The 117,490-nt window shown below is 42.7% G+C and overlaps 1 protein-coding gene across 9 annotated transcripts; it reads left to right on the forward strand.

Moving 5' to 3' along the window:
* The first annotated feature begins 46,698 nt into the window (after positions 1 to 46,698).
* ADGRG2 (adhesion G protein-coupled receptor G2) lies at positions 46,699 to 112,027 on the forward strand. 9 transcript variants are annotated; one of them, XM_021683710.1, is made up of 27 exons: positions 46,699 to 46,816; positions 65,289 to 65,324; positions 68,109 to 68,156; positions 68,254 to 68,277; positions 69,725 to 69,763; positions 71,727 to 71,768; positions 73,960 to 74,013; positions 77,422 to 77,474; positions 78,319 to 78,377; positions 81,467 to 81,506; positions 82,024 to 82,061; positions 83,307 to 83,401; positions 83,950 to 84,016; positions 90,278 to 90,666; positions 94,012 to 94,183; positions 94,385 to 94,541; positions 95,382 to 95,525; positions 96,354 to 96,476; positions 97,133 to 97,178; positions 97,300 to 97,403; positions 98,520 to 98,641; positions 99,988 to 100,256; positions 103,373 to 103,472; positions 104,018 to 104,301; positions 106,710 to 106,811; positions 108,226 to 108,378; positions 111,505 to 112,027. In XM_021683710.1, the coding sequence occupies exons 1-27, from the start codon at positions 46,699 to 46,701 to the stop codon at positions 111,687 to 111,689; spliced, it is 3,063 nt and encodes a 1,020-aa protein (XP_021539385.1). In that variant the 3' UTR covers positions 111,690 to 112,027. The 9 variants fall into 9 exon arrangements, with proteins under 9 accessions (XP_021539385.1, XP_021539392.1, XP_021539416.1 ...); XM_021683717.1 differs by having other exon boundaries at positions 68,109 to 68,147; XM_021683741.1 differs by lacking the exon at positions 71,727 to 71,768.
* Positions 112,028 to 117,490: the final 5,463 nt, after the last annotated feature.

A 117,490-nucleotide genomic window follows, 5' to 3' on the forward strand; every position in this document is an offset into this window, starting at 1 on the left:
CTGCAGCCATGACCTTTCCTACCACTCAAGATTCACTAATCCATTCTTTTAAAAACATTGTATATACTTTCCCACACCCCCAACTTTGTTGAAGTATAATTGCCGAATAGGAATTGTGTATGTTTAAGGTGTACAATTTGCTGTTTTGATATAGGTATACGTTGTGAAGTAATCACCACACTTAAGCTAACTAACGTCCACCACCTCACCTAGTTACCTTTGTTTTGGTGTGTGTGTGAGCAGTTAGGATCTACCCTTTTAGCAAACTTCAAGCATACAATGCAAGTATTGTTATCTGGAGTCACCATGTTGTACATTAGATTCCAGAACTCATTCATTTACACTGATTTTAAAAGTGAACTCCAGGGGCGCCTGGGTGGCTCCGTCGTTGGGCGTCTGCCTTCGGCTCTGGTCATGATCCCAGGGTCCTGGGATTGAGCCCCGTGTCGGGCTCCCTGCTCGGCGGGGAGCCTGCTTCTCCCTCTCCCACTCCCCCTGCTTGTGTTCCCTCTCTCATTGTGTCTCTCTCTGTCAAATAAATAAATAAAATCTTAAAAAAAAAAAGTGAACTCCAGCCTCCTTAGCATGGCATTCATACCACACTAACCTCTGTGAGATTAAAATGTAGAGTTGATCTCATTGTCTCAAAAAATATCTTTGAGATTTTTATACTGGCTCAAAAATATCATTGAGAAATACTACAAAGCAATGTTGATAAATTGACCAATTCTAAGAATGTTGAAAGTTTTGGGGGGAATTTGAAACATGAAAAGGCTCAGAAATGGGAGCTGTAGAAATGAAAAATGGGGAAGAAAGCACAGAAAAAATCATGCTCTTAAACATTTTGTGTTTTTGAAATATTAAAATTAAAAAATCTTGAAACAAAAAAAGACTTACTAATCCACATGGATATCTAATTGGCATTCTGGATTCCGTGTTTCCAAAGCAAAATCGGATTCTCCGCCACCCCGCCCCGGGCCAAACCTGATTCTCTCCCCATCTCTGTCTATGGCACCACCATCCACCCAGTTGCCCAAGCCCCAGGCCTACAAATTTCATGCCCCACATCCAAAGCTCATCAGCAAATCTTGTCAATTTGGCTCCCAAAGTATATCCCAGGTGTTCTCTCTACCTTCACTCCTCCACCTATGTCAGTCTGCCACCATCTTGTGCTTGGATAATTGCAGTGGCCTCCTATTATTCCATTTCCCATACAGTAGCTAGAGCATCTTTTTAGAAGCATTAATTGGATGTCACTCCCCTACTGTTCACCTGTCCCTGTTGAGGACCACTGTCCTCCTTTTCATTCTTCCAGCACATCAAGCTCCTTTTGGTCTTTTGACTAACTGTTCACCCTGCAATGTTCTCTTTGTCCCCTCCCCAATCTTTCTATGGCTGGTTTCTCAACATTTATATCTCAGTTTAAATATCACCTATGATCACTTGATCTAGAATAGCCAACATGTTACCCTCTGTATCCTTCTCATCTTATTTTAATTCTCAACATTGCGCTTTATCATTATATTAGTTTTCTTGTTTATTTGTATATTTATTGTTCCCCGTTCCCTCTCCTCTCCTTAAGCTAGAGTGTGAGCAGGACCCAGACTTTAACCACAGTGCCTAGAATAGTGTTTGACATATAGTAGGTATTCAATAAATATTTGATGAATGAATGATACATTTAAATTGCCTAACATAATTTCCAGCACTTGGAAGACACTAAATATTCTTTTTCTCACATGAGTGTCCATCTCTTTCTGGGGCTAAGTCCAGAAGCTTCTGGTGAGAACAGTGATTTGATAAACAGATGCATATGCATGTGTTAGGATCCTAATTATTAGAGATTCCAGACGGGAATTACATTTTACCAAGGAAAAAAAACCCAAAAAACAAAACAGTGTTAGAATTCCAGAAATCAGCAGTGTCACATTTTTCAGTGTGGGACTTTCCTGGCCCTTCTCACTATAAGACTGGGTCTCAGATTTTTAAATTGACATGTTTTGGGTGCCTGGGTGTCCCAGTTAAGCATCTGACTCTTGATTTTGGCTCAGGTCATGATCTCAGGGTCATGAGATAGAGCCCCGTGCTGGGCTCTGTGCTCAGAGTGGATCTGCTGGAGATTCTCTCTCCCTCTCCCTCTGCCTCTCCCCAACTCTCTCTCTCTAAAATAATAAATAAAACAAATCTTTAAAAAATTGACATGTTTACCTTGACATCTAGACCTGTGAATTTTCTAAACCCTCTAGGTATTCACGAATTGAATTATGTGGGAGAGGGAGAGAAAGATTGGAAGGATGTGTGCCAAAGTGGTTTCCCTTTTAGGCATTATTTGAAGATTAGCTGTGGGTTTTTTTGTAAACTCGTGTAGTGGGTTCTGTATGGTACTAAGGGTTCCAGGAAAAATCAGTACAAATGAACTCAACTAGTGGTTATGTTATACAGATGATTAAATTTTGATAGAATGTGTCACATGTTTTAGGCTATTTGGAGAAACCATTACCCTTGACCCAGTAGGATTTATATTCTTTTTTTTTTTTTTTGAGATTTTATTTATTTATTTGACAGAGAGATAGAGAGAGAGCTCAAGTAGGCAGAGTGGCAGGCAGAGGGAGAGGGAGAAGCAGGCTCTCCTCTGAGCAGGGAGCCAGACGTGAGGCTCGATCCCAGGACCCTGGGATCATGACCTGAGCCGAAGGCAGCCGCTCAACCGACTGAGCCACGCAGGCGCCCCACGATTTATATTCTTTAATTGAATCAAATGCTCATTGTACTCATTGTTCATACATGAGTCCACAGCTGTGTACCATTATTCACTCATAATATTTGTCACCTATGCATCATTATTAGTCATTTTCTTTGACTAATCAGCATCCGTCTTTAGTGAGAGGAGGCAAGGGTGTCAGGTACCATTTCATGGATATGGATATATTGAGTCTTATTCTTTTTGACTCATTTGTGAAAATGGATTAAGTGTATCTACATATATTTTTAATTTATTATTATTTTTTAAAGATTTTATTTATTTGACAGAGATAGACACAGTGAGAGAGGGAACACAAGCAGGGGGAGTGGGAGAGGGAGAAGCAGGCTTCCCGCTGAGCAGGGAGCCCGACGTGGGACGTGATCCAGGACCCTGAGATCATGACCAGAGCCGAAGGCAGATGCTTAACGACTGAGCCACCCAGGCGCCCCATTATTATTATTTTTAAAGATTTATTTATTTTAGAGAGAGAGAGAGCGAGAGAGCACATAAACAGGGGGAGGGGCAGAGGGAGAGGGAATCTCAAGCAGAAGGAGAGGAAGGGAGTTTCAAGCAGGTTCCGACTCCCCGCTGAGCACAGAGCCCAATGCGGGACTCCATCTAACAACCCTGAGATCATGAACTGAGCCGAAATCAAAAGTTGGCCTCTTAAGTGACTGAGCCACCCAGGCACCCCCTACATATATTTTTTAAATTAAACCTTTTATTGAAATACACGTTATACATATTATAAATGAACAACTCAATGACTTTTCATGAACCACACACACCTGTTACAGCCCCCACATGAAGAATCAGAACATGAGCAGCAACCGAAAGCCCCCTTCATGTCTCCTTCTGGTCACTACCTCCCAAAAGTAGCTACTATTCTGATTCAAATGTCACAGATTCATTTTGCCCGTTCTTGAATTTCATATATATGGTACCACACAGGACATCTGACTAATTTCACTCAGTGTCATTTGTGAGATTCATCTGTATTGTTGTGTGTACTCACAGTTGCCATATTCTATTTATGACTGTACCACAATTTTTTTTTTAAAGATTTTATTTATTTATTTGAGAGAGAGAGAATGAGGGAGAACACATGAGAGGGGATAGGGTCAGAGGGCAAAGCAGACTCCCTGCCGAGCAGGGAGCCCGATGCGGGACTCGATTCAGGGACTCCAGGATCATGACCTGAGCCGAAGGCAGTCGCTTAACCAACTGAGCTACCCAGGCTCCCGACTGTACCACAATTTATCCTTTCTGCTGTCCATGGACCATTGGCTTGTTTAGTTATAAATCGTGCTGTGAGAAACACTCCTGGACATATCTTTTGATGAACACATGTGTGCATTACTATCCAGTAAATACCGTAGGGGAGGAAAATAATTTCCCATCTACACTTTCAAGATTCTTGGCTGAGACCTCCCCTGCCCCCCACTGGAATAAAAGACAGATTAACAGGAGAAAAACAAATTTATGTATACCTCCTGCATGCATGGGAGAGACACAGGAAAACTGAGTAACTCTACCAAATTGTGCAACATCATTTTAAATGCCATCTCCAGCTAAAGACAAAAGAAGATGTTGGGGTGGTGGGGAGTCAGTTATGGGAGGTTACCAGGAAAACCACAATAGACAAGGGTAAGGTTGTTATGCAGCTCTAAGTCCTTACCTTCTCCAACGATAACAGTTTCTAGAGATTGGGGTATCTTCCTGGTACACAAAGGGAAACTCCCTTACAAATTGATATTGCCCTTATAAATGTAAATGTGTCTTACAAAAGGGTACCTTCTGGGTGTTCAGAGCTCCTCCTGTGTCTGCTGTTTCTTAAAAATAATCAGCCTCAAGATAATCCTTATGCCAAACAGGCACATTTTGGGGTGTCCTATTCTGCTTCCCTTGAATACCTAGAAGAATGCTTTAAATATATAGTTAACCCTTGAACAATGTGGGTTTTTGAACAGTGCAGGTCCACTTATATGTGGATTTTTTACAATACAGTACTGCAAATGTGTTTTCCTTATGATTTTTTTTTAAAGATTTTATTTATTTGACAGAGAGAGACATAGCGAGAGAGGGAACACAAGCAGGGGGAGTGGGAGAGGGAGAAGCAGGCTTCCCGCTGAGCAGGGAGCCCAATGCGGGACTCGATCCCAGGACCCTGGGATCATGACCTGAGCCGAAGGCAGTCGCTTAACCTACTGAGCCACCCAGGCGCCCTGATTTTCTTTCCTTTTTTGTAAAAGATTTATTTATTTATTTGAGAGAGAGAGCAAGGGAAGGGGTGGGGGGCAGAGGGAGAGGGAATCTCCAGCAGACTGCTCGCTGTCTGACACGGGGCTCTATCCCACAGCCACAAGATCATGACCTGGACCGAGATCATGACCTGGACCGAAATCATGAGTTGGATGCTTAACCAACTGAGCCACCCAGGCACGCGCCGCCCCCCCCTTATGATTTTCTTAATGTTTTTTTCTCAGCCCACTTTATTGCAAGAATACAGTATGTAATACATATAACATGAAAAATATGTGTTAATTGACTGTTTATGTTATCAGTAAAGTTTTGGATCAATGGCTAGCTATTAGTAGTTAAATTTTGGGAGAGTCAAAAATTATATGCAGACTTTCAACTGTGTGTGTGGGGGGGTGGGGGGGAGGGCCAAATATGCCTAAGCCCTGCATTATTCAAGGGGCAACCATTCCTAATCATTTTCACAGTTGTCAATTATTTTTTCCTCTGCATGCAGTTAGGATTAGTAGCCACCTTTGGACATACATGTCTGTATCAGTATACAATATTGAAGCTTTTTATTCATAACTTGAATTCAGTTTTAGCATCAGTTGTTTTTCTTAATTTTTTACTAAGAGCCTGTTTCTATGCTCACTTATTCCTTTACTAACTACCTATATCCAATGTCATTTAAAAAACATCCTAAGAATTTTGGTGTGCTTTTTCTTTTCCTGCAAAACACACACACACACACACACATACACACACACATTTTGAAATGGAAAATACTCCTGAAAGGAATGTATTTTTCCAGATGTTGAGGCAAAGGTTTACCCACCTGAATAGACTTGGAATGGTACAGGCTTATTAAGCACTGGTTCCTAATTTTGCCAAGAAAAAAAAGGGAAGGAAGAGCAGAAAGAAGTAATTGAAAGTTTTGAAAAACTGAAGTTTGCTTTATTTTGTTGGGATTACACCCAGGTCAGCAGATTTTGACACTAGTTTCTTCCATTGTCCCAAGTTGCATTAACTTACTCCATTCAGCAGATCTGAAGTTTATTCCACAAACTGGAGAGAGCAAATATAGACTGAGATCAGGCAAATAACCTTCCACTTGATTTCGGGTGGAAGACACGGTTGCTGAATGAACTCTATACAGAGAACAATTAGCGGAATAGTATTATCTGTAGCGGTGCTTTTGAAATGTACAAACTAATCACCTGGGGATCTTGTTAAAATGCAGATGCGGATTCTATAGCTCTGGGGTGGGGCTGGAGGTTTCCGGGGTGGGGGGGACCACACTTTGAATAGCGAGGCTTTGGAGCACAGTTGGGGATTACGTGGAACCTTTGTCCATTGCCCCTGTACAGATGATAAACATCCCCGCCCAAGTGCCTCTCTGCTAGCCCTCCCAGCACTGGCTGAAGAAGCAGCCATGTGCAGCCTGCTTTGGAGTGGCAGACAAAGCCAGTGCTCTTTGAATGTTTCTTTTACCCTCAAGTAGAAACTCCTTTTAACCTCCCTCATCTAGTCTCTCCTCAAACATTCCATACACCTGAAGAAAAACCACTGAACTCCTCAAAGGCACGCCAAACCAAAACACACACACACACACACACACACACACACACACAAGTTCACCAGGACTGAGCTGCAGTTGACCCCAGTGGTAACTGGCCAGGTAATGCACCTGTATTAGCTGCCTTCCTGCTCCTGTCTCACTTCCCCATTCTCCTGTTCCCTGGGATCACGTCCTAAGTCAACTAACTACCTCGAATCCTTCCACCGTCACCTTCTGGAGGAACCCAAACTACGGCAAGGTTCTTCGAGGCCAGCAGTCAGGAAGTACTTTAGTTTGTTTTAATAAAACTCCATTACAAGAAAACAGCATCGGAGCCCCGGGGGGTTTGTTCAAGGGGGTTTCACCAGTGTCTAGTTATTTTGTTGGCATGACACTAACCATTTCTATGGCTGGAAATATGCCTGATCATGGAGAGAATGCTTCTGTGTTTCTGGGCTGTTTGGGAATCATGTCAGCAGAGGTGATATTCTGGGCTCCTCAGCAGAGCTGATTCTGGTCTTTCTGACCCCTGCCCAATGGGGTGTTTGTCTGAGTTCTGTCTTAGAGCTCTTGACCAATCTTGTGGCCCCCACAAACCTCATCCTGGCTGCATCCTCCTCCATGCTCCTCTCCCTGCAATTCTCTATTGTGGGCTCTCTGTTCAGTCCCTTGGGACAAGAAGCTCTTTCTTGGACTTTTCTTTTACCGTGGAGACCCCTGACGTTAAATTTCAAGGATGTAGCCACACCTGTTCCCCGAGCTTTGCATCAAGGATCAGTGCTCCTCCTAGCCACGTCTTCAGCTGGACCACTGCCTCCTCCTGCCACCTTCCCCAGACTGGACGTGGGTCTGAACCTTGGCATAATTCAAGCCTCTCAGTACATTTAAGGACTGCCTGCACCCACATTGGGGTTCTTAGTCCTTCTGTATGTTCACAAGTATGCTATGACCCTGCCTTTTCCCTCAAGACCTTGTAGGCAGGATCTCCCTTTCTGTGGTTCCTTGCATGTTTGGAACTCAAAACATCCAGGGACGTTCGGGAGAGTAGCCCGACATACCACTCTGGACTGGAGTTCTCACAATCTTGCTGTACCTCTGCCAGGGTGTGCTGCCTACCAGGTGAACACCCATGTCTTTGTTTGGACCTCTTGGGGTTCCCGTTGGTCCTTTAGATTTGATATTTTAAGGGTACATGCTACATCAACAGGGCTAGGTTTATTTATTTATTTTTAAGATTTTTTTTAAATTAAAAAATTTTTTTAAATTTATTTTTTATTATGTTCAATTAGCCAACATATAGTACATCATTAGTTTTTGATGTAGTGTTCAATGATTCATGAGTTGCGTATAACACCCAGTGCTCATCACCACACCTGCCCTCCTTAATACCCATCCCCTGGTTATCCCATCCCCCCACCCCCCTCCCTTCTGTAACCCTCAGTTTGTTTCCCGGAGTCCAGAGTCTCTCATGGTTTCTCTCCTTCTCTGATTTCTTCCTATTTTTAAGATTTTTGTTTATTTGAGAGAGAGACAGAGATAGTGAGAGAGAGCACAAACAGGGGGAGGAGAGGGAGAAGCAGCCTCCTCAGGAGCAGGGAGCCTGCCGTGGGGCTCGATCCCAGGACCCTAGCATCATGACCTGAGCCAAAGCAAATGCCTAGCTGACTGAGCCACTCAGATGCCCCAGCAGGGCTAGCTTTAATGTAAACATCTGTAAAAACATCAAGGATGGATGGCTAGGCGACTGCTTCCCTGTGACTTTAGGCTCTCTTCCTGCAGACTGGCTTGCAGACTGCCACCTTCTTGCTATATCCTCAAATGGTGGTGGTGGGGGGGGCGGGTTGTGGAGTTTGAGAGAGAGAGCTTTCTCTTATAAACCACAGTCCAATTGGGTTAGGGCCCCACCCTTATGACTTCATTTAACCTAATTATCTCCTAAAGACCCTATCTCCAGACACAGTCACTCTGGGGGTTAGGGCTTCAACGTAAGAATTTTGAGGGTACACCATCCAGTCCATAGCAATAACTGTGCCCAGCTCCCCCCCCCAGCATTTCTCCTATTCATCTAAAAGAATCCTGAAATTCCACAATTAGAGAGTCTTCCTTTGGTTTAAAGAATTGTTAAAATGTAAATGGACATAGCATTTGATTGATTGATTGATTGATTTTTAAGATTTTATTTATTTATTCATGAGAGACAGAGAGAGAGAGAAGCAGAGGGAGAAGCAGGCTCCCAAGGAGCAGAGAGCCCGATGCGGGACTTGATCCCAGGACTCTGGGACCATGACCTGAGCCGAAGGCAGACGCTTAACCGTCTGAGCCACCCAGGCGCCCAATAGCATTTGATTTATGTGCCTTGATGTGAGGTCTTCTAAGAGCAGGTAGGGGTTCAAAAAGTATGAGGTCACTGGATACCTACAGGCTGGGAATGGGCCCCACCGAGAGGACAGAAAGGGTACTAAAAATGAAGTTGGTTTTCTCCAAGCAATGTCTGTCCGTTGATTTTGCCAAGGCCTGTTCAAGTCCTCAGAATTATTTTCTTATCAGTTCCTGTAAAATAACCCTTAAAATAACCGAATTGAGTATTTGACCCCGCTTTCTTGGATGTGTGAGTGATTTGAAAGACACTGCCTTTTATTTATTTATTTATTTATTATTATTTTTTAATTTAGAGTGTGTGTGGGGGCGGGGAGAGAAGCAGAGGGAGAGGGAGAGAGAGAGAATGTTAAGCAGTCTCCATGCCCAGTGTGGAGCCAGACACGGGGCTCAACGCAGGGCTCGATCTCAGGATCCTGAGATCATACCTGAGCCAAAATGAAGAGTCGGCCGCCTAACTGACTCAGCCACCCAGACACCCCAAAAGACGCTGCCTTTTAAAGAAGGAGTCCTATTGACTCTGTGCGAAGGGAGAGGTGGAAGAACAACTTGTCATTGATTTATCCAGCCTTCTATCAACACGGACGTTCTATTAGCCAGAAAATTATGTATAATGACAATAGATGTTTTCATAAGGCCTCTTATGTGCTCCTGGAGTCTAAAGTACTTTTTGAGTTATTGAAGATTAAATTATGTATGGGAAGATTTTCATATTAACTGTGATTTTGATCGTCTTCATTACCGTTTGTTACTAAATGGTAATCCTTTATTAATCAGAATATTTCTACTTCGATACTGCAGCTTCCTCCCCTGCTAGAATCAAAATGGTACCTGAAGTGAAGTGAGCCTTCTTGTGGGTTATTGCTGGGGTCAGCTGTTTATGGAAAATTGGCTCAGGTCATCAGAACACTGATGGCTGTGACCCCTATGTGGTCTTTGCTCCTCTGGGGACCCAATGAGGGTAGGTCAGTGCTGGTTCAGTTGTGCTGAGGAAAATGCATAGGATTCCATCTACTTGGGACCTGCTCCATCAATGGTGTTATCAGGAGGTCCTCAACCCTGACCATACATTGGCTTTAAAAAAGTGCGTAGAGGTAAGTGCTATCCTGAAATTGGTGTTTATCTTCTCATATATTTCCTCACACTTATCCTACATATGTATACTTCCCTAAGCAAAAGAGAATGCTACTTGCCTGCGTTTAAACTTTATATGACTGCTATGTTTTTACTGTCCCATTCTTCTGCAATTTTCATTTTCAAACAACATGTTTTGTGAGATATGCCCTCGTTGTTACATGTAGCTCGAGGTCATTTCTGTTTCTCTGCTCTGTGGTATTCCATTATGTAAATATGTATTTATACATTCTTCCATTGATGGTCAATTAGGTCGTTTCAGAATTTGTTATTAAAAATGAAGCTACTATGAACAGCCTTGAACATTATTTCCTTGTATTGATATATGAATGTTTCTCTAGGGATTATATTTAGAAATGGAAGTGCTGGATGGTAGGATATATGCCTCTTCAACTGTACTAGATATTGCCAGATTACTTTCCTAAGCAACAGAATCTTTGCTAATGCAGCATAGTTAGACATTTGAATATTGCTAAAATGGTAGGTACGATATTGTGTATCGTTTGGCTTTGATTTGCATTTCTTTTTTAAAAAAATATTTTATTTATTTATTTGACAGAGAGAGAGAGAGAACAAGCAGGGGGAACAGCAGAGGGAGAGGGAGCCCGATATGGGGCTCGATCCCAGAACCCTGGGATCATGACCTGAGCCGAAGGCAGACGTTTAACTAACTGAGCCACCCAGGCACTCCTTGATTTGCACATCTTGAGTACCAGTGTTCACTGGCTATTTCAATTTCATCTTTGTGAAATTCTAGTTCCAGTTTTTTGCCTATTTTCTGTCAGGTTGTTAGTATTTTTTTGTACTGACTTGTAGACGTTCTTTATATATTCTGGAAACTAATTTTTTGTGATATGTGTTATAGACAGTGACCCCCAGTCTGTGGCTTATTTTGTCACTTTTTGTGCTGTGTTCTGATAAAGTTCTTACTTTTAATGTAGTTTCTGTTTTTTTTTCTTTTATGATTTGCTCTTTTTGTGTTCCTATCCTGAAGACCTAAAGATATTCTTCTGTATTGTCTACTAAAAGTTTTAAATGTTGGCTTTTGAACTACTTTGTCTAATTGGAATTGAGGGAGAATCTGGATTGTTTTTCCATTTGGAAAACCAGTTGTCCCAGGATGCTTGCCCTCCTGAACTGCTTTTACTCTCGTACTTCTTTTGCTATACCAGGTGTTCTTATATGTGTGAATCTGCTTCTGGGTTCGCCCAAATTTGCCTTCCCACTGTATTTGTCTAATTGTGAGAGAATACTACACTGCCTTGATTGCTACAGCTTTCTAATGAGTCTTGGTGTCTGGTAGGTGAAGGCTTCCTTTCTTGTTCTTCTTTGTTGTCTTGGCCATGCTTTTACATATACACCTTAGAATCACCATAAAGTTCCATGAAGAACCTCATTAAGATTTGAGTGGAACTGTCTTGAATTTGTAGCATTATACATTTTTTTAAAAGATTTTACTTTTAGGGGCGCCTGGATGGCTCAGTCGTTAAGCATCTGCATTCGGCTCAGGTCATGATCCCAGGGTCCTGGGATCGAGCCCTGCATCAGGCTCCCTGTTCCGCGGGAAGCCTGCTTCTCCCTCTCCCACTCCCCCTGCTTGTGTTCCTTCTCTCGCTTTGTCTCTCTCTGTCAAATAAATAAATAAAATCTTAAAAAAAAAAAAAAAAGATTTTACTTTTAAGTCATCTCCGCACCCAACTTGGGGCTCAAACTTACAACCCCGAGATCAAGAGTCACACGCCCTTCTGACTGAGCCAGCCAGGCGCCCCTGTGGCATTACACATTTTTTTCCAAAATTACTTTGACATAGATAACCTCATTGCATCTGGCAACAACTTGGGAGGTAGGTTAATATTACCCCCATTTCTCAGATGAGGAAACATATGAAATTAAATGCCTTGCCCACAGCTCACAAAGGTTGTCAATAGCAGAGCCAGGGCCTTTTTTTTTTTTTTTTTGAACTTTCTCTTTTTGTCTCCCCTTTTTTGGTTGAGAAATAATTCACATACCATAAAATTCACTCTTTTAAAGTATATAATTCAGGGGCACCTGGGTGGCTCAGTCGTTAAGCGTCTGCCTTCAGCTCAGGTCATGATCCCAGGGTCCTGGGATCGAGCCCCGCATCGGGCTCCCTGCTCAGTGGGAAGCCTGCTTCTCCCTCTCCCACTCCCCCTGCTTGTGTTCCCTCTCTCGCTGTCTCTCTCTCGTCAAATAAATAAAATCTTAAATAAATAAAGTATAGGGGCGCCTGGGTGGCTCAGATGGTTGAGCGTCTGCCTTCGGCTCGGGTCGTGATCCCAGGGTCCTGGGATCAAGCCCCGCATCGGGCTCCTTGCTCGGCGGGAGGCCTGCTTCTCCCTCTCCTTCTCCTGCTCCCCCTGCTTGTGCTCTCTTGCTCTCTCTGTCAAATAAATAAATAAAATCTTTAAAAAAAATAAAGTATATAATTCAATGTGTTTTTTAAAGTTTTATCTGTTTAAGTAATCTCTACATCCAACGTGGGGCTCGAACTCATGACTCCGAGATCAAGAGTCGCATGCTCTTCCGGCTGAGCCACCCAGGCGCCCGCAATTCAACGTTTTTTAAGTGTATTCACAAGGCTGTGTAACTATTTCCACCATCTAATTCCAGAACATTTTCGTTACTTTAAAGAGAAGCCCACAAACAATGAATCATGGAACACTTCATCTAAAACTAATGATGTAATGTATGGGGATTAACATAAGAATAAAAAAAAAAAAAAGAGGGCGCCTGGGTGGCTCAGTTGGTTAAGCGACTGCCTTTGGCTCAGGTCATGATCCTGGAGTCCCGGGATCGAGTCCCGCATCGGGCTCCCTGCTCGGCAGGGAGCCTGCTTCTCCCTCTGACCCTCCCCCCTCTCATGCTCTCTCTCGCTATCTCATTCTCTCTCAAATAAATAAATAAAATCTTTAAAAAAAAAAAAAAAAAAGAGAGAAGCCCTGACTCATTAGCAGTCACTCTCCATTCTCCCTTCCCCCACCCCAGCTCCTGGCAACCACTCATCTACTTTCTGTCTCTAAGGATTTGCCTTTTCTGGACATTTCATATAAATGGAGTCATGCAGTGTATGGCCTTCTGTGTCTGGCTTCTTTCGCTTCGCATCATGTTTTCGAGGGTCCTCCCTGTCATGAATCAGAACTTCATTCCTTGTTCTTTTCCTTCATTTTTTCCTTTCCTCATTTTCATCTTGTCTTTTTCATTCTATTCCTTTTTTCCTTCATTCCTTCAGTCCTTCAGCCAAGTCTTTTGACTCTGGGTCCAGCTCCTTTCACAGTTACCATATTTTTTTTTTTTTTTTTTTAGATTTTATTTATTTATTTGAGACAGAGAGAATGAGAGAGACAGCACATGAGAGGGGGGGAGGGTCAGAGGGAGAAGCAGACTCCCTGCCGAGCAGGGAGCCCGATGCGGGACTCGATCCCGGGACTCCAGGATCACGACCCGAGCCGAAGGCAGTCGCCTAACCAACTGAGCCACCCAGGCGCCCCTCACAGTTACCATATTAAATCAATCAGTAAGTGGAAATTTATTTCTTCAAGAAGTTAAGGACACTGAATTGATTACTCATGAGCCTAACAAGAGTTCTTTGGACTCCCTGCTTCCTTGCAGAGTGCAGCAGAGTAGAGGATCAGCGACAGAGTTCTTTAGAAGCATCTTGCCAGTATTGTTTACTCTGTGCCATGCCAAACTTTTGCTAAGCAGTGTGTCTGGGAAGCTGGATATTGTTTCGGTTGTGAGCTGTGCATTAGACATGCACACCAGCTTTTGTAGGAGTGAAGTAGTAGTTTCTTCCAGCGAACGTTGGCTGGCACGTTCAACGTGTTATGATAGAGCTTGGTTCGAAATACAGACATGAAGCACCTTATGCAAAGAATCCTCTTTGTAGAAATGTGCCTATTCAGTGGAGCGGTATTTTGCTGTTAACTTTAACCATGAGCTTGAATTGAACTATGAAGAACAAGTAGAACAAATGACAATACAACTTGCCAAGACCTGAGCCAAACTAGGGACAAATATATGTGTTTCCTTGCAAGGTCCGCTGAAGCGATTCCTTACTGCTCCCCAGACGACTCCCAGCGAACCTGCATTTGCCAGGGTTGGGGGAGAGCAGGGCTCAAACACACACACACACACACACTCACGCTCACACACACACTCACTCACAATTAGTTGAGCTGCAACAAACCTCAGGTTCTCTTAACTAAACCTAGATCAAGCCAATAATTCATTTAGATTTTAACCAGCTATTTTGGAGATCATTTTATAAGGCTTCAGTTCTTCCAAATGTTCACAACCCACAAATTTGGTTTTGGAAATACAGGTTTCCCAAGCTACCCGAAAGTAGAGCATCCCTATGAAACCTTTTATAAGTCAAAATGGTGTAAAGCCAAAAGCGAGAGAAGCAATTAGCATGACAAAAAGTGAAGTGCTGGAACTCTCTCGGAAACTGTAATCCTATTTCCCTTTGCCTACAAGGAATCTCAAACTTGAGTTTGAGTTCATTTGCAGTAGTTTTTCTTCCCCTTGGCTTTCAGGTACTCTTTCTCTGTTTCCTTTTTTTACTTACTGTCGATTTGCCCTTTTTCCCCAATAATATGTCCAATCTCTTCAAAATTGCTCCATTCCTTCATCCATGCATTCTTTCTACAAATACTGATAAAGTTCCTACTGTGTGCCAGGCACTGGGGACTTGACAGTGAGCCAAACAGACAAAACCTCTGCCTTCAACAAAGCTTACTTTCTTTTTTTTTTTTAAAGATTTTTATTTATTTATTAGAGAGAGAGAGAGAGAGCATGGGGGGGGGGTCAGAGGGAGAAGCAGACTCCCCACTGAGCAGGGAGCCTGACCTGAGCCAAAGGCAGACACTTAACCAACTGAGCCACCCAGGCGCCCAACAAAGCTTATTTTCTACTGGGGGAAGCAGATAATAAATAAGTAAAATAGACATTATGTTAGATGGTGGAGGAAAATGAATCAGAAAAGAGGTACAGGGAGCATTGAGGGATTGCAATTTTAAATAGCATTTCTCTAGATCAGGGGTTGGCTAATTATAATGGCCTGTGGCCCTCTACCTGTTTCTGTAAATAAAGTTTTATTGGCACCAGCCTCACCCGTTCATTTACAGATGGACTGCTCTCATGCTACAACGGTAGAGTTCAGTAGTTGCAAGAGACCATATGGGCTGCAAAGCTGAAAATACTTACTATTTGGCCTTTTACAGAAAATATTTACTATCTGGCCCTTTGCAGAGAAAATGCAGATTTTTATATATTATAACTTTTTAGAGTTAATGTCCATGTTGTGCTTTTCAGCTTCCAAACATTTTCACAAACACTGCTTCATCTGAGCGTTGCAGTGAGTGGTGCTGTGAGGTGGGTCTCAGTAGCTTTGTTTTACAGGTGACTGACTGGTGCTTGGGGAGGTTGCTGTGGTTGTCCAGGGCTGCAAACCTTGTCAGGTGGTGGCGTTTGACTCTAAAAGCTTGTGCTTTTTCCGGCTTAATTTCCTACTCCTGATGGTAAACACAACCTAGGTTTTAGCATCAGGAGCTTCCTAGCTTACAAAACACAGAAAGGCGATACAGAATGGGCATGAAGAGTGGGGGCTCTGAAGATTGGTCATCCAGATTCAAATCCTCACTCTACAACTTACCTCTGTGGCCTCAGGCAAGTTATTTATTTATTTATTTATTATTCATTCATTCATTCATTTATTCATTTATTTAGATTTTATTTATTTGACAGAAGTAGAGAGCACAAGCTGTGGGGGCAGTAGGGGGAAAGGGAGAAGCAGGCTCCCTGCAGGGAGCTTGATCCCAGGGTCCTGGAAACAGGGTCTGAGTTGAAGGTGGACGCTTGACTGACTGAGCCACCCAGGCGCCCCTCAGGCAAGTTATTCAACCTCTCTGTTCTGTGCCTCAGTTTCCTTTTCTTTTTTTTTTTTTTAAGATTTTATTTATTTATCTGACAGAGAGATAGAGAGCACAAGTAGGCAGAGGGAGAGGGAGAAGCAGGCTCTCCGCTGAGCAGGGAGCCGGACGTGGGGCTCGATCCCAGGACCCCAGGATCATGACCTGAGCTGAAGGCAGCCGCTTAACTGACTGAGCCACCCAGGCGCCCCCTCAGTTTCCTTTTCCATAAAGTAGTTATAATAGTATATGCCTTCTGGGTGGGGTGGTGATATCTCCCGGTTTGCTGGAGGCAGCCCTGATTTATGCCTGTTTTCTTTGCATTAATTAATAGCATCTCCTTTTACTCTTCAGTACCCCAGTCTGGACATTAAATTGTGTATGTACCCTAACTTGGATTGTTGCAGGGATTGAATTAGTACAAATAAAGCACTTAGGAGCCTGCATTTACTAGACTTTGGCTTTCGTTTATCTCAATGCCATGCCAACCCATCACTTCATTTTCCTCTGACTCGGTTGGTTCCATTCGGTCCAGGCTGATTCGGGTCAGAAGTAAGCTGCCTGTCTGGGGAGACGGGCCATCCAGGGAGCCTACGTCCGGGGCCCAGTGAATTCTGCCTGCGGCAGCGCTCACCCGCAGCGGGCCTCCCGGCATCTTTCGCAGGCCACCTCTCAAAAACTGTCCCCTCCCACACGCACTTCCTATCCACTTCCCTGCCTTGATTTTCTACTGGATACTTATTACTAATAACCTATAGATTTAATTGAGCAGCTAATAATGTTTTTAGTGTAGTTTTGCTGTAACTGGGATAGACCCCCCCCGAAATACACCATGCCTGTAAGAAGATTTATTTTCCTGTTTTTAAAAATAATGTATCTTTATTGTTAAAATTTTAGAAATTCCAGAAAACCTCAACGAAACAAATATAATCCAGCCTTAGTCCCACCCTTCCCCCTAGAGTTGGCATTTTGAGGTGGCCTAAGAAAGTAAGTTTACACCAGCTCTAGAGGGAGTACATTTTCTACTCCTGTAACTTTAGCTAAGCAGCTCATAAACAGATGAAGCTTTACTGTGTTCTCTAAGTGTTATAAATTTGAGCCCTTTAAGATAGTTTCTACTCTATATTTTCATCTGAAGCTAGTCTGAGAGAAAATATCAGATCCCTGATCTGGCCTAGTCCCAGCTCTAGAAGTAAAGAAAAAACATGGAGGAGCAGCTGAGTGAAAAGGAATATCCCCTCACTTGGAGTTAGGGTTTCCTGGCATGTCGGCAAAGCGTTGCCTGACTCCTGCCAACACGAACATCTTAGTAGAAATGATCATGTAGTGACTTAGTCTCTCTTTGCTGGCTTTCTTTTTTTGTTTGTTTTTAAAGATTTTATTTATTTGTTTGAGAGAGAGTGAGCGAGAGAGAGCTAGCACAAGCCACGGGAGGGGCAGAGAAGCAGAGTCCCCGCTGAGCAGGGAGCTCGGGAGCTCGATATGGGAAGTCCCGGGACCCTGGGACCGTGACCTGAGCCGAAGGCAGACACTTAAGCGACCGAGCCAGCCGCCCAGGTGCCCTGACTTTCTGTATAGTATGGAGCAAGTTGCACATTCTCTCGGTGTCACCGTCTCCTCTAAGAATGTGATTCATCATCTCCTGTGTTGGTTCACAGTGCTCTTTTAAAACCTATCATTGTTTCATATATTTGTCCATTTCCATTTTTATTTGTTTGAGTGCCCCAGTGGCATGTAAGTTCTAGAAGGGCACAGTTGTATCTGTCTCGCTCACTGGTGTGTTCTTAGTGTGTCACGGAGTGCCTGGCATGTGATATTTACTCACTAAATATTTGTTGAATGGGAAGGCTCCTGAGCAGGGCAGGGCACGCTCACCCTCTGTGCGGCGAGGTTGTCCTCCACCGGCGTCAGGCTGGGGACGACCCCATGGGCTGCAAGAGAATGAACCACCCCCCCAACGTGGCCCTGGCCCCTCAAATACACTTTCTCTTCTAGTCTCCGAATGCCTTAGCGAATGACAAAGTCCACAATTCGACCATCCGAGTTGGTTTAAAGCGCCAATGCGTTTTGAGCCGGGCAGCTCATTAGGCCTTCACACTCAGGGATGGAGAGCGGATATTATTGGCTACATTCCTGGGGGAGACTGTGAGTTCCTGGGGGCGACTGTGATGGGGTGCGGATGAGGAGCGGAACGCAGGGAAGGGAGGCAGAAGAGGGGCTGGACAGGGTGGGACGGCCCGGGAGGGAAGAGGGCAGACATAGGGCAGTGGGCCCACCGCCGACACAGTCTCTTCTGGGGAAGCATATTCAGTTTCCCCGCCCCGGCCCAGGCGTGTGAATCAGCCATTAGCGGGGTGCCGACACACTCAGCAGTTAGAGTGCTGTGCACACTGAGAACCGATATTCTTGGGCACGTGCTGTGAGCCAGGCTCTACGCTGAGCGCTTTTCCTGTACTTACTCTTGCACGAAGACTTCAGGACACAAATACAGTGATTATCCCTGTTTTATGGGTAAGGAATCCGAGGTGGAGAGGCGTTGCATATCCGTGAGCACTGCGTCCTGCAACTTGTGATAGGCTGACATTAAATATTGGCCATTCTTATCATGACTCAGTAAAAGCATCTTGCTGCCTTCCTATACCTCCCTTTTTTCTGCAGTATCCTACATGTGAAAATGCTTTGTCAATTTTGTCAGTAATTTGCCATTATTACTATAGGATAAAGGCAGTTTATAATACTTCTGAATGTGAATTTTAACAGTAGATATTTGGATATATTGTACACATGTTTTTACTTGCATGAGCATACTACATCTTTATTCAGGCAGGATCATTTTCATATCAAGTGTTATTTTTTAATCTATATTCCTTTTTTTTTTTTGGAAGATTTTATTTATTTATTTGAGAGAGAGAGAGAATGGGGGGGAGGGACAGAGGGAGAGGGACAAACGGACTCTCTGCTGAGCAGAGAGCCCAACACAGGGCTTGATCCTAGGACCCCGAGATCATGACCTGAGCCAAGGCAGATGCTTAACCGACTGAGCCACCCAGAGTCCCCCCCCCCTTTTTTTTTAAGATTTATTTATTTGAGAGAGAACGTGCAAGCAGGGGAAGAACAGAGGGAGAGGAAGAGAATCCTCAAGCACTCCCACTGAGCACAGTCTGACTCGAGGCTCCATCCCACCATCTGATCCCACCATCTCTAGATCATGACCTGAGCCCAAACCAGGAGTCAGATGCTCAACCGACTGCACCACCCAGGCGCCCCTTTCAATCTGTATTTCTAACTATAATGCTGGTAACTACTCTTTATTGAACATTTGTTATGTGCTAGGGGTTGTTTTAGGTGTTTGTTTTTTTTAAAGATGTATTTACTTAGAGAGTGAGCATGAGCACACTAGCGAGAGGGCAGGGGGAGAGGGAGAGAGAATCTCAAGCAGACTTAGGGCTTGATCTCATGACCTGAGCTGAAACCAAGAGCTGAAACCAGGAGCTGAATGCTCAACCAGCTGCACCACCCAGGCGCCCCCTAGCTGTTGTATATATACTTACACATTTGTGTGTCCCAACAAGTGTGAGATGGGTACTACTGATATGCTCTACATTTTACAGATGAAGAAACTGAAGTACACAGAGAGACTGACTTGCCCGAGGTTTTAGGGGCTCATGTCCCTTGAAATGACTGCCATTTACTTCATGAGTGGTCAGGGTGACTTTTCTTCACTATGCTTAACATTTCTTGACAGTTTACAGGGAGTTAGCAAGTTAGTGAATATTCCTGATGAAGCCCACTAGCTGTAAACTGACTTTGCCATTTTGGTCCATTTCCTTTCAACCTGACCCTTTCCAAGAAGAACCTGGGAGACTGTCTGAAATATTCTGTTTCATATTCACCCTGAACTTTTTTTACTGCAAAATTTTCCATCCATCCCCGAGACTAACCTATGTGACTGTTATACTTCAGATGAGAGAAATAATGTTTGCTTTTTCCCTCCGCATCCTGTTCATCACTCTTGTTGAGTCACTACTTTTACCAGTAGAAGGTTTTTGGCATTCCATATGCTGACTAGCAAAGTGTGGATTATTGGTCAATGTCTGGATGGCAGAAGGACTTGGAGTTGCTGCCTCTGGAGAGTGGCCTTTCTAAGGTCAACTTTGCTGACCCCTCGTAAGAGTTCAAGGTCAAACTAGATGGCACATCTGTTACCACACTCCTTTCCCTGCAGTGTATTTTTTATTTTAAAGATTTTATTTATTTATTTGACAGAGAGAGAGCACAAGTAGGCAGAGGGAGAGGGAGAAGCAGGCTCTCCGCTGAGCAGGGAGCCGGATGTGGGGCTCTATCCCAGGACCCCAGGATCATGACCTGAGCCGAAGGCAGCCACTTAACCGACTGAGCCACCCAGGCGCCCCTCCCTGCAGTGTATTAAAGTGACTTTTAACCAGCAGGCTCACTGCATCTCACAGTTCATGGAGACTTTGGGGTCTGTCTGGTGGCAGGTGATCAGCTTTGAGAGTCAATTCCTTCATGAGTTATGCTCCCATTTTCCCAAAAGATCTGGGGAGTTTAGGTTCGTACTGGAAGGGGAAAAAAAATAATACTCCCACATCACTTGGAACACCTCAGTTTTGGAAAAATCATTAAAAAAAATACTGTGAAGCCACCCATGCTGCATTAGTGCTGGAGGGTCATTTGGGAAAAGGCAGTGTTCAGACACTTGTGGGAGGTAGGACTTTTATGGGCTGTTTGTGTGTCCAGTTCTGCAGTCTTCGGAGGACTCCACTGGGGCTGTCAATGAAAACCATTGAATCTGTCAGGTGGTTTGCTAGCTCTCCTGGAAAAACACACTGACAAATCACAGCACTGGGTGGGTCCAGGGGGATATTACTAAAAAAAGAAGAAAATGGATGGCCTGCTCTGGTGTGAGGCCAGGGCTTGGTGCCACAGCCAAGTTCGCCAGTGAGAGAGGAGTTTCCACCATCTCTGGCTTTCCCCACCCTATCTTACACCATCCAGTCTGCAAAAATAACTCCACTTCCGGGGGAGCCAAGTAGTCACTGAAGGCACCCTGAGCAAAAGGTAGTGTTGATGCTTTGAGAGAACATCCTGATGAGGGAGGAAACAAAATAAAACGAGAAGGCCAGTCTCAAATGGGAGATTTTCCTGGATGGACGAGAGCTGCTTGGAATGGCATTGACTTCCAGTTTCTAAGGAGCAGTGAGCAGACCTCTACTATAGGCGAAATCCCTCCTTGGGAATCTCTTCCCCATCCCTCTCCTTTTGCCCTCTCCAAGTCAACAGCAGCTTCCCACTTCAATGCTCCTGTGTTGTCCATTCCTGACCCCATTGGGCCCTCCCCAATCATCCGTGCCTGTGGTATCCCTACTCACCAGCAAAGCTGACCTGATCAGGTAAGTCACACTTATCTGTTCATGACCATAGTAGTTGAAATTTGTGTTCTATAATGGGTTGCTAGACCTTAGAAAAAAGAATCCTTGAGAGGTGGTCTTTTAGACAGCAGTTAAAAACTAGGAACTTTTAGGGTAGGAGAGGAGTCCTACTCTAGGCAAGCTCTCACGGGCCTTCCAGGTCACCATCATCTTCAGTCCCTCTGATAAAGAACATCTTTGCGTCCTCACAGCAGTGTTCTTTTGACTATGAGCATGTGGTATGACACCATTCATCCATGCGGAGGAGTTGACTGGAGATGGTTCTTTCCTTCACAGAACACGTCCGTCTATCCTTTCCCTGTGCAAACACAGACTAGCCTTAATTTTGAAGAGTCTTAATTCGAAGCCACAACTGACTGCAGGTGATGTGATCAGCTGTCCAAGGCTACTGAAAGGACAAGTGGAGGACTGAGAAGTGACGGCTGGGTTTGGCCAGGTGGAAGTCATGGGTGACCTTGATAGGAGTGGCCCAGAAGGCTGACTGAAATTCATTCAAGAGAGGCTGGAAAAAAGAAGTGGAGAGACCGAGTATGGCCCCTAAGTAGGTTCCGTTAAGGACTAGCTTAGGAAAAACTTTGCTTCCTCAAAGGATTTTTTATTTTTTTAATATTTTATTTTATTTTATGTTTTAAAGATTTTATTTTTTATTTGACAGAGAGAGACACAGTGAGAGAGGGAACACAAGCAGGGGGAGTGGGAGAGGGAGAAGCAGGCTTCCCGCTGAGCAGGGAGCCTGATTTGGGGCTCGATCCCAGGACCCTGGGATCGTGACCTGAGCCGAAGGCAGATGCTTAACGACTGAGCCATCCAGGCACCCCTCAAAGGATTTTTTAAAAAAATATTTTATTTTTAAATAATCTCTACACCCAATGTGGGGCTCACAACCCTGAGATCGAGTTGCACGCTCTACCAACTGAGCCAGCCAGGTGCCCCAATCTTGAAGGATTCTTTTGTTTTCTTCTCTTCATGGATAAGAGTTCAGAATGGAATATAACTGATTTTTTTTTTCTATCTGGACACCAAAGAGCCACATTTGTGCTTTGATAATACAAATAGGAAGGCCTTAGGACCTAGTTATCTGTTTTATAGTTCCCCTCCTTGGTTGACCTCCTTCTCTGATATTTTTTCAAGATTTTATTTATTTATTTGAGAGAGAGAGAGCAAGAGAGACAGCAAGTGGGGGGAGGGAGAGGGACAAACACACTCTGCCCCGAGTGCGGACCCCAACATGGGGCTCGATCCTAGGACTCTGAGATCATGGCCCAAGCTGAAATCAAGAGTCGGATGCCCAACCAATTGAGCCACAGGCGTCCCCCTCCTTCTCTGATTCATATATTCTCCTTGAAGCTATTTTTCTTTGTGGGGGGTGGGGCATACAGAGTGCCATTTTGTCATCTGTAGTCTTGGTTGTTAATTACCTCTTGGCCTCCATGGAACAAGTAGGGTCTCTAAATAAAAATATTACTAGAGATTCTAAGACACAAGCCCAATGTGAAATTCTTCTCTACCTCTCCAGAGACCTCCCTGAGGACAGGTGCAAGGACAGAATTTTAAGATGCTAAGGATAAGGGGGATGAGGCTGGAAGGCAAGAGCTGAAAAGAAGGGCCTGTGTACCTACCACTCAGAGCTCCAGAATTGGTTTCCTGCTCTTCCCACATCAGTCTATGCGCCTTCCCTCGTGGCATTAGGAAGTCTTTTTTTTTTTTTTAAAGATTTATTTATTAGAGAGTGTGTGCATGAATGGGGGGGTAGGGGCAGAGGGAGAGGGGAAGCAGACTTCCTACTGAGCATGGAGCCCAATGAGGGGCTCGATCTCAGGACCCCGAGATCACGACCTGAGCCGAATGCTCAGAGTCGGATGCTTCATCGACTGAGCCACCCAGGTGCCCCCAAGCTCATCTTTTTAGGGCTGGTTTCTGGTTAATTCTACCCACTCTGGTTTTTTCTTTCTGTGCCCCCGCCCCCAATTAGGCCTTGACTGTCTACTAGGCTGTCTTTTGTTGTTGTTTTTACCTGACTCATTTCCAGGTTGTCTCACAGGGACTGATGTGAGGGGAAAGGCTGGGAATTGATGCTAACGCTATAGAGATTATATGTGGCCACAGAAGCCAAAAGCACTCGGAGGAAGCATCCCGTACACTTGAAAGCTAACAACAGTGGAATGCTGGGGCACTGCCAGGGCCGGTAGGGGAGCTGCAGATGGGACTACCAGAGGGGCCGTGGCTGTGGCAGGAAGGCACTCTGGGCCAGGTGTGCAGAAGTCCGAGGAACTGGGCTCTAGTCCACACTTGGCCACTTACTAGCTCTGAGCCTCTCTTGCCTCAACTGAAATCAAGGCTCTGCCTTCCACTGGCTCATATTTAATAGCCAGTCCAGATGCAAGGCCCATCAGCGCTCCCTTCCAAATACTTCTCAAATATGTCTGTTTTATCACCACCACCACCATCCTCAGCCAAACTAGCATCTCTCTTCTCAGATACGACCATCCCTTCTTCATTGGTATAGAGCCGGACCATCTACTGCCCATGGGCCAGATCCCACCAGCCCCTTGGTTTTGAAAATAAAGTTGCTTTGGCACACAGCCACACCCGTTCGTTTACATTGTGTCTGTGTCTGTTTTTTTTGTTTTTTTTTTTTAAGATTTTATTTATTTGTCAGAGAGAGAGGGAGAGAGAGAGAGAGAGCACAAGCAGGGGGAGAGGCAGAGGGAGAGGGAGAGGCAGACTCTTCCCTATGCAGGGAGCTCAATGGGGAGCTCGATCCCAGGACCCTGGGATCGTGACCTGAGCCGAAGACAGATCCTTAACCAACTGAGCCACCCAGGCGCCCCACCTGGCTGTTTTCTTGCTGCAGTGGCAGACGAGTGGTTGCAGCAGAGATCCTGTAGCCTTCAAAGCTAGAAATATTTACTATGTGGCCCTTCACAGGAAAAGTTTGCTGAGCCCTGGGAAAACTGATTTGTATAATTATTTTGAATCTTCCTCCTTTTCTGATCTCTTAATTCCATCGTGTGTGTGTGTGTGTGTGTGTGTGTGTGTGTGTGTGTGTGACATAAATCTATAGTTTCCCTTTCCTTGATTATACATCTTACTTTGGATTTTTGTTTTATCGAATTGCTCAGACCTTCAGAACAGTATTTGAGATGGAGAGCAGAAATCCTGAACTGGAACCCCCACTTCCACTCTGTCCCCCTCTAATCCATTTTCCACTCAACAGCCAGAACAATCTTATCAAAATGTGAACATATCACCCTCGGTTTAAAATCCTTAAGTGCCTTTCCATTGCTCTGAGAACAAGACACGAATCCTCACCTTGGCCACCAAGAGCTGGTATGAGCTGAGTCTTGCTCCTTTGGCCTCATCCCTGAGTGCGCCCCCGGCCCCGGCCCTCTGTGTCCTGGCCTCTCTGACATGGTCTTAGGTCCTCTCATGGGTCGTATTCTCTCCTGCCGCAGTGCCTTTGCACACGCTGCTTCTACTTTGTATGGTCTTTCCCTGCCTCTTTTCTGGGTTAACTCCTTCCACTTATCCTTTGGGTTTTAGCATCACTTCCTCAGGGAAGCTTCATTGACAACACCCCCCCCCCCAGGTCAAATCCCGCTGTCTTCACTCAGGGCCACAGGCTTTTCTTGGTGGCACTTACCACAATTGCAGTTTTGCATTTCTTGATGTTAATTTTTGGTATCACATCTTTGTTTCACCACCAGATAATAAACTTCCTGAAGGCAGGACTTAATTTTGCTTTCCAGTGTATCCCCACTACCCAGCATGGGGCTAGGAATTTGCTTGGCAGCTACTCTATAAACATTTGTGGGCCAATTGAGATAATGTATGTAAAAGCAGCTTGCTTATCATAAACTACTGTACAAATGGAAGGAGTTATTACTATTAGCAGATGGGAAGGAGCAAAAGTAATTCTCTCTAAACAGGGAGGCTCTATAGACAGTTTTAGAACATAGGAAGGGAAATATTAGAAGATGTTTGAGGCAGCAGTCTTCCTGTGCTCTGCCAACAGCAGCATTAAGAAATTGAGAAAAATCTTGGGCGGCTGGGTGGCTCAGTTGGTTAAGCAACTGCCTTCGGCTCAGGTCATGATCCTGGAGTCCCTGGATCGAGTCCCGCATCGGGCTCCCTGCTCAGCGAGGAGCCTGCTTCTCCCTCTGACCCTCCCCCCTCTCATGTACTCTCTCTCATTCTCGCTCTCTCAAATAAATAAATAAATCTTTAAAAAAAAAAAAAAGAAATTGAGAAAAATCTTAGAAATCTGTACCAGAGGGTCTACTTCCAATTTACACTCACTGATGGAAACCATTAAAATTTCCATCCACCTGACATTTTGGTGCTCAGTTTAGAAGTACATTCACACATGTCCCTAGAGAAGGAAAGAACTTCTCCAGGGAATCCTAAGGGAGAGAGTTCCATTTAAAACATCTCTCTCTCTCTTTCTCTCAACCACACACACACACAGACACACACACGCAAATATTTATTCAACCCTGACATCTAATTTGACCTTTCTAAGCATTAATGTTGTAACCACAAACAAATGGTATGTTCCAGGCCAGCAGGGAAAAGTAAGCTTTTAGAAAGTCTGAAAAAACATCATTCAGAGGAAAAATAAGTTAGAAAGGGAATAAAGTGCACACTATAAATATGGAAGTGGAAAGAAAAGCATCTTAAGAAATGACCTTCTGTCTTCTGAGTACTGAGTGGTTTGATGTCATTAGCAAGATGATCCTATTGATTGTCTTTTATTCGGGTAGTAAACAAATGGAAATCTAAGCATTTTACCACTCACAATGCATTGTTTCCTGTAGTTATAAATATATTTTCTGCTTACTTAGCCTGAGCAGCCATTTGAGAGAAGGGGTCTTGGGCTATGCCCTTTAACCCTTGGGTGTCTGACTTGAAAGGTCCATTTTCTTTTTTTTTCTTAAAGATATTCATGTATTTATTTATTAGCGAGAGCACAGGGAGGGGTAGAGCGGAGGGAGAGAGACAAGCAGACTCCACGCTGATCTGTGGAGCCCAGTGTGGGGCTTGATCCCACGACCCTGAGATCATGACCTGAGCCGAAACCAAGAGACGGATGCCCAACACACTGAGCCACCTAAGCACCCTGAAAGGTCCATTTTCTTATGGCACTTCCCCTCTGGTGTGTAGAGGGGAGGGCTAGAACACCTCAGTAGCCCACTCAACGGGTCACAGTGACAAATGACTCCCCCAGGGAGATTATCACCAGCAAATGTTCAGAGATGGGCTGCAAACTCTGCCAAGAGTCTACCTTATGGCCTGCTGGTCCCTAGAAACATCTTGCATCACTTTATGAGTGGGGCCATTGACCTTGCAAAGTCTGCAGAGTCGGTTTGGTGGGCTTCAAAAGGAGTGAGTTAGAGGCAAAAAGGAGGCGGGCTGTGAATGAGAACTAGCCCAGGCCAGTGGCTTGTACTGATGTGTCCCAAATGGGTACTTTGTAGTACTTGTATTAGGAGAAGAAGAAAGCAAGAACCGTGGGGGGTGGGAAATAACGAAAAACAGGAAGGATAGAGAAGGGAGAGAAAGAATGAAGAGGAAGGAGAGGAAGAAAGACTAGGTATATAAATTGGCTTTTCCTGTGTAACAAAACACCCCCAGATTCAGTGGCTTAATAGAGCCACAGCCATTTCATTAATTCTCAGTTCTGGAGTCTGCACTTGGCCTAGGCTCAGCTAGATGGTCCTGCTGGTCTCAGTTGGGCCTCATTCATGCACCTGCAATCAGCTGCCAGTCAGCTCGCTGATGGTCCCTGGGGGTTGGCACAGTGGTGGTGACTGGGCATGTGCTTTCGCCATCTGGCAGGCTAGCTCAGGCTTGTGTATGTGCTTACATGGTGGTTCGAGGTTTTAAGAGCAGCAAGACAGCGCAAACTTCCATGCTCAAGCACTTTTCAAGCTTTTGCTTGTATCACATTGGCTAATGTCCCATTGGGCATAGCAAGTGGCAAGGCCAGCCCTTTCAGGGGGTGGAGACATAGACTCCACCTCTTGATAGGAAGACTTGTAAAGTCACCTTGCAAATGGACAAGCATACTGGGATAGCAAGGATGTATGGCTAGTTCTGCAATCTACCACCAAAGGGAAGGACTAGAAATTTCTTTTGTGGCCACAGTTGGCAGAGACACAACAGCGTAGGGATTGAGTGTGAGGCTCTCACAGTGAATTAAAAAATGGTATATATTTTTTAAAGATTTTATTTATTTGAGAGAGAGAGACGTGAGAGAGTACAGGAGAGTGGGAGAGGGAGAAGCGGGCTTCCTGCAGAGCAAGGAGCCCGATGTGGGGCTCGATCCCAAGATGCTGGAATCATGACCCAAGCCGAAGGCAGACGCTTAACCGACTGAGCCACTCAGGCGCCCCTAAAAAATGATATTAATATATCACCAGGTTCCTATCTTCCACACTTTATCTGTCAAGTATGGCTGGATAATAAGGTAACTTCTTACTCATTTCCAGTGGGAACAATGAAATCTTTATGGGCAAAAGTTTCTTTGTCTTTTACTCCCTGAAATTGGACTAAGGGACAGTTAAGTGTTTAGTGCATCTCATGTGGCAAATATATTTGGAAACAGAAAGATTTTAACGCACCATACTTTATTTCTAGCCCCAATATGGTATCAAGTGTAAAACAACAAAGGAGAAATTGATGTGGTGGTTTTCTTAGTTGCTTGGTGGAACCCATCCTACCAGCACAATTATTTGGTTTTTATCTTCATTTATGTATGTTTTCATTGTATTTTATTTCATTATTGAAAATGCAATATCAAAACATAGTTTAAGTAAAGAAAAATGCCCAGCATTTGTTACTACCCAGTGGGAAGAGAAGTTAAGAGAAAGTATCAGGTATGACAATTTGGATTGATTTAAGGTTGTGATAGTTACCTAAATTCAGTTTTCCTGGTGAAATGTTTTCAAAGAAATGGAAGATGGTTTACCTCAGGTTAACTTTGTATAAATATAGCTTACTGTAAGCCTTGCATTAAAAGTGTTCTTCTTGTGAAACCGTAAACTACTGCCCTGTGAAAGAATTAGTTGCTATATCCTTGCATACGCATTTACTTTTCAGGTGGTAATTATTTGTACGCTAAAGCAAGTCATGCCCTGTTTTGAAACACCTTTATTCCACCATGTCCAGTGGCCGGCTGTGGGCGCCTCCCTCAGAGGGTTGGGTCTGGTTATCAGGGAGTCATTCCAAGGTGGGTCTCTCATCATGTGGTCTTCCATACTGCTTCTGCAGCTCTGGACAGAGGTGACCATCTACATTCTAGGCCCTGGAATACTTTGGCAAGTGTCAAGCTAGGTAAGGGGAGGGGAGGAAAAGAGGGAAAACCGTAGGAGGAAGGAGAGAGAAAGAGTACGGGTATACTTCAGAGATACTGTGGGTTGGGTTCCAGGCCCCCACAACAAAGCAAGTCAAATGAAGTTTTTGGTTTCCCAGCACGTACGTAAGCTATCTTTATACTACCGTGTAGCCTATTAAGTATACAATAGCATTATGTCTTAAAAAACATTGTACATACTTAATTCAAAAATACTTTATGGCTAAAAAATGCTAACCATCATGTGAGCTTTCAGCAACTTGTAATCACTGATCACTATAACAAATACAATAATAATGAACAAGTTTGACATATTGTGAGAATTACCAAAATGGGACATAGAGACACAAAGTGAGTAGATGCTGTTGGAAAAATGGCGCCGATAGACCCGCTCGATGCAGGGTGGCCACAACCCTTCTATTTGTTAAACAACAAAAACCCAAAAACCCCCACAAAAACAAAAACAAAAAACTCCCCCCAAGCCCCATAGTATCTCTGAGGTGCAGTAAAGGGAGGTGCAATAACACTGAGTTATACCCGTAGAAGGGAAAGAACAGAAGAGAACAATGGGGAGAGGGGAGGAGAGAAAAGAAAGCTCTGAGTGCTGCAGAAAAAAATAGCCTGGTGCTAACGGTTGCAAGAGACCCACCAGCTACTTTTCCTGGCCTGGTTTATTCCATCTCGGCACGAAGCCTCACCACAGGGACTATGAGGTCATCTTTTTAGATGTTTCAGAAAGCAATTCCAAAAGCGTTCTCATAGTCACTTCTACAGTAGAACAATGATCACTACCAGGACATTCTTCCTCCTGATTAACTTACTTCTGGGGCTATGGTTTAAGCCAGCTTTTCGACATCCTCTCTGCCTGTGGTAGAGCTGGAGAACACCTAGCCGCCATTTTCTTTCTGTGAGAGCTTTGTGTACTTAGCAGCTATCTTCATAATCCACCACAACTTCCATGTGGACGTGCAGTTTGACTTTTTTTCCCCCAGCCTGTTCAGATTATATTTTTAATATGTTCAGTTGCTTTTCTGCTCCATCTCTCCAGGGTCCCTCCTGGCCATCCTCTGCTTCGCTCTTCATGCTTCAGCAACATCCAGCTGATTCTCAATCCTGCCCACTCCATGCCAGTCGTTGGCTCTGTGTCTTGGTTTAGGCTATTTCTTCTCTGGAAAGCTCTTTCCCATTTCTTCGCATAAAGGGCTTTGTGCATCCTTTGGGATGCAGCATGACTGTTACCTCCTTGAGGAAATGCTCCTAGATCCATTTCCCTGCACGGTTTACTGTCCTTCCTCAGAGCTCCTGCTGTGCCTGTGACAGAGCCCACAGCTGGTTCATATGGCACTTCCAGAAAACTTGACATTCTGGATTCAGGCTCTGTTGATTCTCTTGACCAGGCATCCTTGTGCAAGGTGCAACCTGCGCAACCATATGGAGAGGCCCTGTTATTGGCATGTAGTAGGCGTTCGGTAAATGTTTGCTGAATGAAATATCTTTAGAGCTTTCCAAAGCTTTGTCACAATTGAACTCTTCTTGAATGGTGGCATCTAGAACTGAACACACCAGTCTGTGTAGGTAAAGATCTTACTAGGTTGGGTCTGACCAGCAATGGGGCCACCAGAAAGTTCTAGAATCACTCTTTTTTTTTTTTTTAAGATTTTATTTAATTATTTGACAGAGAAAGAGAGACAGCGAGAGAGGGAACACAAGCAGGGGGAGAGAGAGAGGGAGAAGCAGGCCTCCCGCCGAGCAGGGAGCCCGATGCGGGGCTCGATCCCAGGACCCTGGGATCGTGACCTGAGCCGAAGGCAGACACTTAATGACTGAGGCACCCAGGCGCCCCGAGTTCTAGAATCACTCTTGTTCATTCCTTGATGGTAATACGTACTACTCTATAGTCAAGAACCTGCATATCCCTGACCTTCTCCTGTATATGCCCGCAAACCTAACTTTCACCATCATCTCTATCTGTGCAATTTGCTTTTTCTCCTAGTGTGGAGAAGCTTCTCTTTGCTTATTTCTGCCCTTGTTCCCAAATTATCACAACCTCTTTGTTCTCTGGTTGTTTCTTCCATGGTGGTGTCAACACCAGAAACTGTCAGCCACTCTGCCCCTCGATCTGGGCCACTAGTTAATCGTTAGGTTTCATATTAAGTGCTGAGTCTTTCAGGATGCTGTATGTCACCAGCGGGTTTTTTTTGTTTTTGTTTTTTTAGTTTTTTTTATTGATCCTTGGACCAGCATCGTATTACCCCAGAGGGCCACGGTACAACCGTCTGGGGCTGGCTGACTGTTACCTGTGTACTTGGCCTGTTTTGCTGATTATCCCCAGGATGCTTGGGCCCTGTGGCTGGCCCCCGGGGCCTCTGATCAGGCTCCGAGCACAGGAGTCCTGATTCTTGGATGTGGCTTGCTTCTCTGAGAGTTTACTCAGCGCTGGAGCAGGGCTTGAACTGCATACAGAGATCATTTCCTTCCCACCCAAGCCACTTGTACAGTCTGCTTGCCCTCCCCCCTCCCCCCCCTCCCGCTCACTCTGGTATTACCCTGGCTTTTAGCCAGTTTGATAAATAGAGGAAGTTGGATGCATTTCCAGCCTCCCTGATGTCATGGTTTGGGGCAGTCTGCAACTGGGGGAGGTTTCAGTTAATCCTAGCAATTGGTGAATTTGCTGTTCTCCTCTGAGCAGTTTCTCTGTTTTGTGCCATGTGTCCTTTTGTGACTTGCCCTTTCCTTTCAATGATGTAAGAAGCCCAAACATTGGCAATCACTAATGTTTTGTTCCTGGAGGCTGGTGCTGATTGGGTCCTGATTCCTGTTTAGTTTCTATAGGAAATAAAGGATGGTGGGTGTGTGGTGACAGTGGCCAGGAGGGACCCCAGGGGCTGAAGGATGTGGAGCTCTTTCGTTAAGTTTAGGCCTCTTTGTCCATCAGGCATTGCACATCATTGCTTTTGACATTCTTTTCCACAACTTGCTCAAGTGAGTTTCTGCTCCCTGGCTGGGAAGCTGATTTCTTGGCTCCGCAACCAGAAGGCTTTGTGCTTTCATTGGGGCCTTTCTAATTGGATTAGGGCTGGGCCAGGGGAGATGGCCTCCAGCTGAGCGAGTGATGGCATTACCTCCTAGTTAGCCTCCCTCCGAGCTTACTTGGGAGCTCTTTCTGGAGAACCTGGATGGCTTGGTCCTCTGTCTCTTCTGCTTTTCTTTGCTAGAAGAAATATATTTAATTGCATAAGTAATACACAGATATGTGTCTTGTGTTCTCTTGGGCTTCATCTTTCCCCCCCGTCACACTGCTTTCTGTGGAGGCTTGGTAGGTTTCCTTCCAGGCTTTTTCGTGTGCATTCTTACTTGTCACTACATAAATAAGCATGCATATGTATAGCTTTGCTTGTTTCTTAACGGATCCTAGTATATGTATTATTAACAAACTTGATTTTTTCTTTTGGTTTACATGTATTCACAACAATCTCTATATGTCAACATGTAGATCAACTTCATCTTCTTAAGCATCGCATAATATTCCATAATATGGATGGACCATCATTTATTTAACTATTCATCTACTGATGGAGAGAGACTTAGGCTTTTTTCCCCAGTCACATGAAGCTGCAATGACAGCTGTTTTGTGTGTGTCAGTATTTCTGTAGGGACAACCTCTGGAATGAGAATTTCTGGATCAAAAGGTATGCACACTTAACATTGCAAAGCCTAGCTACACTATTCTCTCTTAGTTGAGGTTTCCTTTCTTTTCTTTTTTTTTAAGATTTTATTTATTTATTTGACAGAGCACGTGCGAGAGCACAAGCAGGGGGAGCAGCAGAGGGAGAGGGAGAAGCAGGCTCCCCACTGTGTAAGGAGCCTGATGCTGGTCTCGATCCCAGGACCCTGGGATCATGACCTGAGCTGAAGGCAGACGCTTAACCAACTGAGCCACCCAGGTGCCCTAAAGTTGACACCAACAGTGTATGTGAGTGTTCATTTCCCCACATGCTCTACAGCTTTGGATATTTTTAGCATTTTACATTTCTTCATCCAGTGGGCAAAACAAACTTTACTGTTGTTCGACTTCTTTTTCTACCTGAAAGTACTCCAAAGGAGCAAAGAGAGCCTCGTGTTGTTTATTAATAAACTTGGGGACCATGAACCATGAAGTGTGTTTCATTGTGGCTGTCAGTAATGTTTTGAAGAGGCAATGTGCTTGAGGTGTGAAATATCATCAAAAATCCCTAGGTAGAAAATCTTTGTTTGCACAAATGTGAAGTGAAATTATTTCCATACTCAAGTCGCAGTCAATTTGTTTCTTTGATTATTTGAATGCTTTTCAGTTGTTAATCCTACATTCATTCCACATTGAGCACTGGGCCATGTGTTTGTAATTTGTTCATTCTAGGACAGGATGACATGCTTGGCCTTCATTTTTGTCTTCTTTAAACATTGCTTAATGAAGTTTTTCTGACATATCAAGCTTTATTAAGAACCTTTTTTTTTAGGGCGCCTGGGTGGCTCAGTTGGTTAAGCGACTGCCTTCGGCTCAGGTCATGATCCTGGAGTCCCGGGATAGAGTCCCGCATCGGGCTCCCTGCTCGGCAGGGAGTCTGCTTCTCCCTCTCCCGCTCCCCCATCTTGTGCTCTTTCTCTCTCTCACTCTCTCTCTCAAATAAATAAATAAAATCTTAAAAAAAAAAAAAAGGACCTTTTTTTTAAAAAGATTTTATTTTTAAATCATCTCTACACCCCGTCTGGGGCTTGAACTCACAACCCCAAGATCAAGCGTCACATGTTCCACCAACTGAGCCAGCCAGATGCCCCAAGAACTACTTTTTTTTTTTTGGTAAAGAACATATCAGGGGCACCTGGGTGGCTCAGTTGGTTAAGCGTCTGCCTTCGGCTCAGGTCATGGTCCCAGGGTCCTGGGATCGAGCCCTGTGTCCGGGCTTCCCGCTCAGCCGAGAGTTTCCTCCTGCCTCTCCCTCTGCCTCCCGCCTCATGTTCTCTCTCTCGTGCTCTCTCTATCTCAAATAAATCTTAAAAAAAAAAAAGGACATATCATGATCAATAGAAACTCACCCTGACTCCTTATTTCTTCTTTGTTTTGTTTTTTTTTTTAAAGATTTTATTTATTCATTTGAGACACAGAGATACAGAGAGAGAGAGCATGAGCAGGGGAGAGGCAGAGGGAGAGGGAGAAGCAGGCTTCCCGCTGAGCAGGGAGCTCGATGTGGGACTCGATCCCAGGACCCCAGGATCATGACCTGAGCTGAAGGCAGATGCTTAACCATCTGAGCCACCCAGGAGCCCCTTTATTTCTTCTTTGAATTCATATCTTGGATTCTTCCTTGAGCATTGAACTTCTGTCTGTTGACTGAAACCAGAAGTAGGTCATTTGGTTCCAAGATTACCTATAGATTGTTTCCTCTCGTAACTCTTGATTTGAAAATCATTATGCCTGTATTTCACATGAAGGGATACCATTGTGTGACGGGACTGTCCTCTTCGAGTTAATAGTTATACCAGTGTTTTGGTTTCGAAGTGGGCATAGTGGAATATTGTGAAAGATATAAGTCGGGTTGTCACCAATGCGCTCTGCCTTGGGTGGGCATACTCTTCCCTTCACTGGTATGCATCCGCCTTGTCCCTCACTCTTGTCCTTGCCAGTACCCCCACAACCCCTTTCAACTCTAAGCCAAACTTAACACTCAATAGAGTTCTTTATTTGGCCCCTCTGTGGAGAAAGAATTCTGCCTCTGGTTTTAGGTGCACAAGAGACATAAATGACCCAATTGTTGCTATCAAGGAGTTTAGGTTCTAGGGAAGTTAAGTCACAAAACCATGTAGAAGTAACTAACAAAGCATGGTCTCTACAAGATACTACCTCCCCCCCAGATCCGATCACTGCATTGTCCAGTGCCCCTGCCATGCTGTTAATGAAGCCTGAGACTGAGCAGTAATACACGCTACTAAAACACTAACACGGCCAGCCCCAACACCAGCTTCAGGCTGGTCTTGCAGTTGAAAATGAGTTCTTTGGGAGCAGGATTTGCTTCCTCCATTTCTTTTGTTATCTCTGCTTCCAAGTTCAAGCCCTTGTATACAGCAGGGGGTCTGCGGGCCACAGCCAACGGGCTGACGGTAGCTTGAAGCATTATAGTGCCAAGAGGGCCCACTTCACATTGATCTAATTTTCTTTTTCTCATTTTCAGATTTGTGCAGAGTCTCTCCATCTTTTCTTTTGAATTTCCTGCTGCCAGGTGAGTGAGGCTTTTTTTACATGATAATGGTGTAGAAATAACATGTTTGGTTGGTTGGGTTTTTTTTTTCTCTCAAATGACCTCCCTTCATTTCAAATCCCTATCCCTTAACTACTGTATTCTTTTTTGTTTGGTTTTGTCTTTAACTCCTCACTCCTACTTGGAGCCTTCTTCTTCAGACATTTTCTTTTCTTTGCGTATTCTATTGTGGATCCATTTCTTCTTGCTAATCCAGTTGTTTTTTAAGAACTTTCAGAAGTGGGTACAGATTTTGAAGTCACTTGGTGCAGTGAAATCTGGGGAAGGAAAACGATTGTTTCCAGAGAACTCTTTGGGATTTGGTTTCACTCTTCCTCTTTCCTTCTTTCTCCCTGGACTGGCTTCCCTGTCTCCAACAGCTCTTCTCATGCTTTGAAATGGACTATTGAATGTTCTCTCTCTCTTTTTTAAAATACATTTGTTTTTTGTTTTTTTTTAAGATTTTATTTATTCATTTGAGAGAGAGAGAGAGAGAGAGAGAGCACAAGCAGGGAGAGCGGCAGGCAGAGGAAGAGGAAGAAGCAGGCTCCCCACTGAGCAGGGAGCCCGATGCAGGGCTTGATCCCAGGACTCTGAGATCATGACCTGAGCTGAAGGCAGTCACTTAACCAACTGAGCCACCCAGGTGTCCTTGAACATTCTCTTTTTTACTTAAAGTGCTGTGCCCATGCAGCTTCCGAAGGCTCCTCCCAACCATATTTCAGCTCCCAGCTCTCTTCTACACAGAAATTTTTAAACCACTACTGACTTACACTTCCTGTTTCCTTTGAGACTCCTAAATATTGGTTATTTCTGGGACTTCACTGGTATAAACAATAGAAATCTTATGACCAATGCAAGTATTAATTGCAATTAATAAAAATTATAATGATCCTGTTATAATTGAAATGATAAATAACAACATAGTTATTATGTTAAATGCTGATACGTTATTATTATAGATAAGGTTAAAATATCTGAGCAGAGTCACCCAGCTAGTAAATGGCCAAGCTGGGCCTTGAAGCAGGAGTTGGCATGGTGTGATGACAAAGGCCAGGAAGGGCACAGAATATTGGTGGGTGGTTTGCTTTTCTTAGTACCTCACTTCTAATCAAATAAGATCTTCTGATGATACAAACCATGTACTTCTGCCCCATCCCTGTCCCTATCCCCCAGTGTAGATCACCATCTTGAGGGTACTTTTAAGGAGAGTCTCCTATTTTTCTCCTCTGCATATTGACGGAATTACCCTGCGGCAACAGATTCCAGACCAAATTAATTAAAAGTCTTTTCCGAGTGCCTGCTGTGGGTGGAGTTGCATGCTGCTGGGCTTGGGGTGAAGTGGAGACGGAGTCTGTACAGGCAAGGATACTGTGTTCCGGTGCCTTGGTGTTCTTTTTGGGCTAAGTTGAGTCTCATGGACCATGATGAGAACGTTAAAAAAAAAAAAAAAGTCACTATTTCTTTGGCTACACCAATGACCAATGAATCTAAGTACATAGTAGCTGTAAGTTCTCGAGGGCAGGAAAGATATCTGTCTTGTTTGTTGTAGTATCATAAGTCCCAAGCGTAGTACCTTGCATGTAATAGAACCTCAACACAGTTTTATAAACCAGATGGATGAATGTGGGAAATAATTCCCAAATCTATTTACATTTAGCACCAGAGTATACTGTAAACTTGTCTTATAATTCTGCTTGTAATAATAGCTAACACTTTTTGACTATACTAAGTCTTCATTATGGTACTTAATTTCATTTCTACAGAACCCTATGAGGTAGATTTTATCATGACCTCCAATTTTTAGATGAAGAATTGAGGTCCAGAGAGCTTAAGGAACAGGTGAAGGTTACCCTGTAAGTGGTGGAGCCCTGGGTTCGAAGGCAGGCCGTTGGCTCTACCAGGCATGCGCTTGTTCAACATACTGAACCATGCACTGGGAAAGGAGCCTGAAGAATGAGGGGAGAGACGAAGTGGGCTTTCGCTTTGCCTTGGGTCTTCACACATCGGGTAATGAAGAGGCTGAAAGAGGCTGGGCGATTGCAGGTAGGACAGTGGAGGAGTTTGGACATGAGTGAGGGAGTTGGAAAATATCGGACCTTTCACAGAGTTTTGTATTTGTTTACTTTAAGTGCACAATTTATTTCTAATCTTGCACATCTGATAATGATTCACTTGTTTTATTGAATAAAGCTTCCCTCCACCCCCCGCCCCCCCGCCGCATTAGAAAGCACTTAATGCTTATTAAGGAAATCATTTTGCACTGCAAAGACCAAACAAATCATGTCCTTCCATTTGCTTCTAGAGACATGAAAGCTTCATATTACCATCATGCTGGATGGTTCCCCATTGACCTGACTTTGTGCAATGACAAATGATACACAAAGCTGCCATTTTGGAGTTCATATGCAGCACTTACCACTTAACCCAGTTTCTGTTGTCGTTAGGACATGGGCTTTTTTGGGCATATGAGACGTCATTTCTCTTACTACAGCGTTGCTGGCTTTAGTTCTTGGTGACTTCATCTTCAAAAAATTTTGTTGCTGAAGTTCGGAATGGTTCCTTTTGTCCTATATTTATTCAGATTACCCTAGTTTACCCTAGCTTACAAGATTTGAAATTGCTGTTAGACATTTCTGTGAGCATTCCAGAGACTTCTGTAAATAGTCTTATTTGATTTATAAAATGGGTAAAAATGTGAGGACTTTCCTTGTCAGGTTTTGGCACCACGGTTATCCTAGCCTGGTAAAAATGAGTTAGGCTGTGCTCTCTTTCTCTATTCTTGGAGTTTTTGTGAGATTGGAATTCTTGTTTTTTAAATATTTGATAGAATCACCAGTGAAAATATCAGGGACTGGACTTTTCTTTGTCTTTCGGAAAATTTTTGAGACTTCTAATGATTAGACATCTACTCATGTTTATGATTTCTTCTTGATTCCTTTTTGGTTAAGTTTTATGTTTTGCATAGGGATTTGCCCATTTCTATCTAGATTTTCAAAATTATTGAATAATGTTATCCCTAAGATCCTTATATCTTGTATGCTTATAGCATTTTCAATTATATTGCTTTTTAAATTCTTTCCACTGATTATTTGCTGGTGCTCACTCTCTTTTCCTCCCCTTTCTCCCCCTCCTCCCCTCCTCTTAATTTTGCCAGAATTGTCTCTCCAAAGAACAACCTTGGCTGTGTTAATAACTTTTATTTTATGTCTTTTTTATATATCATTATTTAATGCTTTTTATTATTTCCTTTTTATTTTTTTAAAGATTTTATTTATCTTGAGAGAGAGAGAATGAATGGGAGTGGGGTGGGGTGGGTAGGAGCAGAGACAGAGGGAGAGAATCTCAAACACACTCCCTGCTAAGCGTGGAGCCCGATGTGGGGCGCCATTGTATGACCCTGAGATCATGACCAGAACTGAAATCAAGGGTCTGATGCTTAACCGACGGAGCCACCCAGGCACTCCTAAAAGATTTTCTTTTTAAATAATCTCTGCACCCAATGTTGGGGCTGGAACCTACAACTCCAGGATCAAGAGTTGCATGTTCTACTGGCTGAACCAGCAGGCGCCCCTCTAATATGTACATTTAAAATGTAAATTTCACTCTAAAGATCTTTAGTTCTATCCTACATGCTTTGAAATACAGTCTTTTTTATTATTGATCAAGTCAAACATTTTCTAATATATGTAATGACTTCTTCTTTGACCTGTAAGTTTGTTAAATAACAATTTACCTTTTTATTATGGTTTAATTGTCTTGCAGTCAGAGAAAATGCTCCTTTTTCCTTCTCCAGTTCTGTAAAACATTTTTGAGACTTCTTGTATGGCTTAGTTTTCATAACTACTCCCAAGTGGAGTGGAGGGTTTATAGATGGTCTTTAAGTCAGGTTGGTTAAATGTGTCATTCAAATATTCTATATTCTTAGTGACTTTCTTATTTGAATTTTACCAATTGATGATAGAGACGTTAATTTGTCATCTTCTTATTGAATCTAACCTTTTATGAATGAACCATTTTATTTACAGGTAATGCTTTTTGCTTTACAGTATAATTTGTCTGATATTAGTATAAACATATTTTCTTTTGATTAATATTGGCATTACATATCTTCCCATCCTTTTATTTTCAAACTTGTTGTATCATTATGTTCTAGTTGTGTCCTTATAAATACCATATTTGAATTTTGGTGTTTTTTTTTTCAGTCTGATGATCACTGCTTTTTCATTGAATCATTTAGTCCATTTATATTTAATGAATCATTGATTCACGTGCGTGTTTACATTTACCATGTTCTATTTTTCCTAATCATTTTTCTTTCTTTTGCTCCCTTTTGGAGCTTTCTTTCAAATTATCTGAATATTCTAAACATCCCCCCACCCACTTGTTAGGACGTTATATACCGCACTTCTATTTTTTAACAGCTAGTATAAAAATCACAATGTCTACCCAACTTTTCAATGTCTAAAGATAATCCATACCTTAGCCTCATTTAATATAATATAAGGACCTTGGAAGACTTTAATTTCTTAATTTCATTTTTTTCATCTCCTAATTGAGATATATATGATCTATATTATATAATGTATATGTAAATAATATAGTTGTCATTTTTATGCTATCATGTTTGACTTATCCCTGCAAGATATTATTGTTAATGTTTTTTATAGTCAACATTCATTTGTTACGCTAAGCGAATTAAGTCAATCAGGGAAAGATAATTATATTATCTCACTCATGTGGAATTTAAGAAACAAAACAGAGGATCATAAGGGAAGAGAGGAAAAAATGAAACAAGACGAAATCAGAGAGGGAGACACACCATGAGAGACTCTTAATCATAGGAAACAAACTGAGGGTTGCTGGAGGGGAGGGGGGTGGGGGGATGGGGTCACTGGGTGATGGGCATTAAGGAGGGCACTGGGTGTTATATGCAACTGATGAATAACTGAACTCTACATCTGCAACTAATGATATACTATATGTTAATTAATTGCATTTAAATAAAATGAGATAATTTTTAAAAAAAAACATTCTTTTGGATTTACCAGTATGTAGTACCACCCTTAGCTCTAGGCAGCTGGGGCCTCTGGCCTGTGTCTCATGCTTTAGAGGTCCCCTGTCTGACCCTTCCCTAGTCATACCCCTCTCTAAGGGTGAGAAGTTTGTGACACAAAGAAATGATGCCCACCTGGAACCTGCTTCACTCCGCCCCCAACCCTTGCTCCTAGATCTTGCTAGGGGACCCTGGGACCCTGGAATTCCCTATCCAGTCATTGTGTGCCTATTTCCAGGACCTGAGCAGGCCTCTCCCCACAGGCAAGTCATGCTGCAGGGGTCCATACCTTTAGACCTAAGGGATGACCAAGGGGTAGCTGCTTGCAGGGAGAGAGGGGGGTTTAGATGTACAGGCTGGGCTGTCCACATACATGTGCACAAAACCTCTTGTGTTTTGAGATGGAGCCTCAGTGGAAGAGTAAGGGCAAATTGTACCTCCTTTAATTTATTTTTTTAATTTTATTTTTTTTTTAAAGACTTTATTTATTTATTCATGAGAGACAGAGAGAGAGAGAGAGAGAGAGGCAGAGGGAGAAGCAGGCTCCCAAGGAGCAGAGAGCCCAATGCGGGACTCGATCCCAGGACCCTGGGATCATGACCTGAGCCAAAGGCAGACGCTTAACCATCTGAGCCACCCAGGCGCCCTAATTTATTTTTTTTATTTAAAAACATTTTTTTTAAGTAAGCTCTATGCCCAAAATGGGGCTTGAACTTACAAACCCAAGATCAAGAGTCACATGCCCTACACACTGAGCCAGCCAGGCACCCCTGGACCTCCTTTTAAACTCTTAACCTGTGTATCGCAAATGTTAGGAATGGGCTTGGTCACACGTAACCACTTTCTTTGTTCTTCATTCCTTGTTGCATCTCAGATCTTACATCTTTTGCCTGAGTATATCTTTCAGGATTTGCTTCAGGGAGGATTTGCAGGTAGTGAACAATATCACAGTTTTTTTTGTCTGTCTTTTTTTGTCTGTCTATCCACTGTTGCTTCTGAGAAGATAGCTGTCAGTCTATCACATGCTCCTTTGAAGGTAAACTGTCTGGTTTTCTCTGGCTACTTATAAGTTTTTCTCTTTATCTTTGGTTTTCTTCAATTTCACTATTTTGTGTCTAGGTGTAGATTTCCTTTTATTTATTGTACAGATTCTTTAGGCTTCTTGAATCTGTGGATAGATGGTTTTCACCAATTTGGGGTCATTCGGTCATTATCATTTCAAACCTTGACTCTTTTTTCCTTTTTGAAAAAATTTTTAAAGATTTTATTTATTTATTTGTCAGAGGGAGCGCAAGCAGGGGGAGCGGCAGGCAGAGGGAGAAGCAGGCTCCTGGCTGAGCAGGGAGACCGATGCAGGACTCAATCCCAGGACCCTTTGACATTTTTAAAGAGTACAGGCCAGATATTTTTTTTCTAAGATTTTATTTATTTGATAGAGAGATAGAGAGCACAAGTAGGCAGAGAGGCAAGCAGAGGGAGAGGGAGAAGCAGGCTTCCCGCCGAGCAGGGAGCCCGATGCGGGGCTCGATCCCAGGACCCTGGGATCATGACCTGAGCCGAAGGCAGATGCTTAACCGACTGAGCCACCCAGGTGCCCCTCCTTTTTGAATTTGAAATATATGTTAGACCTTGTATTTTTTTTTCTCCATGTCTCTGAACTTTTCTTTTGTATTTCATATCTGGAGCTCAGGTTTACTTCATTAGGCCCATAACCTCAGGCGTAAGTGGCTCCTTTGTTTATATTACCTCCCTGAGTTCCTGCTTTCACTTCACCTTTGGTGTGGTGATTCTTTTCTATCTTGTCAGCTTTTTGATATATTTAAGAAAATGCTCTTAATATGTCATTTGTAATTTTTGATTGTCTTCAGCAGAAGGTTTGGTCTAAATAACAGAACCCAACATATTCTTGGAACACTGAAGAAATTTTTTTTCCTGAGGTATTTGCTATATCAGGGTCTTTTAGTAGAGTTCAAATAAAATTTAACTATGCTTTTACTAACAGTTTCTGGATTCCTTTTTTAGAGTAAACATGACCAGAGACTCAAGGAGGGGAAAAAAAAAGCAACCCTGAGATTCTCTGACTTCTTTGACACTTGAATGATCCAAGTCAATTGCTTTATTTGCACTGAGAACCTCTTCAGCACCTCCCTTTTAAATTTCCCCTTGTGCAAGTCTGGTTAACCAACACTTATGACTCAATGTAAATATCTCAAAGGCATAAAGTTTTCTAGGAGACTTAGGGAACAATTACCACACCTCTTGTTACTTCGGTCAAAAATATTGATCATTGCATATATCACAGCCGCCATGGTATAATCGAAATATGCCTGTTAATCAGAGGTAATAGAGAATAACCCTTACCCAGACCTGCCCTAAAGTGGTATCAAGCTATTGCCCCCCCACTTTTAAGTCTTATTCTTTAATTATTCTATATTTAGATAAAGATAAATTTATCATTTATTGCTATTCAAGGTTGCACTGATGACATATGTGTCCTTAAAAATATGATAAGTGATAGTATATTTAAAGAAATTGAAGAGATCTAGAACAATTTCTTGGAGGGTTACAGACAGGGCCATGGCCTACAGTCGTGTTGCCATTTACATCAGAGTCCACAACCATAAAAGGGGGCCCAGGACCGTGATGAAGCTTGGAAAATCTTCTATGAGTGATTGTCTAGAGTCAAGGTCTAGGTTTTAACTGTTTAAATGCTAGCAGATAGTTTTCTTTGTAATTGATGTGATCTTACCAGCCATCCTCAGCACCTCGAAAATTTGCTAAGAATCAGTGGCTGTTTAAATCTTTCTTGATGACCTGGAGAGCATTGAGCTAACCCAAGTTACCCTGGAAGATGAAGAAAAGTTCCAGCTCAAAAAGATAGAAATGACTTTCATGTATAATGAATAAGGCTTTCAACAAAATCCACAGATTTCCCTCTTTGATCAGTGATCCTAGGACTTTATGGCTTAGCAGGATGTCCTCCAGCTTATACAGAAGGCACTAAGGGCTGCATTATTTTAAATACCATAAAATTTCTCCTATTAGGAAATGTATATTCAGTCTTGAGGAAAGATATTTCAGGCTTGATAACCGAAAGCAGTCTTTTCAGTGGTAGCTGGTCTGTAGTAAGTCCTTCTTGATCCATACTCTCTTTCCAAGATGATTGCTGGCGTCACCCTTCATTCTGACCTTTCCTGCTCTCATTTGGGAGTTGAGTACAAGCTCTCTTCAGTGAAAAGGCATGGTTTATTTTGATCAGAGGCCCACGTTATGGCACATAATAACCAGTCACTGTGTACTGTGACTGATTTAACTTTGACCATATCTTATACCACTCAGGAGGTCCTGCCCTAGGATTTGGCAAAGCTCAAGAATGAGTTTGCAGAAATTTTGAAATTATATAATAGCATCCTGCATTTGTTGATTCATTTCACCTGATAGACTCAGACGTTTACTTCCAAGGAGGCACATTCTCAGGAGGCCGGCACTGTGGCCTGGTAGAAAGAGTAGGAGTCCCACCAAACAGCCAAATGACCTTGACCCATCTCCTAGAACATGTGGGACCTCTTCCTTCATGTGTAGAATGGGGGTTTGAGGCTAGGTGAATTCCGAGTTCCTTTCCAAAAATAAACTGCTCTGATGATACTCTTTCCAGAACTAAAATTAGGTACTTGCACAGTCAATCTTCTAAGTCAGTTCTACAAATTCCAGGTAGAGTTGAGTCAAGGCATTTGTATAGGAGAGTTTTTGGGGTTTTTTTTGTTTGTTTGCTTGTTTTGGTAGAGGTTTGTTTCACTAAATACAGACTTTTTAAAAAAATAACAGTGCTTTTGGAGGGGAACTGAGTTCCGAAATAAAAAATAGATTGGTTTTTAAACTTTCAAATGAAACTTTTTGTGACATACGCCTAAGTGTACAATTCGATGAGTTTCAGGAACTGAACACACCCATGTAACCTGCACACAGAATGTTACCTGTACCTCAGAAACCCCTTTGTGCCCACGTCTAATTATTATACCCGCACCCCCTATCCAAGGATAACCACTCTCCCTACTCCTTGCTCCATCGATTGGTTTTGCCTGCTTTTGTACCTCCCATGAATGGAATTCTGTACACTATGCATTCTTTCACGTCTGGCTCCTTTATCTCACTTTATGTCTCTGAGATTCATCAATATTGTTGTGTGTAGCTGTAGCAGACGCTTACATTTTCCTCCAGAGAGACATTGCTACATCTTTGCATTCTGGTTCGAGGGACTCATTTGGGAGGGTCAATAATATGCCATTATGAACAGAGAGAGGATAAAAGTGTTGAAGAGGAGAGCCAAACCAGAGGCATTTGACAACTTATTAACATAGTGTATTATTATTATTTTTTTAAAGAATAAATTTTTTTTGAAGATTTTATTTATTTGACACAGAGAGAGAGACAGCGAGGGAGGGAACACAAGCAGGGGGAATGGGAGAGGAAGAAACAGGCTTCCCACTGGGCAGGGAGTCCGATGCTGGGCTAGATCCCAGGACCCCAGGATCATGACCTGAGCTGAAGGCAGACGCCTAACGACTGAGCCATCCAGGCGCCCCAACATAGTGTATTATTAATATGTGATACAGCTTATTGATTTAAAAAATGTAAGCCCTCTTTGGAAGGAGAAGGACTCACCTCCTGTCTCAGACATTATCATGCCACGTCCAAGGAAAGAATTCCCTCACTGGTACTGGTGATGGCTATTAAGTTACAGGATCCTTAAAGATTGCCAGCTTTTCCTTGGGGCTGAGAAATTATGTTTTACCCCCATCTTTCCGTGCCCTCGTCCCTGTAATCCCTGCACTGTTTTACCCTGCACATGCCGGGTGCAAAATAGGTATCTGTCGACCTATGACAACGAGTGAAAAGTACAGCTAGCGTTTATAGTGGCTTCCCAGGGCTTACTCACCACAGCAACGCTGTCGGGTTGGAATCCTGGCCATTGGAAAGAACTTGTCCAAAGTCATTCAGACACTGCATGGCAGAGCCAGAACCTTGCGACTCCTGCTCTTCAGTCTTCGCCACCGGGCATGCGCACTCTATTGTTCTGAGGCTGGCAGAAGCTGCGGTGGTGGCTGGGGTCGTGGGTGCTCCGTGGTCAGGACTTCTGGCAGCCGAGAGCATACAGCCTGGTCTGCCCTGGCCGCTCGCCCTGGGGCTGTGTAGGGGGAGCCTGCTCAGTGGGCTCTCACTTCCCCATTCTTGTGCCTGAGCCCGTGGGCAGATTGTGACTTCCTGGCTGGCTTCTTCCTCCCTCGGCATCCCGTGCCAGCCGCCGCTGCTGGTGCTGACTGCCTGGCATGGGGTTCTGTTGGCCAACTCCTCCACCGTTAGAGGAACTGACACAGTCTCAGGATTTGCCATTCTCTCTGTGTGCCAGGCTCCCCCCTCAATACATTTTTTTTATTGCCCCTCAATAAATATTTGTTGAATGAATGAATGCATGAATGGTAAATGAGGCTTTTAAATTCAGTTTTGATACGAACTGTGCTTTTAAAAAATGTTGACTCTGTCCTCCTGACCACTAAAGATGCAAGCAGTGATAATGGACTTGTATGTAATAAAGAGGAAATCCTTTTACAGTATAAGACATAAACAGGAGTAGAATTATTTATAGGGTTCTCCAACCCCTTCTGATTCTTAGCATAGTTTTTAACCAGCATTTATATAGTAGTAATAATTATATATGCAGTGCTTTTTGTTTTTAACTTCTCCTCTTGATATTTTGCATGCATTGATGTTTTCCATAAATTCACAGGGACCACGTTTTTAAAAATTTTTTTAAAAATTTAATTTTGAGTGAAGTATAGTTGACATACAATATTACATTAGTTTCAGGTGTACAACAAAGCAATTCGACAATTCTGCACATTATGAAATGCTCCCCACGTTAAGTGTAGTTACTATCGGATGTCATACAAATTTATTACAATATTACCGACTGTATTTTTTATGCTGTACTTTTCATCCCTGTGACTTATTTATTTTATAACTGGAAGTTTGTCCCCCTTAATCCCCTTCACCTATTTTGCCTGTCTCCTCTGGCAACCACTAGTTTGTTCTCTGTATTTGTGAGTCTGTTTCTGTTTTTCTGTTTTGTTTTGTTTTTAGTAATTTTTAATGTAATATGATACCCCACTGGGTGGTCCTCCCATAATAAACAGAGGTTTTGCTCTTTATAGCCAGTGCCCCATCTGGCATTGCCAGTTCTCTGGAACGAGAGTAATTTTTTTTTTTTTAAGATTTTATTTATTTATTTGACAGAGAGAGAGACAGCGAGAGAGGGAACACAAGCAGGGGGGAGCGGGAGAGGGAGAAGCAGGCTTCCTGCCGAGCAGGGAGCCCGATGTGGGGCTCAATCCCAGGACCCTGGGATCATGACCTGAGCCGAAGGCAGACGCTTAACCGACTGAGCCACCCAGGTGCCCCTGGAACGAGAGTAATTTAAAGGATGCAGGATTGCAGGTTGCCTTGGTTAAGTAACTGCCTCTTGGGTATTGCTGTGTTGTGATTGCGGCATGCTATGATGATACATTTTCCCTTTATTTTATTCCAGGATGTTTTTCTCTGGCAGGCAGTGTGGCCATGTTGGCAGACCTGAAGAACTTTTACTGATGTTCAAGATATTTCTTATCATCATTTGTCTTCATGTTGTTCTGGTTACATCCTTGGAAGGTAATGTGCCTGGGTGTTTTTGTTTTGTTTTGTTTCATTTTTTCCCATTTTATCTCTGTCTTTATGTGTTTATTTAGGTTTTGTTTTTTTTTTACTGTAAAGTAAACATAACATAAAGCTTACTATTTTAACCATTGAACCACTGGCATTAAATATATTCCCAGTTTTGTACAACCATCACCACTATCCATTTTTAGGATATTTTCATCATCTCAAATAGAAACTCTATCCATGTTAAACAGTAGCTCCCCATTCCCTTTCACCCCAGTCCCCGGTACTCTCTCTGCTTTCTGTCTCTATGAATTTGCCATTCCAGGTACCTCATATAAGTGGAATCATTCAATATTGGTCCTTTTGTTTCTAGATTCTTTCACTTAGCATGTTTCCAAAGTTCCTCCATGTTATAGTATGTATCAGCATTTCATTCCTTTTTAAGATTGAATAATACGCCATTGTGTGTATAGAGCACATTTTGTTTATCCATTCAGTGTTGATAGACATTTGAGGTATTTCTACCTTTTGACTGTTGTAAATAATGCTGCTCTGGATATTGGTGTACAAGTACAATTTCGAGTCCACGCTTTCAGTTCTTTTGGGTACATATACCTGGGAGTGGAATTGCTAGATCATATGGTGATTCTATGGTGATTCTTCTTGAGGATCTGCCACACTGTTTTCCTCCAGTGGCGGCACCATTTTTCATCCTACCAGCAGGGCACAAGGATTCTAGTTTCTCTCTGTCCTCACCAACACTTCTTATTTTCTCTTGTTTTGATAGTGGGTGTGAAATGATACCTCATCATGGTTTTGATTTGCATTTCTTTAATGATTAGTGATGGGGAGCATCTTTCATGGGTTTATTGGACATAACGTTATTTTTTTAGAGAAACGTCTACTCAAACCTTTGGCCCATTTTTGAATTGGGTTGTTTGGGTGTTTTGTTGTTGTTGAGTTTAAGAGTTCTTTATATATTCTGAGTATTAAATCCTTTACCAGATAATACGATTTGCAAATATTTTCTCCAATTCTGTGTTGTCTTTTCACTCTCTTAATAGTGTGCTTTGACGCACCAAAGTTTTTATTTTTGATGAAGTCCAATTTATCTGTTTTTACTTTTATGCCTGTGCTTTTGCTGTCTTATCCAAGAAACCACTGCCAAATCTGATGTCATGAAGATTTCTCCTACATTTTCTTCAAAGAGTTTTAGAGTTTTAGCTCTTATGGTCAGATGCTTTGATGCATTTTGAATTCATTTTTGTATATGGTGTGAGGTAAGGGCCCAGCATCATTCTTTTGTGTGTGGACATCCACTTTTCACAGAGCTATTTGTTGAAAAGACTGTCCTTTCCCCATTGAATGGTCTTGGCACCTTTGTCAGAAATCAATTGACCACATATGTGAGGGTCTATTTCTAGTGTTTATTTGTTTATTTGAAGGCACTTCTGCATGGAAATGTTAAGGGAGGTAGACAATCAGCCAAATGAAGCAGGATGGTTTTCAGAAGAGAGGATCTTTAGAATGAAACATGGAGAAAATGTACCTAAGGAAGGCAGCAAAAAGGCCAGAAATCTTGGCTGCAACATCTGTAGGCACAACTTCCAAAAAAATACAATGCTGCTATGCAAATGGAAAGAATCCTCACCAGGAATATTATTTAAGAAGAATTATTAAGGACACAGAGAGAAATACCTTTCTTACTCAGAGGAGAGTGGCAGGATCAAGGAATCTTCATTGGATAAAGCAAATATCTACTAGCAGCAAACAAAGACATGTAAACAAAATAGATGCACAACACACACATGCGAACTAAATGGAAAACTTCCGAACAGGATAAAACACAATAATTGACAATCCTTCAAAAAGCAGGCACTGGGGCATGTCGAGAAGCCACAATATTTGAGAAAAAGAAATGGTAAGAGCTAAACATGTACTGACTGCTTACGATGGGCCAGGTCCCTCTGTGCTTTACACATACGCACTCTCTTAAGGTTCTCAACCACATCTGTGAAGGAGAGGTCCTAGTGTTAGCCCCATTTCCCAGATCAAGAAACTGAGTCTCAGATAAGTAAGTTGCTCAAGGAAGTGGCTGACTGGAATTTGTAGCCAGCTCTGAATTTTGTGGTCATAACCAGAAAACCAGAGTTCTCACACTCTGAAAACATCAGTTCTCAAAATGTCAGAATCCCCTGGAGGACTTGGGTCTCTCCCCCAGACTTTTTGATTCAGTAGGTATAGGGCCGGACCCGAGAATGGACATTTCTAACAAGCTCCCAGGTGATGTTGATGCGATTGGTTCAGACTACACTTTGAGGACCGCTGCCTGCACAACTGGCAGAAGACAGAAGTAGGTAGAGAAAACTCCTCCAGCTAAATATCACGGGCTACACATTCTGCTGTGGTACTGTGATGTTCCTCTAAACTATGCTTGCGCATCATCTTCTTGGGGCATTAAAACATCACTGTGGGATCGGCAGAGCAGAAGTCAAATGTCCCCACTCTACTGATGAGTAAATGTCCCCAGGGGCGTGATTGGTTGGAAAATGGCGGAGCCAGACTAGATACCAGATCTTCAGTCTCATGTTTCAGTGCTTTTTCCACCATGGGGATAGATGAGGAAGGAAAGTGGAACATAAGGGGAAAAAAGTCATCAAAATGAAAGCGGCTTGGTAGAAATAAGTCTTTTTGGAAAAGTGTTTTTAAAAGTAATTAAAATGGGGCAGGTAAACAGGAATGTGCATGCGTGCTGATGGCTCCCATGTCTCTCTAACTGCGAATGACCATGCATGGCCTGTGCTTGGAACAAGCCAGAAGTGCCAGGGAGTTAACACTCCAAAATAGTGAGGGATGGGAGTCGGCGTTTACCTATGCCAGCTTCCTCGTCCCTTGGTGAGATAGTGCTGAGCTGTGTTCTACACACCTAGTAGATTGTTGGGCTGTGCCCCAGTTGCCCCCAGTAGTAATCCACTCATTAATGTACCCATTATTGTCTTTACTCCCTTCCCTGTCTTACTTCCCTACTCCCTCCCTCTGCTTTCTGGGGTCTCCCCACTTGAAACTGAATGAATCGTCCAAGGTCCAGCCAAATATTGCTACCTCTGTAAAACCTGCCCTCATCTCTTCAGAAGAATTAAACCTCTTTCCCCAGTGCTTTTCTCTTTATCCATATCTTTTTATACTTGTCCCCTTCTATGACAGCGTTAGGTACTTCCTTTGTATCATGGGTCCTTTTAGCACGTTGTCAGCGCCAGGTGAGAATGGAGAAGGAGGGTTTGCAGGGGCGGATGGGAAACTAATGGGCAGGCTGGGGACTTGCTCTGGGCCATGCCCTGCTAGGTGTTTAGCTATATCATCTCATTTACTCCTCACAAAAACGCCTCAGTTTTTGTGTCTCAGTTTATAGTCTCAGTTTACAGATGAAGAAACTGAGTGTCCGTGTCAAAGAGATTAAGTCATTTGTGCAGAGTCTCATAGCTCGGAGGATTCCCCGTTGGGATGTGTAGCTTGTGCTGTTCATACTCTACCGGGTTGCCTCGTAGGTGTCTGAAGACTGAAGGAACGTGTCACTGAGGTGTGGGGAGAAGACAGGGAGCCGGGGTATGCCGCTGGTTAGCAGCCATTCCCCCTGGTTTTGGGGTATTTGGACTGCAAACACAGTAGCTTCATCCTGGAAGCCTGAGAGATGACTCATTAGCTCCTGACAATAAGGAGAGGTAGGTCTGACACTCTCTTGTTAGGCCACTGGCCAACAGAGAATCCTTAGACCCTAATGCTTTCAGTTGTGTAATTTGGTAATGTGTGAGGGAATCATTCTTGGTCTACCAGAAGCCCACATGAGCTTCAGTAGGTAACTATACTTCTCTCTTGCCTCTAGCTCTCCTGGGCTGTGCCAATGCCTTTTTTTCTTTTCTTTTTTTGTCTTTGAAGGAGGTCTTTTTTTAGGGACAACTATTTTCCAGAGGGTGAGATGACATAATAGTGGAAGATGGTTATAATTTCATCCCTGTAGAGTTGTCTTCCCCATTTGGAAACAATTACACATTTGAGCCAGTTTGGTAAGCTCATGAGCTATAATCCCCAACTTTCTCTCTCTGGTCTGGGCCTAGATCTTTCTGCACTGCAGGCATTTCCAGAGATAGATTTCTCTGTAATTCTTCTCTCCCAAGGCCTCACTCTCTTGTTTCCTCTTATCCTCTCATGCTTTGTCCATCCAAATCTTTGTTCTTCCTTGTTCAGTGCATGGTAAAGCTGTAGGAGGGTAGACTGTAATGCTCCTGAAAGGCAGGGAACCTGTCTTGTTTGACTTTGTCTTCCAGTACCAAACCGGGTGCTGTACTCCTTCTCTCTCAATTCTCTATCTGTGCAAATGAGATTATAAATACCATGGCATTGATCTGATGCTCAGCCAATCTTACAGCCTCCCAAATTCCCACTACCCCCACACGGGCATGAGGTCACTTCTGGTAGACCCTGCCTTTTTCCCTGGCAGATAGAAGTGGTGACAAGGAATGGTAGAGGCTCTAGAGAGTTGAAGGGGAAACTGAAAGCGGAAGACATTGTGTCCCACTTTCCACTTAGAACTCCTGGTCAGAACTCATAGCAGCCTGTACATCAACATGGAGGCCATGGTAGAGATGAAAGATGATGACATAGAGTGTTTAGGCAGAGAGAAGGCTGGAGACGGTGTCTTTTTCAAGTCTTTCTTGTCTCTTGTGGGCAGGGTAGAGATTCTAAATGGCCTTCATGTTCCTTGTGGGTAGCTGTGTTGTGAGCCAGGAGCAGGGACAGAGTGCAAAAGCGATGGTGTGGACAATTTAGACCAGGGGCCAGATGAAGGATGTGACAGACACTCAGAGGTGAGACTTGAGGGGACCTGGATTATCAAGAGAGGGACCCCCAGGCCAAGGTGGGCTACTGAGAGAATAGACCATGGGGGCCAGTGGACACAGTCTTCAGCAGTGGATGCCATCTGGATACTCAGGAACCCCACAGGGTGAGGGAGATCTCTGGAGAGGCCATTGAGAACCCATTGCTCAACACGGGGTGGGCTCAGAGATCCGGGCCCCTTCTCCCTGCTGCCAGAAGAACACTAGCACCCCATTCCCAACCTGGAAGCCATCTTGACCACCAGATGGAAGAGGAGGCAAAACAAAGATTGTGCATTTATCCAAAAGACATTGATTGAACTGGAGATCATTTCGGAGCAAAAGAGCGAGCCACCTTAAATCATCAGGTGTAAGGATCCCTTTCCTGTACCTCTGGAATGGAGGCTCCAAAATAAGATGGAAGCTCGGGTATTTTTTTTTTTTTATGTGTTTCTTTATTGTTGCTATTATCTGTACATCCAAATTCTATTTATAAATTTTAAACTAACTCTAAAACGAATACATATTAAGATGTGTTAGGACACTCTGCTAGGGATTGTTGAAGGTGATCATCATATCCTGAATTCTGCTCCTCCTTCTGGTTTTACCTTTCCAGGTATGAAGAAATATCTAGTCAGGTCCTTGAGGGTAAGGGTGACAACTTTTTCCTCTCTGTATCCTCCATAGTCTAGCACATAGTAAATGCTCAATAAACTCTGGTTGTTTGATTTTGACTTGTGACTCTAGTGTAAAGCCTAGAGATACTCTAAAACGCGGACCTCTCCCTTCAGCTTACATCACCAGCATTACCCTCATCTGAACCCAGTGAGTTCTTATACAACATATGTTACTCCTCTAATGTTTTGCATAGACCTCAATGAAGTGGCTGTCCATTGGCTAGAAACCCTTAAAGAATGGTTTCCTCTCCTCCATATGATGAAGGGGCTCAGCTGATTGCATGTTAGGATTTCTTCACACTCTTACATTCTGAGTTCAATTACCCAGTAGGGAGAGTCTTCAGCTTCCTAATTCGTTGTCCTGGGTTACCAGAGATCCTTGGGGTCTGCTTCGAACTGAGAACCACTCATCTCTGCCATCTCATTTTAAGGCTGCTCTCCTATTCAAAATTCTTTTTTAAAAAGATTATTTATTTTAGAGGGGGGAGGGAGAGAGAGGGAGAGTGAAGGAGAGAGATCCTCAAGCAGACTCCCCGCTGAGCGCAGAGCCCAATGTGGAGCTTGATCCCAGGACCCTGAGATCCTGACCTGTGCTGAAATCATCAGACGCTTAACCAACTAAGCCACCCAGGCGCCCCCAAAATACAACTTTTCTAACTAAGTAGGCTACAACAGGAATATCCGTACTTCCAGGCTTTGTTAGTGGCTTTTACTAGTATGTAGATGTTTACAGAAATGGTTTGTCATATGGGAGTCCTACTCTTGAGGATCATGAAAAAATCATAATATGGATGTTTGTTGGGAGCAGAACTAGGGAGGTGAGTCACAAAGAAGGGGAATTCATAGATTTAGCTTCAAAGTGGCAGGGACTCCTCCTCCTCTAATTCCTTTTGATTCTTTGACTTTTGACCTTGTCGATATCATGGCAAAGAAAAAGAAAATGGTAGTTGGGGAGAGTAATTTTAGCATTGATTTTGTCCCATCATTAGTTTAATGGATATTAATTACTCCACAGCCCTCAAATTAAATGGATGTGGCAGAGACTGGTTGGCAGCTCACCAAACTTTAATTTTTTTCTTTCTCACCACACAGCTAGCCTCTGTTACCCAGCCTCCCTTGCCATTAGAAGTGGCTATGTGACTGAGTTCTGGTTAATGGATGTGGGCAGAAACAATGTTTGCCACTTCTAGGCTTAGCCATTAAAAATCTCCCACCTGATCCCCCTCACTGTCTCTTTTCCTGTTGGCCTGCTGGATATTGTTCTCCAGAGCAAATTTGGAATTTTCATGTTGAACACGGCAGTGCCTCTCTCCTCCTGGGCCCCTCAATGACTGCGTGGAGCAGATGTCCCTCTCCCTGCCCTACCCTACTCTCCATTCTAGGCTGCTGATTGGACTTTACACATGGAAAAGAAACTTCTATTTTTTTGAGTCCCTGAGATTTTAGGATTTAGTTATTGCAGCAATTTGCCTTACCTTAACTAATACATCTATGACCCTTCTCACCAGGGTTGTTTGTACATCTCGTTCTGCCATTGGAAGGTGGGGTGGGGTGGGGTAGGCATCTCTTCTTTCTTGAGATCAAGTCCAAGCTGGGGGAGTCGATGATGTCACTACTGAGATGCTCCTCAGCCAATCACAAGAGAGTCCTTTGAGTGCAGGAGGCCTACCAAAGCCATCCACTCCCTTTGTGCCAACCCGGGCCACTGGGACTTTCACAGTTTGGCATACGGTAAAAGACTCCAGGCTCTGGACTTTCCGGGGTCAAATCTTACCTCTTCCATTTATTAACTCTGACTATAACAAGGTATTTAATCACTGCGGTTCAATCTCCTTATCTGTAAAGTAGCAGTATCTCTCAGAGAATTACTCGGAGATTAAGTGAATGAATGCATGAAGAGACGCCGCCTGTAATGCGTCTGACACGCTGTCAGAACCCCTAAATACCGGCCATCATCCCTAGAGACCAGCACAGTGATGGAGATTTTTTTCAATAATGGCAGTGCTCTGTCTCTGTGCTGCCCTATACAGTAGCCACCAATGACGTGTGGCTATTGAGCCCTTGAAACGTGACTGAGGAACTGGATTATAATTTTGTTTAACTTGAATTAACTTAAATTTAAGTAGCCACACGTGGCCAGGGGCTACGGTAGTGAACAGTGCAGCTTAGACCATTCGTTCGAATTGCTTCGGAATTTTTCTCCTTCATACCGTGTAAGTCAGGGTTCAGTCACAGAAGGAGAGTCACTAGGGACACACACACACACACACACACACACAGGAATTTGTCACAGGGATGTGACCTTATACAACTGCGGGAGCTGGCTAAGCAGCCTCTATAAAGCTGTTGCCTTCGCATCTGATGCCAGAACTTGCCATGTACCATGGGTGGGCAGGAGGGAGGCAGGAAGAAGGGTGACACCGGGAACAAGTTGGAACCCACAGGCATGACTGAAACCCATGTCCATTCTTGTTACCTGTGACCTTGGTGGTATGGTCGTCCCGCAGAAGCTGGGTCCTTAGCACAAAATTCAGTACCCACCTGGCCCAGGAGTTGGAGAAGCTGAAGCGGACCCGGGTGGCGCTGGAGCCGTTGCAGGCTGGCTGCGCCCTCACGTGAATGAAGGGAGGCGGCTGCTGCGCCTCTTCTGTCCGCATGTCCCACAGGAAGCTCTCCAGAAACGTACAGAAAAGGGAATTCTGGGAAATGCAGCTTAGGCCCGCCATGATGCTCCATTACCAAGACACCACACATACTGGAATGCTAACAAGCTCAATTTTGTATCTGCTGATAGTTCTAAGTAAAACCTGATACTAACATCTCCCAAGGCTCTACTGAATTGTTTCTGTTCTGCAGCTGGCCCGAAGATATTCCGAAGAGCCTTATAGCCAGCCAACATTATCTTTGAGTAGAAAGAGTATGAATTTTTTTAAATTTTATTTTATTAAGTTATGTTAATCACCATACATTACATCATTAATTTTTGATGTAGTGTTCCCTGATTCATATGAATTTTTTTTTTAAAGCTTTTCTTTCCACTTTTCTGTGGTTTAGAATTTTCTCTACATAAACCCACATTATTACTGTTATAATTAGAAAAGAAACTAATGTTAATTTTTAGAAGCCAGCCAGTGACCCCTGGGGAGACCATGCATCCCACTAGAGGGCACCCTAATAACATCACGATTAGATGCGCCTTTCACTTTTGCCCTGAAACTTTAACCGGGTCTTGACTTTGTGCAAAAATTTAAGAAACAGAAGTTAACAGTCACCTGATCTCCTGAAACCCTTTGACTTCTGCTTCTTTCCTTATGTTTCCAAAGCGATCCCAAGGGTGTTTGAAAATCAGAAGCAAAGAGTATAAAACGGAAAGAAAGTGAAGTGGAGGTCTTGCTCCATAGAAGGGAGAAACCATTTTTAGAAAGGTCACTAGGTAAACGAGGAACAGAGAGCATGATCGTATTAGTTATGGACATGAGCACGGTTTCCTGTGCGGTCTCTTCATACATACCGATGAAGTATGTCCTATTGTGATTATCTTCATCCCTGTTTTCCAGATGGGAAACTGAAGTGCAGGGCGGCAGGCGGGGGGGGGGGGGGGAGGTGTGGTGCGGTAAGGAAGTTGTCCAGAGTTACCTAGTGGTGGATTACAGAAGTTGTGCGGAATTAACAAGTGGCAGATTTGGACCTACACTGTCTGGGCTTCATAGTCTAGGTTTGTGACCTACTTACCACACTTGAGGGATTCAGGGCAATGACACATGGAGTGCTGGGGCTGACTTCTGTTTTCTGTGTACCCCGACATCCCAGGGGACCCCCCATCCTCTCATCTTACCTTAGGGTGTCTGTTGAACCTCTTTTCATGCCAGCTTCCCAAGCACAGGTTCAGGTCCTCATCACGTCTTGGCCAGTCTACCGCAGCAGCACCCTCCTCTCCGGCCGCCTCGTGTATTTCGGAGCTATATAAAACAATACGTATTGTTCTGTGCTAGGGGCTGGGGAGAGGGGGGAGGCCATTTTGCCCCCAAGTCCTTATTTTAGGCTCTGCACCCCCAGAGAGCCTAAACGAAGATGCCAAGGGGGTCGCTGCTTGATTGTGAGCTGGCAAAGAGTGGTGTGATCTAAAAGAGACTAGGGGCACCTGAGTGGCTCGGTCGGTTAAGCGTCTGCCTTTGGCTCAGGTCATGATCCCAGGGTCCTGGGATCGAGCCCCGCGTTGGGCTCCCTGCTCGACAGGCAGTCTGCTTCTCCCTCTTCCTCTCCCTCTGCTGCTCCCCCTGCTTGTGCCCTCTCTGTCTCTATCTCAAATAAATACATAAAGTCTTAAAAAAAAAAAAAAAGACTAGAAAACTCTCTGTACCCTAGCCACTGGTGTCCCCACCCTACATTTCCAGGTGCTTCTGCACTTAAAACTACCACAAGGAACTCTCGCTAACCCATAAATTATAGGTGCTTTGGCATGAAAGAATATGTCAACTAACTCACAGTAGAATTACCCTAGACAGGAGTGGGAATCAGGGAGAAGAAGGGCAGCCAAGCAGATGTTGCTCTCCTTAAGCCGCATCTCTTCTGGGAGTAAGTAGAGATCAGCGTAGAGCATGCATTCTCTCCAGGGGCAGTATCACCCCCACGGGAGTGAACATTGGCTTTTGGAGGCAAAAAAGCCTTAACAATTATACAGGGTTGGGACTAAGATAAGGCAAGTGAAGGGTCTAGAGCACAAAATTTTAAGAGATGCCCACTCTTAGCGCTGCATATGTGAGTGTGCACAAATCCAAAATCATACACATACATAAATGTGTACGTACTCATTAGGTGGAAGGAGATAAAGGGATGGAAAGGGTCAGGCAAAGAGGGAAAATGTAGGGATTTTAAATAGAGTGGTCTGGATCAGCTTCTCAGCCGAAGGTGACATTTGAGCAAAATTCCAAGGAGGCGCCAGGGCACAAACCAAGGGGCTCTTGGGAGGAAGAGTGTTCCAGGCAGAGGGAACAGCAAGTGCGAAGTGTGAATATGGCCGGTGTGTTGGCAGAATAGCAGGGAGGCCTGTGTGGCTGAGTGAGGGGAGGATAGGAGGAGATGAGGTCTGGCTAGAAGGTCATCTGTTCCATGAGAATGTGGGGAGACTCCATGAAGAAGCAAGGGTGTACTGTCAGTCTAATAAGTGTTCAGTAAAGGCCAGTGTTCAGTAAAGTGTTCAATAAAGGCCAAGGCCCACCGAGAATTGCTGATTGTTTACACTTCGGGAAGTTCCATCAGCTAGCAGCTGAAGTTTTCTCTAATGATGTCATTATTAATCCTTTAATAAAAATGTTATGTCAGAGTACTTATTGAGCAGTGTGACGTGAGATGGTCACAGCTCAAGTAAACGCTTCGGGCTGTGCCAAAGGAGAACTGTTTTCATTCATTTTGTTGGTTATGTAGTAAAATCTGAAAATACAGTTCTTGGAAGAGTATCTGTTGTTCCAAGCCCTGAAGAGCCAATATAATAACAAAACAATAATTGTTTTGTTGGGGGTTCCCATATAGGAGTGCCTAGGTGTGGCGCCTAGTTTTGAATCATCTCTCTATGGAATAGTAATTCAATCCAGAGGAGGACTGCCACCAGATTATAAGTTTCGGCTGGGTCTAAAATATTCGTGCAAGGCGGGGGCTAGTCGTGTATTTGTTTTAGATCCACTCCTCAAAAATTAAGTCTTTATCTTTCTCATTCAACTTGGGGCACATGCGTTGGAAGGAAATCCTCATTTGTGTTCCCACAGTCACAGGTATAAGACGACCAGCCGCCTCCCATTTCAAGTCATACAGCCCCCACGGCATCAAAGAGTGGGCAGAAAAATGAAAACGTCAGAGACAGTCAGCCGTGACCTCGCCTGACTTGCATGCAGGTAGTTTGTTGGGGAGGTGATTTCAGGAATCAGGAGTGAGGGAACCGGAAGAAGGCATTAGGAAAAATGGAAAAGCCAATAAAGGGTATGTTACTGAGGTCACTGCGGTAGGCAGTGAAGGCTCAGGGTCATTGAATTTTTTATGTTGGTCGTGATATGTATCTTAGTGGCCATTTTAGCATACATTTGTAAGGTCTGCTAAGCGATCTGTGCTGTGATTGGCAATTACAACTACTATTCCAAACTTCAGGTTCCAAATAATAACTGTCCAAGAAATACTCTCAAGTCTTTCCTTCATAGACTCTGCCTCATGATTCTCAGATCCATTCCCTATCTTTCCCCTGCTGTGCTTTGTATCCCAGGGTCCTGACTCCTTGCACAATTTGTGTTAAGTTCCTGCTCTTCAACTACCACTCATGGGTTCCAGACTGATCCCTGACTGATGGAGACTCCTTAATGATGTCATCAGTCAATCCCAAAATATGTTTTTAGAATATTTTATTTATTTATTTGAGAGAGAGAGAGCACAAGAGGGGAGAGAATCAGAGGGAGAAGCAGACTCACCGCCGAGCAGAGAGCCTGACACGAGGCTCGATCCCAGACTCTAGCAGATGCTTAACCAACTGAGTCTCCCAGGCACCCCAGTCCCAAAATGTTTTTGAACATCTACCAGATGCAGGGCACTGGACTGGATTCCTAGAAGATAATAAAGCATCAAGCAGCTTAACATCTAGTTGGGAAAACGAGACATACAGTAGAAAAGTTAAATAACACTGCCTAATAGTGTATGTCCGACAAATGGCAAGTGAATGGTGTAGTCAAGGAATAAACCTTAAGATAAAAAGAGGAGAGAGCCACCTCTGTTGACTGTTGTAGCCAGAGCATGCTTTAGAGGGCCACAGAGCTGATCCAAGGAGGTCATATTCTAAAATTCCCAATTTTGAAAGGGTGAAAATTTGGAATTTCATTTGAAATCACCTGATTTCTAAATGTTGTTAAGTAATTCAAACTTTTAGAAAATTCAGTATGATTCCCACTGCGTGGGCACGATAAAACTTGCCTGGCAGCTGAATTGGGATCGTGAGCCAATTGTATGCATTTGTTGAATGGCTTACTGCAATGGGTGAGAAGTCGAATGTAAAGAACATTAAGATCCTTTCCAATGAGAAAATTCTGGGGTTCTAATATTTCACTCACATATGAGGCGATCGAGACCTGGGCTTAGAAGGGGGCAGTGGGCATGGGAAGAAGGGACAGATGAGAGAGAGATTAGAGAATATTAATAATAATGCCCTACATTTATATACTAGTTTATGGTCAACAGAATTTGTCATTGGAAGCAGGATAGAATAGAGACTCAGGGTGGGCTCTGAAGTTGGACTGCCTGGGTTCAAATGTCAGCTGTACAGTGAATTACTGGTGGGGCCCAGTACACCTTGCCCAGACTGTTTCTCAAGCACTAAAATAGACTGATGCTAATGAATTCATGTATCTCATGGAGTTGTTGGCTGATTAAATGATAAGTGCATATGAAGCTTTAAGCCTGGGTCACAGGAAGCATTAACCACTGTTTGCTATTGCTATTTATCACACATACATCATCTCTCTCTAATCCTTGCAATAGCTCCATGTTACGGGGAGAAGAATGCACCAGACGGATGCCTGGACATGGAGGTGGGAGGTGGGGGAAAGGGAGGAGTCAGGGGTAATGATCTGAGAGTGAGCATTTGATTTGTACACTCAGCTCTATTGCTGAAACGAACTCTGGGTTTCCAGGCCCTTTACTTAACCCCTGTGGGATTTTTTTTTCCGTAGAGGGTGTTTCCTTGCAACTCATATATTCTATAATTAAAAAAAAAAAAACTGGGTTTCTGAGTATGGTAGGAAGAATAATCGCTCCTCAAAGACGTCCCTGTCCTAATGCCTAGGATCTGCAAATATGTTACCTTACCTAACAAAAGGGACTTTGCAGGTGTGATGGAAGTTAAGGACTGTAAGATGGGGAGATTATCATGGATTACCTGGGTGAGCCCAGTCTAATCCTGGGAGTTCTTAAAAGTAGAAGAGGAAGGTAGAAGAGTGAGTGAGTAGAATGCCCCAGGTGAAGGAGTCCCCCCTCCCACCCCATCCCACCATTGCTATCTTTGAAGATGGAAGAATGAGGCATGAATGAAGAAATGTGGGTAGCTTCTAGAATCTGGGAATGGCTCTCAATTTCCAGCCAGCAAGTACATGAGTACCTTGGTCCTACAACTGCGAGGAATTAAATTCTGTAGTACCCTAGATAAGCAGGACTCAGATTCTCCCCTGGAGCCTCCAGAAAGGAATGCAGCCTGTTGACACCTTGATTTTTGTCTGGTGAGACTCATATTGGACTCCTGACCTACAGAAATCTGACATCACCCATTTGTGTTGTCTTAAACCGCTAAGTTCATGGTAATATGTTACAGCAGCAACAGGAAACTAATACCCGGGCATTTCCATCTTAAATTATTTGGCTGATGTTACCAGCAACACCATCAAATTTGAGAACTCAGCAGGTATGGAAATGATGTGGGGTGATGAGGGAGAAGTTCTGGGATATATGCAGTTGGAGGGGCAAAGACAGTAAGGCATTCACTTGGCAGTGCTCAGACCGCACTTGGCCTCGCGGGGTTGGGGTTGAGGAGGTGGTGGCAATAGCCAAAAGAAAGTGCCAGGGACGTGACGGAGGGTAAGAGACTGTTGAGGAGCTCGGTTTCTGGAGTTTCCAGTTCCTGTCTTTGGCTTTCATTGTTAAGTATATGCATGCCAAACTCCTGTTCATCATAATCAGAAATATGTGCTTTGTTTAAAAAAAAAAAAATCACTAGACTAATACTGAGTAAATTTTGTAGACCACAATAATTTTATTAGTTTTTTAAAGATTTTATTTATTTATTTGAGAGAGAGAGAATGAGAGACAGAGAGCATGAGAAGGAGGAAGGTCAGAGGGAGAAGCAGACTCCCTGCCGAGCAGGGAGCCCGATGCGGGACTCGATCCTGGGACTCCAGGATCATGACCTGAGCCGAAGGCAGTCGCTTAACCGACTGAGCCACCCAGGCGCCCTATTTATTAGTTTTTTAAAGATTTATTTATTTTAGAGAGAGAGAGAGGGAGCACAGTGGGGAGGAGCAGATGGCAAGGGAGAGAGAAACTCAAGCAGACTCCCCGCTGAGCACGGAGTCCCGACTTAGGGCTCGATCCCATAACCCTGAGATCGTGACCAGAGCAGACACCAAGAGTCAGACGCTCGACTGACTGAGCCACCCAGGTGCCCCCAATAATTTTATTTATTGACTTAAATTGAGACTTCAGTAAATGAATAATGCTTTAAAATGTGCTCATAGTAGGTTTCCAAAGGAAAATCTGAAAAATTTAAATGTTTTTCCTTTCTTTGTTTATGAATCCTTGTAACAATGGAAATGTTTTGTCTCCTAAGAATGGCATGGAGCTCAAATATATGACTCAGTGGAAATGAAGACCACCTCTTTGGTTGTAACAAATGGGAAGTGAGTTAGGAGAGAGCCCAAGAGAAACGGGCTGATAGTCAGGAAAATGCAAGGCCTATGGGGACATCTCTATTTTGGACCAAGAGGAGTGATGTGGAGGATTGTAATGAGAGACAGAAAAAAATGAATAAAATATTAGTCACTAAGCAATCAGGCCCCTAGAAGAAAAAAAATGCCAAAAGAAAAAAAAAAGTGGACAATAACAATTTAAAAATCTCTGGCTTTTATTAACCAGATTTCCTCCCTTCATCAGTGTAGATCGTTGCTGGGAGCCCTGCAAGGTTCAAGACGGAAGAGGCTAGCTCTGTCTATAGGTCAAAAGATTTGGCAGTGGAGGAGGTTGGAACCATTGGCTGCTCTGGTCAGCTCCTGGGCAAAATTGTAGAGGCAGCAGAATAAGCCTCTGTTGGCCTTAAACATTACTCTCCACCCTTCTTTCCTGGTATTGAACTCTTTCCTGGTACTGAACACTTCCTCAGTGCCTTCATGCTCTTCCCTGCCTGTGCCACATTCGCGGCCCACTCCACCTCACCTGCCCACACTAATAAGTGTCATTCTCAGAGTAGCCCATATTGAATGTTGATTCTTCCCAGTACTTTTCAACATGGCCCAGTATGGTAGGTCTTTACTACATGATTGGAATAATTCAGCCAATTGGAGGTAATTCATACTAAGGTGTGAATGACTGATTTTCCCTTAGTGCTCCCAAGAGTATTTTAAAAATTAAGCTCCTGTTAACTCAACAGACTCTTTAATTGGTAGAGTATTAAAGTAGCCTGAGGGAGATATTGAAGGACAGAGACTAAGAGGAGGCAATTCCAATTAAATTGGGGCATCGAGGCACTAACCACTCTGCATACATTTGCCTTGTTGGCTGCAGGGTAATTGGGAACTTGAGCACTCACTTGGTCTTGCTTTCAAGTGGAATTGTGTTTTAATGATCCCAGGAAATAATCAGTACCCTACCACCACTTCAGGAAAATAGGCTTTTGGAGCCTACCAGGTATGTTTCACCATGCAATTTTAGTTTCCAAACATACATATTCTTTTTTGTTAAAGATCAATTTATTTATTTTAGAGAGAGAGAGAGTACTCGTGAGAGGGGCAGGGGAGAAGGAGAAAGAATCTCAAGTAGTCTCTGTTGAGCGGGGAGCCTGACATGGAGCTCGATCCCACAACCCTGAGATCATGACCTGAGCTGAAATCAAGAGTCAGACGCTCAACCGAGTGAGCCACCCAGGCACCCCCAAACATACATATTATTATTTTTTTTAAGAGTTTATTTATCAGAGAGAGAAAGCGTGAGAGAGCACAAGCAGGGGGAGTAGCAGGCAAAGGGAGAAGCAGGCTCCCCGCTGAGCAAGGAGCCGGACGTGAGACTCGATCCCAGGACCCTGGGATCATGATCCAAGCTGAAGGCAGATGCTTAACAGACTGAGCCACCCAGGTGCCCCTACATATTATTATTATTATTTTTTTGTATTTCAAGATACCACTATAGAAATAATCTTTCCTTTGTAATTAAAAAAAATATTAAAGATTTTTTTTTATTTACTTGACAGAGAGAGACACAGCAAGAGAGGGAACACAAGCAGGGGGAGTGGGAGAGGGAGAAGCAGGCTTCCCGCAGAGCAGGGAGCCCGACGCGGGGCTCGATCCCAGGACCCTGGGACCGTGACCTGAGCCGACGGCAGACGCTTAACGACTGAGCCACCCAGGCACCCTGTCATTAAAAAAAATTTAAAAATTTTAATACCCCACATGGGTTTTTGAGTTTGGGGAAGTAGCACTCACGTGCTGCAGAGGGTTGTATAAATTGGTTTGTTTTCTGTAGGGCATTTTGGCAATCAAAATCATGGAATTTCCGAAGGAAACAGCCAAGTATGTATTACAAAAATTTAGCCAAAAGTATTTATTACAACATTGTTTATAATCATGAAAAATTGTACCACTAAAATGAAATTTGTTGTGTAAATTAATGGTACATCCAGTCAATGAAATGCTATACAGTGATCATAAGTCAGGTATTGTGGAAAATTGTTTAATGATATAGAAGAATATTCAGGATATACTGTCATGAGAAAAATCAGAATACAAATAGTTTATGTGATATGATCTTTCTCACACATAAATACCTACATACACACATATATTCATATATCTATATACATATGTAGATATACATATAAACAGAGAGAGAGAGAGAGCAAAGCATATATGCCAAAATATTAATGTCATCTATATCTGGGTGGTGAAATTATAGGTGGTTTTAATTTTCTTTTTTGTTTATCTGTAATTTATCTGAAGTTGTTCCAATAAGTGTGTATTGTTTTTCAGAGAGAAGAAAGTAGAACTTCTTTTAAGGAATCTGAGCATCCTCTGAAAGTAAATAACAGCGGTTCTTGTAGTTTATAAACCCAGAGGCATCTGATGTGGTTTAACTCCTAAGAAAGAAGTATAATACACTTACTAGGTATAATATAAAGGCTGTGCTAATAGGTGTACAAAGAAGCACAGTTAGTGGAAGTTTTGTTTATGCAGATATATACCTTTACGGTTACACATTCTTTTCTTCCTTTTAAAGATTTTATTTATTTAACAGAGAGAGACACAGCGAGAGAGGGAACACAAGCAGGGGGAGTGGGAGAGGGAGAGGCAGGCTTCCCGCCGAGCAGGGAGCCCGATGTGGGGCTCGATCCCAGAACCCTGGGATCATGACCTGAGCCAAAGGCAGACGCTTAACGACTGAGCCACCCAGGTGCCCCCTTTTTGTTTTTTTTTTTAAGATTTTTATTTTATTTTATTTATTTATTTGAGAGAGAGAGAATGAGAGAGAACACATGAGAGGGGGTAGGGTCAGAGGGCAAAGCAGACTCCCTGCTGAGCAGGGAGCCTGATGCGGGACTTGATCCAGGGACTCCAGGATCATGACCTGAGCCGAAGGCAGTCGCTTAACCAACTGAGCCACCCAGGCGCCCCCCCTTTTCGTTTTTTAAAAAGATTTTTATTTATTTGAGAGAGAGAGAGAGAGAGAGAGCACAAGTGGGGGGAGGGGAAAAGGGAGAGGGAGAGAGAGAATCTCAAGCAGACTCCCCGCTGAGGAGGTTGGGCTCGATCCCACTACCCTGAGATCATGACCTGAGTGGAAACCTAGACCAACGCTTCACCAACTGAACCACCCTGGCTCCCCTTTTCTTTTACAGATTTTAATGAATACAAGCCAACAACTGAAGTTCTCAGTCATCATTTTAAGTTTCATTCATATATCATTATATAACAGAATAGAGGGAGCACCATCACCAGTTAAATTGGAAGAATTGCTTCACCAGAGATGTGTCTCTAGAGAATTGAGTTGACAAGTACTGATGAGGCTGTTGAAAATAATTGTAAATTAATACACTGCCCTCTTTTGGTAGCTATTTGCAATTCATTTTACATTCGCTCCTGTTAAAGATGTTCATCTATAAATTCATGCATAAAGTAACTAACTTTAAATCACCTTTTTCCTCAACAGAGAATGCTGATAATTCCAGCTTGTTATCACCATCTGGTAAGACTGTTATTTCATGGCTTTGGGGAATTTCAGGAAAATATTCCAAAAGTTCTCCATGCAATATGGCATGTAGTCAGGTACAGCAAAATTGCTTTTCTCCATGCAGGCTGACTGAATTAAACCTACACCTGAAAAGTCACTAGCACACATAGACAAGCGGACAGGCAAATTGGCCCCCCCGCATTTATGGACAAAGCTGAGGAATAACTTGTGGGTTTTCATTTGGGGGACTGCTTAAGTTCTTCAACGTTATTTTTAGTATTCTAGTTCATAGGTCTCCTGTAGACTATCAAGAACATAAACCTGCCGAATGTTCCTATATATTTGAGGCATGGGATGCTCTCTTAAATATACTTCTTCAGTTATTTCTGAACAAATACTTTTTAAAGGGCTTCTGAGGGCTTAGCCCTCCTGAGAACGGGAAGGCAAATAAAGAGAAATTTTTAACTAGGACCCTCTTGGCAGGAACCAGGAATAGAACCCACATTCGAGACTGCTAGCTGGAACCGGAACCGGAACTCAGGGATAAAGTGGTCCAGCCCCATATGGTGAGAGCTGATGAGATAGTGAAGCCCGAGTAACTTACCTAAGGTCACACAGCTCCCTGCCACCGTTAAGCACAGGCGGCACGTGACTTTTCTGCCTCCTCCTTCTGCGTTCTTTCTGGTATACCGTATATTGTAGAACAATCTGTTATGGTAAGGAGTGAGTCAACTCACATTCTATCCTTAGTTGTATCAAAATGAGCTTCTGCTGTTAATTCACTTAAATAAAATTAATGATAGCTATTACTTCTTGTGCACATACTACATGCTTAGGAGTCTCCAGACATCTCATTCAGCTTCCAGTCTTGCAGTATAGGAATTATTATATTCATGTTCTAGATGAGGAAACTGAGGGTCAGAGAGGATAAAACTTGCTCATGTTCACACATTCTGTGGAGCCAGACTACGTGTATTTGAACTTGACCAGTACCCTCCCACCCTGTTGCTAGTTGTGTGACTTTGGGCAAGTTTCTTCACCTTTCTGTGCCTCAGTTCCTTCATCTATAAATCGGGGAATATAATAGTACCTGCTTCATAGGGTAGTTGTGAAGATGAAATGAGATAACATATGCACCTGACCCGGCGTAAACCCTCAATAAGTAATAACGATCATTATTATGAGTGATTAAGTAATGGGGCAAAGATTCAAACCAGGACTGCAAGCCTCCAAAGCCCAAGCTTTTTTGACTGTGCCAATTTGCCCCCTTGCTGTTAAGCTCCTGGGGTAAAATGAACCACTGTATTTTTCTCCTAGTACAGTGGCCATCATCTGACTTAATCATGGTGATATCAGCAAAATCCTGTTTTCATGGAAATAGGGGGCATGGAGATTTGGAGGCACACACTGGTTCCAGTCAAAGCCTGCAATCTGGGTGCCCTGGGGGAGACCTGCACTCACTTAGGAACGGAGCAGCTCGTGCACATCCAGGGACTGGCAGGGGGGTGTGCACACAGGCTTCTTCTCACCGTTCATCACCTTTCAGAAGAATGAGTACTTGTTAATTAAAAACCAGCTTTGGCCAATTATTTTGTTTTGCAAAGGATTCCATATCCACACTTTGAATCTTATTGCTCAGGAACTGTCTTATTTCTCAAGAAATATCCTTGGTAATGAAAAAGAAATGTAGTAAATGCAAAATATGGAAGCAATAATGTAGGACAGACAGGGTGTGTGTGTTTCAGCCAACGGATGAGCAGTCTAAAACAGGCCAGGCAGCGCCTTGACACACCCAAGTGTCCTTACCCACTGAAAATCAGTCTGCCTACTGCGAAGCCTGTGTTACTTGTAAAATGTTTATGTTTCCTTTTCCTGCATATACGTAGAAGTCAAGCCATAGGATCTTTTTAATATTCCAACATGCAAAATGTGTGTAGTAGACTGACCTCTTAGCCTAAGTAGATTTACTCCATGGGAAATTTATAACTTGATTGATTATCTTAATAGCAGCCATATTTTTTTTAAGTTTTATTTATTTATTTATTTTTAAAGATTTTATTTATTTATTCATGAGAGAGAGAGAGAGGCAGAGGGAGAAGCAGGCTCCCAAGGAGCAGGGAGCCCGATGCGGGACTCGATCCCAGGACCCTGAGATCATGACCGGAGCCGAAGGCAGACGCTTAACCATCTGAGCCACCCAGGCGCCCTAGCAGCCATATTTTAAAATAACTTACCAGGAAATTGTGTTAGGTGGTACTGTACTGAGTGGTAGCAAAGTTGTTGGTTTTTTTTTTTTTTTTTTAAATCCTCAATTAACATTGGGAAGAGTTGTCAGGCGTTATTATAACAGAATGGAGCCAATGTGCTGGTATGTTTTATAATTGTAGTTTGACAGTTATTCAAAGTATAAAATGTTTCTAGAATTCTCTGGCTGAAAAAAAAAATTGAAAGTGGTATGTCACATGTTTTGCTGTGGTTTCTAAACTTATGTCCATAATATTCCATAGGTAGGAGCAGGCTTTGAAGGAAGAGTCTCAAGTTCTTTGTCTGTAAAATGAGACAACTGCTCATTTCATTTCTTGGGTTCTTTCTCTGCAATTCTCTGGTTAATTGTATATTCCCTGAAGGATTATGGGGCTTGCAGATTCATATTGGTCTGATAGCATGTTGTCTACTTCTTTTCATAATTCTATCAAAAGTTTTAACTCCTTAGAGTTCAATAAATAAGTTTCAATTAAATTAAATTATATTCAATTAAAATATTAATTTGAAATTTTTGTTGTTTTTTTCTTCTTGCAGTTGAATCAGCTTTTGTTGGTTTTGTCCCCTACACCAATGGTACTCCAGGCAAGATTTTGAAAAAATTCAAACCTAGATTTAGCCTAATTTGTTAAGTTTTGGATTTAATTATATCTTTTTATTTTTTTTCCCCTCGGGGCAAAAGAGGTTGAAACTACAAGCCTAAATGGTAAGAATTTTTCTGAAGCAAGTGAAAATTGATAACCCTTAATATGAATATAAGTATAATGAGTAGTGTTGAAGGTTTTCATATTCAAATATGCAAAAGAAAAAACACCCCAAATAAAACAAACCCCCAAAACTGTCAACCCTGGAGAGCACCCCAAACTTTTCGGTTCAATGAAAACATTCTTATTATCATGGAGGGAGGCCAGCCCCCCACCACGCTAACTGTTCTATGAAAAAGAAGAAATAGTGATCACAGTTTGAGTACCCTGTTTCTCTTGCTTCCCAACACAATGCCAGCACATTTTATATGACAGATTGTTTAAATGTGGGAAGCACACCCAGTGACTTCAATATGATTCAGCATGGATTTGGAGGCACAGAGTGTTCAAAGACCACCCTTTTATGGATGATTTTTTCAATTTTTAAGTAGCATGACATGAAGAGAAAAACCTGGCTTCTTCATCATGCTGGAGAAGTGGGCTGTGTTTGAGGGAGGTGGACAGGGCAAATCCTGTGCCTTCCCGAACTCTGTGGGTAGACAGCCTCTTTCTTTGTGCAGCCAAAACCCAACTCTTTCCACAGTCCCTTACTTGGTTAAAATAAAAATCTCACCATGTGGTTGATGGTTAAGGAGCTAAACAATCTTAGATGGAGTTCACACTGATCGAAACCGGTTTAAATTCATATTTGGTCCAATGGAAAGGGCTAGACATTACATCGTAACTATGTTTAATTACTTTTTAAAGTGAATGAAAGAACATCTTCAAAATAGCTTTGGCAGTAGTTTTTGGATCCATGGTATGTGGGTTTTTAAGTATGGTAATATGTACCTTTTCCCCCTAAAGTTTCATCCAGAATAATAAATTACAGAATGATTTTTATTTAAAGAAATACCAGTTAGAATAGATTTTCAATTGAATTTTAAGGGAAACAAGATCAAAATGAGATTTTTTTCTAAAAGTTAGTGAAATGTAATGTTCAAGAAGTTTAATTTTAAGCTAGAACTGCTTAAAGATTGCTTTATAAGAGTGTACCTTTAAGCATCCCCAGGGCTATATATTAAAGTTGGTATTAACTGGAAATATATCCCTTAGGGACTTGCATTATAATGGAGTATAAAAGGGATGAAATATTAAACAACATAAATGGGTTTATTTAAATCTAATCATTATAGAAGTGTTGGTATGTTTTAGACCACATCACCTGTGTTCAGGAAACACATTTTTAAAGAATGAATACTTGCTCAGGAATTGTGTCTGGGGGTTGGAGAATGGTTAGTGTGTGGCGGGGTAGACAGCAAATACATTTGATAGTGTCAGCTTGCTTTTGCAAAACTCTCTAGCTTCTCTAGGATTTGGGGAGAAGTGAAATGTTCACGGAACCTAGAAGATGCTTGTGTTTGTTAAGCATATCAACAATTAGGCTTAATTTTCATTACTTTATTTCAGATGCTACTTCGAGCGTATTATCCACTTTAAACAAAACAGGTAATATCAAGTTCTTTCTAAATATAATAGCTCCTCTTCTGTGCTTTCTTGGGTTTCTCACTTGTGTGGTCAGTCTTCTGGATTGCTAAAGGTCGTCTCCTTGCATACTTCCTGTGCCTTCAATTGTTGATTGACTACTCATTTCACTTTGACATTGTCATTCTTGTGTTACCACATTCCTGACCTTCCAAACTGTTGTGGCCATACATTCCGCTTAAAATAACATCAAAAAAAATTGTAGTAGTAATATCTCTTAGCTCGTAACAAATGGAGAATATAGAAAAATACAATGAAAAAAATAGAAATCATCTCCAATGTCACTTTTCTAAGACTATTACTGTTAATCATTTGGTATATTTCCATTCAGGATCATATATATGTACACACTGTGTGTGTGTGTGTGTGTATCTTTTACACAATAGTCATAGGGTATATAGATTTTTATGTCTTGCCCTTTTGATTTCATATTAAATTATAAGTATTAAATTATGAGTATTTTCTATTGTCCGTTACTATTAAGGACTTGATAATATTCCATTGTGTACCATATGTTGAACATTCTTAAAGCTGTTCCTATTTTCTTAATAGAAATTTTTGCAATGAACATCCTTGTGCCAACATTTTGCATTCATTCCTGATTTCTGTAGGATGCATTCTAAGGACTGGACTTAATGGCTTAGCAGTAGGAGTAGTTTAAGGTCCTTGATACACATATTGCTCAGTTACCTTCTTGAAAGCTTGCACCCAGCAACATTGCTGTCAGCAGTGAATGAGGATGTCTGTGTCACTGTCCCTTTGCTGAGAACTGAGACTACATCATATATTATTAGATCTTTCAATTCTGTAGGTTCTGTTTTACATTCTTAATTAGTGAGGTTGAACATTTGTCCCCAAAAGCACTTTTGTTACTAGAACCAGAAGTTCATTTCACAGCTGTGTTTTGTTTGCTCTGGAAAGGAAAGTATCAGGGCAAACCAAATAATATATTTAAAAGATTCTTCATGATAACGCAAAATACCGTCATCCTCTGTAATTACCACCAACCATTGCCCATGAGTCAGTCACGTGTTGAAGCAGGAACTCATCGATAACACATAACACAAATGAGGTTTCAGAAACTGTTGGTATAACGTCATCATTCTTAAGTGCTTCTCCAAGATCTGAGCTTTGTGTTTTCTTCAGAATTTGCCACTCACCCTAGCAGACAGACCTTTGCAAATCTGTGCCCCGAACGCAGCCTCTTCTAATTGACCATCCTTAAAGCAAGGATTTCTGAACCTGGTTCTCCATTATCTGAGAAATGAACCATGGGCTCTGTACCCAGAGTGTGTTGGGAAGATATTTCTAAGGTTTGCTTCTCCAGAGTGTGTTCATATTTGCCTGTGGTTTGAACAGTTCTGTCTAGCTTCTGCTCTGAGCTTATTGTACAACTGTAGCTGAGTGGTTTCAGCCTCATTGAGAATAATTTTATCTACTGATATAACAGCAATACTATTATGTTAACTCCTAGAGAAAATAGCAGGACACTTTCTTGATTATAGAGCGTGCGATATTTTAGATCTTGTGTTTCCATTAAGTTTTATTCTGAATCACCTTTTCTTTACAACCTGTCACCTGAAGGTCCTGATAATGACTTAATTCTACATATCTGAAGTGTAAGTCCACATTAATTTGTCTAGCAGCAGCGCATGGAAACTGGTAGAATGGCACAAACAGTGGGGTATGTGATGGGTGTGAGATAACTGGGTAAACATGGGAATCCAAATTGCAGACCCACCCTATTCCAATGTTATATGATCTGGGTCTGCGATTCCCATTTATTCTGCTGCTGGGATGACCAATAATGTCTGAAAGGTGTCAACAGTATGGTTTTCTTAGCACTTCACTAAAATGATATTCATGGCAAATTGTTTTTAAAAGCATGCAACAATTCTGCTCTAATATTTAAATTGCTTCTTTGCAGAAAAAACTAAAATCACTATAGTAAAAACCTTCAATGCATCAGGTATGACTTAATATCAATATCAAGACTTTCTTTTTTATAACTAAAGTAAAATGAAACGAATGGCTGGTTTTTATGTTTTCTTTCTCTTTTTTCCCACCCTTTAAAAGTGAAATCTGTTCTTAATGAATAGGTGTTTATGCACTGGGTACCTGAAGTTGTACTAAGTGTTTGGGGCTATATAATCATGATGAAATACAATGCCCACCCTTAAGAATCTTCTAGTTTGGGGAGAGACAAGGCAAACAAAGAGATAACTAACATGAACATGTATGCAGATAAAGGCAAATGATAACACAACTGTTTCTGACATGGTTAAGCATGGGAAATAAAAGGGCTGGTGCTAGTGGTTATCAATGGGATCTAATTTATGAGGGAGAGATTCTTAGAGGAGTCAACCTCAAACTCTTTTGAAATCAAAAAAGGGATGTACTTTTAAGTACCTAGTGTAAGAGTAGGAATATGTGATTTGCTTAACAAAAGCTTCTGGTTGATTTAAAGCAGGGGTTAGCAAACTGTGGCCTGCAGGGCAAATGTGGCCCACTACCTATTTTTGTAAATCAAGTTTTATTGGAACACTGCCATACCCATTTGTTTACATGTTATCTATGGCTAGTTTTCCGATACAATGAACAGGAGAGTTGAGTAGTTGTGACAGAGACCATGTGGCCCACAAAACCTAAAATATTTATTATTTGACCCTTTACAAAGTTTTCTCACTCATGACTTAAAAGGATGACCTGTGGCCATGTACTTGGGGGAAATTACAGATAACAGCCCTAGCAATGGGAAAGAAAATTCTCAGGGTTAGTGAGCAGCAAAAGACACACATCACTGGAAACAAAGGTACCACTAAAATTTAGAGAAAGGTGAGAGATGGTGGAATGTAACACTTAGTGAACAATAGACCAATGGTTGTAGAGAACATTTAAAGCGTTACTACCCACCATCTAAAGCAGGTTTATTTAAGATGAAATCTCTCTTTTGGTGTGGGTAACATTGCTGTGAAACAATGTAGAATTCTACAGGTCGGGTAACTTTTGGCACCTAAATTCAGTTTGCTCACAGAATCAAAACTCTTAGTTGAAGCATGATGCCTATACAACAAACATCACCCAGATCATTCTGGCAGAAACCATTTCACATGCACTAATACAAGCTCTAATTTTAGTTTGTGCCCAGACTTGTTCTCTTAAGAAAAAAATTAAGCAGTCATAAAGTACAATGGAAATAAAAGAGCAATCAGGCATTGCATACATAATTCTGACCAAGCCAGACCTAACAAGGACAGCAAAATATCCCTTAATAGAACAATCTTTTCCCCTTGGCCCTTTGCTTAATACGTTATCAACATTTGCACCTCACATTTACTATAGATTTCTTTTACTTCGCCAAAATGATGAAATTAACGAAGGCAAGATTTTTAGGGAGTAAACCTTGAGCTCTCTTCAAATCAAAGAAGAGATGTACTTCTCCTTTCACCAAGGGAGAGAGTGTTTTTTAGGTGAATGTGTATGGAGTTTTTGATTTATTTATTTATTTATTTATTTATTTATTTAATCTCCCATTCGTCTGTCCCTCCTTTGTATGCCTGTGTGGTCTGTTGTCCTGGCCATCACTCCATTTTGCCTTCACTATAACTTTTTATTTACCGCCCACTATCACTTACTAGATGGCATGCTCATTGAGGGCAGGGTCTGTATCTGGAACCTTCCCAAACCTGTAGGATATGATAGTTGTTCAGCAAATAGTTTTTGAATTTTGTGGTTTTCGCCTAGGTGCAGTGACATCATGACATTGATGTTATTTCTTACATATATTTGCATAAGACCAGCATTAGAGCGTTCATGGACTCCCCTGCCCAGGAAAGGAAAGAGGATCTATGAGTAAGGGCTATTGCATTTAAAGTTTCTATGCTCGATTTGCATTCACACTGTTCTTTTTATGTTGGACAGGAGAGGGTTAGACAGTGACACACTAAAGAATAGTAAAGAATCAGGTTCTATAGCTGACCAACTAAGAAATGAAAACTCTCTCATTCCTCTAGTCTTTGTGGAATTCATCCAGCCAATTATATCCAACTCATAATATTTTAGACCCACGTTTGATGCCTAAATTTGTGAATTCTCTTGACAATGTAGGATATAAGTGTAGGTGTTGACATGTTTAACTGGCCGGGTTGTTTTCTTTGCAGGAGTCAAACCCCAGAGAAATATCTGCAATTTGTCATCTATTTGCAATGACTCAGGTTAGTTCTTGTGTACATTACACATTACCAGATAAATGAGCTCCAGAGAGAGAAAAGGGTTTTCTCCTGTTGAGTATGTGATGTGTATCTCTCTGATCTGTCTCTTTTCACATCGCCTGGCTACTAAGAAGTCCCAAATGAAAACAAAAGCAAATTTTAGATCTGCCTGAAATTATCCCGTTGCTTAGTGAGATGATGGATTAACTTTCTATGAGAATATGAAGCTCTACACCAGATATTTTCGCCATAGCTTTAAATCCATAACTAATACCCTTAGAGTTGATCCATGAATATAACTAGTAATGAACTTAATTATTGAAAGCCACTTCTGGTATATAAATCCCTCAAGCCTTTCCATAGGACCTTAAGTATTATAGCTTAGAAATAGGGTGTTGTCTTCTGCTAAAAGTAAAATATACCGCTCCACTAGAATGTTGAAAACCTCACGGACACCTAGTTTAATTGGTTGCTAATTCCAGTAGTGCCCAGAGTGTATTTTGCCATCTTTAACCCAGACTGTCACTCTTTTTCAAATTGAAAATGGAAATCTCTTGAGAACACGCTATTTTTGAAATGGGAATATTTTCCCTTCTGCCATGGGCCAGAAAGAATGAAACAACCGTTTTTCTCACATTGGTTTGGCTTGTTGGGTTCCCTTCCTTATTAAAACCAATGAAAGCAGATGTGAAAAACATAAAAACATGGTGTGGTAGGTCAGTACTGGATCACGGGAAGAGAGAGGAGGAAGGTAATGAAGTATTTTGTAATTTTAAACTCTTAAAAAACAATCCTTATAGGAATGTTTTCCATTTCTTCTGTTCCTTTTGTTCTGTTTCCTCTAATAATTTGTTTTAAAGACACGGGAAACAACTTCAAGTAAAAGAGGTTAAGGTTGGGTTGTATTAGAAAATAAGAAAACTTTGTATTCAAAGAATGGTCCACAAACATTTTCTACTTGTGTGAATGTGAGCTTTAGGGATGTGAGTATGTGCCAGGTAGAGTATCGTAGGCAAATATTAGCTGGCTTTGATTAAAGGGGAAAAAGACTTGTGAGATACATTTCACTTTCATATATTGTGTAGCTCTTCTTCCCTCCCTCTTCTCTTACCCTTCTCTTACTGAATTCTCCATAATTTCATTATTTTTACGCTTCATCTGTGTTTTGGACTGGTGACTAATGTCTAGTTTAGTGTTGTGTCTACATGATGTTTGATAACTTTGAAAATTGAACATTTAGAAAACAAAAAACAAAAAATAAAAAACGGTCATCTTGAATAACAGATGCCAGGAAGCTAGTTGGAGTAATGTTTTCCTCAGTTAAGTGACTGAATTGACCATTTGTTTTAGTGTCTGGTGAAAACAGCCTCATCAGGGAACCAACTCTTTTGGCACCAGAAATCCCATGGTCTCCTGCCAGAAACGAGAAACCTTCACTTCTCACAGGTTCCAATCTGACTTCATTAAGGGAAACGGAGGCTGGTGAAAAAACTGGGAGCTGACCAGGCAGAGTTAGGCTGAGGGTCAAAAGGTTCCGGGTCACACTGCTAACACTGTGCTCGCAGCACATGTATGAAATTCAGCGTGCGCTCCACAAGACTGAAGGATGAACTTGGAGAATGGACTGATAAGGGAGACAAATTGTCGGTGTCGGCACATGCACACGCTAAATACATCTTTAATAGCTAAGGGTTTTTCCCAAAATGGATAAGTAATTCTATGCATATATCAAGTATCTTTACTTTTAATAATTGTATACTGCATTAATTGAGATTTCAGCATGAACATACCGAAGTTGAGGTTCTCAGTTAGAACAGTTGCTAAAATAGATAAATCCTGTTCGTCACTGGGCCAGTGGCTTTGTCGGCCATTTTAAGTGGAAGTGGACCATTGGGTACTTGGCTGTGGGCACCAGTGGTACTTTGGGTTGTTATAAAAATGAGCTGAGAAGGCATTCAACCCTCTAGCTCAGGAGTTGACAAGCTACTGCCCATAGTCTAAATACCTGCCACCTGTTTTTGTAAATAAAGTTTTATTGGAACATAGCCATGCAAGTCGTGTACATATTGTTTGGCTGCTCTCATGCAAAGTTGAGTATTTCTGACAGAACATATGGCCCACAAAACCTCAAATATCTGATCGGATACCAAAAAAATGGCTGACACCTGCTCTAGTTTGTATGACCTCTTTGCCTTCTGCTCTAGAGGCTGGTTTTTGGGGCGCCTGGGTGGCTCAGTCGGTTAAGCGTCTGCCTTCGGCTCAGGTCATGATCCCAGGGTCCTGGGATCGAGCCCCACATCGGGCACCCTGCTCAGCGGGGAGCCTGCTTCTCCCTCTCCCTCTGCTGCTCCCCCTGCTTGTGCTCACGCTCTGTGTGTGTGTGTGTGTCAAATAAATAAGCAAAATCTTAAAAAAAAAAAAAAAAAAGAGGCCGGTTTTCTGTCTCTGTAGATTATGAAGTGCACACAGTGTGCTTCTGTTAAGCAGTCTCTATTTTCTTTCTTTCTGATCGAGTCGGAGCCCCTCCAAGTATACGCTGTAGGAAACAGGTTGACTAAAATTGAGTTCTGTATTTCCCGAAGTGAGCATTTTAAGAACAGAGTTTTCTGGCATTTTGGGGATGAAAGCCACAATGAGTTGTTCAACTGAAGAAAAGATTCTCCCTGCAGACTATTCAGGTTTCAAAAGCAAAATCTTAACTTTGTTCCTAGCGGGGAGATTGCACTTGGTCGCTATATTTTAAAAAGAAAAAAAAGAAAAACCCAAATGGCAAGGAATAAATAGACTCTCATAAGGCTGCTTAACTTCTGAGAAACACTTTTTCTCTCCCTCCTTTATGTATGTAACTGCAACTAGAAAACCCCAAAAGATTTTTTTTAAAGATTTTCTTTTATTCATTTGAGAGAGAAACAGAGAGAGCACGAGCACAAGGGGGGCAGAGGAAGAGGGAGAAGCCTCTGCCTGGCAGGGAGCCTGATGCGGGCCTCGATCCCAGGACCCTGGGATCATGACCTGAGCTGAAGGCAGACGCTTAGCCTACTGAGCCACACAGGCGCCCCCCAAAAAGATTTTTAATGTTAGAGCCGGTTCCTCAAGTTAGCATCTTTATGGGAAAAAAGGTCTGATGAGCAGCATGTAGGATTAAAATTTCTTGACAAGGAGGCAAGTTTTTTCTCTTTCCGCATTCCCACATAGAATTTATGGTTCACATTTTCTGAAAATTGTATTGGTGGTCATTGAGTACCATTCTGATAGAAAAGACAGTAAATGTGAGTAACTGCAAAGAATTTAATGAAACCATTTATAAATTTGATTATTCATTATTAATCTGATAATCTTTTCCTGTGTTGTATTAATCCTCATGCTCTAAGGATGCAAGTCTCAAATTTTGTTTTGCAAATTTATTTTTAGCATTTTTTAGAGGTGAGATAATGTTTCCATATGAAGAAAGCAATGTTACCCAGGTAGGTTTTAAAGATTTTTTTTAATTGCAATCTTAAAAAGGAAGTGCTTGTGCATTTAAAGATTTGTTTAAGGCTCAGATTATTCATGGTATTCGGCATATTTACTTTTATGACCAAATTTAAATAAAATAAGTGTTGTCGAATCACTAGCTTTTTCAAGAGGGTTTGACTTCATAATAATCATGGTACTTTGTTAATAGGCATATTTCAGTTTTCACTAAACTTGCTGCTGAATGTTCATACGATGGAATCCTATTGCCTTTAAAACTTTTTTAATTATATTAGAAACTTCTAGCAATAAGAAATATATTGAATCTAAGAGTAGTCTTATGAATCTGATCCTGTTCCACCTCATGGGGGATTCAGATGCAGTAGAGTCAGACTTCCCATGACCTAGACTGGTTGAGGATCCCAGCTAAATGTGGTTTGTTCTTCCAGTGACTATTTCCTGAGCACCTACTACGTGCCAGGCGAGGAGCAAGGTGCTACAAATGAAGTGAAGGCTGCTACCAAGTTCCCTCTTTACCCTGGGATCTTAAGTCTGAGACCTTTCATGTGGAGAGCTTTAATCGTATTCTTTTTGGGGAACCCTTGGAATAATGAAATTAATTAGCACATTAGACTTGCTGATTCAGAATATTTTTTAAAGGAAATATAAAAACAAAAAGTAGCTCAGTTAATATGGATTTGATCGTTGGCTAGATAATACTCCATACCGTTGGCATTCAGTCTCTGGGGTGTAGTTCTTTGGGTGGCCAAGGAAACTGAAGAACAACTTCTTGTTAGAGAGTGTAAAAAAACCACAACAATATTTGTGATATTCTTAATGATTTTGTACTCCTAGCAGAATCAAAATACGGCTAATGACACCTTATCTGGAGTCCTGTCTCTAAGGGAATCAAAGTGAGTAATCTACTGCTTGATTTAAAAGTTAAGACGTCAACTATGGAAAGGTACTTGTTGAGCTATCTTTACTTTTGGAAACTGAGAGTAGGAAATAGACCCAAAGCTTATAAAAATTTGGTTTGTGAGTTCTTAGCAAATAGACAGTAGTTACCCGTCATCAGCTAATAGCCCTGTGAGGCTGTTCGCTTTGATGCTCTGTAGGTATGTAAGAGGTCAGTTTGAATTGGTATTTGAGCTTTAGTACGATTTGGTAGCCAGAAAGGTTGGAAGAAGAGTTCAAGGTGGGATGCCATGTATTCCATTTGTTCATGCTTTCATGAAGCATCGGTCGTTCAAAAGTCAGAGAGAAGTCTTTGTGAAGTAGGTACTAGCTTCCAGGGACAAGCATGGACAATGAGAGATACATTACAAATATAGATGCTCCCAGTCAGACACAAGGCCAAAATGTCAGGCTAGGCCCGGAGTTAGTCTTACCTGAGTGTCACCGGGAGGGGAGACATCACGTCTTCATCCTCCTGCAAGGAAGCAGCATCAGAGATAAAATCCATCTACTCTCAATCTTGCTACTACCCCTCAAAGGAGATTTTCATCAACTTTTGAACCAAATCCAAAAGCTCCGGGGGGAGTATCTGTGATGACATTGAAGAAAAAAAACCTCTCCTAGGTCAAAACAAGGGACATCTGGGTGGCTCAGTCGGTTAAGCGTCTGCCCTCGGCTCAGGTCATGATCCCAGGGTCCTGGGATCGAGCCCCACATCGGGCTCCCTGCTCAGCGGGGAGCCTGCTTCTCTCTCTGCCTGCCGCTCCCTCTGCTTGTGCTCTCTCTCTCTCTCTCTGTCTCTCTCTGATGAATAAATAAAATCTTTAAAAACAAAACAAAACAAAACTCTTCTTAAGGGTCATCCTTTCATTTAGCATTTTGACCTGGCTGCTTCCGCTGAGTCAGCAATGCATAGGTGGAGGGGAACCTTAGGATTCCACCTGGGGGATATCAAACATCTCTAGGGCTCCCCTGAGTGAGTGTGTAGCAGCAAACAGTTAAACTAATGAGAACTGGGATGGACAGGAGCGGTATTTCTGTCCTTTATGCCTATTTTTTTAACTCCTGATAAAAATGTAGCTTTCCCAGCTATTCAAAGTATATGTGTGAAATAAAAAGCAGAGGATATCAGTGTCCTAGAAGTATCTTAAACTTTAGATGGGAAACAATATTGATAAGATACATTTTTTAATTTTTTAAAATTTTTAAAGATTTTATTTATTTTATTTGAGAGAGAGAGAGAGAGCATGAGAAGGAGGGGGATCAGAGGGAGAAGCAGACTCCCCGCTGAGCGGGAAGCCTGATGCAGGGCTCGATCCTGGGACTCTGGGATCATGACCTGAGCTGAAGGCAGACACTTAACTGCCTGAGCCACCCAGGCGCCCCAAGATACATTTTTTTAAACTCACAAATTAATAAATAGAACAGAAATTCACATACTTGTAATTCATCTTAATTACTAGACTTGAAATATAGAGGAGTTCATTTACAGCCATGAAGCATTTGTTGAGCACCTACTATGTGTTTGGCCTTGGGGATAAACCCAACTCTCAGGATGGAAAACTGGCTCTAGAACAATGGTTCTCTACCCTGGCTGCATATTAAAATCACCTGGGGAGCTTTTAAAAATCCTGATGTCCAGGCACACTCTGTAACAATTAGATCAGTATTTGGGGGCTGGGACACAGACGTTGGTATTTTTGAATGCCCCCCCTGATGGTTCCAGCATGAGGCCAGTTTTTAGAACCAGGAGTCTAGAGTCTGGTAGGATAGACCTAGGATGCAAACAAATAACAGTACAGTAGAATCCCTACAATAAATGTGACATATTTAGGGTTCCAAAGGATGTTCTACATATCTAAATATAGAGCAGGCAGAGTGGTTGGACTTGAACCCAGGGGCCAGGGAGACCCCCAGAAAGGTAACCTCTGAGCACAGTTAAGAAGGAGCGGCTTCTGCCAGCTAGAAAAGCTAGCTGACTACTTACTGTTGCCACAATCCTTCTCTTCTTTCCTCCAGACCCTCCCTGGAACCACCTAGAACTATTGCCCATCCCTTGGAGCTGGGTTTCTCAGCCTCGGCACTATTGACATTTTGGACCTGATAGTTCTCTATTATGCAGGGCTGTGTTTGCACTGTAGGATGTGTAACAGATCCCTGACCTCTATCCACTAGATGCCAGTAACACCCAGCCCCCAATTGTGACAATCAAAAACATCTCCAGATATTGCCCAATGTCCCCTGGGGGACAGAGTCCGTCCCCCCACCCCAGTTGAGAACGGCCCTAGAGTGAATTCTTTATTTTATTTTTTTAAATTTTATTTATTTGAGAGAGAGGGGCAGACGGAGGGAGAAGCAGGCTCCCCACTGAGCAGGGAGCCTGACACAGCCCATCCCAGGAGTCTGAGATCATGACCCTAGCTGAAGGCAGACACTTAATCTACTGAGCCACCCAGGCGCCCCTAGAGTGAATTCTTTAACTAGATTTCTTTTATCTTAACTTCCTGTGAAGCTCTTCCACATTGAAGAAATAAAAGTGTTGTTTGAGTGGGATTGGAGGAGAGGAATGAGGGAAATTCTGGAAGAGGAGTGATGAAGAAGGGAAGGGGGGCTAGAGAGTGCTAGAGGGCAGGTGGGGTCAGGTGGAGAGGGAGTGAGGAAGAAATCAGGGGTGCAGGGCCCCCATGGCGAGTGGTGGACTCCTCTCAGAAATTTCACCTCGGGCCAGCTCTTCCTTGGGCCCTCTGCCAGAAGAAGCTGCCTGGGGGTTGCAGGAGCCTAATGAGTAACAAGATTGTTCAACCATAATTTATATCTTGCTGTTGGCTAGAACTGATAGAGCTTCTGTCTGGTTAGTTTCCCTTGTCATATAAATAATTTATTTTTCTCACATAGGAATCTCTTAGTATGCCCAGTGTTTCTTCAAAGTGAGCACTGGAAGCAATAAATACCATAGGCTTAGTTTAATTGCTAAAAATCTAACTTGTTTTGAATTTAACATCACCAGTGATCTCCTTCATGTCAATTTCTCTCGTTTTATTAACAGACGATCAGAGCTAAACAAAGCCCTGCAAACCTTAAGTGAGGTAATCATAGTACATCCTATACCTTGTTTATCATTACTGTTTCTATTTGGGGGAAAGCGTGGAGTTCTGTGTTCCTGAGGAGAAATGTATTCAAACTTCCCCAAATCTGTCCTATAAAAGATTGAATAAACTAGTTCCTTTACTCCAGAAGTCAGAACTGGATGGATCCAGAGTCAGAACTGGATATCACAGTGGAATGCTGTTACAAGGGGATAGATTTTCCTTTATGTAAAACCAAACGTTTCTTAAGATGAGGGCTCCAGAATGAGCTCCCTTGTGTGGTAGTGAGTTCTCAACAGTAGCAGGATGCAAGCAGAGACTGCCCCCCCCCCCCACAGCCCGAGTAGCTTTGATGATACTTGATGATACATCAGGAATCTGATAGCAATGTGAATTGGATGATCCCTAGGGGTTATTGTGATTCTAAGATTCTATGAGGCTGTGATAAGTCCTAGGTTGTTTTGTCTGACATTCTCAACTGTCAAAGGAACCTATATATATATATTTTTTGTTTCAGACTTATTTTACCGTGTGTGCTACAGCAGAGGCCCAAAGGTCAGTCATTTTTAATACTTTTATCCATATTATTTTGTTACTCATGAGAAAAAAAGTTTTGAGGGGTCTTAGGTTGCAAATTCAAATGTGTTCCTCTAAAATAAATACATATTCATGACATTTTGGATATATGTTTTTATCCTCTGAAACATGCATCACTCTGCCACGTCCCTCTTCCCGTTTCTTTATGAATCACAGAGGGGTGGGTGGGACTGGGCCATTTGCCTCTGGTGTGGTGATGGTAAGGACTATCAGTGTCCTTAGCCCCAAAGGCCACCAATATAACCAAGAAATGGCTCCCAGTGGTCCAGTCTAGTGAAGGCCAGACAGAGAAGAAGGAACATAATATGGTGCTTGGAAGAAGGAGAGAGGGGAGGAAAAGATGGGAAAGAAAGAGAAAAGAAGAAATTAAAAAGTGTGCAGGGGTGCATCAGAGATTGCCCGACAGTTATTTGAGGTTGCACAGATGATCATTTTAAATTGTGTCCATCGGCTGTCTTGGCTGCATAAGCGAACGACTTACATAGGTCAGTAATCTCGTCACCTGAATCCTGAGCATTCTGTGAGAGTACAAGTCCTAGAAAATGATGGTTTCTGCTCATCAGGCTATTCATTGGTACAAATACTGGCAATTCTTCATGAAATTGTAGATTGAATCCCTATCCACTATATATATTTAGTTCATTTCACTTAACCACTTTTGGTTATTTGCAACATTAATATTTTTTCACGTAAATCAAGACTAAAGTAAAAAAAAAAAAAAATAAGCGATAATGTCTTAAATTGCTAATTACCTGATAATCTAGATGGAATTGCCAGAGGGGTTTTGGATTTAAGAGACCTCGATGTTCATCCAGGCTGGTAGGTGACAGGGCTGCCATGGTGGAAATTCAAATGCCTACAGACACCAGGCTATTAGCCAGCTGCGGGTAAGACTCTCAATGTTAAGATGCTTGTCTTTGCAAACAAGTTGCACCCCCGCCAGTTCATAGTTCCCGCAGGCAAAATGAATCAGCAGTTGTGTGTGGTCACAGGGTCTCTGGTTTGTAACCTCTGCGACTGTAAACCTCTATAAATGTCTCATGGTTGAAAGTCGTGGGTGGTCACAAGCTTATTGGGCTGTCCCTCCAAGCTCACAGCATCAGTGTCTCCTTTCCTCACTCCCAAGTTTGAAAAAGCATTTACAAATATGTAGGTAGGTTTCCAGTTTAGTAACATTCTGGTTATATATATTTCTCTTTACAGCACATTAAATTGTACATTCACAATAAAAATGAATAAAACAATGAACATATGTGCTGCAATGGTTGCTTTGAGAAGAGTAAAGATTCAACCGATGGGTAAGTTGTCTCTATCTTCACTGCTGTGTTCTTTTTCACATGACTTTGACGTGTTCTTTTTAAAACTGAAAATATAATCAATAAATTTAAGTATGTGATAGCTTTCTGTTTTGACTCTTGGACAGCTTTTAGAGAGCTCTAAAATGTGATTTTTTTCCCCCACTTTCTCAATAAAGTTTCAGTATACTGTATTTGAAAACAAGATAGGAAAAAAAACCTACTGAGAGAGGGGGACTTCTATATGGAGTGTTTGATCCATTGCTGCGGAATGTACTTACTTCGGAATTCTTAGGAGCTGTTGAAGAGCAATTAATATTGCATGCATATAACTTCCCCCAAATTATTCACTCAATAAATATTTCTGAGCACCTATTATGTATGTATGATTGTCAATATAATAGTATCCAGTTTTATTTTATCACCTATTTTAGACAGATGCTTTTTAAAATGCATCCAGTGTAGGAAACATAATACTTGATGGATCTGAGCTTCTGCCTTGCCTTATTCTTAACCATGTATTTTCTTCTTTCTTTTACTGTTGTCTCCAGAACGGTGCTGCTGTTCTGGCAGGATACCATGCCCTTCCTCCCCGGAAGAGTTAGGAAAACTGCAGTGGTATGTAGCATCCAGGCTGACATTTTTCCTAAAAGCAGTAATGATAATAATAATAATAATAACATTTAATCACCATGCTGGCTAAGGAATTTTGGAATTTTGACAGTGAAGAAGGGCTTTCAATTTTAGAGGAAATGCAGTTTTCTGTTGTATCAAGTTTCCATGTGGACCATTACTTTGAAATAATGGTTTGCAGTCTTGGTTGCATATCAAAATCACCTGGGGAGTATTAGAAATATTCTGGCCCTCTTCCCCTCCACCCCTGCCCCTGCCTCACCAACTGAATGTCATCATATTTTTTAATTTTTCCAGTGTGGTAGTTGAGAAAGAGTATCTCAGTGGTATTTTAATTTGCACTTCTGAGGTCTGTTTGAACAATTTTTCATGTATTTGGGGGTCATTTTTGTATTTTTCTTCTTAATTGTGCGTTCATGTCTTTCCCACTTTTTCTACTGGATATCTGATCTGTTTTTTTTTTTTTAAGATTTTATTTATTAGAGAGAGCGCATGTGCACACAAGTAGGTAGAGTGGCTGGCAGAGGGAGAGGGAGAAGCAGGCTTCCTGTGGAGTGGGGAGCCCGATGTGGGGCTCGATTCCAGGACCCTGAGGTCAAGACCTGAGCCGAAGGTAAAGGCTTAACCGACTGAGCCACCCAGGTGCCCCTGATCAGTTTTTTTTTTAAGATTTTATTTATTTGGGGTGCCTGGGTGGCTCAGTCGTTAAGCGTCTGCCTTCGGCTCAGGTCATGGTCCCAGGATCCTGGGATCGAGCCCCACATCGGGCTCCCTGCTCAGCAGGAAGCCTGCTTCTCCCTCTCCTACTCCCCCTGCTTGTGTTCCCTCTCTTGCTGTTTCTCTCTCTGTCAAATAAAGAAATAAAATCTTTAAAAAAAAAAAAAGATTTTATTTATTTATTCAAGAGAGAGCAGGGAGAGGAGCAGAGGGAGAATCTCCAGCAGATTCCCTGCTGAGCACAGAGCCCAACGCAGGACTCCATCTCAAGACCCTGAGAACATGACCTGAGCCGAAATCAAGAGTTGAATGCTTAACCCACTGCATCACCCAGGCACCCCTGATCACCTGATCAGTTTTTAAGAGTCCTTTATATAGTGGGATATTAACCCTTTGCGGTATATGTTGCAAATATTTTCTCCCAGTTTGTCAGTTATCTTTTGACTTCGTGTTTTTGTCACGCAAATTAAATTTTTTAAAAAATGTAGTTAAGGGGCGCCTGGTGGCTCAGTCGGTTAAGCATCTGCCTTCCATTCAGGCCATGATCTTGGGATCCTGGAATCCAGCCCCGCAGGCCCAGGCTCCTTGCTCAGCAGGGAGTCTGCCTCTCCCTCTGCCCCCCGCCCCCCCATGCATGAGGATGCGCGCACACACACTCTCTCTCTCAAATAAATAAATAAAATGTTTTTTAAAAATTGTAGTTAAATTTGCCAGTCTTTTCTTTTATTGCCTGTGGATTTGAAGTCTTAGCTAGAAAGCCTTTTCCTATGCCCAGGTTATAGGGGAATTCATCCTTGAGTTTTTCTAGTAATTATATGGTTTCTTTCTTTCTTTCTTTTTTTACATTAAATCCACTTGGAATTTATTCTTGTGTGTGGGGCAAGGTATGGATCTAATTCAAACTTTTCGAAAATGTCTAGCCAGGGGTTCCACACCATTTATTAAAAAGTCTATCTTTTCCTCAGTGATTTGAGAAGCCATCTTTGGAATATGTTAAATGTTGATAGCTATTTGATCCCAATTCCAGACATTAGATGCTAACATTGAGGGAAGCTGAGTGAGGGATGTAGGGAACTCTGTGTTATTTTTGCAGGGTTTCTGTAAGCCTAAAATTAATTCCATTGAAGAATTTTTTGAGAATCCTGATTTCCAGTCTCCCACCCTCAGTGATTCTGATTTAATTGGTCTGGAACACAGCCTCGGCATTAAGGGTTTTAAAAGCCCTCTTGGCGATTCTAATGTGCAACCAGTGTTGAGAATGACTGCCTTAAACTCAGCACCAAAATGGAGGGAAGCTGGGAGGCAGATGATCCCAAAGTCATGGATGACGTGATCACAGGTGTATACAAATATACATAGAAAAAACTAGGAAGTGAATGAATGAAGGAAAATACTCACAGGGCATAGGTGATATTTTGTTTACTATTCCTTTTTTTTTCTTTGCAGCATTTTCAATACTTTATTACAATCAGATAAAATTTGTATTTGAACAAAAGGACATACATTTTTTTTTCAAGATTTTATTTATTAATTTGACAGAGAGAGACATAGCGAGAGAGGGAACACAGGCAGGGGGAGTGGGAGAGGGAGAAGCAGGCTTCCCGCGGAGCAGGGAGCCCGATGCGGGGCTCGATCCCAAGACCCTGGGACCATGACCTTAGCCGAAGGCAGACGCCTAATGACTGAGCCACCCAGGCGCCCCAGGACATACATTTTTCAATGTAAAGCTTCTCATATGGGAACAAAAGGCTAGCTGTAGCCTGTCTGCCCTGTGTGGGCTGTATTTCTGGGATGTATTAAAACATTGGACCTCAAGGAATAGCTAAAGGACTTTAGTTTAGGATTTGTAGCATTTTCTGTAATAAAAAGTGAAGAATAAGTTTTAAGCTCAACATGCTCCATTAAGCTGAAGGGTTGAGGCCCATTTGAGAGAGAGAATTTCTAGAAGTACCAGGATCAGATGAAGAGATCATAGCTCTTTTGAGGCAGCCCCACAGACCTCTGATGCCTGCCCATTCAAAGAGCTGTGAGGACGAAGCGGCAGGACACAGAAAAGCGGGCAGAATATGAGCTCATTGTCTGGCTCGGGCTCTGTCATCAGCTAGCTGTGTATCCAGCTGTTGATTCTTTATCAATAGAAATAAGCCTCAGGTTCCTCCTCCGTAAAATAGGAAGTGAGCCCTATCAGCACTTCTCAGACATTACTGTGCATATCAGCCACACAGGGTCTGGTTAAAATTCTGATCCAGGAGGTCTGGGAAAGACCTGAGCTGCTGCCTTTCTACCAGGTGAAGCCAGTGCTCCTCGTTCATGGACCTCACTTTGCGCAGTGGGGTCTAGTCCACAGAGCAGTGGTTCTCAACCCTGGATGCACATTGGAATCATCTGGGGAGTTTTAAAAACACCCATACCTGCCTCCCACCCTCAGAAATGGTGATGTCATTGGTGTGGGGTGCAGTCCAGGCTTCTGGATTTTTCAGGATTCCTGGGTGGGGTGATTCTTTTTTTTTTTTTAAGATTTTATTTGTGAGAGAGTGAGAGCATGAGTAGAGGGAGAGGGGAGGGGGAGAAGCAGACTCCCCACTGAACGCAGAGCCTGACGTGGGGCTTGATCTCACAACCCTGAGGTCATGACCGGAGCCAAAGGCAGATGCTTAAGTGACCGAGCCACCCAGGTGTCCTATTTTTAACTTTTTAAAAAGATTTTATTAATTTATTTGAGAGAGAGAGCATGAATGGGCAGGGAGGGGAGGAGGAGCAGAGGGAGAGGGAGAAGTAGGCTCCCCTCTGAGCAGGGAGCCCGATGTGGGGCTCGATCCCAGGATCCCAAGATCATGACCTGAGTGTACGGCAGACGCTTAACCGACTGAGCCACCCAGGTGCCCACTTTGGGCGCTTTTAAAACCTGATGTGTCAAAGTGGCCTTGGGTGCTGGAAATACTCTCTTTGGATCTGGGTGGTGATGATATAGGTGTATCCACGTATAAAAATTCTTCAAGCTCTAAATGGAAGATTAGTACAGTCTACCGTATGAAGAAGCGTATTAAAACAGATCGGATGCCTGCAGCCACCCCAGAGAGTCCAGTTGAGTGGGCCTGGGATGGGAGCCCCTGCACTGGTGTGCAGCGCTCGGAGGTTTCTCATGTAGAGCTGGCATTGCCCGCCACCGCTCTGCCCCTCGGCGTGCCTCTCCCGACGGATGGAGGGCTCCGAGTAGCAGAAGTGCCAAGAGTGTCCGAGAGAGGGTAGCCTCTTCCCCCAGATCTAAGAAGGAAATTTAATTTAGACTTTGCAAAGCACCTCTGCTGTGACTCGGCCCGACGGGTTGCTGCCGTACACAGTTCAGAGAACGGAGTCTCGGAGAACTGGGTGGATTGCCTAGAAGACTACTGAGAGCTGGAGCCTCAGCCAGGGCTTCTCGACTCACCACTTTTCCGACTGTCTGGCGCCCCTTCGTCCACACTGCCACCCTGAACCCCAGGCTGTGTAGACAGGCCTCCGGCGGGTGTCTGACCAGACTAGACTGAGGCAGCATTTCTTTTTATGGGTATGACCTGCCTCGGGTTCCTCAACCTACTATTCCTGCCTCCTCTCACCCCAGAGAAGCAATAAGGACACATTCTAGTTGGTGCTCTTAAGTCACCATCTAAAACTGGATCCATCAGAGGTTTCCCTAGGTAATAGTTTGTTGCCCCCTCTGGTTACTCTTACCCCCCCCACCCCAAGACTGGTGGATCTTGATAGTAGATGAGTTCTTCTCAACCTTGCATGCCATGAAAATATACGGGCCTGGGGGCCTCACCCCTGCACCAAGACGAACTGAAACAGATGCTGAGGAGTAGGCCACAAAAAACTCTGTATATTTTTTAAAAGTCCTCTGGGTTTTCTCATGCACGGCCTAGGTTGAGAACCACTGGGCTAAAGCAATACTGAGGGCGTAGCTGATTTACAAACTGGGGGCCCCTATGGCCCCAGCTTAATTTATTTTTTCAGTCAATGAACATTTCCGGTCACTAGGTGCCAGTTAGCATCATGCTATGTTCATCAGTTTCACAAAAATTTAGTATTATTAACTTCAGTTCAAGATTTTCTTGAAACAAAATTCAGTAAGTCAAAGAAAAAAAAAAAGGCAGTGCGATTTACCTATTCCAGCCAATATCACACTGCATGTGAGTGAGCTAAATTTGAGGTTTCATGGAAAAGAAAGGCTTACTTGTGACTCACGAAGACCAGTATGAGAATTTGCTGAAATAAAAAATTCCATTATCCAAATCAATAATAATGATTTTTGCACATTTTTCTAATATGGATCAATACACAGAAGATTGTAAATGTAATTGACAGAATTATGTACTTTGCAAATACTACAGGAAAAATCTGAAGAACATTTTATGATTATTGATAAATTTAGAGCTGCTTTTCAATTTATGCCATACCCTTTTGTACCCCATGTTAATACTGAGTTGACATAAGAGTTTGTGAATCTGGGGCGCCCGGGTGGCTCAGTCGGTTAAGCGTCTGCCTTCGGCTCAGGTCATGTTCCCAGGGTCCTGGGATCGAGCCCCGCGTCAGGCTCTCTGCTCAGCGGGAAGCCTGCTTCTCCCTCTCCCACTCTCCCTGCTTGTGTTCCCTCTCTCGCTGTCTCTCTCTCTGTCAAATAAATAAATAAAATCTTGGGGAAAAAAAGAGTTCGTGAATCTGTTATGGACAGATACAGTTTTGAAATGGATATGCTTTTGCTTCAAAGTGAAATCAATTGTTCTAAAAATGATGAGCCAGTTTTTTAATGCAGATTCGAATATTCAAGGAAAATGATATTTTGGTATTTAAGTTTTTAGAAGAATTTTTTTTCACGATTTTATTTATTTGATAGAGAGAGAGCACAAGCAGGGGGAGCGGCAGAGGGAGAGGGAGAAGCAGGCTCCCCGCTGAGCAGGGAACCCAATGTGGGGCTCGATCCCAGGACCCTGGGATCATGAACTGAGCTGAAGATAGACGTTTAACCAACTGAGCCACCCAGGCACCCAGTATTTAGAACACTTTATAGTATGTTAGGAACAGTTTGGGCGTGTGATTATACTTTTTTGAGAATACATTTTGTAAAACCTAAAAAAAAAAAAATGTGAGACAGATTCCTAATATATGAAAACCAGCTAGGTGGGTAACAGCATGTAACAGCTCCCCCCCACCACCAGAAACACATAGAAGTGTTACAAGATCTCTTCAACTGAGTGATAAGTAATAAAGCACAAGAGCCTGAGAGTAGTGGTGAGTGAGTGACCCAGAACTGGCAGTTCATAAAAGAGCATCCCTCCTGGCTAATTCCTCTCCCAGGGAGGAAGTGGTGGAAGTGGGCAGGGGCAGGGGGCCAGTGGCAAGGGCACGGCAGGTGTGCAGGGCAGAGGCTGGGAGTAGCAGGTCCCTGGTGGAGCCAAGTCACCTTGGTGGTGTCGGGTGGTTGCTAGAGGAGGTGAGCCTCTCTATTGCTTATTCGTGTCTCACGTGCATCTCTCTGATTCTTTCCTTTAGTGACCTGCAGGATCCTGTTGTATGTCTTGCTGGTCATCCAGATGGCTCACCATTTTCTTCTAGCAATTCCATCCCAGTTGTTCCTCGGGCCACCATTCTGTCCCAGGTCTCCAGTGCCTTCTCTTTTGCTGAACCTCTAAATCATCCACCTGTAACCCAGAGCCCTGCCTCTCCAACACGAGGGATTTACCTTCCTTCTCCCCAGCCTTCAGCTCCCCTAGCTTCCAGCTCTGCCATTGATATGCCCCCCAGTTCTGGAACTATCTTTTCCCCTATGCCCCAAACTGATCTTTCCCACACACTGCCAACTGTGAAATCCTCACTTTCCTCTCCCACCGCGTCTGCCCCTGTGAATGTCATCACGACCAGCACACCTCCTGACAAGACAGGTAAATATGAGGAGTCACGCTGCTGCTGTTTGTTACAATCTGGCTTCCTGAATCACAGGGGTTAGGCTGCCAAGTCAAGATATCTGTAACAAGGCCATGTTGAACCTTTCTTTTTATGATACCTGCTTGATTTCGAGAGCTTTCCTCCAGAGATTCGTAGAACATAGATGTGGCTGAGTTTGATTGTTTTGACCAAGAGAGTGGAGAAATAGCTCTGAGGCAAACATATCTCATTTTATCAAGATGAGTTATTTTACAGGTTTCTTTCTCCCACAAAAGGTTATTAGGTCACTGTTTTCAGCATTCTGAAGAGGAAACTGTTGAACTTTTTTTTTTTTTAAGATTTTATTTATTTATTTGACAGAGAGAGCCACAACCAGAGAGGGAACACAAGCAGGGGGAGTGTGAGAAGGAGAAGGAGAAGCCGGCTTCCCTCCGAGCAGGGAGCCCAATGCAGGGCTCGATCCCAGGACCCTGGGATCATGACCTGAGCCAAAGGCAGACGCTTAACAAATGAGCCACCCAGGCGCTCACTGTTGAACTTTTTAAAAAAAAAAAAGATTTATTTATTTATTTTAGAGAGAGAGAGGGAGAGAGAGAGAGTGGTGGGGAGAGGGACAGAGGGAGAGGGCGAAAAAATCTCAGATTCCCCGCTGAGCGCGGAGCCCGAAGCGGGGCTCGATCCCACCACCCTGAGATCATGACCTGAGCCGAAACCAAGAGTCGGACACTTAACCAACTGAGTCACCCAGGCGCCCCAAGGAAACTTCTGTACTGTTAAACACAGTAATTCCATTTAGAAAGATGACAAGAGAAAAATTTAGCTTTCTTGAAAACAAATCAGTTATAGAGTGACAGAGGTGGGACTGAGCTAAGGTTGCCTTGAGGAGGGGAGAAATGTTCAGAAGACCTACGTGTGGGTCTGCAGGTGTCCTCACCCGCAGTGTGATCTGGGATAAGCCATTTAGCTGACTTTAGCCTACACGACTTTAAGATGGAAATAATCACACCAGCTGCACTGGGTTTGGAATGATGGTTACAGGAGAATGCCCTGGAACCTGCAGAGGGCTCCCCACACACAAAGTAGGCTTAGGGGTAAAGAGATAAAGACAAGAGCGGAAGATGCAAGAGAGAATTCTGGATGCTTTGAAGGTTCAATTCAGTGAGTAAGAAGCAGACCTTCCTTTAAATTTGGGGGGAGTGGGAGGCAAAACCAAGTTCTTGGTGACATGAGATTGGAGCTCATGTTGTGATCTCCACCTTCTCCCCCACAGTGCAAGCATCCCCAGGAGATTGGGAGCGGCTGCCAAATGACTTGATATTTCTTTTTTCTTTTCTTTTCTTTTTTTTTTTTAAGATTTTATTTATTTATTAGAGAGAGAGAGAGTGAGAGAGAGCACAAGCAGGGAGAGCGGCAGAGGGAGAGGGAGAAGCAGACTCCCCACTGAGCAGGGAGCACGATGTGGGGCTTGATCCCGGGACCCTGAGATCATGACCTGAGCCGAAGGCAGACATTTAACCTACTGAGCCACCCAGGAGCCCCATGACTTGATATTTCTTTGAATTTGTGCTGCTCTCTCAATTTTTTTATATATATGGACATTTTAGACCACATTATAAAACCACTGGGGCCTTAGTTTCGAGAAGGTTCAATGGCTGATGAAGAATAAAGTAAAATTGAAGTTAGTTAGCCTGGGCCTAAAACACCCACCTTTGCAGAGCTATCCCCATTGACCATTAGAATCAACCTCACAGGCTCCCCAGAAAGGCTAGCAACATATCCCCCTGCGTCTGTGCTTCCATTTCTGGGACTCCAGTTTCAGCCAATGAGACAACAGGAGCAAAATGACATACATATAAAAGCTGTGTCAGAGTATTACCTGGTAGTGAAAAAGTAGATACAACCTAACAGTTCCACAACAGAAGAGTAATGAAATACACTAAGCCACCTCAGCATGATGACTGTTTGCAGCCCTGCATTAAGAACAGCTAGATGAAAGGGCGCCTGGGTGGCTCAGATGGTTAAGCGTCTGCCTTCGGCTCAGGTCATGATCCCGGGGTCCTGAGATCGAGTCCCGCATCGGGCTCTCTGCTCCTTGGGAGCCTGCTTCTCCCTCTGCCTCTCTCTCTCTGTCTCTCATGAATAAATAAATAAAATCTTTAAAAAAAAAAGAACAGCTAGATGAAACTCAGGGGCATCTTTCAAGTCTTGAGTGAAAAGAAAATAACACAACAATAAATAGTTTGTACACTGTGTTTATAACAGTATGTGACAACAACATGGATGGAGATTAGAAGGGAATATGCAAAATAAAAAATAGGATGTTTGGTGGTGGAATTAAGAGATTTTTCGTTGCTAGGCAGGTTTGTATCATTGTTTTCCAATTAAAAACACTATTGAAAACCAGTTTACAGCTGGTCATCTAGCTATTAATTTCATAATATTCTCTTTTTCACAAAAAGAATTTCTTGTTACCCATGTAAAGTCCTGTACACACGATATAAATTAGATACAAGTATATTTATACTTATACAAATATACACTAACTACACTGATGTGCTTTTACATTTTTTTTTCAGTTAGGTTTCTTTTATTTTTGTTAAGATTTTATTTTTACATAATCTCTACACCAAATGTGGGGTTTCAACTCATGACCCTGAGATCCAGAGTCACGTGCTCTTTTAGACTGTGCCAGCCAGACACCCCAGCTGGGTTTCTTGAAGTATAATTTACATACGTTAAAATTCATCCAGATCTGTGGATAGATGAAATTTTTATAGTTCCATGAGGTTGGATTAAACACCCATAGGCACATAACCACCATCACAATATATAACATTTTCACCACCCGCAAATTTCCTTCGTGTTGCTTTGTAGTCAGTTCCTATCCACTACCCCCAGCCCCTGGCCACCACTGATTGATCTGTTTTGTTTTCCTACACTTTTGATTTTTCTAAAATGTCATATGAAGAGAATCATACAGTATGCAGCCTTTTGAGTCTGGCTTCTTTCAGTTAACATAATATATTGGAGAATTGGAGATCCATCCATGTTGTTGCACTTATCAGTGGCTCCTACCTTTTAATTACTGAATAATAATCTATTGCACAGAGGGATCAGTTTGTTTATCCATTCTTCAGTTGATAGACATTTGGGTTGTTTCCAGTTTGGGGGTATAATGAAAAGCCTCTATAAACATTCACGAACAAGTTTCGAGACATGTTTTTATTTCCCTGGGGCAAATACCTAGGAGTAGGTTCGCCAGGTCATAGAGTCTATGTGTGTTTCTTTATTAGTGATTTTTCCATTATGTGTTCATAAAATGATTTGGCTCTCTGTTACAGAAGTTGTTTATACCAGCAGCATCAGTGATTCTGATCTTGAGAACCAAGTGTCCCAGATGGAAAAGACTCTGTCCTTGGGCAGTTTGGAGCCTAACCTCGCGGGAGAAATGATAAACCATGTCAGCAAACTCCTTCATTCCCCACCTGCCTTGCTGGCTCCTCTGGCCCAAAGGTATGACTTAGCAAACTAATGTGGTCAGGAGAGGGGACCCTCTAAGAGAACAAGACTTCTTATCGGGATTAATTACAGCCAGGTATTTTTCTCCCACATAAGAGGTTCATAATGACTTGTTAAATTGCTACTGCATATTCTGCTTCGAATGGGGAAGACAAAGCGGGAGTGCTGAATTTGAACTACCACTTGTCGTTACAGATTGCTAAAAATAGTGGATGACATTGGCTTACAGCTGAATTTTTCAACTAAGACCATAACTCTAACCTCCCCTTCTTTGGCTCTGGCCGTGATCAGAGTGAATGCTAGTAATTTCGACACAACTACCTTTGCTGCCCAAGACCCTGCACATCTTCAGGTACATCCTAATCTATTGTGGAAAAAAACTTTTCTTATCTATGACTGTTGTCTCCATGGACTTCATGATGGAGGCAATTACTGCTTCTAATCAGGGGTGATACTAAAAATATTTAACATCTAGAACAGTGAGGCACCACACAATCAGAAACAGGACTTTGGTCTTGGCTGGAGCAGGATCTGAGTGATCCTCATGCCCAGTGTTAACCCTCTAGCAGCTAAATGGAAGTTTTGTGGGGAAGTGGGGGGCTCAGGTGGGGAGAAGCGTCCCGTGGAGGGTTCTAGGCAGTTGCAAGAGAGCAGGGACATCAGCTACTTATCAAGTTATTTCAGTACTTTAAACAAGTGTTTTGACTGCACTTCCAGTGTTTTCTATCCACCTATTAGAGGGATTTGGGGCTGGAAATGCCCACGTCAGACCAAGTCTTGATTTTTTGCCTTTTAATTTAATTTGTATACTCTTCCCTTTACAAGTTTAGTGCGTGTGGTTTTATGAAGACTTTGCCCTAACAGGTGGCCGAATTGGTATGTCTGCAGTTACCCTTTCTGCACTCCCCGCTCCCAGTTTTGTTGAGCTGTAATTGACATACAGCATCCTACACTTTCTGATGGTTCCTGTGTATCTTTAAAATGTTCCCTTTCCTGCTCTGAGGCCTTGTCTGTCTATTATACATCCTCTCCAATTTCATAGCGATCAGAGAAACAAGAACAACCGATTTGACAGAAGTTACCACAAATAAATGCCTTTACAGGATCCTCCGTCTTAATTAGTTCTTGTGTTTTCCATCTCTTCATTATACTAACCCCAGGCATTTTTTATTATATTTTACTTGATTTTCAGGTTTCTCTGGAAACGCGGGCTCCTGAGACCAGTATTGGTGTTATTACTCTGCCTTCATCACTGATGAGTAATTTACCAGCTAATGATGTGGAGCTCGCTTCCAGGGTTCAGTTCAACTTCTTTGAAACACCTGCCCTGTTTCAGGTAAGGTTAATGCTAACTGCTTTGGGTTTAGGTTTTGTTTTGGAGTGAGGCAGTTTCGTTTCTTTTAATTCTCCCATGAAAGCTGCAGTTTATTTTGGTTTATTTATTTTTTTTTTGCAGTTTGTTTTTATTCATTTATTTTAAAGATTTATTTATTTATTTGAGAGGGAGAGAGAGAGAGCGCACGCAGTGGGGAGGGGCAGAGGGGAAGGGAGAGAGAAACTAAGCAGACTCCCCGCTGAGCACAGAGTCCGACTCAGGGCTCGATCTCCCGACTCTGAGATCATGACCTGACCAGAAACCAAGAGTCAGATGTTTAACCACCTGCACCCAGGTGCCCCTCCAGTTTATTTTTAAACGGGACCTAGGGATACTGGTAATGATAAATTACAATAACTGACATTTATATATAGAATTTACCAATCACTGAGCATGCTACTAAGCACTTAGAAATGTTAACTTTAATCCTCTCAACAACCTTGTGAGGGAGGAACTATTCAACTATGATCCCAAATTTACAGATGAGGGCAAGGAGGTGCAGAGAGGTTAACTTGCTCAAGAACACAACAGTTTAAGCGGCTTCATGAGCTCTTCCCTTTGCAGTTCCTGAGGGCCCTGCTGTGTCAGTCTGTGAAATTTCGGTCAGTAGTTAGAGCACTTAGGTATAGTGGAGCAGGCTCTGTTTCTAATCATGGTCCTTGGGAAGGTCACTTCAATCCCTGACCCTCAATTTCTCCCCTGGATGATAAAATCACCAGTGTGGACTTACTGTTCTTTAGGGTCCCGTTCAGCTCTAAAATCCATCTTGTTGATTTTTTGGTGTGCTAGGACCCTGCCCTGGAGAACCTCTCTCTGATCAGCTACGTCATATCGTCCAGTGTGGCAAATCTGACTGTCAAGAACTTGACAAGAAACGTGACGGTTACCTTAAAGCACATCAAGCCAAGCCAGGTGCGAGAGGCCTGTCTGGTCTCTTCATGGACCAGATACGCTTGCGCAAACCACGTCTGTCGGACTTGACCTGAAAGAAGGAGATCCAGCAGAACCTCAAACTCGGTTAAGGCAGTGTGTGAGGCTAGGATCATAGGGTCACTCTGTTGGGTTTTAGCATGCCTAAGCACTGACCACTTCATTTCCAAGAAGGTGCAGCGCAAAAGCCAGCTACTATCAATTGCCTGGTTTTAGTGCATTTAGATCTGTGGCTACAGGTCTGATTCTCACCCCCAAAGAGAAAACATCTCTCATTTCGGTTCAGGTTGAGCATTATCTATGACCGTACTACTCAAAGTCTGGTCTGCAGACCTGTACCTTCAGCGTCACCTGGGATCTTGCGAGAAATGCCCACTTTGAGGCCCCACACTGACCCCTGGAATCAGAATGTGTGTTTTAGCAAGGCCTCAAGGTCATTCCTATGCACAACTGCTAAGTCTAAGAAGTGCTGACCTATATGAGACTCACTTGCTTCTAGGGACTAGAATAAAATAAGAATTCTCCAAATATCAAGAATGAGATTCTGAGATAAAAAATTTCATATATTTTTTTTCAATTGCTTTTTAGTTTTTTCAGTTCCGTAAATTGATTATTTGCCACTTACCTTTCCACTGCAGGATGACTTAACCGCGAGATGTGTATTTTGGGACTTGGGCAGAAATGGTAGGTTCCAGTCGTACCTTTTTCAGTCTTGAGTGGGCGGGGGCGGGGACAGGGGAGGAAGTGGCAATCATTGAGACCACGGCCTTGCTGATGGGACAGATACTCTTCCCAATACCAACAGGTGGCAGAGGAGGCTGGTCATCGGATGGCTGCTCTGTTAAAGACAGGAAGCAGAATGAAACCATCTGTACGTGCAGCCACCTTACGAGCTTTGGCATCCTACTGGTAATAACCCCACGCTACATGGCTTTAGATTCTGGGTCTGAGGGGTAGCTGGGCGTCACACCATGATGTCTAATATGATAGATGACTTTGATCAGCAGGTAGGATATTGTGGCAAAGTTATAGACCAATGAAATTACTCTTCCAAAGAGCAAATGCACTTGGAAGATAATACTTGAACATGGAAGTTTTTTTTTTCCCCCCCAGTCTATTTTTATATGTAAGTTTCCCTCTTTTAAATAGCAGGGCCTAGGGAATTCAGATTAAAATGGGTAAGAAAAATTGTTCAGTTTGCATTGCCCTTTAAAATCTTCTCTCTTTTTTTTAAGATTTTATTTATTTGAGAGAGAGAGAGAGAAACAGAATGAGTAGGAGGTGGGGGAGGGGCAGAGGGAGAAGCAGACCCCTGCTGAGCAGGGAGCCGATGCGGGACTCGATCCCAGGACTCCAGGATCATGACCTGAGCCGAAGGCAGTCGCCCAACCAACTGAGCCACCCAGGCGCCCCGCACTTTAAAATTTTCATAAAATGCTCTGTCATAAGTTATTATGTTTAATTTCTCCAACAGTCCTACAAGATAGGTGGAATGGGGTGTTGTTACTGTCATTTTAAGAACTTAGAATTAAGACTCATTTGTTAGGCCATTGTCCACAGTCATAGAACTAAGAAGTATAAGGGCCTAAAGCCAAATTCAGGTCTTTAGGCTCCTAGCCCAGTGCTTTTCCAGTGCATCGTAATGCCACAGCCTTGCTGATGGGACAGATACTCTTCCCAATACCAGCAGGTGGCAGAGGAGGGTGGTCATCGGATGGCTGCTCTGTTAAAGACCGGAAGCCGAATGAAACCATCTGTACTGATCACGTACACGGGCTTTGGAGGCAGCCAGACCAGAATTTGGGTCTCAGCTCCTCCATTTCATACTTGTGTGACCTTGGGCAAATTATTTAACCTCTCTGGGCCTCAGTTTCATTATTTTTACTTGATGATAATAATTGTGTCTACCTTGTAGGTTTGTTGAATGAACTATGGATAGGCACTTAGAACACTCAATAAATGTAAACCATAGCTCTTTTATTTCTTTAAAATATTTGGTCTTGAAAGCAGTATTTTATTTTCCAGGACCTATCTCGAACATCGTTGCCACCTTCTCAGATGATGGCTCTGACGTTTATCACATATATTGGTTGTGGGCTTTCATCAATTTTTCTGTCAGTTACTCTGGTAACCTACTTAGCCTTTGAGTGAGTATCCACACTGGAAACTTGGATTATAGGACGCAGTACTCCCCTCCACTGCCAAAATGTATTACGTGTGCTCGTTGGCCTACCTTATCCTGTATAACATCTAATGGTGCCACCTATATGCAAAAATTTGTGGGACTTTTTGGTTAAAATGCTCACTTCCTTCTACTAGTTTGCACACTTACTGAGGGCAGGGGTTGTGTCTTAATCATCTTTTTACCCTAAAATGGTGCCTGCTACCTAGCCGCCATTAAGCGTGAAATGGAAGATGGATGCAGACCTTGAAACTCAAGAGCTTATAATCTGATATAGACCATAGCTTCACGTACGGCATAAGAGCTATGTTCAATTTATTAAGTTTCTAAGTTACACTGAGCAAACACAAAAGATTAAAAACAGTAGCAGGTATGGGGATGAAGAAGAATAAAAGGTGTAAAGCCTCACTGAAAAAGATAGATAATTCATGAGTGCAGCTTTGTAAGTCATGCAAGAATGACATTCCAAATAATAGCATCTCCTTCTTGGCTTACTTGAAGTGTCCCTTTGGTCACTTTGGGGTGGGGGGGCGAATTCCAACAAATTCTGTTGGAAAAAAAAAGAAAATAGGCACTTTTATTGCACTAACTAAATTAAACAGTATGTAAGTTCTGGGATTTAGATTTTGGACACTGCTCAGGAAATGCACAAATTTACTTGCAGTGCCAAACTTAGGGTCCAGCTGTAACTACAGATCTTCTAGTGGACCTTTGGAAATATGATTAATGAGACTGAATTACCATCAGGCCAGCCATTACTCAGAATGATTTCACCAGGTCTGATTTCACACACACACATGCACATGTCATCAGTTAGCTCTAATTTCCTCTGCCTGTTTCATTTAGCTGTAGTTTAAACTCTTCTTTCCATGATCTCATTTTAACTAATAACATAATAGGGGATCTGGCTAGGTTTTGAAGATCTGAATGTAGGAGCCTATCGTATGAGAAGCAACAGCAATGCTTCTCGAAGTCGCTTGGGAGAAAGGAAGGTGGGTGCTCAGTAGATTGCACTACAAATTATTTAAAAGGTCGGGTCAGCTGTCAGCATGTAAAAGATTCCACAGAAATGCAAATACAGATTTTCCATATTGTTATGACAGACGATATTCTGTTTTGATTTTTCCTTTGTTGTTGTTATGGTCGTTGATTTTCAATGCCTGCCCCCACCCCTACCCCTGGCACACACACACACAGAAGAAATTGATGCGTATAGACATTTACCAAAGAATACACATAAATTTCATAGATATGTTCACATAAGCATTGTCAGAATGGGATGCTATTTCTTTTCTTGTCCTTTCCTTTTAGAAAGATTCGGAGGGATTATCCTTCCAAAATCCTCATCCAGCTGTGTGCAGCTCTGCTCCTGCTGAACCTGGTATTTCTCCTGGACTCATGGATAGCTCTGTATGACATGCGAGGCCTCTGCATCTCGGTGGCTGTATTTCTGCATTATTTTCTCTTGGTCTCATTCACATGGATGGGCCTGGAAGCATTCCATATGTACCTGGCCCTTGTGAAAGTGTTTAATACTTATATCCGGAAATACATCCTTAAATTCTGCGTTGTTGGTTGGGGTATGTATAATTTTGCTTGCACGTGGCCTGGGCTTTCTCCAAAGCTTTTACTCCTCTATTTTGGTTTTTCATCAGGTAGAGACGATGATAAAGCAGGTCATACTTGGCAGGTTTCTAAAACAGCTATGTTGTCCTTAACTGCACTGCCTGCCCAAAGGGGAACCTTTTCCAGTCTCTCTCTCTCTTTTTTTTAAGATTTATTTGTTTTAGAGGGCGGGCAGAGGGAGAGGGAGAGAGAATCTTAAGCAGACTCCCTGCTGAGTGCAGAACCCGACGTGGGGCTTGATCTCATAACCCTGAGATCATGACCTGAGCCGAAACCAACAGTTGGACGCTTCTCTGCCTGGCCACCCAGGCGCCTCAACCTTGTCCAGTCTCTTTCTAGAATACCTGTATATTGGTTATGGACATAAAACTCTTTGAGGTTAGGGCTATGAATACTGTCTGTATCTCCAGTAACTAGAGTTAGGGCTGGCACACAGAAGGTGCTCAAAAAATTGAAGAAGTGAGCTTCGTGATAATGAGGTCAAGCTTTCTGTCCCTGACCTCCTAGCTAGCCTCACTCTGTTCTAGATCTCCCAGATATGACACACATGTACGACACTGTGCTCAAAAGGGCAGAGTGAGATGAACATACCAGGTGAGACCTGATGTAACTTCACAGCCACACTGACACAATTTTCAGATCATGCCACCTGTTGGTGGTGGGTCACAAAGTCTTAGACACCGCACATATCTTGAAGATTCGGGCATTCAGCTCTCCACCAAATGTAGGAGCCTCATCAACCTGACTGGACTTATCTTTGACTAAAGGTAATCTAACCTCTGCTTGAACACTTCTATTATTAGGGAGCTCATTATCTTTGTTAAAAAAAACAAAATTCAACTGACTAAATTTTAAAGATCTTATCGGCTCTATTCAGGGATTCATGAATCGGCAGCATCCAATCTAGCAGATAGAAAGGAGCTGTACAAAACGAAAGACGTTGCTAGGCAGAAGGGAACAGGAATAAGCAAGTTATTCTAGGCAAAAAAGTGAGTTCGTTATTGCAAGGTTATGCTCCTTTAGGGGATGACAGAGGTGTCTATCAGGCAGATTACGTAACTAGTGCTAATAATGTGATTCCTGATTGACTGGTTTAAGATTCCATTTCTGGGGGAGCTGAAATTGTAATTAAGTCAAGTCTCAGTTTCATCACCTGGGGCTTACCATAAGTGACTCAATTTTAGGTCTGTTGTCTTCTTTGTAATACCTTACAAGGCAGCCAATAACCGTTTTCTAAAGCCCTACAGCTCTGATTTCCCATTAAGTTCACTTGGCTCTCTGCTGGCACTTACCCAGTGGTCTCGTTTTTGCTTTCTAAGGCAAAACAATAAGCTGACACGTCTCTGCCAAAGAGCCCTTCAGATAATCTGCAAGTAATATATAACATTATGAAAAATGCCCTGTTCTTCCATGTATTTTCACACAAGGAACCCCACGAAAGATAAGCTGGTGAGGTTGGAACAGGCAGTTATTGCTAACACCCGGTAAAGAAACCAGCTCGAAGCGACGACATGATTTACCCAATTCACACAATTTGAGAACAGCCCAGCCTGGTTTTCTGATTTCTTGTGCGTATCTTTCCTTTGAATTACAGCCACCATCCCTCCCTCTGCTCTTTTTCAGGCTAAATATTCCTTCAGATATTCCCTACACAACACTTGTCACCCCACCTGTCATTATATCTCTGTCAAGAATAACAGAACACCTTTCCAGAGAGATGAGTCACTTCTTCCTAGAAAAATAAATCACTGCTTCTGACACCGAGCATGGATTCTCTCTTTGTGGAATACCAAAAGGTCACATTCTCTGTCCTGGACAGGCTCCACAACCCCAGTGTTATTTTTAGAAAAGTGTTTCACTTAGGAAGTTATCATATGTTAGTGTCTCTGTAAGGTACAAATAGAGAAGAATTAAATGAAATATTATGTTAGATTGTACCAGGCACCCCAGCCTGTGAGGAGGAATTGTTTTATTTATTTATTTATTAAAGATTTTATTTATTTATTTGACAGAGAGAGAGAGAGCGAGAGCAGGAACACAAGCAGGAGGACTGGGAGAGGGAGAAGCAGGCTTCCCGCAGAGCAGGGAGCCCGATGGCGGGGCTCGATCCCAGGACCCTGGGATCATGACCTGAGCCAAAGGCAGACGCTTAACGACTGAGCCACCCAGGCGCTGGAATTATTTTTTATTTACCAGAGACTTGAGACTGGATGTCAGGCTGGTCTTTGTGCACAGAGTGTGAGCTGTCCGCATGGAGTGGGGTGAGGGGTGACGGGATGGGGAGTGAGAGGGACTCCTTCCCAGCCAAATGCCATCTTAAGCTGGGAAGAGCCTTCTCATTGTGCTGCTTCTTAGTGGAAGTGCCAGTAGGCCCTTGAAAGGGCCAGTATAGTGGCAGTCAGCAGCCCCCAGATCAACCAGGTCTGCTCCTCAATCCATTGATGGGTTCCAGCTTGTCAGTGGAGGATTTGGGGTTCATAATGAAAGATTCGCCAGGAGTTGCTGATAACCCTACTATGCTGATTATTTGCTTTACATTTTGGAGTCCTTCACTTTGCCTGCCACCTGAGCCTCAAAATTACATTCCAGATGTGTATAAGTTAAGGGTAACTCTAGCTGCTGTAGTTGACCAAAAAAAAAAAAATCTCAGGAGAAGATAATTTCTCACACACAGTCCAGTTAGCAGGACTGGAGAGGTCTGTGGTCTTGTGGTTATTCAGGATCCAAGCTGTGGGAAGCTCTGCCTCAAGACAGGGCTTCCAAAATTGCCCTGAATTTGGGAAAAGAAAGAGTGGAGGATCTCATATAGGAAGTTTTTATGGGACAAGCGTAGAGGTAGAGCAAATCACTTCTGTCCATATCCCATTGATCAAGACCTAGTTATGTGGCCACACACAGCTGCAAAGCAGGCTGGGAGAGGTCCAGCCATGTGCCAAGGAGAAAGAGAAACAGGGTTTGGTGAACAACTCAGCAGTCTGCTACCAGAAGAAACTAGAACGTGATCTCTAGTCTTTCTTCTTACCACCTTGGTTATTAGAACTCCGTGTGACTGATGTTTCCCATCTTCCAGGGCTACCAGCTGTGGTCGTGACCATCATCCTGGCTATATCCCCAAATAACTATGGCCTTGGGTCCTACGGGAAATTCCCCAATGGCTCACCCGATGACTTGTGAGTACAAAGTCCCTGAGGGAATGTTAAGTGAACTGGAGAACTGAATTCTCCAAGGAAGTGGAGTATGTAATCGACTCTGACGCTCATCCTAATAAAATCCAGTCACATTTACGGCAGTCTTCACAGTTATGTATGTGATGAGATAAGCTAGTTGGAAATGCCATGCTACTATTTAAGTATTAAAAAAACGAATTGGAAGTTTTTTGAAAATACTTTTCTAAGCCTCTGATAAAAATGAAATACCAGCTACATTATATTAGTAAAGACTCATGGATAGAGTGACTAAGATTTAAAGGGGGTAAAATCAGGAATGTTTTCAAAGAATAGTTTGTAAATACTTCTAATCACCAAGTGTCCTAAAATAAACTCTTAGGGTTTTTTTTTTCCTTCGAGCTTTAAGTGGTTGTTAGTGAACAGCTGGTTTTATCTTTTTGTTTTTCCTCTTGGATGTTTCGGTAAAATGATTTAGATTCATTGTATCATTGTGAACCATATTTCAGCACTGTAATATGTTTCCCATTGTTTTTCCCCCCAAATTCCAGTTGCTGGATCAACAGCAATGCTGTATTCTATATTACAGTTGTGGGATATTTCTGTTTGATATTTTTGCTGAACGTCAGCATGTTCATTGTGGTCCTGGTTCAGCTCTGTCGAATTAAAAAGAAGAAACAACTGGGAGCCCAGCGGAAAACCAGTATTCAAGACCTCAGGAGCGTCGCCGGCCTTACGTTTTTACTGGGCATTACTTGGGGCTTTGCCTTCTTTGCCTGGGGACCAGTTAACGTCACTTTCATGTATCTCTTCGCAATCTTTAACACCTTACAAGGTAAGCTCTGTAGCACTAATTACGCATGAATGATCCCAGTCGAACTAAAAATCTCTAAAAAGTATCCGTGAAGTGGCTTATTTCGTAGCTTAAGACTTACTTGTTGAAAAACAGATTCATCTTTGAAAAAGGGGGCTTGGAGATCCTTGGAAGAAACGGGTACTTTTTTCCTCCTCCATATTGTCTCCTCAGAGAGAACATATTGAGGGGAACCTGCCAACCTGCCAGGAACTCGTTTATGGGAATCACTTTTCCTTCACTTGGTTCCTTGCCCTTTTTTTTTGTTTTTGTTTTTAATCTTTTTATGGAGGTAGAACATGCAAACAGCAAAGTGCACATGATCATATATGTCCGGGTGACGTCTGGCCACGCCCACCTTCTAGGTCTGTTTGAGTGAAGACAGTGAGAAATGGGAAGTCAATAGACAGAGCCAAGTGGCCACAGCCTGGCCCTGCGGCTCTTCCTGAGAAGTTGCTGTGCTGGGCCACCCCGGCGGGAAAGGGGCAGGCTCTGTGTGAGCTCTTCATGGCTTTCCATTTGTTCCTGAAGCCCAGCTGCACACATTTCCCAACCCATCAAGTTGTGGTGTTCAGAAAAGCAAACTACTAACTCAGATCAGCGTTATAAAAGACTTGTCAGCTGTAATTAATTTTTAATGGAAGTACTTTAGCATTAAATGCTAAGCAGGCTAATAGGTTTACGTAACAATAATGATAATTCTTGTCCCTTGGTTTCCTTTTATTCCAAATCGGCTGTGGGATGCCTTTTAGTTCATTCTCATCTGCCTGTTTTCATCTTTTCCTTCCTGTTGCTTTTAGCTCCCATAGCGTCCTCCCGTAGTTCTGTCAGGCAGTAGATTATTTTGCTGGTTTTCAAAGAAATCCCAACCTGAGATTGAATTCAAATGCCTAATTTAGCTATCCGTTCTTATTTGGAGGAAGCCAGTTAATATACTTGTTGGTTACATAGTTTGTTAGATTTTTAAAAAAGATTTTATGTCTTTAGAGATTTATTTCTTTATTACTTGAGAGAGAGAGGAAGGGAGGAGAGAAGTGGAGCCCGATGGGGGGGTTCGATCACAGGATCCTGAGACCAAGACCTGAGCCAAAATCAAGAGTCAACTGAGCCACCCAGGTGCCCCTGTTAATTTTAACTTACAATGTACCAGTTCCTGAATTGGTATATCCAGGTGTTACACCACATAGTATTAAATAGAAAAGTTTTATTTGCCTTAATGGCATGCTAAAAGAGCAAAAAATATGCCCACATCACACTAATCACAAACATGAAAGCAGGGTACCTATCCTCATATATTTAATGTGGAAACTGAACCTGCCTCTGTCTTCATTTCCCCCAGAATGTCTTCTCATTAGAATATGAATAGATGAAAGGAATGCATCGTTCCATTTACAAAAGGGAACTAATGCCTAATTCACTGGCTTTGGGGTTGGTTAAAGGAAGGCTGTGTGTAGGTTCTGAGTTGGGGCTTAGGCCCATTTTGATCTCATACATGCTGTTTCTCCTCTTGTGCAACCAAGGGGAATTGCCCAAGGGTAGCAGATAAACAAAGGTGTGCAGTAGTCAAGATGGCAGGTTTTAGGATGGGCACATGTACTGTACTAGAAGCAAACCTGATATTTAAAAAGGAAGATTTTAAAGACCGACTGGGATTTCAGGAGAGGGAGAATTCAGAAGTCGCCCATTCGTTCAGCAAATATTTATTGGCAAAAGCCTTGAGGCGTGGTAGCAGCATGGAGCCCCGTGCCTGTAGGACCAGGAAGAAGGTGGGTGGGAGGCAGAACCCGAGTCCCTCTTCAGGTCTGTAGTGTTGCTTTCTTTGTGGCCAGGACACCAGTGGAGAATTTCCTTGAACAGAGTAGAGGGAGACTGGAGGGCAGACAAGGACATCACTGTGGGGCACCAGGCTTGGGAGGAAGAGGGAAGAGCCCAGGCAAGGGACTCTGCCATGGGCTGGAGAGGAGGAGCCAGGGATTTGAGACTGAGGAGGAGGATGTGGCACTTGACTGAACATGAACATGCATCATAAATATGGAAGGGTGGGGAAGTAGGAGCCAAGGTCTGAGCTGGCATCCTGAGTAGAGTGGATGGCTTATACTTCCAAAGATAGGGAACGCCAAGGATGGGATGTGAGAGGAGAGACAGTTTAATTTTGGAAATAGGGAGTTATCATTCCTCTCATAAGTATTTTTTATCTTACAAAGAGAGTCCCTTCAGGGTGCCTTTCAATAGCAGACTTTCTTAGGACTTTGGACTTTCCCCCCCCCCCCCATTTGTAAAATTTCACATTGCCTATAGCTGCCAAAGATTTTATCTTTTGGGCGAAGGAAGTTCATGACATTCAGGTCTCAGTTTGGAATTATGTTACAGGGTTTTTTTTTCCTCCATAGGATTTTTCATATTCATCTTTTACTGTGTAGCAAAAGAGAACGTCAGAAAGCAATGGAGGCGGTATCTTTGTTGTGGAAAGTTACGGCTGGCTGAAAATTCTGGTAAAGATTGACCTTTTTCTCCTCTTAAATCTTGGGGAAAAGACATAAGTTAAGATCTAAAGCAGTCAATGCCGAAGGGCTGTCAGATCTGGAAATCAGTGAACGGATCTCAATTGTGAACATTAGGGAGAAAAACCCTAGTGAATTAAAAAATAATTGCTCATTATCTGGGAACTTCGTGAACAATAGGCTTCACGGGCTCATTGCTTCTTAAATGAAACAAGAGTGCAATTTTTCCTTTTGAGCCCAGGTTTTCCATTTGTCTGAAGTAATTTTCCGTATTTACCTTCATAACTTGTTAAGCCTTGGCTCAACCTGGGGGCTGGGGGGAGGGGTGAAACAGGTGATGGGGACTCCGGAGGGCACGTTGTCGTGATGAGCACTCAGCACGTGGAAGTGCTGAGTCACTATAGTGCACACCTGAAACTAATAGTACACTGTAAACTTACTGGACTTAAAAACATTTAAAAATTCTATAATTCTTTAATAAAGCATATTATTTTCTTATTAAAAAAAAGCCTTGGCTCAACCTTTTTTCCACAGGTCCTGGTTGTCTATTGCTTAATTTGTTAGTGGCCCAGACGTTGTATATAAGCTCTAGCATACCTTTGGTTATTTTGAAGTTCTTTTCAGGCGTGCCCTGCTGCTTTGCAGAGCAAATGGCTCCTTTTCAAGAAAATAAGAAAACTGAAGTACTGTTTGAAAACATAAATTCCTTTTACATGAATATCACCCACGAATACCACCTTTGCGGTATGGCAGAGACCTGTGTGCACAAGATCTGCACTCAGAAAATAGCAGTACATATAGTTCAGTCATTTTAAGTCATTTAAGAGCCACCTGTCACCACAACAAGTTGTCTTGTGTTCTTGTTTTTTTGTTGTTGTTAAGATTTTATTTATTCATTTGAGAGAGAGAGAGAGCACACAAGCAGGGGGAGAGGGAGAGGGAGAAGCAGACTCGCCGCTGAGCCAGCCAGGAGTCCGATATGGGGCTCAATGTGGGGCTCGATCCCAGGACCCTGAGATCATGACCTGAGCCGAAGGCAGATGCTTAACCGACTGAGCCACCCAGGCGCCCCATCTTGTGTTCTTGTTAAGACAATCCTTGGTTCTGGAGTACTGCCTAATTCAGTGGCTATCTTTAGACACAATCAAATGAGCGTGGCCTTTAGTCCCAAGAGCATATAGGTTACTTTTAACCAAGTGGTCGTTTAAAGGATAAAGGTATATAGTCTTAAGTGAAAATACATTTTATCACACCAACTTGTGAAATGTGTGACTTCTTTGTAAGAAGTGGAAGTGGGATCTGGAAGTGAGATCAGTTGCTAGAACGAGTTCCCCTGTGATCTGTCTCTTGCATTTGAGCTTCAAACATTCCGCCCTGTTTTTCTGAAATGCTTATTCTGCTGTAGACTGGAGTAAAACTGCTACTAATGGTTTAAAGAAGCAGACTGTAAACCAAGGAGTGTCCAGCTCTTCAAATTCCTTACAGTCAAACAGTAACTCCACGCACTCCACCACGCTGCTGGTGAATAACGATTGCTCAGGCCTTGCGAGCGGGAACGGTACGTATCCCTCAACATAGTATTTCTCAAGCTAGTGTTTGTTTTATTAAAGTACTTTTATCCTTTAATGGCATTTTTGCTAAGCAAAGAGAAAAAGTACATATGACTAGTGGATCGAAATGTGGCTCCCTTATGGTAGAGGAAGTTTATTAATCCAAATGTATTCAATTTAGAGCAAATACCAGAAAAACATTTTTTTTAAGGTTTAGTTTTTCATGATGGGACTTAATGATGACCTAAAACGTTTCACGTTGCAAATCCTGATTTAAGGACTGCCCAAAGACCTCAGTGCTGTGCTCCTGCTGTGTAAGCTGTTCCGAAAATAGTTAAGACCATATCAAATTTTTTAGTACATCTATAATCATACATATTTTCAACACTTTTAAACCTTCCTATTTTTTGCTTGTCATGTTTGTTCATTCTTTTCCACAGCATGGGTGCCTTGTGGCAGTGCCCAGATCCCCATTAATATGTCCAATACTGCCAAGATGAATTGTGGCCAGTACTGGTGACCATGTATGTCACCAATATATGAACAGATTATTGCTGCAACGCCTCCTTATACTAATTCTGACATTTCTTGCTAAAACTTCCATTACATTTTCTTTCTTTCATACACTTGGTTGTCCATGCATAAAAGCTTATGTATTTCATTCTTCTTTGGCTTCTTAATACATCTTTTGCATTTTCATCAAAACTTCTATTTCCACTCGTATACTTTCTCCTTCCCTGGAGAATTTGCTTTTATTCATCATTTTAGGATAGTAATTATTTTCATGATGAATTCAAATAAATATGTGAGAAAGTTCATATACCTGTCAGGTTTCCAACCTAAAGATGGGAGGTCCTGCTGGTTTATATAGAATTTAAAAATACAATGGAATGCCTCTAATTGGAGGTTTCTCAACCTCGGCACAATTGACATTTGGAGCTAGGTAACTCTTTGTTTGGGGGGGGCTGTCCTGTGCAGTTGGGGACGTTTAGCAACATCCCTAGTTTCCACCCACTCACCCCCAGTTGTGACAACCAAAAATGTCTTCGGACATTGTGAAATGTCCCCTAAAGGGTAAAATCACCCACCTCCCCTTCACTGAGAACCATTGCTGTAGACGATGAAAAACACCTACCATCTGGCCTTAGCTCTTTACCACAGTTGCCAGCGTAAGAGCTCTGGGTTCTAGGACAAATGGCTCTGTCGGGAATGACTCAATGTTAAGTAAAGAGAGTGCGGCCAGTAGCAATCAAGACTGGCTGATAAGTTAGCGTGAAAAAGCAAGTTCAAGGCAGAGAAATCAGAGGTGTGAGGTAAGCCATCATGAGTCCTCAAAATCACAACATATCAGAAAATCTGTTGGCTTGGACAGAAATGTTTGGCGCTCTTAAAGCCAGGTTTTTTCCATATTCTAGGAACAACTCACAGATGAAGCCTCACTTGCCTAGCCTGTGTTGCCATGCTTTGGGCAATCAGATTTGACTGAAGCAACACATTTTGCACAGCTGTTTGACATGGCTGATTTGACACAGCTGTTTTGGATGGCCGACAGTGAGGGCGGGGGGGGTACATTTGAGGCCACCGGAATGGCCAAGTTTTTAATACCACATAACATGCTCATCAGATAGACATCCCTGACTCCTCAGGCTGCACACCAGGATCTGGGATGGATGAGGTATGGGATGGGCAATTCCAAAAAAGAAACTGGAAGTTTAATGGTTTATTATACCAGGTCAAATTGTCCCTGCACCAAAATGTCCTCAAACCAAAATGGCTAAATCAGGACAGCTGCCTCAAATGGTCACATGCCCTATTTGGGCTGTGTTGACCATGTCCCTCACGTAGTTTGTGTGAATGCTACATATCTGGTTATGCTTTAAAGGCTTGGGCACCAGCAGCCCTCTCACTCGGTACATGGGGGGCCACTAAACTCACAGTTTGAAAGAAACATCACATGTTGACTCCATCAATTCTGAGCTGCATAACCATGTACAAAGCACTTAATTTCTGAAACCTTAGTTTCATCGTCTGTGAGATGGGGATAATAATAGCACTCAATGTGTAGTATAGTAAATGAGATAATACTTATAAAGTTCTCAACACTGTTAATCATTATTATGATGATTATAGCATGAACTCAAAAATGGGCTTATTATTCAGCTTTCTTTTTTTTTTTTAAAGATTTATTTATTTATTTTAGAGAGAGAGAGGAAAAGCATACAAGTGGAAGGGACAGAGCCAGAGGGAGGGAAAATCTCAAGCAGACTCTGCACTGAGTGCGGAGTCTGACGCGGGGCTCCATCTCAGGACCCTGAGATCATGGCCTGAGCCGAAAACAAGAGTCGCTCACTCAACCGACTGTGCCACCGAGGCGCCCTGTTATTTGGCTTGCTACATTGTCTTCCAGTAGTATAATGGTCAGGAGGTTGGTGCCAAGTAGCCAGAGGGTCTGAGCACACACACAGTTGAGGGCCTGCTTGCGGTGTGGGAGGCCCAGGTCCGAACTACATTGGCTCTAGAATGTCCAGCTGCACCCTGGCCTGGACTCTGAGGTTGTAATTAATTGGTGGTTTCCTCGTGGGAACCAGTCCTGTCCTGATTTAGTCAGAGGAGCCGGTTTACTCTACCAGAGATGGTTTTTTCTTGGCCATGACTGTTGTTGCTCTGGGTTTCTCTGGTACAAAGTTTTATTTTATAGGAACCTGAAGGACCCAAGAACCTTGTAAGGGGACATATGGGGACCTCTGTTAACCTTAACCTTTTGGGGGAGACCAGAATATTATATTAGGTCATACTACACAGAAGCTACTTCTCAATAATATGATCAACCAGAGTTAGGAAATGGGTCTTCTCATATCAAATATATTGCTTTGCTTCATATTTTGACCGTTTCATTAAAAAAAAAAATTGCCATAGAGAACTGGTTTCTGACACATCCTCCAGTTTGTGTTGTTTACTTTGAGTGGCCTCAGGGAAGGATCGAAAAGTAAAACATGACATCATAACTATATTTAAAAAAAAAACAAACCCATGTACTACATGTGCCTACTTCAGAACGAAGTGATGTTTAACTGTATTTTTTAATTGCTTTCTCTGGATATTTCATGATACCAATTTTGTTTTTCCTTATATAGGGAATGCTTCAACAGACAAGAATGGTGTTTCTTTCAGTGTTCAGAATGGAGATGTGTGCCTTCATGATTTCACTGGGAAGCAGCACATGTTTACCGAGAAAGAAGATTCGTGCAATGGTAAAGGCCGTATCGCTCTCAGAAGGACTTCAAAGCGGGGAAGCTTACACTTTATTGAGCAAATGTGATTCCTTTTTCTAAAATCAAAGCATGATGCTTGACAGTGAAAATGTCCAATTTTACCTTTTACACAATGTGAGATGTATGAAAATCAACTAATTTTATACTCAGCAACCTCTGGAGGAACATATGCTAATTGAGGGCAATGGTTATTGGAAGAGGAAACCCAAGACGTTATACATGGTTTTTAGACATTTGCTGTCTGGTTTTTTTTATCCTTCATTTTAAAAGAAGATTGGGTTTAAACAACACAGTAAGAATAAGACTCGTTTAAAATCAAAGTAGTTCATTTCTAGCCACATTTTAAAGAGGCTGAATCATCTATGATAAGGTCCTATAAAGCAACTGTTGACTTCAGCCTGTTGGTGAGTTTAGTTGTGCATGCCTTTCTTATAAATAAGCTAAATTCTAGTGCCCCACATGTCAAATATCTTCTACGTTTTTTTGTATTTATTTTCTTTTTTAAATTTTTTATTGTTATGTTAATCACCATACATTACATCATTAGTTTTAGATGTAGTGTTCCATGATTCATTGTTTGTGCATAACACCCAGTGCTCCATGCAGAGCGTGCCCTCTTTAATACCCATCAGCAGGCTAACCCATCCTCCCACCCCCCTTCCCTCTAGAACCCTCAGTTTGTTTTTCAGAGTCCATCGTCTCTCATGGTTCATCTCCCCCTCCGATTTCCCCCCCTTCATTCTTCCCCTCCTGCTATCTTCTTCTTTTTTTTAACATATAATGTATTATTTGTTTCAGAGGTACAATGTGTAAATTAATTTCTTTGTAGAATCGTGGTTGTGTTATTGTGTCTAATGTGATAATTCAGAAAATCCTTGCTGGTTCAGCTCCTTTTGGAGATTATATGGGATGTGAAATACAGAAGCTTCACTGAAATCAAGAAATAATGGTGCCAGCCAGACTGGAAAAAGTGTGCGCAGACAGTGCGCAATTAGCTCATATAGTGCCTTGGAGCGAGTTGGAAAAAGGTGCCCCTACTGGGCAGACACAGCCCCAAGGGCTCACGGTTTGTCAAACAAAGTGGGGGCCATATTTGAGCCCCACGCATCCTCTCGGGTGCACCCTTGTGCAGGGCACCACGAGTACAGCCATGTGCGGCACCCAGTCCCAATACCCATCTCCTGATCTCGTCCCTAATCACCAGGGAATGGAAGCTGCGCCAAGATGTTTCGCTTAGTACCTTGGCCATGGAGAAGGATGGACCTGTAATCAGGAAGATTGTGAATGTGGAGGAGAAACATACACTGCCGCTTCTCAAATCCCCAGAGCCTTTCAGAAAAGGGGAGTAGAGTAGGATTCCTTTTTAAAGGAGATGTATATGAGGAAAAAAAAAAATCATACTGCTCTTCTTTAAAAGGTGACTGCATAGTACTTTAGTTGTTAGGACTGGTATACTCTGGCCCTGCCAGAGCTATAATTATTTTTTAAAAGGTGTCAAGTGTTGAAGAATGTATAGTGACAAGGGGGAGCAGCTGTTGGGAACGTGAACTATCCTGCAGTGCTTTTGTTTCCATAGGTATCAAACCCTGATTGCTCCTAGTTATAGAGGGTTTATCTTGCTTCCCGCCTATAGCTAGCTGCCTGAACAATGCCTCAAGTGTGTCCTGATTAGGAACCTTGCAAAACCCTGTAGTTCGGTCTTTCACTATGGTTCCCTTGCATATATTTCAAGTGAATGTTGTATCCCCGACTAACCACAATAATAATGTAATACACTTCTGTGAGTGCTGATTTGCCTTTGCAAGATTTCTTCTCTGATTTATTTAATTGTCTTGTATTTATGTTAAAATCGACAAAAATGTTAAGATCGCCAAAATAAATTTGTAGTTCAGTCCTTTGAGTTTGAAAGCTTTCACTGAGGGAAGGCGCCTGGGATCTCTTGCCCCGGCGACGTGGCATGTGAGTGGCCTAAGAGGAACGTGACGGTAACATCTTCTGGCAAACAGCGGACACACAGTGATTGTGAGGTGAGAGCAAGGTTCCTCCCCACGAGATCAGTTTCTGAGGTCTCTTCTTCATTTTCCCCTCACGCTTTCAAGATTCCCTCCTTAACACATGTTGCCATTGGCCTTCACAGCCCCAGATTTGGATCCCCCCTCCATGTCTCTGCATCCTCAGCATTGAACAGTAGGATTTCAAGAAGGTGAGGACAGGATTAGGGATTTCTGGGGAACTGATTAGTACAGGGGAGCTACAAACGGGGGAAGCTGGCCTTGATTCTATAAGAGGTCTTTGAGCAATCTCTCCTGTGATGCTCCGCTGCCTCAAAGATGTTGAGGATTAAATTGATGAAGAAGGTGGTGAGATAACCTGAGATTTGGGTGTGAGATCTCACAGACCAGATCTCCTGGAGATGATGTAATTAAAGTGTACACCAAAGGATGCACAGTGTCCAGTGTTCTTTAGATTCTGTCCATGCCCCCTTATTTTCCCTTTTGTGTTTCGTGTCTGGGTTGTGGTCCTTAAGCCAAATTCTCTTGTCTATTTTTTTTTTTTTTTTTTTACTTCACACACATTAGGGGCAGGACAGAGAGAATGTTCCTGAGAAGCATCCTTCTTTGAGTTTAAAATTGGTCTCACAATCTGAGACTCCACTGAAGGAGACAGAAGTGCTAGTATGAGGAGGCAAGGAGCATCACAGCAGTGACCAGTATTTGAAGAAGAGTTTCTTCAGAACATTTGAGAAGTTTTTCCCCAAAACACACTGCAATCATTAATCCCACAGAGTAACTCTTAACTTCAGGGAGCAGCATTGGGACTAGTCTCAGCAAAAATGGTGAAATGGCTTCATTTGGGATGCTGGTGTATATCTAATGAGGTCACGTAGAAAGCAGGTTAGTTTGAAGACCATTTTGACAACGGGCTACTTTACTAAATGAACATTTTACTGAATGGACTAGTGTGTTATCATTTTTTCTCCATAACAGCATTTTAAGGACTATTCAGTTTGTCTCTGCTCAGCTCCAACTGATGCAGTTGGAGTCTGAAGGACAGGAAAAAGGAAAGACTGGGTGGACATAAAAACATAATCTTGAGTGGGCAGAATTCTTGTCAGTAGATTCTTTTTTCTTTTCTCTAGGTACAGCATCAAAATGTTGAGGCAAACAAAAATTGACTACATTCTTCCAGAATATATTCTTTTAAATATATCTGTATATTCTTCACTGAGAAGAAATCTTACACTCTCTGATGTTTCTACTCTTTACTTCTTAGTCTCAAACTAGCTACAGGAATCTGGAACAGAGACAAATTGTACATTCTTTAAAACATTGCAATGAAAATGATCTCCAATCAACAAAGATGTGATTGTCATAGAAATAACAGAATTTGGCACATTAGCTCTTTTCAGAAAATCCATTCAGAATGGACCCTCTTCTTGGTGTCAAAGATGGGGTGCTTTTCCTTAGGGTCAAAAATTTGAGCCTTCCAGAAGAAACACTGGATGGTTTCTGCCTTGGTTGATGACATGGGGCTCCCTGGGAACTTCGTTGACCTGAGCCCCTATGGCAGGACAATGAGGCAGACCCTCTGGATGAGGTCAGAGAAGTCCTGTATGGACCCTAGAGTCCAGTTTTGGGCTTTCATGTCTACAAAGACCATGAATCTGCTTCAAAAACAACAACATACCCCGTCATCATGTTCCATATCTGATTCTTGACAAATATTTGAGAAATGACTTTGGAGACAGGTTTCTGTCTATTGGATCACAGCCAGAGAAAGGCTTCATGGATATAGAAACCAAGATATGGAAGTTTTGTATCTTAGGGACAAAGGGATACTAAGATATGAGTCTGATTTTTTTTTTAAAGATTTTATTTATTTATTTGAGAGAGAGAGAATGAGAGAGAGCACATGAGAGGGGGGAGGGTCAGAGAGAGAAGCAGACCCCCTGCCGAGCAGGGAGCCCGATGCGGACTCGATCCCGGCACTCCAGGATCATGACCTGAGCCGAAGGCAGTCGCTTAACCAACTGAGCCACCCAGGCACCCATGAGTCTGATTTTTATATAGCACAGCTTATGGTCCAAAATATGCATGGAAATTTAAAAGCTAAAAAGTAGTAGCTTTGCTTCTTGGTTTTACCCTGGAATTTCAAGCTTATGGAAAAATAGAGCTGATAAGATAATATTCATTAAAGCATAGACCAAAGCTATACACTATAGGCTAGCTATACACCAAAAGGGGTATATGTGTGCATAGGAGAATTCACCAAGAATGAGATAAACTGAAAATATTTCTATACTGGATAGAAATGCCAGGTAATGAGCAAAGGTTATCCGGTATTTCTCCCATGGCTGCAAAATGAACTCTTGAAGAAGCATTCAGTGTGAACAGTAACGGTAATGAAGCAATGATCCCATCCCAGCTTTTTGATGCAGAATATGAGTTCTGTTAAGAGTACATATTCCGATTCCAAAAGAGATTTAATGGTGATAACTTAATGTCTAATTTTATACCCTTAGATCATTGCAAATTCTGCATGGAGGCACATCACATGGATTGCTGCATAATTTAAGAGCCAATAGTAAGAAAAAAGTATGTGACATTATGTGGGGTTTGGTGCTTTAGTTGAGTGACATAGATTTATGGTATGGAATTTCTAAAGTGAATTCAGTTAAGGGGACCCAGTTTGCAGGACTGATTTTCTTTCATCCATTCGACACTGAGCTCAACACTGTTGCAGACATGGCAGGAGATTTCAAAGACTTTTTTTTTTTTTAAATTTATTTGAGGGAGAGCGCACAAGCAGGCAGATTGGCAGGGAGAGGGAGAAGCAGGCTCCCCGCTGAGCAGAGAGCCCGACACAGGGCTCGATCCCAGGACCCCGGGATCATGACCTGAGCCGAAGGCAGACACTTAACCCACTGAGCCACACAGGCACCCCAAAACTTTAAAAAAAAAAGATTTTTATTTATGAACTAGAGAACGCAGGGTAGGGGGGAGAGGGAGAGACTATCCTAAGCAGACTTCCCACACTGAGCTTGGAGCCCTGGTGTGGGGGAGGGGGGGCTGGATCTCAACATTCTGAGATCACAACTGGATCAAAAACCAAGATTTGGCCCTTAACCAACTGAGCTACCCAGGCGCCCCTCAAAGGCTGTTTGAATGAGTATCTTACAATCCAGTTAGGAAAGCATGCCTCATCTGAAAACGAAAATAACATGAGGCAATACATTGTCAAATGACAGATGAAAACAGCTGTGATTTATGAAGTACTTTTCTATGAGCTAGGCATGCTGCTAAGGCTTTCCATTCATCCCTTGATGTTAGCCACCCTATGACGTAGGTGCTATTATCCCCATTTTACAGATGGGAACGTTGAATTTCAAACTGCTGCAATGGCATGCTAAAGCTCACAACACTTGTCAATGGCAGAACTGGAATTTGAATTTAATTTGCACTGACTCCAAAACTTAGGTTCTTACAAAGAAATTATATGGCAATTCAGAGAACGGAGAGGGCTTCTAGGAGGGGAGAACTGAGTTGGCTCTTTTTTTTTTAAGATTTTATTTATTTTTTTTATTTGTCAGAGAGAGAGAGCACAAGCAGGAGGAGTGGCAGGCAGAGGGAGAGGGAGAAGCAGGCTCCCTGCTGAGCAGGACTTGATCCCGGGACACTGGGATCATGACCTGAGCTGAAGTCAGCTGCTTAACCAACTGAGCCACCCAGGCGTCCCCTGAGTTGGCTCTTAAAGGATAGGCTTCAGGGGCGCCTGGGTGGCTCAGTCGGTTAAGGTTAAGCAGCTGCCTTCAACTCAGGTCGTGATCACAGTGTCACTCGATCGAGCC

Source organism: Neomonachus schauinslandi, chromosome X (genome assembly GCF_002201575.2).
Source record: "Neomonachus schauinslandi chromosome X, ASM220157v2, whole genome shotgun sequence".
NCBI classification, from domain to species: Eukaryota; Metazoa; Chordata; class Mammalia; order Carnivora; family Phocidae; genus Neomonachus; species Neomonachus schauinslandi.

Coding starts and splice junctions, on each gene's coding strand:
- ADGRG2 (XM_021683710.1), top strand. CDS start 46,699: ATGTTTTTCTCTGGCAGGCAGTGTGGCCATGTTGGCAGACCTGAAGAA. Junction 68,157..68,253: donor CTACACCAATGGTACTCCAG/GCAAGATTTTGA, acceptor TCGGGGCAAAAG/AGGTTGAAACTACAAGCCTA. Junction 106,812..108,225: donor ACGGCTGGCTGAAAATTCTG/GTAAAGATTGAC, acceptor ATTCTGCTGTAG/ACTGGAGTAAAACTGCTACT.